General features: G+C 49.5%; 11 protein-coding genes and 2 long non-coding RNA genes across 32 annotated transcripts in view; 8 read left to right on the top strand and 5 right to left on the bottom strand.

Moving 5' to 3' along the window:
• Positions 1-4,330: 4,330 nt before the first annotated feature.
• On the bottom strand, positions 4,331-5,896 carry Lcn15 (lipocalin 15). Its single transcript, XM_035447079.1, is given in 5 exon segments — positions 4,331-4,623; positions 4,626-4,806; positions 5,348-5,406; positions 5,474-5,631; positions 5,832-5,896. Coding segments are annotated over 5 exon segments (756 nt in total).
• Positions 5,897-16,846: 10,950 nt separating this feature from the next.
• LOC100760658 (ficolin-1) lies at positions 16,847-19,954 on the top strand. The gene is made up of 10 exons (XM_035446048.1): positions 16,847-16,934; positions 17,123-17,236; positions 17,340-17,393; positions 17,704-17,739; positions 18,017-18,052; positions 18,510-18,545; positions 18,686-18,813; positions 19,209-19,359; positions 19,447-19,581; positions 19,704-19,954. Exons 1-10 carry the CDS (start codon positions 16,847-16,849, stop codon positions 19,952-19,954), a joined length of 1,029 nt encoding a protein of 342 aa, XP_035301939.1.
• Positions 19,955-22,965: 3,011 nt separating this feature from the next.
• Tmem141 (transmembrane protein 141) lies at positions 22,966-28,546 on the top strand. Of its 2 annotated transcripts, XR_004770409.1 has the most exons (7): positions 22,966-23,115; positions 23,369-23,435; positions 23,631-23,714; positions 23,920-24,027; positions 24,502-24,595; positions 25,578-27,183; positions 27,690-28,546. XR_004770409.1 is itself a non-coding variant. In XM_027422912.2 (5 exons), exons 1-5 carry the CDS (start codon positions 23,062-23,064, stop codon positions 24,513-24,515), a joined length of 327 nt encoding a protein of 108 aa, XP_027278713.1. In that variant the 5' UTR covers positions 22,966-23,061; the 3' UTR covers positions 24,516-25,008. The 2 variants fall into 2 exon arrangements, 1 of the variants encoding a protein (XP_027278713.1); XM_027422912.2 differs by lacking the exons at positions 25,578-27,183; positions 27,690-28,546 and having other exon boundaries at positions 24,502-25,008.
• On the top strand, positions 27,958-36,498 carry Ccdc183 (coiled-coil domain containing 183). The gene is made up of 14 exons (XM_027422911.2): positions 27,958-28,036; positions 28,495-28,616; positions 29,019-29,096; positions 29,356-29,523; positions 30,215-30,319; positions 31,848-31,970; positions 33,267-33,392; positions 33,486-33,540; positions 33,988-34,088; positions 34,729-34,889; positions 35,104-35,272; positions 35,358-35,468; positions 35,542-35,638; positions 36,334-36,498. Exons 1-14 carry the CDS (start codon positions 27,958-27,960, stop codon positions 36,450-36,452), a joined length of 1,614 nt encoding a protein of 537 aa, XP_027278712.1. The 3' UTR covers positions 36,453-36,498.
• LOC113836470 lies at positions 28,130-36,337 on the bottom strand. 2 transcript variants are annotated; one of them, XR_003486704.2, is made up of 6 exons: positions 36,060-36,337; positions 35,430-35,580; positions 34,436-34,538; positions 33,466-33,979; positions 30,141-30,226; positions 28,130-29,640 (listed from the first exon to the last, which is right to left on the bottom strand). It is a non-coding gene; the product is annotated as an uncharacterized LOC113836470 (long non-coding RNA). The 2 variants fall into 2 exon arrangements; XR_004770410.1 differs by having other exon boundaries at positions 33,466-34,538.
• A 172-nt stretch (positions 36,499-36,670) lies between the features above and the next one.
• On the top strand, positions 36,671-62,139 carry Rabl6 (RAB, member RAS oncogene family like 6). 4 transcript variants are annotated; one of them, XM_027422907.1, is made up of 15 exons: positions 36,671-37,023; positions 42,407-42,541; positions 43,733-43,780; positions 47,168-47,220; positions 48,805-48,896; positions 52,060-52,200; positions 52,609-52,714; positions 56,650-56,753; positions 57,717-58,051; positions 58,306-58,459; positions 59,307-59,516; positions 59,607-59,874; positions 60,266-60,437; positions 61,000-61,058; positions 61,170-62,137. In XM_027422907.1, exons 1-15 carry the CDS (start codon positions 36,894-36,896, stop codon positions 61,365-61,367), a joined length of 2,205 nt encoding a protein of 734 aa, XP_027278708.1. In that variant the 5' UTR covers positions 36,671-36,893; the 3' UTR covers positions 61,368-62,137. The 4 variants fall into 4 exon arrangements, with proteins under 4 accessions (XP_027278708.1, XP_035301936.1, XP_035301938.1 ...); XM_035446045.1 differs by lacking the exon at positions 43,733-43,780; XM_035446046.1 differs by lacking the exons at positions 36,671-37,023; positions 42,407-42,541 and adding an exon at positions 46,928-47,077 and having other exon boundaries at positions 43,744-43,780; positions 61,170-62,139.
• Positions 62,140-62,399: 260 nt separating this feature from the next.
• On the top strand, positions 62,400-70,253 carry Ajm1 (apical junction component 1 homolog). Of its 2 annotated transcripts, XM_027422902.2 has the most exons (4): positions 62,400-63,886; positions 65,218-65,328; positions 65,404-65,490; positions 65,576-70,253. In XM_027422902.2, exon 4 carries the CDS (start codon positions 65,634-65,636, stop codon positions 68,562-68,564), a length of 2,931 nt encoding a protein of 976 aa, XP_027278703.1. In that variant the 5' UTR covers positions 62,400-63,886; positions 65,218-65,328; positions 65,404-65,490; positions 65,576-65,633; the 3' UTR covers positions 68,565-70,253. The 2 variants fall into 2 exon arrangements, with proteins under 2 accessions (XP_027278703.1, XP_035302298.1); XM_035446407.1 differs by having other exon boundaries at positions 65,404-70,253.
• Positions 70,254-70,629: 376 nt separating this feature from the next.
• Phpt1 (phosphohistidine phosphatase 1) lies at positions 70,630-72,149 on the top strand. Its single transcript, XM_027422904.2, has 3 exons — positions 70,630-70,927; positions 71,305-71,429; positions 71,889-72,149. The coding sequence occupies exons 1-3, from the start codon at positions 70,771-70,773 to the stop codon at positions 71,979-71,981; spliced, it is 375 nt and encodes a 124-aa protein (XP_027278705.1). The 5' UTR covers positions 70,630-70,770; the 3' UTR covers positions 71,982-72,149.
• Positions 72,150-72,300: 151 nt separating this feature from the next.
• Positions 72,301-81,828, top strand: Mamdc4 (MAM domain containing 4). Of its 10 annotated transcripts, XM_027422901.2 has the most exons (29): positions 72,301-73,909; positions 74,715-74,825; positions 74,897-75,070; positions 75,152-75,277; positions 75,419-75,549; positions 75,634-75,718; positions 75,860-75,985; positions 76,216-76,353; positions 76,440-76,528; positions 76,634-76,807; positions 77,001-77,085; positions 77,170-77,358; positions 77,459-77,584; positions 77,676-77,807; positions 77,904-78,028; positions 78,109-78,220; positions 78,346-78,462; positions 78,555-78,689; positions 78,795-78,931; positions 79,003-79,222; positions 79,300-79,437; positions 79,527-79,645; positions 79,738-79,828; positions 79,964-80,110; positions 80,240-80,374; positions 80,479-80,606; positions 80,696-80,804; positions 81,255-81,430; positions 81,584-81,828. In XM_027422901.2, exons 1-29 carry the CDS (start codon positions 73,864-73,866, stop codon positions 81,623-81,625), a joined length of 3,663 nt encoding a protein of 1,220 aa, XP_027278702.1. In that variant the 5' UTR covers positions 72,301-73,863; the 3' UTR covers positions 81,626-81,828. The 10 variants fall into 10 exon arrangements, with proteins under 10 accessions (XP_027278702.1, XP_035302295.1, XP_027278697.1 ...); XM_035446404.1 differs by having other exon boundaries at positions 72,301-72,448; positions 73,357-74,825; positions 77,676-78,028; positions 78,967-79,222; XM_027422896.2 differs by having other exon boundaries at positions 72,301-73,056; positions 73,357-74,825; positions 77,676-78,028; positions 78,967-79,222.
• A 1,041-nt stretch (positions 81,829-82,869) lies between these two features.
• Positions 82,870-87,082, bottom strand: Edf1 (endothelial differentiation related factor 1). Its single transcript, XM_027422903.2, has 5 exons — positions 86,906-87,082; positions 84,735-84,786; positions 84,222-84,382; positions 83,849-83,942; positions 82,870-83,103 (listed from the first exon to the last, which is right to left on the bottom strand). The coding sequence occupies exons 1-5, from the start codon at positions 86,981-86,983 to the stop codon at positions 83,042-83,044; spliced, it is 447 nt and encodes a 148-aa protein (XP_027278704.1). The 5' UTR covers positions 86,984-87,082; the 3' UTR covers positions 82,870-83,041.
• Positions 87,083-95,122: 8,040 nt separating this feature from the next.
• On the bottom strand, positions 95,123-96,015 carry LOC113831442. The gene is made up of 2 exons (XR_004770497.1): positions 95,824-96,015; positions 95,123-95,636 (listed from the first exon to the last, which is right to left on the bottom strand). It is a non-coding gene; the product is annotated as an uncharacterized LOC113831442 (long non-coding RNA).
• Traf2 (TNF receptor associated factor 2) lies at positions 95,522-123,823 on the top strand. Of its 4 annotated transcripts, none has more exons than XM_027422893.2 (11): positions 95,522-95,670; positions 102,847-103,065; positions 104,674-104,752; positions 105,048-105,146; positions 111,375-111,536; positions 113,141-113,215; positions 115,065-115,139; positions 117,014-117,295; positions 117,710-117,887; positions 120,777-120,925; positions 121,637-123,319. In XM_027422893.2, the coding sequence occupies exons 2-11, from the start codon at positions 102,878-102,880 to the stop codon at positions 121,853-121,855; spliced, it is 1,506 nt and encodes a 501-aa protein (XP_027278694.1). In that variant the 5' UTR covers positions 95,522-95,670; positions 102,847-102,877; the 3' UTR covers positions 121,856-123,319. The 4 variants fall into 4 exon arrangements, with proteins under 4 accessions (XP_027278694.1, XP_027278692.1, XP_035302299.1 ...); XM_027422891.2 differs by lacking the exon at positions 95,522-95,670 and adding an exon at positions 96,137-96,194 and having other exon boundaries at positions 121,637-123,823; XM_027422892.2 differs by lacking the exon at positions 95,522-95,670 and adding an exon at positions 99,434-99,788 and having other exon boundaries at positions 121,637-123,823.
• Positions 123,824-134,780: 10,957 nt separating this feature from the next.
• Fbxw5 (F-box and WD repeat domain containing 5) overlaps positions 134,781-136,232 on the bottom strand; it is a 4,745-nt gene continuing 3,293 nt past the window's right edge. For both annotated transcript variants that reach the window (XM_027422888.2, XM_027422889.1), the window contains 3 exons: positions 135,899-136,046; positions 135,601-135,813; positions 134,781-135,520 (listed from right to left, as the gene is read on the bottom strand). In XM_027422888.2, the coding sequence (XP_027278689.1) occupies positions 135,277-135,520; positions 135,601-135,813; positions 135,899-136,046 (605 nt within the window). In that variant the 3' untranslated portion in view covers positions 134,781-135,276. The remainder of the gene's footprint in view (positions 135,521-135,600; positions 135,814-135,898; positions 136,047-136,232) is intronic.

Here is a 136,232-nt window from a genome sequence, read left to right as displayed (position 1 = left end):
TTTAACAGCTCCAGCTTCTTCAGTGTTTATCAAAATACAAAAGAAAAAAGTAGAGGTTGTCTTTCGATGGCAAATCGGACCCTTGCAGGCTGAGGGAGAAAGCTACTTCACACATGGAGGTGGGGGTGCTCCAGGATGTAAGTCTGGAATGGACTGACCCTCCCAGCTTGCACTCGCTCCTGCCGGTGAGACCCAGACCTCCTGCCAGTGCGTCCAGGACCACTCTTCACTCTGCCTATGACCTCTCTTGGCTGCAAGTTTCCACAAAGTCCTGGGTAGTAACACAACTTGACTGTGTGTGGTGTATGTATATTTGTGTGTGTGTGTGTGTGTGTGTGTGTGTGTGTGTGTGTGTGTGTGTGTGTGTGTGTGTCCTGTTGGGGAAAGGTGTGCACATATTCACATGGATGTGGAAGCCAGAGGTCAACCTCAGGTGTTACTCCTCAGGTATCATTCACTTTGTGGTTTGTTTTGTTTACTTGTTTGTTTCTCTGGATGGTTGGTTGGTTGATCGGTCGGTTAGTTAGTTCATTGGTTGGTTGGTTGGTTGGTTGGTCACTTATTCTTTGAGACAGTCTCACTAACCTTGCTGAAGAGGCCAAGCTGCCCAGCCAGTGAGCCCGCAGAGATCCACCTATCTCTGTCTCCAGAGCACTGCATCCTATGATTTCAAATGCATACCACCATGCTTGGCTTTTTACCTGGGTTCTGAGGGAAGCACTTTATCAACTGGGACATCCTCCCATCCCCAATGGCATGGTTTCTAAATATATAAAAACAAACATCTCTCAGACCACTGAGAATTTTAAGGCAGCTTTTATTTTGAAAATCAACTTTATTTGTGATCAACATTAAAGCAAAACCTCTCACCCTCTGGGGAAAAAAGATAAAACTGGCACCCCCCAAAAAGAGTTTGGTCACCTTGGGAACCCAACTCTCTAGCTCTAAGACTGTACTGCTGATGGTCAGGTGCTGTGAGGTTTGTAGGTTCCCAAAACAACTCTATCCAGGTCAGTATCCCTCATCCTGCAGGGCTGGTCTCTAATCTTTTGGACCCACATGGAGCTGCTCCAGACTTGGACAGCTCACAGGGAGGTCCCAGCCACTGAAGCCCACCCTCCGGGGGAAACAAGGCTAGAGAAGACACTGGGGTGGACTGCCAGGAAAGTGTAAGGGATGAGTTGGAAAGCACACTGGTTAACACAAGGAACCATCCAAAGACCTTGGGACATCAGAAGGGAATCTGAGGACCCACTGGTCCCAGTAAGAGGCTGACAAGTCAGGGCCCCTGGGGACACAGAGATGGGTTTGGCTGGTAGGAGTGAGAAAAAGGGAAGTGGAGTAGGTGGCCTCTGGTTTTCTGGATGACCAGGACAGGATGAGGGCAGCACCTGTGAGGGCTGACTGCTTCTGGTTCTTGGTGTCTGAGGACCACAGACACTAATGAGCAATGGACCAGAACTCCAGCACCTTCCGGATCCTCACACCTGGCCCTTTGAAGAATGAGAACTAGACCCACTGAAAGAATGGGGTTCTGTGACATGAAGGCAACAGCAGTGATGGTCCCTGGGGAAGGACCCCTGTATCCCACCTCTCATTCAAGAGCAACACAGAGTCTGTCATGTGACCTTGAATAACTTGTCCAGTCTCTGTGCCTCAGTGTCTTAATCTGAGAAACAAGAATGGGAAGAGTTACTCGCCTCCAGGAGTCTGTCATGGAATATACATAACAGCTAGCCAAGCAAGGTCTAGAAGCACACTAGCCGCTGCCCTGACCCATTTCTCAAGCTCCCAGAGGTCCAAACCATTTTCCCAAGATCACAGTAGTGGGAAGCAAAACCCAGACAAGCCAACTCTATGGTCCTCCTGCTGTTCCAGTTCCAACTCCTACATCCAACCAGTGAGACCAGGATCCATCTTCACAAGGCACCTCAGTTTCACTAAAATACACTATGCTTAATTTTCCCTGTGGATGCAGCAATGTCTCTACACCAAATTTAAACCTCCTGCCCCTTCTCCCAGTAGATCCCTAAGTGGCCAGAATCAACTTCAGTCTCCCAAGAGGACTGGGATCAAGGCCCACTGTGCCCTGCTCAAAGGCATCTCCAAAGAGTCACAGAGCCATGGGGATACAGAATCGTTTATTGGGTAGTAAGAGAAGGGACACAGTAGCGAGAGAGTGGGGTCCAAAGTGGCCCCAAGAGGGCCTCACTTGGTTCCTAAGTTCATGATGAGAGTTCTGGTCCTGAGGTTGGCTGCTCCTACACAAAAAAGAGCACAATAACTCCACCATTACTCTCTTGACATATGTCCTTGCTACTCTCCACAAGCTGAGCACTGTCCCCAAGGCTATCAATCCACAAAGATGGAACCTTTTAACCTTCATACACACACTACTGCTATAGCCCCTAGCCTAAGACTAGAGATGCCTCTCCATGGCACCTGCCCAGAGACCTTAGAGACCCACCACACTTCTAAGTCCCTCACTCTTACAGGACCCCTAGGCTCTGCCAGGCCCGGGGCAGAGGAAAAACGACAGTTATTTGGCATTGATTCTATCCCCTTATATTTTCCAAACCACCTGATGATGGAGGCTTAGGCAAGCTCAGCAGGGCTGTTTAGATCCATGGAAAGACAAAGCAGTGCACATGCTCCCAGCCCTGGGGTAAGTGGGCAGGGAGAAAAGAATAATCAGAGGCCTAGGAGGACTGGAAATGTACCAAGATATAGAGAACTAGGAGGGTAGGACGATAGTAAGAGAAGACTACAGATGTGAAGAAACCACAAATGTGTCTCTCCACCATACCAGGACAATCCTTAAGGGTGTCTCACACATGCATGCATCACACACACACACACACACACACACACACACACACACACACACACACTCCCTAGACACAGGTAACTTTTACACATTTACAAATCATCTACTACTTATGGTTTTGTGAGTTCCAAAATTGTAAGCAATGAGCTCAGATAGGAACTGGGCAGCTTTCTGCCATGATTTGGTTGGGCACGTCTTCCCAAGAACCTGACTGCATCGAGATCCCAAGGGCTTCTAGCCCAACCTTGTAGTGGGGCAGTAAATGGAAAGTTGGCAGTTCTGCCCTCATGGGGTTCTTGAGAACAGGATGATGCAATTACAGAATAAGGTGCAAACCCTGGGGAGGAAGCCTAAAGGCTAAGAAGACATGGGGTACACTGGACTGAACAGAATCCCCCATCCAGAACCTCTGAATGACAGCGGGGTGGTGGTGGTGCACACCTTTAAGCCCAGCACTCAGGAGGCAGAGGCAGGAAGACCTCTGTAAGTTTGAGGCCAGCCTGGTCTCCAGAGCGAGTTCCAGGACAGCCAGAGCTGTTACAAAGAGAAACCCTGTCTTGAAAAAAAACAGCAACAACAAAAAAAAAAAAAAAAAAAAAAAAACAAGTCAAACTGAACCTCTAAATGAGATCTTACTGGAACACAAGGTTTCTGTAGACTTATGGGTTAGGGATCTCAGATGGGATCATCCTAAGGTCAGGGTGGCCCTAACCCAAAGGTGGGCATCCTTGTAAAAGAAATAATTCAGATGCAGACAGGCAGAGGAAAGAGGCAGCCCCTAGAGTGATGCAGCTAAGATTAAAGCTGCCCAGGGCAGAGGGCGTATGAGAAGCTGGGAGGAGCCCAGGCAAGAGCCCTCTCCCAGGCTCCACACGCCTGGATTCCTGACTTCAGCTTCCTGGACTATGAGAGAATTCTTTCTGTCTCCTTGACCTGGCTAATTGAGGTGGTCCCAGAAAATCAGACTGGCTTCTCCCACAAAACATATCTAAGCTAAAGCCAAAAGTGTGAGGCTCAATAGGTAAAAGAGACAGCAGATTTCAGGGGTGAGATGAAGGCACCAAGAGTCTTGCCATCCCAAGCTCAGCAGAGAAGTCACCCTGCACCCGGCCTGGAAAGTGTTGGCACTGGTCACTCGAGATGAGTGTTGCACAGCCTCTCCTCATTTCATATAAGGTCATAAGGGAGGTTGGGGTGCCCACTTCCACCCTAAACCCTATCTCTTTGAATATCTTTCCCTGCACCTTTCCCACCAGCCCCCAGCTTTCATCTCTCCATTTTGGGAAGTGAGAAAAACTGAAGTTTAACCAGCTTCAGTCTGAGGGTCCGAACTGTGAGGCTTACCAAGGAAGGAAGGGTTCCCACCCTAAAGAGGGGCACTGCTATGTCTGTGTTATCTGGTCCTCGGGGACCCCTCCCAGCAAACCCTTCCTGATCAACAGCTGAGAGGAGTCCCCCCCCCCGCCATACTCTACTCCCCACCTACCACCCGCCATCGCTGTCCTAGCCAGGCTGTACCAGATTGATGAGATGGGGACAAGAAAAGGGTGGGACAAGTCCTACAAGAGGAGACGAGAGACAAGTGAGGAAGGAGTGAGGAGAAGCTGGACTGGGTCCCAGGGGAGGAAGATTCTGGTCTGAATGGGCAGGAGGGTACACAGAGAAGTGAAGTGGGGCCAGGGACAGGGGAAGCCCAGGCCTCTCACTGGGGAGCTGCGCCATAGCACTAAGCGTATCGTCCGGCTCCTTGTAGATGTAGACCTCTGCAAATGAGCTGTAGTCAACACAGACATGCACACATCCAGGTAGTGAAGGGCTGCAGAGGAAGTGGCGCAGGTGGCCAAGACAAAACCTGGGCAGGAGTTGGGTGCGCCTCTGCTGCACCACACAAGTGAGACCCTGGAGAAGGTGGGTATGCAGTCCCTGATGTTGAAGGAACCAGCTTCCCTTTTGGCAGCCATAACGGCCAAACACGTGCTTCTATGACTTTGTCCCAGACACTAGAAAGCCAGATGCCTGTCTCGTGACAAGGAGCCAATCAGAGGTTAGCTGGTGGCGCTATGCTTTACTACCCTGGGTGTGCTTTACGGACAAGCGCACAGCAATGACGTAGAGAGCATAGCAACCACCCTGGGAGGGCCTATGGGCCATAACAACCAGTTGACCAATCAACACAGGGCAAGCCCTCCAAGCCTGGAGGCACACCAATCCTGAGTCTGTGCGTACCCCTAGACACTCCCCTTACGCTGCCCTATAAGATCTTTCGGGAACCCCTAGGAGCCTCTTTTCTAGCCATCCGCCATGGCGGGTGGGTGAAAGACCCGAGCTAACATGGGGTTAGCTCGTTAAATTACAATAAGGCCTCGTGCAGTTTGCAGCAAGCTCTCAAATCCGCCTGGTGATTGGGGTGACTGCGAACATGGCCTGGGACCCCGGATACTTGAGTTTTCGGGGGTCTAACAATGTAAGCCCGGATGCTCCCAGGAGACTTCCTGGTCCCCAACAGGATCTGCCTGGAACTCAAAAGTGCCCCTGGGATCCCATCCTCAGGTATTCAGCTTCAATCTGGTTACAGCCATCTACCCTGGTGGTCATAGCCATTGTTTCCTGCTAGTGCACTTGGCCTCTCCCAGCTAGCCAGCTCACAGGCTACTCATCTTGGGAACTCCATGTGTACATTGAGGTCACCCTCCACAGGTGCACTGACAGCTCTGGTGGATGTCAGCAAGTCCTTGTTATCTAGGACTTTGCAGTCAAACACCATGGCAATGACATACCAGAGACCTGAGAACTGAAGGGTGGTTCTGTGACCACAGGCCCATAGTCATGTGGGCCTCCTTGCCCAGAAACCCCAAGGACAAGCCAAGACCAGAGAAGCAGGGGCCTGTGTGAGGTCCCACAGTGAGTCTCTGTCAGGGTTGTGTTACTGATCACTTAGAGCCTCCATTTCTCACTGTGGAGTAGCCAGGGATGGCCTGTGCCCAGGTCTAAAGCATTCCCTGACCTTGCAGCTGAAGCTTGATCCCTCCCAACATGGGCACAGCAGGAGGCCTTGTACCTTTTGGACATCAAATTCACACTGCAGCAAGACCTCAGCTGGAGCCTTAGACACCCAGAACAGCACCAATACTTAGCTCTGCTCTGGGGTATTTGTACACTATAAAGATGTATTGCTGTGATTGGTGTAATAAAAAGCTGAGTGGCCAATAGCTAGGTAGGACAGACAGGTGGGACTTCCGGTCCAGAGAGAAAACACCAGGAAGAAGAAAGGTGGAGTCACCAGCCAGATGCGGGAGGAAGCAGGATGGGCAGTACAGAATAAAGGTAATCAAGCCACTTAAAAGAATGTAGATTAAAAGATATGGGTTAATTTAAATTATGAGAACTAGTTAGTCTGATGACAGCTTATGCTGGAGAGGATGTGGAGAAAGGGGAACACGCCACTGTTGCTGGTGGGAGTACAAATTCGTACAGCCACTTTGGAAATCAGTATGGCAGTTTGTCAAAAAATTGGGAATCAATCTACCTCAAGACACAGCAATACTACTTTTGGGCATATACCCAAAGGATGCACACTCACACCGCAAGGACATTTGCTCAACTATGTTCGTAGCAGCAATATGTGTAATAGCCAGAACCCAGAATCAACCTAGATGCCCCTCAACCAAAGAATGGATAAGGAAAATGTGGTACATTTACACAATGGAGTACTACTCAGTAGTTTTAAAAAAAAAATGACATCTTGAAATTTGCAGGCAAATGGACAGAACTAGAAAAGGCCATCCTGAGTGAGATAACCCAGACCCAGAAAGACAAATATAATGTGTACTCACTCATAAGTGGATATTAGACATAAAGCAAAGGATAACCAGCCTACAGGCCACAACCCCAGATAACCTAGGTAACAAAGAAGACCCTAAGAGAGACATACATGGATCTACCTAGGAAGGGAAAAAAGACAAGATCTCCTGAGTAAATTGGGAGCATGGGAGGCAGGGGAAGGTGGAAAGTGACAAGGGAGGAGGGAAGGGGATTGATGAAAAAAATGTATAGCTCAATAAAGAAAACAGAAAAAAAGAACTAGTTAGGAATAAGCCTCAGCTAAGGACGAACTTTCGTGGTTAATAATAAGCCTTTGCATCTTTATTTATGGGCTGGCAATCCTGGCAAGAAACTACTACTACATATGGAGTCCAATGTGGAGGCTTGAATACCCAAATACAGGGCCTGGGAAAGTTAAAACAAAAAGTTCTGGACAAGGAGCCAGTCTCTCAGGTAGGCCGATGCTTGTGGAGTACAGAGGCCCAGCTCCCATCACTGCCTGCAGACCTGATGGAGCCAGGGGCCAGTGCCAGTACCATGCAGCAGCTGACGTGGTCATTTATGATTTTTCTCACTTGGTCAGAGAACACTGAAGGCACTGTTTCATGACAGATCCAGACACTGAAAACCTCTAAAAAGGCACAGTATGCTTTAAAAGGTGCTTGGGTGCTAGAGAAAGAAAAAAAAATGGTATAGACAGTCATAGAAAAAATAAATACGTTAAAGATAATAAAAAGAATAAAGCATGCAAAGGTGGGAAATACAAAGGGTGACTGGATCCTGTATGGTATATTTTTACTTTGAATTGTTTAAATGCTAATGTACAAAAAAACAATATCTGGTGAAAGACATTGGATAATGAAAACTTCTAAATTAAGCCAACCCATATATTTTGAGAATGTCTCATCTTCAAAATGGAAGTAAAAAAATATGTTGTTTTGGGGGAGAGGTTATGCCTTTGTTTCCACAGGAAACAAAAATTAACGAAGATCAGATTTGATTGGGGAAGTCTTCCTGAAAATCTTGGCTGTAGACATGAAGAAAGAAGCCAAGAAAGACTGCATGACAGGTAACGTATATGCTGATCCCTCAGCTATGGAACAGCTCTGAGACTGGGTAAGACATGATAAATCTTATTGGCCTCAGACTTGGTATTACATGCCATCCTTCCATGTGGCATGTATAGAAGTGGTTATACAGTCCAAACAGACTATAAAATTGACAAATGCCTTTTACTTTCTCAAATAAGCAATACTGGGCAAAAAAAATGGGGAAATACAGTGATATATTATTTATGATTTATTAAAACTTGCCTGAGGATTAAGAAAGCAAAGCCAGCCACAAGCTATGAAGGTCAGGCAGTGGGCATACACACCTTTTTATCCCAGCAGCCATACTAGCTAGCCGGGCAGTGGTGGCACACACCTTTAATCCCAGGACTCGGGATAAAGAGGTAGACAGATCTCTGTTAGTTCAAGGCCACACCTACTACATGAAATTGATCCAGTCCTAAAAGAAACAGCTCACACAAAGGTGAGCTCAGCACCTGGGATCACATGCCTTTAATCCCAGCACTAGGGAGGTAGAGACAGGAGGATATGGCTGGAAGGAAAAAGGAATAAAAGACAGGAGGAGACAGGAACTGAGAGCTTTTGCCTCTGAGGATTTGTGGAGACCAGATTGACATTTCAGCTGGGTAGAGATAAGAGCTACTGGCTTGGCTACTTTGCTTTTCTGATCTTCAGCTTGAAGCTTGAACTCCAATATCAGTCTCTGGGTCTTTTATTTTTCATGCTGCAGTTAAGGGCACTTGTTGTGAAAGACGTGGTTCTGATTCCCAGCACCCACATGGAGGCTCACCACCTTCTCAGGCACCAAGCACACAGATGTACATGCAGGTAAAAACACTCGTACACATAAAATAATAAAAATAAAATTTAAAAAGCTCTCTCACTCTACACACACACACACACACACACACACACAGTGAAATGAAAATAAATTTCCAGTCCCTAATTCAGAATCTGACATGTGGAAAACATAAATGAATGAGAGATGGATGGACCTGCCATGGCTGAAGTCTAGAGTCTCCATAGCACAGTAGCACTTGTAGCTGGCAGGACTTACATGGTGGCAGCATCTTCCCTGGTCCATGGGAGCAGATGATGTTCCAGACCCCAGCCATTAGCCCTGCCAGTCAGAGCCCCTACTCCCTCCCCTTAGTGTCCAGCACAGGTCATGAGGTACAGGCAGGACCTCCAATATATCCTATGGCCACATATCCTCAGAGAATAGAGGTGCAAGCCAGTGCACTCCCAGCTTTCTCCTCAGGAGGTCAGCAGGCAGGACTCAGGACCAGAGGGACACTTGGACCTGGAAGAACCTCCAATGGTGTTTTTCCCTAAAATAGCCCCTGGTTGGTAACAAAGGGTTGTACATAGGTGTAGACAACAGACAGAGGGTGATTACAGTAATAAGCATTTTGATGGCTGGAGTGGGATGGGGATGGATTCTGGCACTCAGGAGCCAAAGAATACTGAGTGTATCAGCTCAGATGAAAAAGTATTCTGGCACTCAGGAGCCACAGAATACTAAGTGTTACAGCTTAAATGGAAAGGTATTCTGGCACTTGGGAGCCAAAGAATACCACAGGTCACAGTAAGCGTAGCAGCTTACAGCCCTGCTCCAGGGAAAGGTTTCCCCAGTGTAACAGCTCTGCTCCAGCAGGAGAGGGTTTCTCCAGAGAAGTTATTACAGTTCAGTTCAGGTCCCAGGAGCTTCTCTAGGGCTGGGCTGGCTCAGCTCACTCAGCTTTGCTCTGCTCTACTCTGGCTCCTGCAAAAAGTTGTTACTTCTCCGCAAAAGACGGTCTCACCCAAACCTCATTCAAGAGATTTACTGGGAGGGAAGAATCCAGGAGAGTGGCTGCCTCTGCCAGGGTGGAAGGAGGACAACTAGGCAGACAGACAGCTGGACAGCCACAAGCTGAACAGACAGACACAGGGTTTATATAGGAATTCTTAGGGGGGTGGAGTTTTTCCAGGGAGATTTCCAGGGTGGTGATTGGTCAGATTTCAATCCCTGAACTGAGACTGGCTAGATCTCCTGCTAAGGGATTGGTTAGTTTTCTGCACAGGTTTAGGGTCAGATTTGGCTCTGGTTTCAGAGCCAAAGTGTGTTTCTTTCACTGGTCCTTTTTTAACCTTTTGGCTCTAATTTTAGGGTCAGGGTGTATTTCTTTCACTAGCTCTGATTCCAGGCACAAAGGGTGTTTCTTTGGTACTGGTTTCAGGGTCAGGGTGCATTTCTTTTGTTTTGTTTGTTTGTTTTGTTTTGGGGTTGGTTTTTTTGTGTTTGTTTGTGGTTTTCTGAGACAGGATTTCTCTATGGCTTTGGAGGCTGTCCTGGAACTAGCTCTTGTAGACCAGGCTGGTCTCAAACTCACAGAGATCTGCCTGCCTCTGCCTCCCGAGTGCTGGGATTAAAGGCGTGCGCCACCACCGCCCAGTTTAGGGTACACTTCTTTGGTTCCAGTCTCAGGGCCAAAGTGTGCTTCTTTGGCTCTGCTCGGGGTGTGTTTCTTTGGCTGGTCCTTTTTCCCTACAATTACCACCTATTGGGGTGCATGAAGTCCTGCCCCTGGAACCACTGGGAAGGGGTTCACCCAGGAATGGGCACTGACCTGAACTCATGAAGGAAGACATGTGAACTGAAGCAATAATGACACTGTGGTTGTGATGAGGATCCTCTGTAGGAGAGGCCATCTGCCTGCTGAAACTACCCAACCTCCCTTTGTGGGATGGAGGACCCAGAAAGACATCCCCAGATTTTATAGGCATGGGCATGCCTGCGGAATCCCAGTGGCAGGGAAGCTGGGTACAGGGAAAATAGGCTGGATGGAGTACCACACACCATGAGGCTCTGTGAGCCATGCTGTATGGCACTTCATGAGGTACAACAAGCTGCTTGCCAGCAGCCAGAGTCAGACCATGGGCCCTTTGTCTGCACATGAGCAAGAGGAATATACTTAGCCTAAAGAACACTTTGCCTCCTCCAGCCACCAGCTCCCCCTACTGGCATGGAGGAGAAAGGCAGTGCCTGCTACAGTGCCTCCTCTACAGGCCCTCCTCTGTTCCTGGATCCCCATTCTTCCCACCCACTAACTCTCTGGCTCCTTCACATCACTGATCACAGACAGGAAGAATCAAGTATAAACTGTGCCTTGGATCTTTGGGACGTGCCATAACTGTGGTCATTTGAGCCACAGTGGGATTTCTGTCACTTCTCCCCTAGAGGTAGGTCCCTATCCTTTAAAGATAAATCACTGTCCTGATTGACCCACAACAGAGGGGTAGACCCCAAGGCCAGGTCATAGAGGGTTTGGGCACCCTTAATGGATGGCAGAAATCATGAAAACAATGAAGTACTATAGACCTTCTTCATGTCCAGGGCCTTGAACAACTCGACTCACAGTCGGCTCTCTCCACTCTCTACACTGTTGGACTGTGCCATCTACCACGAAGGCCTCCAACCCTAGGGCCAGAGCCTGGCTGGCTAAAGGATAGCATTACAAATTGTGTTCTCGGTACGAATTGAGGCCTTGGCTGAGGCCTCAGCACCCTGCCTGCCCGTGGGGATGGTCTGCAGAGAGGTGGACATCTTGAGGGGAGCATACGGGGTGCCTGCAGAACTGGAGTTCATAACAACAGGCGGGCTCAGGTAGGCTCGACTGAGGAAAGGCTATGCAAAGAGGTACCCAGTCAACCTCTGAGATGCTCAGCCACTGGAGGTGCCCAACACCCAGATTCCATTGTGTTTTCTCCTAAGGAGGACTGTAAGGAGTATCCAATGCCAGCCTGGGCAGCTTAGTGAGACCATGTCCCAAAATAAGAGATAAAAAGAGGACTGAGGATGTGGCTCAGTGGTACAAAGCTTGTGTCACTCGATGGCACAAGGCCCTGGATTCAATCTCAAACTACTAAAACAATGAATTCTAAAAAATGAATGAAATGACCCTGCCTCAACTTAATATGCCAGGCTTTGATGACTCCCCATGGGAGGCCTCACCCTTTCTGAGGCGATGGGGGTGGGAGGTGAGCGGGAAGAGGGAACTGTGGTTGGCATGTAAAATGAATTAAAAAATTTAAATTAAAAAAAAATGAAAGAAAGCTGGGTCATGGTGGTGCATGCCCTTAATCCCAGCACTTGGGAGGCAGAGGCAGGCAGATCTCTGTGAGTTCAAGGCCAGCCTGGTCTACAGAGTGAGCTCCAGGATATCCAGAGTTACACAGAGAGACCCTATCTCGAAAAACCAGGAAATAAATAAATATAATAAAAATATAAAAGTGAAAGAAAATTTAACTTGATACCACGACCTGCAATAAAGTGCTTGCTTGCAAGCATGAGAGCTTGAGTTTGATCGCCAGAGCCCATATAAAAGAATCCAAGTGTAGGACCAGGGAGGTGATGCAGTGGGCAAAGTGCTTACTGAACAAGTATGAGGACCTGAGTTCAGATCCCTGGTACCCATATAAAAAGCCAGGTGCCGTGGGAAGATCCCAGGACCTTACATGGCCAGACACTGTAGCCAAAACTTCAGACTTCAGTGAGAGACCCTGTCTCAAAATATAAGGAAAATATTCCTGCATGCCAATAAGTTTATATCCTAAGACCTTAATATGCATGCTGAGAAAAATAAGAACCTTCCTCTCCCAAAATAAAGTAGCAGACAACTGAAGAGTGTAAACAGATTTTTCTTTGGGCTGCCACCTCATACACACACACACACACACACACACACAAAGACACAGAGTTGTTAATTATGAAAGCTCAGCCTAGAGCTTAGGTTTGTCCCACTAGCTCTTATAACTCAAATTAACCCATATCTTTTAATCTACATCCTTTTAGGTGGCTCGGTTACTCTGTATGGCCCATGCTGCTTCTTCTACATCTCCTCGAATCTCTGCCCTTCTTCCCAGCATCCTCTGTGCCTGGAAATCTTGCCTAGCTGTTGACTGTCCAGCTTTTTATGAAACCAATCAGTGTGACACATCTTCACAGTGTGCAAAAAGATTCTTTGACAACAGAAGAAGACATGGATGTCAGCCTCAGGCCTACACACTAGAAACTAGAAAAGTAATGCACGCAAGCTTGTAATCCCAGCATTGGAGAAACAGAGACAGGTAGATCCCTGGACTCAATGGCCAACCAGTCTGGCCTACTTGGCAGGCTCCAGACCATCGAGAGGCCCCTACCCCACCCCCCACCTCTCATGGTGGGGGAGGGTCAATTCAGCAGACCAGATTATCTGAGTTCAACCCCCAGAACCCTGCATACATAAAAAGCCAGAAGCAGTAGTGCGTGTGTCTGCAATACGAGTGCCTTTATAGGGAACTGGGAGGTGGAGAATTAGCCAATACTACAACAAGCCAGTACTGCAGAAACAAACAACCCCACTTCAACAAGGCAGAAGGCAAGAAATGACTTTCAAAAGTTGTCCTCTAACCCCACATGCATCCCTACACCCTCACAAACACATCACACCCTGCACAATAATAAATATTAATACACACAATAAGTAATAATAATAATTATTTTATTTTAAAAGTGGATAGCTGCCAGGCATGGTGTCACAGGCCTTTAATCCCAGCACTCAGGAGGCAGAAGCAGGAGGATCTCTGAGTTCAAGGCCAGCCTGGTCTACAGAGTGAGTTCCAGGACAGACAGAACTACACAGTAGAGAAACCTGCCTCAAAAAACAAACAAACAAACCAAAAAGGTAGATAGTGCCCAAAAGAAAAAAAAAAAAAAAAACTAAGTTTCCTCCAGCCTCCGCACTCATGGGCATCTGAACACACACAACTGTCAGCTACAGAAAAAGATGCCATAATGATGACATCCAACATTAAATGGAATAGGTAGAACTCAAGTAGGAAGGAATTTCTTCTAATATGTTTCCAATTAAGTTTACTTTGTTTTTGATCATTTTGTTTTATCTTGTCTTAGAAATAGTGGAGAACAAAGCCAGTACACCAGGTATAAGGTAAACATCCTATCATTGAGCTACACCCCAGCGCAATTTAAAAACAAAAAATTAAGATAGCGTCTTGGAGCTGGAGAGATAGATAGCTCAGCAGTTGAGGAAGCATGGCTGCTCTTCCAGAGGACTCAGGTTCAATTCCCAGCACCCAAAAGGCAGCTCACAACTGTCTGTAACTTTGGTTCCAGGCAATCTGACACCTTTACACCAATGCACATAAATGCACATAAAATAAAGTTAAATGGATTATTTTTTAAAAAGATAGAATCTCACTATTTAGCTCTGACTGGTTTGAAACTCACTATGTATACCAGGCTAGCCTTAAAATTGTATAGATCTTTTTGCCTCTGCTTCCCCAGTGCTAAGATTACAAATTTTAAAAGATGAGGAAGTGTATAGTGTATAAAAGTGATTAGCAGGGCTGAAGAGCTGGCTCAGAGGTTAAACACATATACCATCTTTGTTGAGATCCCAGTACCCAAATCAGGTGGCTCTTGACTGCTGGAACCGCAGCTCCAGGGGATCCAATTCCCCTTCTGGCCTCCTCAGGCCCACACACACACACACACACACACACACACACACACACACACACACACGAGTACAGGCACACAGACACATATATGCACATAACTAAAAGCAAAAATAAAATCTATAGACAGAAAAGATGGCTTGGCAGTTAAGAGCACTAACTGCTCTTCCAGAAAACCCAGGTTCAATTCCCAGCACCCACATGGAGGTATATAACCATTTGTACCTCCAGTTCTAGGGCATCTGACACCCTCTTTTGGCCTCCATGGACCCCAGGCATGCATGTAGTATACAGACATACCTGCAGGCAAAACACCCATATGCATAAAATAATTTTTAAACAGAAATCAAAATAAAATCTAAAAAACTGATTGAGGTGTGAAGTTGGCTAAAAAGAAGTAACTCTGGAAAATGTTCTCCACAATATAATTTTTATTTTTAAAACATCCACGGACTGGGGGCAACCAGAGCCTCAGCTTCCTGGAGGTGGGGATCCAGGAGGAAGCTATGCTAGGAAGCTTGCTTTTCTGATGATCCTCAGGGGTCACACCAGGGACAGGAAAGAGCACATTCAGCAAGAACTGATGCCGGTGAAGACGGAGAAGAGGAAGTCAGTGGCCTGAAAGCAGGGTGGAGAAGGAAAGAAGCAGCCCAGTTTGCCTGATCTGGCCTGCAGGCAGGGAGACCCAGGAAGCTGCTAGTGGATCACTTCCAAGGAAAAAGAGCAGAAAGGGCCGCCTAGGCAAAAAGGAGTCTCGGTGCCTCCCATTTTTCTCTGTAGTAAAAGAACAGCCGAGCCGGGCGGTGGTGGCACATGCCTTTAATCCCAGCACTCGGGAGGCAGAGGCAGGCAGATCTCTGTGAGTTCGAGACCAGCCTGGTCTACAAGAGCTAGTTCCAGGATAGGCTCCAAAGCCACAGGAAAAACCCTGTCTTGGGAGGAAGAAAAAAAAAAGAAGTGTCCCATAGGCAAATGGCAGTTTATAAAGGGAAAAGAGGAAACCCCTTGTTAGGATAAGCTAGTTTGTTTTGATTGGACATGTTTAGGGTACTTTGGTAGCTGGACCTTGGTGGTTAGCCTCAGGGGAAGGAAGCAGCCATGTAAGGAAATAGACCTTGGTGGTCAGCCTCAGAAGGAGAAAGTGGTCAAATAAGGGAATAGAATAGACCTTGGGGGCTAGCTTTAGGAATGTAATCTTAACAGCTTGGCAAAGCAGAGGGAATTTGGGAATGGCAAGGCCTGCCAGAGCCATGTTTGCCATGCTAGGGCCTACTAGAGCCCATCAGTGTTGGCCATGGGAACTCTGCCTGTGACTGTGAGTCGGCCCACATATGATGGGCACAGGAGAAATGCAAGGACAAGTGGTGAGCACTGGGCAGTGATTCCTGTTGCTTTCTTGATAGATCTAGAATCAAGATACAGACAGACAAAGGCACTTTCTGGACACTGAATATCACACAGCTAGAGAGGGACCGCCAGAGGCCAAGACCCAGCCTGACTGGTCCCAATTTGGTGACAAACAAATGGCTGAGGAGGCTGGTGCTCTCACTAACCTTCTCCTGGTTCCTTCTGGGTAGTAATGGCAAACAGACTCTTCTGGTGGCTGGGATACAAAGCCAGAGACAGAAAGAGAGAAGCCCTCTGAGAGTCACCAGATGTCAATACAGGGCCTCCTAGGGAGCTTCAGACACAACAGCTGCCCAGGGGCAAACAGAAGGAAAGCCAGCTAGAGGTCAATATCACAACCAGAGCAGCCTCAGCAAGTTACTCTGCACCCTAGCTGTACCTGTCTCCTGTCACCAGCTCCTTGATCATTCCAGCCACTCAGCTCCCCATGGGCACCCTGTTCACTGGCTGCAGTGACTCTGGCCTTGCTAGACCCAACCCCAGCCAGACCAATGCCAGACTTTGTAGTAGGTAGGCATGAAGGTATGCAGGGCAATCAGAATGGCCTGGAGGGCCCAGGCCCTGCTCCCTCCAGGCCCAGTGGCCAGCTAGTGCCTCAGCAAGGCTACTTCTGTCTACTGTGCACATGAATGGGAGGATGAGGAGTGCTCAGCACAGTGCTAGGCTCTTGGGGTTCAGCAGCTAGCAACACCATCAAGCTGTTTCCTGAGTTTCCAAGGAGCCTGCTGTCCAACTTTGCCTTTTGGAGCTAGTTCTTTAGGAATCTCATCAGTAGGCTCCAAGTTTGTTGAGGGCAACTGCCTTCACTGAGGATGAAAAACAAAAGAGGAAGGTGGAGAAGGAAGAGGAAGGTGGAGAAGGAAGAGGAGGTGGTGGCAATGTCTTCATTCCCACAAACCCCCAGTGCCGGCCAGTCAAGTGTGCTGAGCACAGCACCATCTGTATATGGCTCCTGGGAGGCTGCTCTTTGTAAGTATTGTACTCATGTGTTACAGGGTACCACTGGGTGTCATCACCCGGTGACCACCAGCTAGTCATCTGGTGACACACAGGAAGTGTGCCTGCCTTCATATGGGCTTCTTGTCAGGAAAAAAAAAAAAAAAAAAAAAAGCTGAGCTGTGAGGAATCCGGGCAGGGAAAGCCTTCCCCTCGAACATCGTTCACTAGTGTCTCGACTCTGGAGCCAGGGAGTCAAGGAGTGACTCCTGTACCCAGAGGAATGGGGTGGCCTACCCTGTGGACCCTCTCAACACTATTCTGCCTTGGACCCTCCCAGGCCCTGGGCCTGGAGGGAGGTGCCTGTCCAGGTGAGAGGGGTCTGCTTGGGAATGTGGCCACACATATCTGTATATGCCCGCATGTGTGGCAGCAGGAAATGGGACATATTAGAAGAGCAGCTTAGGAACACATCCAGAGGGTGGCTACCACTCAGCACCCTAGGGGCATGAGTGGGTGCAGAAAGCCACCCTTCTTGTATCTCTCTTATTCTGTGCAGATGTCAAGATTGTAGGTCTGGGGGCCCAGGACAAGTTGGCTGTCATCCAAAGTTGTCCTGGCTTTCCTGGCCCACCCGGCCCCAAAGGGGATCGTGGCAGTCCTGCTGAGAAAGGTAGAGATGTGGACAGGGAGATTCCCCTATCACCTTCCCCTTGCCCGGTCCTCCTCCAGTACCACCTAGGGAATGGGATCCAGTTCAGTCCTCTCATTTGCAGGAGAGCGGGGCTTCCAAGGCAGTCCAGGAAAGATGGGGCCTGCTGGCAGCAAAGGTAAGAGGGAACTCTCCCATGGGTCTATCTGCACAAGATCTGGAGCAGTACCAGTAGCACCTTGGCCCCCACACCCTCCTCCCCTACAAGATACCTAGCTGCGTGATGCCTGCCCACTTGCTAGCTGGCTGGGAATTCAGGTCTCCCTCTTACAAGCTCTCACGTGGATACCTATGTGTGTGCGTGCGCGCGCGCGCGCGCACACACACACACACACACACACACACACACACACACACACACACTGTGATGAAGAGAGCCTCTTCCGTTATGGAGGCCAGCACTTTAAGAACACCCTTTCTGTCTACAGGAGAGCCAGGAACCATGGGTCCTCCAGGAGCCAAAGGTGAGCCTGGTAACCAAGGCTTCTCAGATAGGGACGAAGAAGGAGCAATACATGCTTAGGGTCTCGTTGGTTTAAGGGAGGCCTTGGGCACAAAGAGGGCAGGATGTTCCTAGCAGCACCACTCCAGGATTGCTCCCAAAGTCTCCCTGGCTCATTATGCACATCAGAATGTTGGGGGCTCACAGACCAGAGGAGAAGTTGGATGCTGGGGGTGGTGCCGGACAGATTTGGCAGGATTCCAGCTCTGGGACATGGCTGGTATGCTGTCTTCCTCCAGGGGAGAAAGGTGAAACAGGAGCTGCACCATCCCTGGGTAAGTACATCCTGAAGTCTCTTTTTAAATTTCCAGCATTGTTACCTTGTAGTTATGAGTAAAGAACAAGCCCCAACTGGGGCCCAAGGAACCCTAAATGATAACAAAAGAGCAGCAGAAAGGCCTCCAGGTCCAAAGACACAGGAGGAAGGATTCATTCCACCTACCCACCAGCCCAGCATCAGAGGCTGGTATGGCCTGAGGCATCACTGGGTCCAGCCAGCACCCTGACCTATCCCAAGTCTAGACATAGTCACAGATGGAACAAAACACACAGAGGGCAGCCAAACACATAAAGGAGCCTCAGGCCAGCAGAGGCCAGACAGGATGGGTGTGCTGGGCTCTTCTGCAAGAGGATCCAGCACCAGCTATGTCAAGTAGAATATGGAGTGCTAGGGGATATATCTGTGTTGGGAAGAGACCAAGGAAGAAAATGACACTCGCGTCTCCTGCCCAGGTGAGAAGGAGCTAGGAGACACCCTGTGCCAGAGAGGTAAGTGACCTCCAGCTGGCCCCTCCTACCTCATGACAGCAAGAATAAAATGCAGGAACCCGTATTACTGGATCCTTTTTGCTTGACCCTGGAGCACACCCAAGGTACAGGCCAATCCTGCCTGCTTCCCCATCGTACAGGGCCCTGGAGCTGCAAAGACATGCTGACACGGGGGACCTTCCTGACTGGCTGGTACACCATCTATCTTCCTGACTGCCGACCACTGACTGTGCTCTGTGACATGGATGTGGATGGTGGGGGCTGGACAGTGAGTTAGAAGACTCAATTCAGGGTGTATGAAGTTTGCATACAGCAGCCACCCTCAGGAGAGCCAAGGGCAGAAGCCAAAGAGATAGCAAAGTAACCACAAAAAAAAAAAAGTGCAGTGCTGCTACAAAGGAGACCCTAAGCACTGATAGACCAGAATTTAGGACTCCATGGAATTAAGTGGGCAATAGGACCCCAGTCATGACAGATACATCAAAATACTGACAGCCCTGCTTTTTGCATTGGGCTACTAGTGTCCACCAATCACCTTTGTATTCACCTGTGCCACCTGCCTCCTGAAACCTTGTCCTCATCCACTTCCTGATGGGGGCACAAAAAGAGGGGGTAGCCTACACATATCTCTCATCCCTACTCCTCAGAGCCCCACACCCACAGGCTGCCCTGCCCACCTCACTGGTTTTTCAACGACGAGTGGGTGGCTCCATCAACTTCTTCCGAGACTGGGACTCCTATAAAAGAGGCTTTGGCAACCTGGGCACAGAGTTCTGGTTGGGCAATGACTACCTGCACCTGCTCACTGCCAATGGTGAGGAATCAGCACCTCAGCCAGCGCCTGCCCTCCGCAGCTCCGCCTAGCTTCAGCCTTTTCCTTCCTTTCCATCCATGTGGCTAGGGAACCAAGAGCTCCGGGTCGACTTACAAGATTTCCAAGGTGAAACCTCCTATGCCAAGTACAGCTCATTCCGGGTGTCTGGAGAACAGGAGAAATACAAGCTGACGCTGGGAGAGTTTCTTGGCGGCACTGCAGGTAAATCATGTAGAGCTTGAAGCTGTTTTTGGGGACATGGAAAGGGGTCTGCAAGCTGCCCCTGCCCATCTGGGATGGGCCCTGCCTTGGCCCTGAGGACTGACAGGTGTGAATCTTTCTAGGAGACTCCCTGACAGGTCACAGCAACAGGTCATTCACAACCCATGACCAGGATAATGATACGAATAGCCAGAATAATTGTGCAATTTTATTCCATGGGGCCTGGTGGTATCACTCCTGTCACCAGTCCAACCTCAACAGACGCTACTTGCGTGGCTCCCATGACAGTTATGCAGATGGCATCAACTGGTTAACGGGCAGAGGCCACCGCTACTCCTACAAGGTTGCTGAGATGAAGATCCGGGCAGCCTAAGGTGCCCCTCCCCCCACCCATGCAGCCATGCCCTGGCCAAGTGGGGACACTGAAGGACGGGATTATGAGAAAATGATGTCTGTATGCTGTCTGCTATGCGCTCCCTACACTCCCCTATGGACATTGTCCAGCACATGAACAGTGTGCACTAATAAAAGTCAAAGAAGTAGAAATGGTGGCCTGAACTCTGGGAGGGTCTGCAGTAGTAAAGGGCAGCAAGCAAGGGAGGCCCCCAAACATCCATGGCAGCCTTGAGGCTGAGACCCAGAGAGTCACCAAGATGACAGCACTAGGGAGGAGTTGGCACAGCCTTCCAAGACCTGCTTCCAGGAACAAACCCATTAATGAGTGGACAGATCAAAGGGAGACCAATTGAGTGCCTGCTGTAGCCCTGAACAGAGGGGTGCAGCAAAGGTTTCGTGGGGCTTGGAGTTCCTTCCCACAATCTCTTCTACCATAGCAACTCCATGGCCACTCCAGGCACAGGGGACACAGATCCAAGCAGTCAGTGCTGAGTATAGTCCCAGGAAACCAAAGGCAGATAGATGGCAGATGGTGACCTCAGGAACTCTGGAAAGACAGATGGTGGGCACAGGGAAGCTTTTGATGTCTGGGACTCAGCCAGGAGGAGCCCAGAGGCCACTGGGCAGATGTTCACACTATACCTAAGAACAAACTGAGGCCCAAAGGACTGAGTGCTGCTGAAAGCCACCCCTGGCTCATTCTCAGGAGACAAGTGTGTCCATCCTGGAAGGTTCAGAGGGTGAGGCCTACAGTGCAGCCCCATAGCAATGGAGCAGGTAGTTGCAGTGCTATGACCAGGCCCAGGAGTACAAAGCCAGGACCCACTGTGAAAAAAAATGCTACATGTAGCCAGTCAGACCAGGAGCTCCCTGACCATTGATGACCACACACCCCGCCTTGCCAAGGCTTCAGGATCTTGAAGGTCATTCAGCTGAGAAAAGAGGGCAGCAAGTACAGGAGGCAGAGGTAGCAACTTGAGTGACACCTACTGGCCTAGACCCTAAGAAAGAAGAGCACCAAAATATTCAAGCTGACAGAGGAATAGGATGGGTGCCAGTATTAGGAGGATGCAGATGGTACTTTCATCCATATGGACACAACAAACTAAAGTGACTCTTTGGGGCAAATCTGGGGATACCTGAGATAACCACTGTTCCCATGGTAGGGAAGCTGATGTTGACAGAGTGACTCCACAGGGAACACAAACCCAATCATTGTCCCCATAGAAGAGAAGGGGACCAAGGGACAGGTGCAGAAACTGAGGGGGAAAGGGAGGCAGCAGAGGGCTGAGTGAGAGGCTGGGGTGAGGATGTGAAGACAGAGGGGTCCCCACTCAGAGACCTCTTTATGGATACTCCAGGGTTCCCAAGAGTCCTAAAGGGAACACGTACTGGTAACACCAGCTGTACAGTCTTCATGTCTCTTCCACTGTTAGGTACCAGCTAATGCCAGTTAGTAGGACTTGAGGGTACATTTTTATTTTTAGGAGCATCCTAAATTTCTCTAGATTCCATACAAAATATCAATGACTTTAAGTAATAAGCAATAATCTATCTTTTTTTTAACAAAGCTTTTCATTTTATGTATATGTGTGTTTTGCCTGAATATATGCCTGTGTAGCACATGTGTGCCTGGTACCTATGGAAGCCAAATGAGGAAATCAAATTCCCTCAGACTGTAGTTACGGATGGTTGTGAGCTGCATGTGGTTGCTGGGAATGGAACCCAGGTCCTCTGCAAGAACAGTTAGTGCTCTTAACTGCTGAGCCATCGCTCTAGTACCCAATTATCAATCTTTTTGCTGGGTGGTGGTGGTGCCTGCCTTTAATTCCAGCACTCTTGAGGCAGGTGGATCTCTCAGTTTGCAAAAGCAAAAAGAAGAGGAGGAGGGGGAGGGGCGCTCAGTAGATAAGAACACTCACTACTCAGAGAGGTCTGGAGTTCAGTTCCCACAACCTATAGCTTGTCTCTCATAGATGCCTATAACTTGGAACCAGATGCTCCCTTCTGACCTATGCAGGCACCTACACATATGTGCACATACCCACAATACAGACATATGTAACTAAAAAATAAAAGATGGGACTGAGTCTTTAAACTGCTTACCATGCAACCTTGAAGCCCTAAGTCCAACCCCCTTCCCTCCCCTCCCTCTCTCTCTGAAACAGGCCCTCAAGTTCAGCCCATACTGACCTTCACCTCCCCAGTGCTAGGATGACTTGGGTACACACCACAGCCAGATTCTCAAAACACTTTTCACCCAGATATAAATGCCTGGCAAAACCCTAAACCCACTCAAACCTGCTGCCCACAGTCTCTGAGCCCAACCCATGCAGCTGAGTCCTGCCACAGCCCACTGGGCTATGCCATCAACTTGGCTTCTGATCTGCTGGGACACTCTATGGTAAGCCAAACAACCCACGAGATTCCCTGAAAAGCATTTACAGTCCCTCTCTGTCCCTAGCTCCTCTCATGTTTGGTTGGCAAAGTCAATTTCAGGTAGTCCACCCACCTGTGTCCCAGAGATGTTTTTCACATACCATCCAATCCTTCTCTACTCCTGGCTCATACTTTCCAAAACGCTCAGCCCACCAACTGCCCTCTGGAAGCCTCTGGATGTCCCATGTCCTGGCCTCTCCCTGTCCAACCAGTACCTTGTGACCTCCTGTGGGCAGCTCTATGGACTCCTCCATAGGACCCCAGCCCCGGACACAGAGCAGGCACTAAAAATGGGTTCAACTGAATTTCTGGAGTTTCAAAAGTCTCTACTCGTTGTGACTTTCGGAGAATCGTTAATTGAAGTCTTAAAGCGGAGCCCCATCTCATGTAATAAGAACGACCATTGCGCTCTTGAAGTAGTGACGAAAGCCAGGGCTGCTTTCAGTGTCACAAAAACCCCAAGCTCAACTCCGAGCGAGATCCATTCCCTCCCCTCCACAGCCCACGTGAGTCTAGATTCCTCCTCTTAGGCGGGGCTTTCGGGATCCTGATACTCTCTGCTACGTTCTGCGTTCTGCGCAAGCCCGAGTCTTTGGCCCCACCCCGCCCCCAGGAGACGGTCTTCCCTGGCGAACTCGGCCAACCATGGTGAATTTGGGCCTGTCCCGAGTGGATGACGCAGTGGCCGCCAAGCACCCGGTGAGAAAGAAGGCTGGCTTGGGGTGCTTTAGAAACTGATCTCAAGGAGACTACAGGCAGAGGGAGCTCCGTCAAAGAGTGGCGGAGGGGGGATCCTCCTGCCATAGGAATAGAGACGCTGAATGAGTTTAGGGGAGAGTGGGATATATCCAGTCCCTAGTGTCCCTACCCAAGGCCAGGTCATGCCCAAAGGAGGAGCAGGAGGGAAAGAGGAAAGGGAACCGAGCCATAAACACCACCACCCCCATCCCAGGGACTCGAGGAATATGCCGTGTGCCAGTCGAACGCCTTCATGAAGGGCGTTTTCACCTTTGTCACAGGTAGGCGTTCCAGGGGTCTCGGGGTGCACAAAGGACCCACCTTAAAGGGGGAAAAAAAAAAAATGTAACCTACTGTCCCACCGTGTCTTCCCAGAAGGTGGCGCCAAGTCATCTTGCCTGCACTGCAGGTGCAGTAGGCACCAAAACCACCTCCTTGCAGCCTTATCAAATCAAGGGTTCCTTGGCTCTTGGTAGGCACTGGTGCGACTTTCGGTCTGCAGCTGTTCATTAAGCGGAAATTTCCATACCCTGTCCAGTGGAACTTTCTGGTGTCTGCCGGTGAGTACTCCATGGTGGGTGCTTAGGCCCTAAAATGCATCCATTACCAGGGGCTCTACAACGTTGGTGTGTTTCTGATAAAGACCCGACTGTGGCTGGAGCCCACCCACCCTGTCTGTCCAGAATGAACATATGCCAGGTCCCCTGTGAAAAGCTCAGAGGTTAAGGTCCCCAACTCACCACCCTCCTGCTTCCTGCTCTCCAGTTGTAGGGTCTGTGGCCAGCTACAAGGTGACAAGAATGGAGTCTCAGAAATGCAGAGATCTCTGGCTCTTCCTGGAGACAGGGAAACTCCCCAAAGACATGAGCACAGGTGAGCATAGGTGAGAGGGCCCCAGAGGCGCAGCAACAAGTTTCAGGAAGACAAACCCACAAGACTCAAATGATAGACTGATCCCCTTCCCTCCAGCCAGCCTTGCCTTCCCCTTGAGGGGCTGAGGCTAGAGAGATCACAACAAGGATTGAGCAGTGCATTCCCTGGAGGAAGATCCAGGAAATTAGGACAGGGCACAGCAGTTACACCAACAAGTCAGAAAGGAGTGTGTAAGACTGAGACCCTGGATCTGAGGGGCCTCAGGCCAGATTGTCCTTGTTCATTTTGTTCTTCTGAGAACAAAAGGTTCCATAGTCCAGGCTGGCCTTGAGTCCTGCTTCTACCTCCTAGACTTGGGATTATAAGCCTGTGTAACCACATCTGACAGGAGCTGTTTTTGTCATGACAGGACAGGATCAGGGACCCTCAAAAACCACAGACCTGAATCCAGCTGTTTCCCTTTGCCTCTTACAGACCATCAAGACTAGAAGAGCTCTGGCTGCTGGGGTGTGGAGGATCTGTCTCGGAGAAATCCTGGAGCACAGACTTTGACCCCATCTAACTACAGGCTGGTCCTTCCTACCTCACCACACACACACACACACACACACACACACACACACACACACACACGCGCGCCCTTGTCACCTGTCCTCTACACATGTGTATGGGCAGACCTGCCTGACAACCTGTGATGCCATTGCTGCCCCAAATCCAGGACTTGCCAGGAGTCCAGTTCGGAAAAGGGCCTGGGAGAGGGGGTCTCCTCTGGAGCAGTAAGAAGCAGGGTATCAGAGAGGGTTGTATCCTGTTGCACACAACTGTGGGGGGCGGCAGCAGGCTGCAAGTGGTGAAAGAGACTTGTGTATCTTCTCTGGTGCTTTGGGGTCCCTTTTCTGACCTCTGTGACCCAAGTCCAAGGATAATTATGGAGGGTTGTGGCTAATAAATAATAAATTATGGAGGGTTGTGGCTAATAAATGGCTTGTCCTTTTCCTACTCGAGTTCTAACACAATTAAACAAGAGTCGGTGAGGTTGTTCAGTGGGTAAAGTACCTGCTGATGACTGAGTTTAATCCCCAAGAACCACATGGTAGAAGGAGTAACAACTCCCATATGTGGTTCTCTAATCTCTACTGGGGTATATGGTTTCCCATTACACATGCACAGGCACACACTAAATAAATAAATAAATAAATAAATACAGGTATAATTTTAAAAAGAAAGCCTGGGTAGTGGTGGTGCATGCCTTTAATCCCTGCACTCGGGAGGCAGGCGGATCTGTGAGTTCAAGGCTGGCCTGATCTACAGAAGGAATTCTAAGATAGCCAAGGGCTACACACAGAAACCCTGTCTCAAAAAAACGAAAAGAAAAACAAAAAGAAGCTAGGGGGTGAAAAGATGTGATCATGCACCTGTGTGGCCATTAGCTGACATTAGAGGACATGCAGAAGTTAGTTCCTAATGTAGAACAGCCCCAGAACTAGATGTTCCTTCCAGCCATCTAGGCCATGTAGTTACACCAATGCTTCTCTTCCTTTCAAATCTAGGGCAGAACAGAGTTAGCTGCTGCCAGAGTCCAGGCAGGGGCATGAGTCATGCCCACCCACTTGGCATCAGTGAAGCCCCTTCTCCAAGAAGTAAGAAGCAGCAGAGCTCCAAAGGAAATGGCTGGGGGAGTGAGACCACCCATACCAACCAGCCCCATTAAAAAGAACAGAGATGGTCCCAACCTTGGCATTCCAGGAGCACAAAGACTTGGTCTTGGCCTGCTTGTACACCTCTACCAAGCTTGTCAATCGGAAGTCTATGAGAATAAAGTGGTGGGCAAAGTGGCAGTAGGCCTCACATAGTAGAAGCTTGAGCCAACTTAGATTTCTTGTAGAAATCTAGGTAAGTGGTCTATCAGTGTGTGTGCTGTTGCCAACAACATACCACAGACTTGGACAGATTATAATAATTAAAAAACATGTTTTAGCCCATGGTTCTGGAGGCCCAAGGCCCAACAGCCATTTGGTGGTGGCTGTCATTCTGGCAGAGTCCAGACACATCACAGGTCATATGGCCAGAAAGAGAGCATACATGTCGCTTCCTCTTCCTATAAAGTCATCAAGGTTTGACCATGGTGGCTCTACCCTGGTAACTTCAATTCTTATCATCTCTCAAAAGCCCTACCTTGAATGACACAGTCCTATTTTCTACCCTCTTAAAACCTCACAATGGGGTGGAGGTGGGGGTAAACTCCAGCATGAGCTTTGGAGGACAAGCCATCTTCAGACCCTGGCAGTGTCTTAAAAGCTGTTCTGGGGCCAGGGACCCAGGCTTCCCTCAATCTCTTCCCTGTTGTAATGGCTCCCACTTCTCAACCTAGCTCATTGTGCCAGGTGGCTTCACCAGCTCCAGCTACTGCATCTTCATCCCATTTAACAGAAAGAAGAAAGGAAGAGGACAGTTCTTCCACCATGTCTGTATACATACTACCGGCCAGAACTAAGACACATGGTACATCTACTGAAAGGAAACCCAGGAAGGCAGCCTTGCTCTAGACAGCCATTTGTCCCACTACAATTCAGGAGTTCTGTATCTGAGGGAAAAGAAAGAGTCAATACTAGGGGATATAAGTTGACTCCGCCTCAGCTGGATACCAAGCTGGGACACCAAAATCTAGGGAGGTAAGGTTAGCAGCTATGGCCATCGCAGGTCCTTCCAGCCCTCTTGAGGATGAGGCGTAGACCAGAAGGGAGGCAGATGGTAAACAGAGTTTAGACTGTACAGGAAAGTGTCTAAAAGGTAAGGGATCCTTGTGAGAAGGCAGGAAGATAGACACTAATGTGCCCTGTGTTATACACATGGTCTGACTACATAACCCCCCAAATTCATATACTCAAGTCCTAGCCCACAGGATCTCAGAAGGCAACTACTGGAGATGAACCCTTTAATGAAGTCATTAGGGCTAACTGATGCTATGGGTCTAATCAGTCTTTCTGGCATCCTTATAAGAGGAGACTGCGACACAGATGGGCACAGAGGGACAACCACGTGAGATCACAGGAACAGAAAGCATTGACAGCAGAGGGGAAACACAGCAGAAGAACCAGCCATTGGACACCCTGACCCAGCCTTCTACTCACAGACTGAAGAATAAATGTCTGAAGAGTAAGCCTCTCCCCCCCCCTTTACTTAGTTATGCAGACCCAGGCAGACTAGGTTTCAGAAAGTGTCTGCTCACATACCCCATGGTGTTCTGGGTTGCTGATTGCTCCTGGCACACTGCTCTAAAGGAAGGGGTTGGGTGTAGATGTGTGGACTTGCCCCTGCCAGTGACTTCCAAAGTCCCTGGAACTGAGGGAGGTGGGAGTCAGACAGGGTGGCACCAGACAGACAGACAGTTCTGGGAAAGTTGGAAGAGACAGACCAGTGATGGGCAGAAGCTGGGGTGGGATGCCAGGTCACCCAGTGCCTGGGCTTTGGACTATGAGTATGGGCTGGAGAGAGAGAGGTCTCGCCAAGCCAAGCACAGACACTGAGGTTAGAAGTGGGAGGCACAGTCAAGCTGCTTTGTGGCCTTAGGAGCAGGGGCGGGAACAGGGAAGTGTGTGTGTGGGGGGGTGCTGGGTGAAGTGTTTATTAAACCATCACAAACTGCCTACCACTACCAAAAGGTCTCTGGTGTCCAATGGAGCTCCTGAAGCAGCAACCTCAAGACTCATTTCCATTAGGGCAAGTACCCAGAGGTGTCCCTGAGGATGAATTTGAAAGGGTGAATTCCAGAAGGATGGAATTTCAGGGTTCCCAGGGCATTGAGAACCTTGGTCCCGTCACAATGACCTGAAATTCCAAGGACAATCTCAACCTAGGCTCAGTTGAGCAGGCAACTGCACAGGGAGGGCGAAAGGCGCACAGGGCCCCTGGAGGACCTTTAGGCCCACCATGAAGATTCACAATGAAGTGGCTAAAGCGACTGTGGAGGCGCAAATACAGGAGCTAAGGACCATCACTAGGCTCCAGGGTGAGCCTCACACTGAGGACTGCCACTCTGGCAACTTGCCATTCTACTACCCACCCAGGCCCCCACAGTGGGCAAAAGTCACAGAAGGGTCTGTTGTGTGAGGGGAGTTTCAAGGAGATTTGTGTATTTACCACAATATTGTTCCAAAGTTGGAGGGGTGGAGGAGGGGTCTGCCTGTTTCTGGGCACAGAAGCTCTGAAAGAGACAGGGTTCCCCATCCCTGGTCTTAGCTTCCCCCCTCCCCCTCTTTACTGCCCAGTATCCATCTCTGGAGAGCCTTGCAGATTACCACTTTGAGTGGAGAAGCCTGAGTCTTCCAGAACAGGAAGGGGAAAGAGGAGAGAAATGGTCACAGAGGCGATGCCGTATTCCACCAGGCTCTCTGGGTATTTTGCTGAGATTCCCAGTCAGTCCTTTGGCCTACTGTCTGGTAATCTTGTTCCCTCTGTCACCTACAGAACAATGTCGGGCGCTCCAGATCCAGAGTGTGAAGGAGAAGACAGCACAGAACAAGGCTACACTGAGCCTCCTGCGCAGAAACCTCCGTCGAGGGGCCCATGACTGGGCTTTGGCTAAAAAGGTGCGAAAGCCTCACTCACCCCTCGCAGTCTGGAGAATAGGAGGTGGCCGCTCACTTAACACATGCACATACCCTATCCCTTTATCTGGACCAGAAGGCCTGCCGGGGTGGGTACCTTTGTGACTGGTGCCCAGGGCAGGTTCCCCAACACCCACCCGGAGTGCTTAGCACCGGCAGCAGGGACTCCTTGGGCTCTCTGACCTCCTTTCCGAACCCCATCACACTGGAGTAGGGATGTCCCTGGAGGGGGTCCTGCACGCTCTGCTCAGGGGTCCCAGGACCAACGGTCTCCTTGCTGGGCTAGCAGCGAGTAAGAGGCGCTGAAGGGATACTCCTGAGTTATCAGTGCCAAAGGGAACGCAAAAGGGCCAGGCTCCCGGCTCAGCCACCACCGCTCCACAGTATGATCAGTGGACCATCTCCAAGGCCTGCGCGAAGGATGCGTCCATGAAGATGGCACACTGCCGTAGTACTATGGAGGTAACGAGGCGGGGGCGGGGGAGACGGGGGACGTGGCGGGGGGCAGACCAAAAGAATTACTCGCCCCTCTCAGCCATAGTCCCGGAGGCTCGCCCACAGTAAATGTTGCCTATTAGCAGGCCAGAGGCCGGCGGAAAGCGAAGCGCGTTCTCTCCTCTTGCTCCCTATGGGGCAGCCGCGGGTCCCCGACCTGCAGCCTCCCTGGGGTCCCCGCGGCGTTCCCTCTTGCACCCACACGCGGGCGCCTTTCCGGACCCAGGTGGCTCGGGAGAAGCTGCGTAAGTACGTCTTCGACCGTGTGAATGCACACAACGTGCTGATCCATCTAGCTCGGCGACGAGGACAGAAGCTGGAGAGCTTGCAGCTGGAACTGGCCAGCCTGCGGAGCCAGCCTGATGCCACTAAGGATGAACTAAAGCTGCTGCAGGTGCCCGGGTACCGGGCGGGGGCGGGGCTCCGACTGTGCGCCAGAACTTCCGGGAGCGGCGGGACTCAGCGAGCAAGACTCCGAAAGGGTTGTTCTACGCCAGAAGATGTGGAGATTCTGTAACAAGGACAGAGTCCCGCCTTCAGACAGGGGACCCTGTATTAAGGCTGAACCGCTGATTAGGCAGGGTTCTGCGGGAAGGGCATCTCCTTTGGTGAGGATCTTTATAAGGCAAAAACACTTTAGCTGGTGAAACTGGCCTCCAGCGGAAGGGTGGGACTACATCAGAAGGGTGAGACCTCCGGACGGGCAAGACCCTTTGGTTAGTCTGTGCTTTACATGGCTGTGTACAAAGAGGAAAACTTACTAACAGGGAGCGGGAAACCGATGCTCTGAGGTAATGTTTTATCACACAGCTGTAAACATGAAGTTGGGAAGCAAAACCATTTTATACATGGTTACTGGGAGGTGGATAAGATGTACAATAATGACTTCTCCTGCGGGGCCTGGTGGTAGGGGCAAAACTAGGGGAGCCCAACACCCTTGTGTGAAAGCCCAGCCTCCCACTCCCATCCCTCACCCCGAGCCCTCCTGGGCAGGGTTCTGCCTCTTCACACCTGATCTGAGGTTTCCGGGAGATGGGTCTTGTCACCAAGCCTTTTCAGTGATCCAACTCCACCACTGCCATCAGATTATCCGCCAGCTGGAGAACAACATCGAAAAGACCACGATCAAGATCACCACCAGCCAGAACATCCACATGTTGTACACAGACCTGCTGGATTATCTGAAGAAGGTGAGCCTCTCACCCAGGGAGCCTCACCTGCCACTCTCTTCCAAGCAGCCAGCAAAGCAGCCCTAAAAGTATGTGGAAACTTTCTTTAGAGAACTTCATTTTTGTCGTTCCACACGAGCATATTATGGGGTGCACCTGTTGTTTGGGCTTAAGCCTGGGCATGGTAGCACAGGTCTGTGATCTCAGCACTCAAGAGCCTAAGATGGGAGATTACACATTCCAGGCCAGCCTGGGCTACACAGTGAGAACCTGCTCAAAAACAGATAAATGCAAATCACACACACACACACACACACACACACACACACACACACACACACCCCAGAACTCTTTCTTTCACATATTAAACAGTTTAGTTTGGGTCTTTGAGGGTCAAAGATGGGCCATACTCCCCTCCCAGGAAGTCCCTTAACATGGTTCAGGGTAGGCTCCTTTCCCACCTCCCAAAATGTGGTGAACACACAGCTTCCTGCCCACTTTGGATCTGGCTACTCTGCTTTCTGTATTGGAAGCAGGAGGAAGTAAATTCTGGCCCATGTAAGCCCCAGGGAGCCATGACCATGAATCTCACCGGGCATACTCCCACTATGGCTCCCATAGTGGAAGTGGGGGAGAAAGGGCTTCAGGGCAGCAGGGTACTGAAGGCAGCAGTGGAGAAAGTGGCCGGGAGAAATCCCTAATGCCTTCATCCTAAGAAAGGGAGTGGCATAGCATCGCTGGGAGCAAGGGTTGGTATGTAGGCAGATGCAGCAGCCTCTCCATGTGGGGGTCATATCCCTAAGCCAGGATCTCACCATCATGCTCTGGTCTGTCCTTCTTACCTGACCCCAGTGCTGCAGGCTCAACTGGAAGCCCTGCCCACTTTTCCTTCCTGTGTCAAACCCTCCCCACACTTTCACCTAGGTGTTCTTTGTAGAACTTTCTTTCCAGAACACACTTGAAACAGAGCCCCATATCCACTTTTTTTTTAATTGGCCAAGATTCAGCATGTACAGGTTTTAACAGCAAAATATCAATAGCTAAGCTTCCTTGTCCATCAATGCACCTAGCCTTGTGCTAAATATGTGTTACTTCTCCATCTATCCTAACAGAAACCTGGCTAAGTGTGATCCCAAGATCACAAAGCTAGCTGATTAGAAGTGAATGTCACTTTGAACCCTATCTGGCTCCAAGCCCATCTTTCAAGCCCCTTTGTTCCACTTCAGACCAAAGATGCCCCCAAGCAAACCCTCCTGGGTTTTAAAGTTGACCTCTGCTGGGTACAACACTGTGTCATCATATCTTCTTGTCCTGGGTAATGAGAGTTCATAGATCACCAATGACTATCCATACTAGAGCACTTCTTTCTCCTGTGACTTGCCCAGAGGCTGGGCCACTGACAGAAGCCCGACCCTGTTCCCAGGCTTATACAGTCTGGGAATGAAGAGTGGAAGAGAATCAGAGAGCTCAGCAAAGCCAGCAATAGAGTATGATAGCACCAAAGGAAGCCATGGCTTCATGACCATGTTGCCTTTGCCCATCCTGATAGGTTCTGGCAAGCTATCCCACAGAGCTAGACAAGCTTCAGAACACGGTGACCAAGTACTGCTTGGAGCTGTCAGATATGACGATCGTGTCCCAAGATGCCATGATGATTACTGATGAGGTCAGGGTGAGTCCCAGGATTGGGGAACCATCAATTGCTAGCTCTCTTGATCTTATCTTATCTTGTTCAGAACCTATCTGGACATCCTATGCCTACCATACCCATCATCCCTGGAGAAATCCATTCTCAGCCCTACCAATGGGACAGAGAAAGTCAATTTGGGAACAGAGGCCATAATAAATGTGGCCAGGACAATGGGTGTCTATTCACTTTGTCACTACCAGAATCCCTGTCTCTAGGGAGACAGGACTAGGGGCCATCAAGCCCCATCCTCCTGACATGGGCAATTCATCCAGTAGCCCACCACATCATATCTCCGTCAGTATGGCAGGAAGAGGCAATGGGTTTCAGAAGTCTCTAGGGTGGCTTTCCAAGGAAATATGCTTGAATGGGCCCTGAAAGGCCAGCAAAGTCCAGGAGTAATCAGAGCTCAGAAGGAGAAAGAACAGAGAAGCCAAGGCTGTTGCCACATGTTAGTGCACAGAGCCTGACATAGCTTCCCTGCATGAGACAGTGGAGGCTATAGGATCCTCAGGCTTACAGCCTCCAAGAAGATAGAAGGACACATGATCAGATTGAGCTTTATGCTGGGCATGGTGGCACAAGCCTTTAAATCCCAGCAGTCAGGAAGCAGAGGCAGACAGATCTCTGAGTTCAAGGCCAGCCTGATCTACAGAATGAGTTCCAGGACAGCCAGGGCTACACAGAAAAACCCTGTCTTGGAAACAAGCAACAAACAAACAACAAAAAATCCACCACAGATTGTATTTTATAGTGGCACACATTAACTGCGGGTTCCAGAAGGGGAGCAGAACTACTGGCTGTGTGGCCAGGCCAGTAGTATAATGGGGTGGGGTGGCAGAAGCAGACAGGGCAGGGGTAAGGGGTGACCACAGTGAACTTTAGTGATAGGAGTGGTGTAAGAGAAAGGCAACGGAAGCAAGGAAGGAGGGATGATAGTTTTCAGCCACAAAAGCAGGATGGAGGAGAGACCAAGTTTGAGAACAAAGGGGATGAATTGCTTTTAGATATGTTAAATCCAATTTAATGGGTTCTAAGTGGAACAGGCCAGGAGGCAACTAAAGGCAAAGGGACTAGTGGAAAGGAGAGAACTTGGGCTAGAGGGAAAAGTCAGTAGGCATGTGTTATCCAGGAGTCTCTGCAAAAGGGCACCCAAGAAAATAGTGGAGCCAGTAAGAAGAAAAGAACAGCCAGCTTTCTTCCATACGATGAAGACTAAAAACTGGCCACTGGGAGGACCCTTGGTGAGACAGTATCCCCACTGAATCTTTATGTCCCCAGAGGAACATGAGGCAAGGGGAGGCGACCTTCATTGAGGAGCGAAGGGCACGGGAGAACCGGCTGAATCAGCAGAAGAAGCTTATTGACAAGATCCACACCAAGGAGACCAGCGAAAAGTACCGCCGTGTACATCTTGAACCGTGGCAGCCCTCACCCACTGGGGGAAGAGCAGGGAGGATCCGTCACTTCTCATTCTCACCTGGTTCTCTCTCCCATCAGGGCCGGAGGGACTTGGATTTCTCCTCCAATCTGATGAGTATGGAGAACTTGAAGGGTGAGTCTCAGCTCCTCGTCTTGTCCAGCTAAGGTCTCCAGGAGCCAGCAATGACTGGGACTGCTCAGTCAGGTCACCATGAGGCCAGTGATCACTAGGGTGAGGAAGACAGACGGCCCCTGCCTCTCCCTGACTGTCCCTGAAGAATCTGAGAGCCTATGGCACAAGGTGGCTGCAGAGATGCTATCTCTAGTAACTAGAGCTCGGTCACCCAGTGACATCTCAGAACTGCTTCCCAGAGCCACATGACGTCATGCTGCTCCTGGTCCTTGTCTGTCCTTGAGTTTCCCAAGGTACTCTGAAGGGTCAGGCTGAGGAGAGCAGGTACAGGTACCACATAAGGGTACCCAACATCCTGGGTGTCTTCTTTGAAGTTTGAGTGTCTATAGAGCCACCAGGTAGCCACTCTTGCACACTGACTAGGCCTTCCTTCTCCACTCTGTCCAGTGAGGAAAAGAGAAACTTCCATAGCAGATATGGAATACCAGACGGAAGTGACTACTTTGGTAGAGAAGGTCAAATCTGCTGTGCAGTGCTCCCACCTCTGGGTAAGTCTCCCTGACCCTTGGAGGGTGACTGAGCTAGGCCAGGGCCTGGGGTGCTCTACAAAAAGGTCACAAAACTTAATCTCCCCCTGGGAGGTCCCCAAATATGATGCTCTCAAGCCTGGATAAGTCTTTCTTTCCTTTTTTTTTTTCTTTTTTTTGAGGTATGAAGATACCTCCAGCATATGGATGCATGTTCCCACTATATTCTATGTACAGGACAGAGTCTGCCAGAATTTGAAAGTACAAATGCTAAGGACCTGGCCTCTCACCACAGCTCTAGCCCCTTCCCAACTTGACAGTCACAGTGAACAACTGCTTCTGCTTGCCTCCTTTTGTCATAGACCTACCTGAGTTACCTACCACTGTCAAGCCTTGGGCTCCCATCCATAGCATCTTGACTGAAGGTGATACATGATCTCTTCCTGGTAGATGGGGTTACTTACCCTCTGCCTGTCATGAAAGCCATGTATCAGGACAGGCTACCCTTCTGCCCAGCCCCTCATAAACCTTAGTACCCAAACTATTCAGTGTTATGACTGAGCTCTAAGTACCAAGAAGCTGCACTATCCATTGGGAAGAGCTATGAGGTCCTACTACCTTTTAGGCCCACACCTGTTTCTCTCTGCCCTGGACTGGTTAGGACATAGCTGGCCGCTTCCTGGCTCAGAAGAATACAGAGGAGAACCTGGAGCTACAGATGGAGGACTGTGAGGAGCGGCGGAGACAGTTGGAGGCCCTGATGAAGAAGCTGGAACTTGAAGAGGCACTGCTCAAGTTCCACCAGACACCCAGCTCGGATGGGTATGTTTCAGGGCTGCTGGATGGCGCCACAGGTACAAGTTAGTAGCTGTACATATCTATTGCCAATAAACCTGTGCATCTGCAGAAGAGCTAAGGACTCACCTGCTTTAAGCTGAATTCATGAGCCCCTGAAGTTGACACAACACCTGGTTCAGGATCCCTGTGGGTCCTGAGTACTGTCCCACCCTTACTGCTGTGCCTACCTCCTCCACAGCTTTAATTCTATTGAAAAAAAGATGACGGCCACGCTAGAAGAGGAAAAAGCAAGGCTCCAGCTGGCCCACAACAACGTGATCAAAAGCCAGCAGCTGCTACTGGCCATCCAGACAGGTATTGACAACCTCTACATCCGGCTCATCGGCATCACCTTGCCAGCCACCCAGGTACCAGCCCCGGGATGGGGAGCTGCTGTACACAGGGTCCTCATGTGGGGCCACCAGAAAAACAATCTGCCCCTCCGGCCTACAGAAAGAAGCAGCAGTCTCTGATACCCTTGATGTGTACGGCAAGCTGGAGTATTGTGAGGGGAAGCTTATGTACCTGACTGAGCGCATGAAAATGCTGTCCAGAAATGAGGAGGTAGCCCTGGGCCACGGAGGGGGATCTGCAAAGCCCAAGTCCTCTCCAAGCTGATAAGGTTGCTTTTCTGCAGGTGGACACAATGGTGAGCGACATCCTGGAGTCAACAACTCTAAAGGAGAAACATAATACCAGAATCACCTTTGAGGACCAAGAAGAGGACGTGATAGGTGAGGCCCTAGATACCAACCACAGGGAGGAGATGGAGAAGGGGGAACAGAGACCATAGCTGGAACATAGAATCTGAACTCAAGTCAAGAGACTCTGCCAGAGTCAAACATACTGGCAAACTGGGTGCTAAAGGGAAAGTGTTTGCTCGGTTATTTGGTTTTTGTGTTTGTTTTTGAGACAGGGTTTCTCTGTGTAACAGCCCTAGCTGCCCTGGAATTATTTCTGACCTCAAACTCACAAAGATCCACCTGCCTCTGCCTCCCAAGTGCTGGGTTTAAAGGCGTGCATCACAACTGCCCAGCTGGGAAAGGCTTTAATGAATAGAGGTGACAGAGGTTAACCTATAGGAGAATTTATAATTTTTTTTCTGAGACAAAGGAGCATACCATTCCATGGGCCAGAAGGGAGTCCAGAACATACCTTTAGTGGAATTTCTGCTGCAAAGGCAGGGTAGGGTGAACGGAGAAGGATGGCTAGTGTGGATCATCTTGGCAAATGCTGGTTCCTTGGCACCTGGCCTTGGGTGACTTAGGGCAGGGGTCAGATCACAGAGAGTCTACAGTCATCGGTCCATCTCTGAAATGAACTCCAGACACAGGAGAAGGCCCACGGCAGCAAAACCAAACGGGTAAAGGGGGTGGGGGTGGGGGTCTCTGAAAAGAGGGAGCCAGCTGACTCCTTTCTTACTGTGCAGAAACCTTCCAGTTTGCGGACGTGGACCATAGCTACGTCCCTTCGCGGGCCGAGATAAAGAGACAGGGCCAGCGGCTGATTGAGGGCAAGCTCAAGGTATCCAAGAAGAAGAAGAAGTAGCCTTGTCCGGGCTTTCGTACACAAATAAACATTTTTCCAGAACTACTCCAGAGAAACGAGAAACCACTTAACTTTGAGGGCGGGGAGGCGGGGCTTTGGACGGGGAGTGAAGAGGAGGGGCGGCTCGGAAGGGCTGGATCTAGTGCGTCCGCTGCGCATGCGGCGTCTACGTGTCCCTTTCGGCTCCCCGTAGCCGCGCCGGCGCAAAGATGGCAGCGCTGACGGGTGCCTGGCCGCTGCGCCGAGGGTCGCGGGAGCAGGAGCGGAGCCACAGAGCCTGAGACTCGAGGCCGCTCCCACCGTCGGGCCTCGGCTTGTGGCCGCGCCTGCTCCTGCTAAGGGGGAAGCCTGGGCCGGCCGGACATGGTGCGAGGCGCGCTGCGCTACTGCTGCCGCCGCTGAGCTCGCGGGCCGCGCCCGGCTCGCACGTCCAGCAGGAAGATGTTCTCGGCGTTGAAGAAGCTGGTGGGGTCGGAGCAGGCCCCGGGCCGGGACAAGAACATCCCCGCCGGGCTGCAGTCCATGAACCAGGCGCTACAGAGGCGCTTCGCTAAGGGGGTTCAATACAACAGTGAGTGCGGGCCGCGCCGTCGGGCATGCCGGGGCGGCTGGCGGTGCCTGGGCATCCACCCAGCCCGAGGGGGCCTGGGGAGAACCAGAGGACCGGGGGTGGACGGGGTCCCTGGGCTCTGTATAATGGTCGCCCCTTGAGGGTCGTCACCTCCCGGGAGACCTGCAGAGAAGAGCTGTGCAGCGACACTGGCAGCGCTGGCGGAGCAGCGGTGGAGGACCCTGATTGGTGCGGGTACCCTGCCGAAAGAGACCATTACATAACGCGAGGGTGCGCGCGCGGGTCTGTGGCGAGCGGTTCCGTGCAGCCTGCCTCCCCTCCGGACCCCGGCGCCTGCTCACACTTGAGGCTCCTGGAAGTCGGTCTTCTCTGGCCTTGAGCCGTGAGATTTTTTGTTGTTGTCCACTTCGAAACCAATTTGCAAACACTATCCACCACTCCACACATTCTCCCCCCCCTTTTTTTTTTTTTTTTGAAGAAGAAGGGTTTTGTAAGGGTTATATTTTTTAAAAATTCCAAAAGGCACTAAGTAATTGCATCCTTGGCCCCACAGGAAGAAAGGCCCGCTCAACCCTTCGTTATAAATTATGTATTATGCAGCTGGAAGTAGACCGTCCTCTTGACCTCTTTAGAGTTTTTTCCATTTGGAGGTTCTTTTCTAGGCAATCCCCTGTTCCAACACTGTTTACTTCTCAGCCATTTGTATACTGCTAGTCTTTTGACTCACATCCCCCAACACACACTGCTCACTTTAATCGGTGTCTTACAGGGTCAGTGGTATTTGTGTGATTTTGTAACATTATGAAATGTATTAGGATTTTGAACACGTTTCAAAGCAAGCATTTCATACAGTGTTAACTTGAAAGTTTGTATCTCTCTTGAGATACAGAAGAGAATATTGAGTCGAAATATTAAGAGGTTTGTGTTCTTTGGAGTCTACATCTTTTGAGATTCCTTACTTAGTTTTATATAGTATTGTTTGAAACCTAATCCTAGAAATTAGAAATTTTCTAATTTGGGAAGTTTCTCTCTAAACCTCCTTCCTACTGGACCCGCCCCCTGGTGGTCCTGATAGGAGGGACCCAGAAGAGCTGGTCTGAAATCTCTTATTTAGAGAAACAAACCAGCTCTATAATAAATACAGATGCACAATTCTTTAAGAGGCACAGTTAACTTGATGCTTTCCAAGCATTCAATTGTCTGTTACAGAATGCTGTCCTCCAGGGGCACAATCCTTTTTCTTCTAAATGTGTCAGAATAATAAACTCGACAGAGCGTTGGTGGCACATTCCTTTATTCCCATCACTTGGGAAGCAGGGACAGGTGGAAAGAACAAACTCCAAGAATTCTAGCATTTTAACATACCACACAGATCATTGTGCGTTGTCTGAATTTAAAAAGCAAAAGGAGGAAACTATAACCAGAGTAAAGTGACCCTATTCTAAGAAGCAGCGCTGAACTAACAACCCCCTTGGTATTCCACACACTTATGCCAGAATGCTGCTGAACGCGAGATCAGTGTATGATTGACAACTTGCTGAGCAAATATTCTTACAAAAGTAAATACTGAAGGGTGTTCTTTAGATAAATGGAACTTAAGCTGAAAAGATAGGCATGGGACTAAAAAAAAAGCAAAGGAATGAGTCCATATGTGGTAAACCCTAAATAAGCAGCGATTATAATAGTCACCAGTAATAGTGGTTTTTATGAGCATTTTTTTTTCTTTTTCAAAATACTGAAATAGTTGGGAGTCAGCCTCTAGTACAGAATAGAGTCAATCAGAGTTAAAGCATTTACATTTGCAGGGGACTAGTCCAAAACAGGATATTACTATGTATATAGAGTTTTGGCTGTCTTGGAACTCACTATGTAGACCAGGTTGGTCTCAAACTTGTAGAGACCTACCTGCCTTTGCCTCCCAAATGCTGAGATTAAAGCACCACTGCAGCTGGCATGGCATTCAGAAATTTCTTAACTTCAGACTATATTACAGTAAGTGTGAATGTTAAAAAGTGTATTACCCCTGTTTCAAAAAAAAAAAAAGTGTATTACAACTCTTCCAACTATATGCCAGGCAAAATGAGGAAACGTTTTTTACCCAACTTAATAAAAGGTAAAGTTGGCCTGGAGGAAACTACAATAGTAACTAAAAAATACTATTTTAGCCAGGTGGTGGTGGCACACGCCTTATACCCAGCACTCAGGAAGCAGAGGCAGGCAGATCTCTCTGAGTTCGAGCCTGTCTACAGAACAAGCTCCAGGATAGGCTCCAAAGCTACAGAGAAACCCTGTCTTGAAAAACCTAAAGCAAACAAAAAAAAACCCTGTTTTAAAATTTTTATTGGCGGGATGTGCATGCCTTGGTGCGTACGTGGCAATCAGAGGACAGCTTGCAGAAATTAGTTTTCTCCTACCATATGACTCATGGGGATCAAACTAGGGCTGTTAGGCTTGGTGGCAAGGGCCCTTACCCGCTGAGCCATTTAGCCAATCTCGTCATCCCCCCCCTTTTCTGTTATTGGAGATTGAGCCTAGGTTCCCAATAAGCTAGTACAGTACTGCTGAGCTATATCCCCAGCTCCAAAAAACTATTGAATAACTCCATTTCTATTAGCAGTCACAATGCAATCAAATTTGGTGAGAAAAAATTCCTCCAATTGGGCCATATGGTCTTTGAAAGCTACATTTATACAGCAAAGGGTCGGAATAAAAAGTTGGAAAAGGAAAGTTGGCAGAAGACTGCCCAACTATGGCCTGGTCAGCGGTAGCTGCAGTAATGTCATCCAGTGCACACTTTGAGGTGAAGAGAATGGGCTATGGTAAGGGAGGTAAGGGTCTGTATTCTGTTTTTGTTTTGAAATAGAGTGTTACTATTCTCAAACTGTTGAAATTGTATGTTCAACTGGTCTTCCTATCAGTGCCCTGAGTAGCTGAGACTACAGGCACCTACTTCTATACCCAACTCTTGGGTTTCTTATTCTCCATTGCTATACATGGGGCAATCAACCTGTAAAATGTAAAGATTTAGCATTCAGGCAGCAGAGGCAGGCAAACCTCTGAGTTCGAGATCAGCCTGGTCTACTGTAGCTCTGCAAAGAGGGGAGAGGCATATAGAAGTTCAGTTTATGGTCAGTTGGCCTGTTGCTTTGACCCTGTGGCAACATATCATTGTGGGAATGCATGATGAAGCAAGACCACTCAATTTGTGGCAGCCACAAATTGGTGTAGGGAGAAAACCCAAGTCCTACTATTGCCTTCAAGGCATTACTTCAGACCCCACATGTTTTTTTTTGTTGTTTTTTTTAACCTGTATGATGTGTGGTTTACCTGCAGGTACATCTGTGTACCTCATGCTCTGTGGAATGTCTGTGGAAGCCTGAAAAGGGCATTGGATCCCCTGGAATGAGGGGCAGTTGTAAGCTGCCATGTGGGTTCTGGGAATTGAAGCTGGGTCTTCTGGAAGAGGCTTTTAACTACTGAGCCATCTTCTAGCCCCAGGTTCCACAATTTAAAGCTGACCTACCAGCATCATGTTAAGACCAAACTTAACACACTGACTAGAATTTGGGGGGGAATTTAAGATTCAATTTCCAAATAGTTTGAGTCCATGAAGAAATTACTTAGAAATTAAAAAGTACTTTCAGTGGGTGTGGTGGTGCAGGCCTTTGATCCCAGAGGCAGAGGCAGGTCTGGTCTCCATAGCTAATTCCAGGCCAACCAAGTCTACGTAGAGAGACTGTCTCAAAAGAAAGGGGTTAGGGGGTCTGGACAAATAGCTTAGGGGTTAAGACACTGGCTGTATTTTCCAGAGGACCCAGGTTCAATTCCCAGTACCCACATGGCAGCTCACAACTGTTTATAACCGCAGTTCTAGGAGATGTGACACATTCTTCTCCTTAAGATCCTGCATGCACTTGAGGCACATGAATTCACATGATCACACATACATACTCATAAAAAGTAAATTTTTTTTTTTAAGGTAAAACACATAAAGAATCTGTATCTAGGGCTGGAAAGATGCTCCGTGTTTAAGAGTGCTTGTTGTTTTTCAGTGGGACCTGAGAGAGACTTTATTGGAGCTTACAGTGGCAGCAGGCAGGTGGGCATGGCTCTGAGAGCTTATGTTTTATCCACAAGCAGCAGGCAGACAAACTGGGCCTGCCACTGGCTGTTGAAACCTCAAAGCCCAATCCCAGTGACAAACCTCCTAATCTTCCTAATCTGTCAAATATATGCACCTATGGGGACCATTCTCATTCTAATCACCATAAAGTGGTGGGGTTTGAGGGAGGAGGTAGCCACATGAGATCAGGCACATCCCTTGAGTCCAGCTGAGCTATGAGGCCAAGGCTTCATATACTGTAGAATGGTTTAGAAATGAGGAGGGACTTGACTGCAGGCAGACCAGACAGCCTAGGAGAAGCAGGTTGGCAGAGGAACCCACAGTTTCTCCTTGCCCTACCTCTTTAGCTTCCACATCTTTCTAGACCCTTTCCTGATCTGTTCCTGGAAGTCTTACAGACAGGCTGGAACTCCTGCCCTTAAAGGTGTTTTTAATAGTATTATCAGCCCTCTCCATGTCCCATGGGGCTGCCCAGGAAGCACCAGTCTAACATCTATGCCTTCCCTGCCCATGTCAGTGTCCTCAGTCATTCATGACTCTTGTCCTACCTACCTAAGGTGTCAGTCTTCTCAGCCAAATGCCAAGCCTGTGCCTTCTCCTTTGCTCCTGTTCCTCCTGGCTTTGTTGACAGTGTTAGTTTCAATCTGCTCTTTATTACTTTTCAAAAGATCCAGTAGTGACCCTCTCTAAAAAGTATCCCATTCACTCCATTCATGGAGTACATGCCTATCTATGCCCAAAGCAGCAGACCTTCTTGAATTCAGACCTGGTGCACAGTGGAATGAGTGGTGTAGGATACAGACTTACACAAAACTGCACCAAAAACATCAGTATTATGAGAAAAACAAGTCAGTGAAAAACCAAATACAAGGGTACTGTCATGGGCCCTGCTCTTCAGTTGGTCAGGTGAAGTCTATGCTACCCAACCCTGATCCTGAGGGTCCCTGTAATCCCTCAGCATATATGACTCTAGGGAAAGCCAGGACCAAAGGAAGTCCTCTGGTGCTACCTCCTGCCATCAGCCCTGGCTTCTGTTCTTGGTGCTACATTTTTGCTCACTGCTAGGCACCCTTTATACTTTGAGAGGATCTGCCCAGCCAGAATTGACCTGTTGGAGAGCTGCTGGCATCCTCACATGTTCTTCCCTTGTATGCCAGTTACCTGAGAAAAATATTAATTCAAGGTGAGATAGTTAAAAGTTTTTAAAGTATGACTGATTAATCTTCCTTTCTCTTTTCTCTTTGCCCATCCTTGCCCCAGTGAAGATTGTGATCCGGGGTGACAGGAACACTGGCAAGACTGCTCTGTGGCATCGACTGCAGGGCAAGAAATTTGTGGAAGAGTACATCCCCACACAGGAAATCCAAGTCACCAGCATCCACTGGAACTACAAAAGTGAGTTCAGCACCCCTTTTCACCCTGTATAATATAGTATCTGCCTTCCACCCTGGTATCTGGAAGGTACTTTCTGAAACAGAGAAAATAATACCCATCTGGGAGGCTCCAGTAATTAGAATTGCATGTGAGCCAGTCAGTGGTGGCACACTCCTTTAATCCAAGCACGCGGGGAGGCAGAGGCAGGCAGATAGATCTCTGTGAGTTCTAGGCCAGCCTGATCTACAGAGCAAGTTCCAGGACAGCAAGGGCTGTTACACAGAGAAACCCTGCCTCACAAAACAAAAACCTGCATGTGAATCACCCATTAGCATTTTGAATCTGTAAAGTTCCTCCTTGCTCATGCCTCAGGCCCAGAACACTCATAGTTGCAAGTGAAAAAGCAAAAATATACCTTCAAAGACTAGAATTCCCTGATCCCTCTAGGAGCAAACCCACCCATGCACATCAACAGCACACATACCTGCTTTGCCCCATAGGAGTGCATGCTCTGAACCCTGGCAAGTGCTCATCCCTGGAGAACAGTGTAACTGTTTTACCCCTTCCTTCCCTTTCTGGGTCCTGAGGTGTCTTCCCCATCCTTTCCACTCCCTTAGCTCCTAGGACATCCAGAATGGAGAATTGTTGCTGAGGACGGGTTGAGGAGATAACAGGAACTGGAAAACAGTTTCTGTTCTCATGAGGCAACTCAGGACTAGCAGTATCAGAGAAAGCCTTAGGAAACTGAAGAACAAATGGCCAGGCGCATGGAGGGCTAAGGTGCAGGCGGCAGGGCTGTAGCCAACCTGGACCTACTCAGATGGTCCAGCATCAGTGCTCCAACCTCTAGTATTGACCTGCGTTCTGCTGAACCCTCACTGAATACTGGCCAGTCAGACGAAGAAGTGAGGTTCCGGAGAAGTGACTTGGACAGCTGCATTGTGTTTTTATCTATCTAGGGTGTGATCATCCACTAAGGTACCTGGAGTGGCCCAGGGACGGGACCCACAGGCTGCTGAGAGTGATGGCTTTGTTTGTGGGCTAGTAGATGCATTCTCATGCCAGGGCCTGGAAGAACTGCCTTGCAAACCCTGCAGCACATATTGCAGAGGCCCCAGGAAGCTAGTGATACCAGAATGTCCCTGACCCCATTTGGGAGCCCTGAAGGGGTTGTAATGCTAGGCACTAATCTGAGAGTTTTCCTTGTTTCAGCCACTGATGATGTAGTGAAAGTTGAAGTCTGGGATGTAGTTGACAAAGGTAAGGTACATTTTCTCCTTAACGTTTGATAAAATCTAAACATGGCCCCTCCCTCTCCACACACACCTCATTTGCATGTCCTCAAGCCCATTACCTGTGGACTGTTCTCCCTCGAGTCCGATGTCCTACTTAGCCCTGTCACACAGAGCCAGTTGTGATTCAGAGACATGTCACAGGCACCAGTTATATCTGTTCAAGAATATGGGAAGTTTGGGTTTGCTACCAATGATTAATGTCTAGGTTATATCAGAGTCCCTGTCTGACCCCTTCCCTACCTGATCTAGGTTCTGGGTCTTGGTCACTCCCCTCCCATGTCTGGCAGGCATGGTAGATGTACAATAGTGGACCTATCACACATACTTTGTCATTTTGAGCATTGGTCACTGAACAGCTGACCATTGGGAGATATGGGTATGCTTAAAACTCTGACCCATATGAAGCTATTCCCTCTTGTGTGTTTCCCTTAGTGACTGACTCATGGTCACACTGGTCCCTAGAGCCTTAGTGGTTTGGCAGCTCTGCTCTGAGAGAGACAGAAAGTAGCCTGGGTACTCAAAAGATACTACCTGTCAGATACTCTTTTACTAGGTGATGGCTTAATGCCAGCCACGTTGTTTGACCATGATTAATAGTCCTCTAATGAGAACTCGTTTTTCACAGATAGATACCTACAAGGCTCTTGTCTGACTCTGGTCCAGTGTATAGCTACCTTATTCTACCTTCTGGCACTGGGGCAGCTCTGATTATTGAGATGGATAGTCTAAGTGCAGTGCACCAGCGCTGTAGAAACATGCAAGACTGCACCATGGATCAGGAAGGCTATGAGAGGCAGGGACAAAGTCAAGTGGAATGAGACAGCACCTTAGTTTGGTCTAGGATATCATTCAAACAGCTTCTCCACAGGAGTTTTTTTGTTTGTTTTTGTTTTTTCCTCACAAGAAGCTTTAATGTGGTTTAGAGGAAAGGCAAGCTGAAGTTGCATGTTGTTGTTTCAGCCTAGCTGTGTCATCCATGTGATGGAGGTTAGGGATCTATACATAGCATTTCTTAGAGAATGGGTCACCAAGTCCAAGTACCTAAATAGACCCAGCCACACGGAGACCTATTTTCTTCTAAACCTGCAGAGGGCATCAACAGAACTCCTTAGAGTGCCCTCATGACAGCATCTGGTCTCATTCTTATCTTTTATTAGGTTATAAGTTCCTCTGTGATCCTAGGGGTGAGAGCTCTGGGGCTGACAGTGTGTGTGTGTGTGTGTGTGTGTGTGTGTGTGTGTGTGTGTGTGTGTGTGTGTGTGTGTTCACATGTGCATGCATGCTTGCACACTAACATCAAGCAGGCACAACAACATCACCTATTTTGCTTCTAACTTAATAGACCTCTGATCTCTTACAACTCCTTTCTTTGTATCTCCAGAACTATGGTTTCTGGCACAGGGTGTGCTTTCTCCTCCCTCCTCAGCCAAATTCCTTTTGAGTATGAGTTTGGATCAAGTGTTGAAGAACAGTTGAAGCCACTATTTTCTGTGGTTCCATCAGTAACACAACCTAGTTGGATCCCATCCATTGAGCCTCTGTTGATCTTGGTATTCCTGTGCACTTCTGCATGCTTGTGTGTGTATCTTTGGAGCATTAATAGGTGACCTGCTATCTGAGACCTATCATTAGATATACTGTGGGGGCAAGAGTCACAGCCACTCAAAGCCATCAGGTGGCTTAGGTCAGCTGTCTTCCACAAGCCATGAACCCATCAAGTCAGGAGACACTTGCTGCTGTTCCACAAAGGGGCCACCACTTTAGAACCAAAGTGCCTTCCTTGGTTCTTGCCTCAGCTCTTGTCTGTATGTCTTCACCTGTTTGGTGGTATGCACTATTCTAGTGATAAGATTTTTGAAGAGTATGGTCAGGACTTAGGGCTAGATATCAGATGGAACCATAATGCAGCAGCCTTAACCTCTCAGGACCCTTTAAAGTGACATGCTATGCCTTGAGCTGGCCCAGGAGCCCACGAGTCAGAGGTTGATACCTCTACTGCCCAGGAGCCATGGAGCACTTTTTTTCCTACTGTATTAGGCTCAAGCATCGTTAACCCTCCCACTCCCAAGTATCTACTCAGATCCTTGCTGTGATGAAATCAGGCTGGATCCCAGCAGGGAGAAGTCCTAACTCAGAGAACACCTGCATGCTCATGGCTAGTGTTACCCATTTACCATAGGGGTGGGAAGAAAGGCCCTTCTGCCTCCCACCCTCCACCAGTACCACCACACACACACACTCTCCCATGGTCCACAGTCTGAGTAGGGTCCATAAACCTTCAGATCTGACAGAAGTTAAAGCAGCTAAAGAGCTAGCGGACAGTGGCTAAGTTCTGCAGAAGACTGGGCAGTCTCAGCAGTGCTCACAGTACATGTTCAGAAGCTTTAAAAGGAAGGTTGATGGAAAGTAGCTCAACAGGTTTTTGCTTACTCTGGCCTTCCAGCTCCTGTCCAACACTTTGCTTCTGCCCCAAGCTGATGTAAAATGTTTGTGGGAAGTTGCTGATTGCACTAGAGGCTCCTGAGCTAAGTGTGGCCCACCTGCCATTCAGCCCATGAGGGGTTAGGCTGAACCATCCACTGCACCTGAGGGGGACAGAGGCTGACTCCCTAGGCTGATCTGAGCATAACAGGTGTTCAGATTGAATTTGGAGAGTGATATGGAGGTTGGTGTTTTAAGCAAATGAACCTGAGGTTATTCTTGGGCAGTATTTGTTTGCTATGGAATTCCCAAGGTTGTAAGTGGCTCATTTGCCCAGTTGGACATTTATATGTGAAAAGAGGGAGAGACGGTGATTTTGTCTTGTTATCTCTAGAGTCCAGTGTCAGACCCCAGACGGAACCTATGGCTGTCTGTCACATAAAACACTATGATAACCGTGATAGGCAGTGTCAGGCTGGGCTGGCCTTCCTCTTTTCTCCCGACATGTCAGTGCCGTAACAACAGAACTGTTTAGGGGATTCCAGATTTGGTCTCTCTCAGCTTTGGCCCAGTGGAAGCCCTTCACCTCACACTGTCTCCTATGCCTCTATGGGAACTGGGCTGTCATGAGGGACCTCTTTCCTCAAGGCAGATCTGGACTGGGCAACTTACTTCCTGGCCTGTTTATCAGCTGCTGAGTCCTGCACTTCCTATCCTCCGCTGGTCTAGCTGTTTCACACAGTTCCATATCTCCCAAGGCTGAGTGAGGGGCACTGCACCTGCCAGGAGGTTTTCTTAGGTTCAGAGGCTGCATGGAGCACAGCCCCACACATTATGGCAGGTAGGATGGGACAAGGAAGGATACTCCCCCACTTAGGCAAATCCTGGGCCTGGCAATTCCATTCCTAATTATTGTTTGTCTTTTAATAAGGAAAATGTAAAAAACGAGGTGATGGCTTGAAGACGGAGAATGACCCCCAGGAGGTGAGCCACACTGTCAGGTGGGTCTGTGTCAGTGTCCTGAGCAAGGTGCCCGTGGTCACTCAGGGTGGTCTTCAACCCCTTAGAGTGGGCCTCCTGAGATCCTAATCATTCTAGTTATGCTATAGATGCAGTAGTCACTGACTGTCCCTAACTACTTTGAAGACCCTGTGCTGCCAGGCTCAGATTTTAGGGTTACTGCTTAGGCTGCGTGCCCTGTGTGAGTAATGCCTGCTCTGTTTCACTCCGCAGACATCGCAGTGAACTGAATGATGTGAATGGCCTGTAAGGGGTCACACTTTATGTCTCTGTCACAGTGGCTTTGTCCACATCTTGGAGATGTGGCTCTGGCACCACAGCTGGGACTGGGTAATCTGTGTTTGCTCCCTGGAAGCCGTGGCACAGTGCACATGTTTGTGTGGTCCCTTGACACACCTTTCTGCCAGTTTTTTTTTTTTTTTTTTTTTTGAGAACTCTGCCCTGTCTTCTCCCCCAGGAAATAGAGGGCCTCCTTCCTCGTCGAGGCTGGAAGCTTAAGGGATACTTAAGCTCCTTGTCCCTTTTCCATGTGATGCGTGTTCTAGAACTCATCATGATTGATCAATATTTTTTAACCATTTGCATAATTTGTTATTTTTTTGGTTTTGGGTTTTAGACGTTTGTTGACAGTTTCACACATGTACATAGTGTACTCTGTTCCCTCCCTCCCTATTCTCCCAACCCTCTCCTACCCCTGTCATTCACTCCCTCCTTTCCCATTATTTCCCTTTTTGTGACTTTACACCAGGGCCTTCTGCCTGACCATATGTTTGGAATTATCCATTGGCATTTGGTGTGCTAACTAAAGATAATACCTACCCTTCCCAGGAATCCATCAGTAGCCAGTAGTTTAACAGGGGTAGGGCCCCATGAGAGCTAACCTCCCCTAACCCATGATTGCCTGTTACAGTTGCAGTCTTGTGCAGGCCACCACTGCTGCTGATAGCATTCCACGGTGCTCTTAGTCTTCAGCACTTAGATTCTTTCTGCTCCCATTATTTCATGATGTTCCTTGAATTTGGTTTAGGGCTATGCATTCAACTGTCATTTATTACCAACACTTTGAACAGCCAAAAAGAAAAGATTTTTTTTTTTTTATTTAGGATGAGAGTAGCATTTGTCTATGGATATATATATATATATATAATGCTTAGAATGCAGTTTGGCTCCATGCCAGTTTAGCTAAAGAATAGCTGTGAACCCACCCACCCAAGGCCTGTGACTTCCCAGCTATGGGGTTTGACCAGGTTTACAACACCATTGTGTTGTTTTTGTTTTTCCTCTGGAAGCCATCTCAAGGGGCAGCTGACAGCTCTAGCACTTGCTTCTAGGAATCCGAGGGCAGGCCTGCCCTGAAGAGATGGAACTTGCTGCTCCAGTTCCCACAGCTAACTTACGCACACCCACAAGTGTTTCCTTGTGTTTTTTTCACAACAAAATGACTTTTTAGATCAGAAAGGGCCTGTTCTGCATTTTGGGGGTATTTCAAGGTCCGTAGGTGTGGGACTTGGCCAGGGACACAGTCTAACCATTTCTTCCTATTTCTAGGCGGAGTCTGAAATGGCTCTGGATGCTGAGTTCCTGGACGTGTACAAGAACTGTAATGGGGTAGTCATGATGTTTGACATCACTAAACAGTGGTAAGAGGGGCATGTAGCTAGCAGTGACTGCATGCCTGAATTCATGTAGCACCATGTGATTCCTCTGTTGGTGTGGAGCTTCCTGCTGTACCAGCTGTGGACGAACTCCTTAATCTAGGGACTGAGGCATCTAAGCCACAAGATGGGTATAGATTCATACCTCTGCAGAGGGTAGGGGGTATTCCCAGAATCAGGTGCGTGTGCGCGCACACACACACACACACTCAGTAACTCACCAAGAAGACAGACCTAAGATTCATGACAACAAAGGACAAATAGCAAAAGTGAGCAGTGGGTCCATAGGTGCAGAGATTAGTTAGGTGCAAGCCTCCTGAGACACACTGAACTCCATTGAGGAAGGGCACTATGAGCAGTGTGCCCAGGAGACTGCATTACACATCATCATGAGACTGAGAGCCTTCCTGTCACCAACAACAGGAAAACACCCAAGAGGTTCCCAAATGCCCCAAAGCCTTGCTTGCTCTGTATACACTGAAAAATACTCTCTTAAAAACACTGTAGTAGCCAGACATGGTGCTGCACACCCCAGCACGTGGAAGAGGCAGGCATATCTCATGAGTTCAAAGCCAGTCTGGTCTAGAGAGTTCTAGGACAGCCAGGGCTACATAATGTGTACCTTGCTTTAAAAACAACAGCCTGGCGATGATGACACACCACCTTTAATCCCAGCACTCAAAAAGCAGAGGCAGGCAGATCTCTGTGAGTTTGAGGCCAGGATAGGCTCCAAAACTACACAGAAACCCTGTCTCGAAAAGCAAAAACCTACATTATAAGAAGGAAAGAAGCTCTGACAGCAGCCCATTTTAGAAGTAGCTGTGGGGATTCACCTTGTCTTTCACTCTGCTTTTAGTGTTCTGTTATAGTGTTAGATGTGTAATCTGTGTTAAAGGCAGAGAAAAGCATTCCATTCCATCTTCTAAGACTATCATTGCTGACAGCTGGAGCAGACCTGATACATTTCCTGACACCATACATGTGCTGACCTTAACTGCCTAGGTTTTGCACTTATGAATAGTCACACATGGAGGCTGGAGAGATGGCTCAGTGGTTAAGAGTACTGACTGCTCTTCCAGAGGACCCAGGTTCAATTCCCAGCACCCCCGTGGCAGCTCACATCTGTCTGTAATTCCGGGGGACTTAACAACCATGGCAAAACACCAATGCACATAAAATAAAAATTAAAAAAAAAAAATAGTCACACACTCATACACCAGCCTCCATCATGTTCCTTGGAGTGAAGTTAGCACTTTGCAGGTCACTGATTCTGGTTTGAGGGTCCTGAGCCCATAGATCCTTGGTAGCTACAGTCTACACTAACGTATTTCCTACATCCTTTGTGTAGTATTCAGAGGTCCAGATCTAGTCCTCCCAATCTTTGGGGATCTATATGCTTGCCTGGCAGGCTGGCAACTAGCACATGCTAGCTAGAATCCTGTCAGGGCTACAGGAGGCAGACTGGGCCACAAGCTCCCAGTTTAGCAGTACACATTTGTCATAGACATCCATATTCAAAGCTACACTCCCATCTCTGGTACAGAGCAGAGATGTGGGTTTTGCCTTTGTGGGTGATGGTAGTCTATTGATCTAGTATTTGGGACATGGCTTTACATCTGGACACTGCAGGCTCTTGTACGCCACTAAAGTGTTCTGTGACCTTTGCAGTCTAACTGCATAAGACCCTGCAGGTATCAGGATGTTACAGAGGGGCAGATAGTGCCCTTAAGAGCAAAGAGGACTCAACGCTTGGCTGAGCATCAGAACATGAGTTTGAGGCTGGGCCAGCTCAGGAAGGATGTGCAGATGCTTATTTGGGAGCCATGAGGCCTTGTGGGCCCTTGTGCTAACAAAACACTAGTTATTAGACCACAAGGATCAGTCATTTCTTGGTTTCTGAGATCTCTGACACCAGCATGTTTGGTTCAGCTAGTGCCTAGGAGGCAACAAACACTTCAGAGCCTAAGCACTGATTGTGAAGTTTGGAAAACATCAAATTCACACAGCTGCCATTACAGGCCAGTGAGCACACTTCAGGTCAAAGGATGCAGATCCACTTCAAGAGGATACACCAGCTGAGAGGCTGCCATAGTTACAGGCATGGTGCTTTTACATTGCTTTCTCTTGGGACGGAAGGTGGGTCATAGTCATTTCACTGGTTATGGGAAGTGTTTGTTAGTGAATTTTATAGAAATAAAATCTCTGTATAGCTTAGGCTAACTTGGAACTGACTATGTAGCCCAGACTGGCCACGGACTCATAATCCTCTTATCTCCGCTTTCTGAGGCTGGGGTTATTGGTATATACTGCCATTTCTGGCTTGTTTTGGGGGGGGGGGGGGATGGAGATTGAACCTAGGGCACTGTACATGCTGAGCAAGTACTCAACACTAAACCAAATCCCTAGCCCTAGTTGTCTTTACAAATCATTTGGAGACATTGGGATGATTTGTATAATGGATCTATAGGGCATTCCTACATTAGGTCAGTCTTGGAGAGACCAACAGACTTTGTAGGTGGTGTGGTTCACTGCAGAATAAATAAGGCCCTGGAGATAGACACTTCATTAAGGATACTTCAGAGATGGCATCCCTAAGGCAAGAGCCAATAAGTGGAAGTAGATGAGCTACAACCCTAGCCTCAGTGTGCCGCAGAACTGAGGGACATGTTACCCTAGGATACATTCAGTTTTGAATGATGCTACAAACAGGTGAGGCTCCAAGCAGTTTTTGTTTCCTTTTTTCAGTTTTTTTAATTTTGGGGTAGGAAGTTGTGTGATAGAGACCAGAGGACAGGAGTTGGCTCTCTCACTCTACCATGTGGCCCAAAGATCAAACTCAGGTCATCAAGCTCAGTGACAAGCACTTGTGTCTACTGAGCCACCCCACCAGTCCTTGAAGCAGTTTCATAGGGACCCAGACAGGTGGCACACCGATTAAAGGCAGGAGAGTGGAACACCTTGATTTCAGGTGCAGGAGAACCATGATGTCTGGGAGAGTCAGTGACCAGGGATGCAAGCTTTCTGCACTTGCTGTGTCTCTGAACCTTCCCTGAGGTGACATTTGCTCTGGGGAGTTAAACCAAAAGGGTAGTACACATAGCATTCTAAGGGTCACACAGCTAAGGCAAAACACTCTCCCTTTTTGAAGGACCTTCAATTATGTTCTCCGGGAGCTTCCCAAAGTGCCAACCCATGTGCCGGTGTGCGTGTTGGGCAACTACCGTGACATGGGCGAGCATCGAGTCATTCTACCAGATGATGTACGTGACTTCATTGACCACCTGGACAGGTGGGTGCTACCAGTTTTCCTCCTGTAAGGAGGTCTTATGTTCTGCCCTGATAGTGTTGGGGGAAGCTTATAGACACTTGGGTAGCAAACGCAGGTTCTCATCCTGTGTTGGAGATAAATTGTCAGCATCCTGGCCTAGGGAAGGGATTATGGCCAGAGGATGAGGAGCTCCAGGTCTCTGGTAATGCTGTAGAAGATATGCGGACCATATGCCAGGACTGGGGGGCCTGCTTGGCCCCCATCCAGTTCTTCTGACCACCCCAGAGGAGTCAGCTGCAGAAGGTCCTTAAGAACCTGCTGCCAGAAGGCAGCAAGGGAGACAGAACACCTTAGGCCTTAGGTGTGGCCCTTGACATAGGAGTCAAGCCACACTGCCCACTAAGTTCCTTTATCTTTCTTTGAAAACAGACCTCCAGGTTCCTCCTATTTCCGCTATGCTGAGTCTTCCATGAAGAACAGCTTTGGCCTAAAGTACCTGCATAAGTTCTTCAACATCCCATTTTTGCAGTTACAGGTAAGTGCTTACCAGGTAGGGCCGACAAGTGGGTAGCCATCATTTTTGTGGCTCTGCTCAAGGACCCTAACAGCACTCTTGGGCACCTTTTGGAAGTTGGCTACCAACATGTATCCAGTGGGCTGGAGACGCCACTCACAGTGGGCCAAAAGTGGGATAACATGTCTCGCTCTCTGAGAGCATCCAGAAGTTTCCATCTAACATGTACAGAGCCCTTATGCCTCTTTGGGACACTGACTAAAGTGCAGACCCCTTTACCAGATGAACATATAGCTATGGAGGTCCTAGTCACACAGATCTGTCTGTCATCAAGAGATAGGTTCCAAGACATGCAACTTCTGTGACTCCACATCAAATTCTGGGCTGGCTATACTCGGAATCATAGTCCTCTGGCCATCTCATGAAGAACAGATAACTTGCACCCTGTCTGAAGCATTTAGCCTTCCTGATGCAGCTGAGGCAAGTAGGGTGGCCTGGTAGGGTGAAGAGCTGCACCTACCCTGATTTTCATTGAGTGTTGTTCTTGGAATCTTTCAGATAAATAGAAGTGGCATAGGCTAAACATGGTGGCACACACCTGTTCCCAGCATTCAGAAGACTGAGTCAGGAAGATCACTTCAGGTTTAAGGCTATGTAGTGAGGCTCAGTAAGTGGAAGATTCATCTCAAAAAAGTTAAAGTGCTGGGCATGGTGATACACACTTGTAATCCCAGTACTTGGGAAGTAGAAGCAGGAGGATCACAGGTTCAAGGTTAGCCCTAGCTGTGTAACAAGTTCAAGACCAGCCTGGACTACATGACACCCTTTCTAAACACACAAAACACACACAAAAAAAAAAGCCGGATGATGGCAGTGCACATCTTTAATTCAAGCACTCGGGAGGCAAAAGCAGGCAGATCTCTTGAATTCAAAGCCAGCCTGGTCTACAGATCAAGTTGCAGGACAGCCAGGGCTGTTACACAGAGAAACCCTGTCTCAGAAAAACAGCAACAACAACAAAACAGAATTTGCAGAGATAGTATAAGATGGCCTTATCATCACCCAGTCCCCAGTGTCTCCTGTTTATGTTCTATATTTGTCAAGGTCAAGGAACCAGTCTCAGTCTATAAACTAAACCCAAAGCTCTATGTAGTTTCAGATCCCCCTCCCCGCCCCAGGACCCTACCCTGCTTAAGCTGTGGTCATTTTCTCCGGTCCTGAGGTGTGCTGTAGCTTCTCAGAACTAGGAGAGCAGCAAAGCTGAAAATAGAACAACGCTCTGGATCCTAAGCATAAGAACCGAGGACCAATTCTTTTTGGAACCAGGAACTGAAACAGCTTGGTGTGGGGTCTCTGGTGAATAAGAAAACCAAAGAGGTCTGGCTACCTTTCTGGACCTGGAGACCTGTAGCCTCCCCTGAGTATAGAGACCCTTCATACTTTATCCAATACACCAAACTCAGGAAAGTAGCCTTCCTTTTCTTCATCTCTGTCCTTTTGAGAAACATGATATTCCTGCAGCTGGGGTTATGCTGAGGAGCCATGGGTAGGAAGAAGAACAAACCTACAGGATCATAAGGAACTTGTACTAAAGGACTTCCGCTGAAGACTTCTGTTGTGAGACAAAACTTTTCCTGGGGTAGACAACTTGCCATATCTACTTGCCCCAGATGTATACAGTCTTCTATCTGCATGCAGATCTCATTCAAGGCCGTTGTGAGCCACCATGTGGTTGCTGGGAATTGAACTCAAGACCTCTGGAAGAACAGTCAGTGCTCATAACCGCTGAGCCATCGCTCCAAACTGAACCAATGAGTTTTATTGGGGTTACTTACAGAAGCAAAAATGACAGAAAGACAACTGTATCACCAAAGCCCACTCCAGTATAGGTCAACAGCTCATACAAGCTGGAAACCTGGAGTACTCTGCACAGCCTGTAGGCAGCTTAACAGGTCAAAGAGTATCCTTTCCAAGTGTCTTTGTAGCTGGTTTAGTCTGAGTCTTCTTTGCAACCTTTCTCCTCTGAGAGTCATCTTTTCATCTCTACTTCCCTCCTAAGGGGGATTCTCAGCTTTATTGCTTACTCAGGCAGGGAGGACCTAATGAATCTGGTCAGTTTCAGGGACTTCCTGAAGCTATTTTAAGTTTTTACCTTTCTACTTAGAGTCCTGTAATATGGAATGTTTCGATCTTGGAGGAAACTGTTACATAAAACAACTCACACTGCTCCACTCTATGAAAGCTTTACCACTGATTCCTGCCAGGGGAGACAGATGCCAGGATAGTCATTGGTGCTAGAAGCCTAAGCTGAGATCCAGAACAACATAACTTTCCTCCATGGTTATTTGCAGGGAATATGATAGCTACTGTCTGCTGGCAGGATGGTGGGTACCTAGAAGTAACCATGGATTGAACCATTCCATCTTGAAGGGGCTGGCTGCTCTTCTATAAGATGGCAATTCAATTCCCAGCACCTGCATGGTAACTCAAAACTGTCTGCAACTCTATCCTCAAGGGATTCAAAATGCCTTTCTGGCTCTGTACATGGTACACAGACTAAATGTCTATATACATTAAACAATTTTTCTAAAAATGACTTTGGGATGTAACTCAGTTGTTAGATACTTGCCTATTATTCATAACACCCTGGGTTCAGTCCTTAGTGCTATATAAGCCAGGTGTGGCACATGCCATAATCACAGCAATAGGGAGGTGGAGACAAGAAAGAAAATAAATTTTGCACCATCCTTAGTCATATAGCAAGTTCCAGGCCAGACCCAGATACAACAGACACCATGAGGCTGAAGAGATGATTCAGTGGTTAGTAAAGCCTGCTGCTCTTCCAGAGGACCTGAGTTCAGTTCCCAACATCCACATTGGGTAGCCAACAGCTGTCATAACTCTAGCTTCAAGAGATCCAATGTACTCTTATAGATCTGGGCATTCAAACATGTGGCTTTCACTCAGACACACATATGCACATAAAAATAACAAAACAAGTCTTTTAAAAAAACTATAAGACCGGGTGGTTGTGCACACCTTTAATCCCAGCACGCTGGAGGCAGAGGCAAGTAGACCTCTTTGAGTTCAAGACCACCCTGGTCTACAAAGTGAGTTCTAGGACAGCTAGGCCTACACAGAGAAACCCGGTCTCAGAAAACAAACTATAATTCCAGAATTATTCAATTACCAGTTATTGGTCAATATGCAAAGTCAAGTCTAAATAGACTTATATAGGGTATTTGATGTGGCTGTCTAGGTTTTTCTTGGTATATCACATCTTTAGTTTTAAATTAGGGCCCTCATCTGTCTGTGATATGCCTGCTTGTCCTGAGTATTGATCTGCCTTATTCTCATGTATTTCTATTTTGTCAAAATATAAAGACCAGATCTCTTGGTCTTTAGTTACTCCCACTTTTTCCATTTGGTTTATTTGCTCTGTGATGGAAAGCACTTCCAGTATAAGCCTGGGGCATGCTCTGTCCCGGGGCCATGTTTCTTGTGATAGCACTGTCTAGTAGGGCCTTTTCCAGCTAAAAACGCAGTCCTGTTTCATATCCTGTCCCCTCACATAGCCTGGAAGCTGCTGTATTTTAAGATTAAATCTAAATGCAAAAGACATGGTAACTGAACCCACAGGCTTGATCTGATCAGCTTTGGTCATCATACTAGAAGTGTACGGTTTGCCCAGTATGTACCTGGCAGAGTTTATCACCCTAAGTTCCCCATGGGGCTCCCCAGATGTCTTAAGCACCTATTGCCATGATTTTGTGACCTTGAGAGGCCAACAGTAAGTTCTAGTGACAGCCCAAGGTATGATGTGGAAACAGAAGGTTGTGCTTTCTGGTGTGGCTCCACATGACTGACCTGTATCCTCCAAGCCACACAAGCTGACTTGGGATCCAGCCAGACCTCACAGGAAGAGGCATACTCAGCTATGTCCACTTCCTCTACAGAGGGAAACACTGCTGAGGCAGCTGGAGACAAACCAACTAGATATTGATGCCACTCTGGAGGAGCTGTCAGTGCAGCAGGAAACTGAGGACCAGAACTACAGCATGTACGTGAGCCAACATCTACAGATATGCAGGCCCTGGCTACCCTGATGGGAAGGGCGGGTACTGTACTGTATTGCCAGTGGGCCCTAGTAGTCCACAGATAGGAGCCAGATGCCAAGCTTTGGTCTGTACCTGTGAGGCAGTGGAGAAAGCACCATATACATGGGTGGTAGGTCAGTCAACCTGAGTATTCTTTAGCCAAGCCCTTAGTACTCAGGTGGAGCAATGTGGGGAATAGCTGAGTAACATGGTACACCAGCTCATCTCAGCCTCTTAGGACAGGTACTCCATGCTATTACCCAAAGCCCTTCCTGTTCACCGATTGAGGTTTTTAACTATTAATGTGAATTGCTTAGTAAAGCACTTGCCTAGAACAAGTGTATTAATACTGTGAATTGAGCTATGCTGATCTTGGGGACAGTTTCAGTTTCCTTACAGACCCCTGAGTTCTTGCAGAAAGTGAGGGCAGATAATCCTGAGGGTGGGCTGTATTGGCTCTGGCACTCTATACCCCCAAATAGTTTGGAACCATCAGAACCTACATCTGGTATGGTTCCTACATGTGGATCAGCACAAACCTGTGGTTAAAGCAACTACACATGTATGATTAGCAACTCTACCCCACTGGCAAATAACCAGCCATACCTGCCTCTTGGTCACTAGTTGGGTACTGTTGACAGCCACTGACCTACCCAAACCCTATAAAACAGTTGGTCCTGGTTGACTCTGGTCATTCATCTGTGCTGTGAGACTCAGTTCCCCAGGCAGGTACCAGTATAAAGGGACAGGATATAAGCAAGGCATTAGTCTGGGTACCAAAGACTGTGAGGCAGCTGATTGGCAGGCAGTCCCTATCCTCTGCTTAATAGTATAAATGCAAAAGAGGCACTGATGGTCAAAAGCCTTGGAGAAAGAGGTCCAAGAGAAAGCCAACTTCTCACTCCCTATCCTTTTGCCCCTCCTAGCTTCCTTGAAATGATGGAGGCTCGAAGTCGAGGCCATGCATCCCCTTTGGCGGCCAATGGGCAGAGTCCATCCTCAGGTTCCCAGTCTCCAGTTGTGCCTCCAAGTGCTGTATCCACAGGAAGCTCCAGCCCCAGCACTCCCCAGCCTGCCCCCCAGCTGTCCCTCAGTGTCTCCTCCACCTGTCCCCAAGCACCGTCTCCTGCACCCCCTTTGGAGGCTGTGCCCTCCTCTGTGCAGCCTTCAGCCCCAGCCCCAGCCCCAGCCCAGCGTCGCAGTATCATCTCTAGGCTGTTTGGGACCTCACCAGCTGCAGAAGTGTCCCCTTCACCTCCAGGTAGGCCTGGGAGCAGCCCTCTGAACATGTGAATTTGGAGCTAGCTTCTGGTATCTTGAGCCTCACATCCCTCAGAGACTGGAATGCGGTTCCTGTGTCCCTAATAAGCTCCTCCCTCATGGGCCAGCTGCTGCTGTTTGGACCTATGATCTTGAGTCAGGGTGCATGAATTGTCAAGTCCTAGTCCTACAGACTCAGTTTTGAAGCTTTCCTATCATGGGGCCACATAAGGAAGAAACGGCATTTCTCTACAGAGCCAGCTCCAGCCCTAGAGGCCCCAGCAAGAGTCCAGAATGTTGAGGATTTTGTCCCTGAAGATGGCCTTGATCGAAGCTTCCTGGAAGACACAACCCTGCCTAAAGACAAGAAGAAAATTGGAACCAAAGGCCCACAGCAGGATAGTGACAGGTAAAGATAGATTGATGGAGCTGAGCACAGGGTCTACCTCAAGGGACTGCCAACACAGCTTCCCCATCCCATTTATACCTGGATCTCCAAGACACTGCTGGGGATTGTGGAAAGCCTTTCTTTGTGCTTGCTGGGTTGGTGTCTAGCTTTAAGGAACGAAGGCTGAATTCTGACTGGAAAAACTGAGGGAAGGGCTGCTTAGATTAATCACTGCCACCCTGGGGTATGTAGATAGCCAGCTCACCATGGAGTGGGGCAGTTTATGCCCACAGCAGACTGGAGAACACTGGGCTGGAATCTTCCTAGGACAGCAAGAACCTTGGCAGATGGCCCAGCAGGGACAGAGGCACTCTGAATATATCCTAGCCCATTCTATGTGTAGGGCATAGGGAAGGCCACCTGGGTCTCTCCATATGGACCCAAACAAGCAAGCCTTGGCCAGGTGTGGCTTCCTGTAGCTACCCCTTCCCACAAACCCCATCTGTCTTCTAACAACACACTAAAACCTGTGTACAGCCAAGCTCTAAGATCACTCTCTCTTGCAGATCAAATGTTGAATGACTGTTAGCATCTCCAGCATCATCATGTTCAATGGAGCCAAGGGATTCCCTTCCAGAAACAAATAGATTCAAGGCTTCTAGCTGGGCTCCTCTCCCACTGATTCCCTCATTGGCCAGCAGCAAGGCAGTGTTGTCCTATTATTCCCACCTCTATTTAGCAGCCCCTGTGACAGCCCAGAAGGTCTTGTCAATAGAATATGGTACTGTAGACAGGGCAGCTCTCCAGGCAGTGGGGTAGGGAATCATAGCCCCCCTCGAACTTCTGATTGCCTTCCCCCTCTTTGCAGTGATGATGGGGAGGCCGTAGGAGGGAACCCAATGGTGGCTGGTTTCCAAGATGATGTGGACATAGAAGACCAGCCACATGGCAAATCCCTGCTGTCCTCAGACCCCATCCCCAGTAAGAACATCAGTCTTTCCAGTGAAGAGGAAGATGAAGGACTGGCAGGCCACCCCAGAGTGGCTCCTCAGCAGTGCTCAGAGCCTGAGACAAAACGGTATGGGCTAGGGTCCTCGGGGTATGGCCAGCTGAGATAGTGGCATCCTAGGGTGGCCTCAGAACTCCTGACATTTCTTCTTATGTGAAGGACTTCCACCAAGGCCTCACATCTACAAAAGAAGGGAGCTCCCACCCGAGCCATACCCTCATGGTCCGATGGTCTCACCACTGGCTCAGGGACTGACCTCGGCAGTACCAAGCCACCTACTGATGGCTCTCATAGACCTCAAGAAGGAAAGGACAAGCAGGTGTCGTCAGAAAGTGATCCTGAGGGGCCTATTGCTGCTCAGATGCTGTCCTTCGTCATGGATGACCCTGACTTTGAAAGTGATGAATCGGACACGCAGAGGAGAGTGGTAAGGACAGTGGGAAGCTCAGCCTCCATCCTTCCAGAGATAGAGGACAATCAAGGTTTGTTTCCCAGAGCAAGGTTTAAAGAGAGGCAGGAAGGAGAGTATTCCTGGCTCCAGTGCCCCAGAGACACAATCCCTTCTTAACATGTTTCTGAAGCCAGCTGGAGGAAGTGGACAGGAGTCCATGGGTGGGTGTCCATTGTCCACATGAAGGCCCTGCTGATCTGGGTCAGGTTAACCCCTTTCTACCCCACACCAGCCCCTAGGTTCCCAAAGGGACTTGCCATCTTGCTTCAACCCATGGCAGTTGTCAGGACAATAGGCCTACCAACTACACACTCTCTCTCTCTCTCTCTCTCTCTCTCTCTCTCTCTCTCTCTCTCTCTCTCTCTAGGGGGGTTTCCCAGTAAGAGAAGACCTCTCTGATGTGACCGATGAGGACACTGGCTCTGCCCAGCCACCCCTACCCTCCAAGCCCTCAGTCTCTGCTTTCAGACTGAAGAATGACTCAGATCTCTTTGGGCTGGGCCTGGAGGAGACAGGACCTAAGGAAAGCAGTGATGAAGGTAGGAGGGCCTGGAGCTTGTCCCTCTCCTTGGAGCCATGTACAACTTGGAGGTCCTTATCCTGTGGTAGTTCAGGGACCTGCGTTAAGAATTTTAGCCTGCCTACACATCATAGCTATTAGCTATAAGAGTCTCTAGAATGGGAGTAACTGTCACAACAGATGGCTTTGCCCAGACAAGCATATGCCCAAACCTAACATCTGCATTGTGGCCCAGAATTGCCATCCAAAACTGTCACCCTGTTCATGGTTCCCTATGTATCCCTCTCTGTGCCAACTGCTCTGCCAACATTCCAGGCCTTTGAAACAGAACTATTTCGGAAAAAAAAGATAGCTGCCTAGCAGATGTGCTTGGAACTGCAGCCCAGAGACAGCTCAGCCCCAAAAGGAGGGGAAGAAATTTCCTCCCAGGCTGGTTCAAGACTCACCAGCACAAAAATAGATGGGAACCCCCTAGATTCCCTGTAGGACCAGGTCTCGTTGGGAATCAGGTATCTGTAGCAGCCTCTGCCTTACCATACAAAGTGGTTACAGGTAGGAGCTCAGCTGTCTTCCTTGTGCAGATAAAGACAGCAAACTTCCCTCAAAAGAGAAGAAGAAAAAGAAGAAGAAAGGCAAAGAGGTACATGCCCCGCCCACCCCTAATCTCACAACTAGTCTGGACAGTCTTGGAATGTGGGGTGTAGCCTTGTGGGTTGTTCATTGACTCTAGATCTTCTCTCATGACCTTCAGGAGGAAGAAAAGGCTACAAAAAAGAAAAGCAAACACAAGAAGAGCAAGGACAAAGAGGAAGGCAAGGAGGATCGGAAGAAGAAGAGGAAGCCCCCTCGGAGCAAGGAGCAGAAGGCTGCTGATGAGCTGGAAGCCTTCCTGGGGGGTGGGGTCCCTGGCAGCCGCCACCCTGGAGGTGGGGACTATGAGGAGCTGTAGGCATTCCAGAGGAGCTGATTGTCCTGGGAAGAGAGGAACTGCTAGTGGGTGATTTGGGGAGGCTGCTGCCTATGTACCCATGTTCCCAGGACCACCCTGTCACCTATGTCCCCCAGCCATTGTGTCTGCCCTCATGTGGTCTGGCCCACTCTACATTGATTTTTATGCTGGAGACCTTGGTGGTGGTCAGGCCCTTGGGTCAGGCACTGCAGGTGCTGGGCCTCAACCTAGCATAAGCCTGCTCTGCAGGGAGGGAGGGGACAGAACAGAGTTGCAGCTGGCTTGGTGAACCACCTAGCCCTCCCCAGATAGAGCTGCAGCCAGTCCCCGGTGTTTCTCAGGGATGTGCCTGGGGCCGAGAAGGGACCCACCAGGGTCTGTTTACAGAGGCAGGGTGTGGGACTGCTTGGCTTCTCAAATGTCCACCACCCAGCCCCACTCCTGCTTGCCTTCCTGAGCTCTCCCAGAGCCATAGCATGGCTTGGGTTGTGGGCCTTCTTCCCCATGGATCCAGAGTAGTGCAGGGTCATTCCCTGAGCACAGATGTGTACTCGGGAGGGTGTGGCAGCATCTGCTACTGCAAAGTGGCCCAGGCCCCGCACTGGGTAAGGCTGGCAAGAGAACACAATGTACCACCTCTCCTGTGGGAGAGGCACTAACAGCTTGCCGTTGTGCCAGCTGCGCCTCTGCTTGTTGAGCACCTGCGCAGGTGAGCCTAGAGGGCACCTTCTTAAGACACTCCGCCCAGACTATAAAGATCTCCGATTTTACTGTGGTGTGTGACTGTTTTCTGGTTCCCTAAATTGCTTTAAGATGAGGCCACCCACTGGGTAGTGGAGTTGCAAGCTTTTAATCCCAACAGAGGCAGGCAGATCTCTGTGAGTTCCAGGCCAGCCTGGTCTACAAAGCTACACAGAGAAATCCTGTCTCGAAAGAAAAGAAAAGAAAAAAAAAAAAAAGCTGGGCGTTAGTAACCCACGCTTTTAATCTCAGCACTCGGGAAGTAGAGGCAGGTGGATCTCTGTGAGTTCGAGACCACCCTGGTCTACAAGAGCTAGTTCCAGAACAATCTCCAAAGCCACAGAGAAACCCTCTCTTGAAAAACAAAAAACAAAACAAACAAACAAAAAAATGAGCTCAATCACCCAATCTATGAGCCAGGACCCCCATATCTACCCCAAGAGCCATTTTGGAGAGGTACCTGTTCCAACAGGATCGTTCCACAATGCTGGCCCCAAGTGATCTGGACTTAGTGCCTAACCATAGCTTGTCAGCCATAGGAGCTCCCTGGCCAGGGCTCAGGGTTTACCCCACAAGGAGATGCAGGGACCTTGGGCCCCCGGAAGGCAGTTGTGTCCCCCCACTCCGCGCTGCCTCCCTGCCTGCTAAGAGTCCGGGGGCGCTTGCAACCGAGTATTTCGCCCCCGCTGACAGCTCTCCACCCTCGCCCACTGCGGACATGTTGCCATGAGAACCCTCCAGAGGCGGGCAGGCTTTTAGCGCTGTTGGAGGTGGGGCGTACTGCTGTGCCTACAGCTGGGCCAAGGCTGGGAGTGCTTTCTTAGGCCTGGGATTGGGGACCTCCCTTACTTTTCTGCTATGGGGCTGCATACACAAGACAGTTGGTAGCAGAGCAGGTACTATGGGACAAGCATTACCTGGCCCTTTAACTCCCAACTTTTGGACCCCTGATGTGGAGAAAGGGTCTACAATAAATTAGCCCAGGACTACACAATGAGCTGAAGCACCAGAATCTTGACAGGTCTGATACCCAAACAAGTCGGGTCTTAGTCTCAGGTCCGTCTGTGGCCCATCATCTACCAAGCTAGAATGCTGGAAGGTCTAGTGCCTCGGCAAGGGGCAGGCAGGGCTAAGTGAGGAATGGACCACATGAAGACCTTCCCCAAAGGAAGCAGGCTGTGGCAGCCTAGGCTATCCTGGACACTGGAGGTTGCAGCTGTACTCCAGGCTGAGCAAGCCATCTGGCTCCCAGGTACCTGCTGAGATTTTGGCCTCTTCAGAGCCAAAGAGGACGACAGTTCCTGGGGAGAGGCCAATGGGGCAGGGAACTGCTCATCTGCTCCCACCTGGGTCCAACCACAGACATGAATTCTGGAAACTCTCCAAACCCAGAGTGTCTGCCGCCAAGCAAGATTTCAGGTTTCTAGTAGGACCCTGCGTGGAGTCCTGCTGGCAGGCTTTTCTTGGTGCAGGGAACCTCTGTTCAGAACCCAAAGAGCTTTGGGGACGCTATTCATGACCCGTCACTCTACACAGCCCAAATGAGAGCTAGGGCGACCAGTATCTGGACCCCCACTATACACCTCCCTTCCAACGCGGCCCCTTTAAGTGCCACACTACTGATCGCCACTGGGGGCAGCACTGAGCATCCAGGCCAGGACCAGAGCTGCTGCCTCCAAGCTTCTGCCGGTACCGGCTATATAGCGGGGACAGGTACACACCGGAACCGACTTGGATTATGCAGCCTACCTAGGTTCATCTCGTGGAAAAATAATCAGGTAAGAGGCTGAGCCAAACTGTTCAGCATGTGGAGCTCTTGGCACGGGAGGGGGCTGCACGGAAGGATGAATCCCCGCCCCCAAGCAACGCAGCCTAGGTCCTAGGGCTGGCTGCTCCAGGGCAAGCCAGAGAAGGGTTGCTATATGGGAAGGGTCTTCGAAATAACTAGGATACAAAAGCAGTCCCTACCCCCATCCCACAAGGAGCGGGTGTCACAGCACCCAGCTCCTGACAGCTGCAGCCAGCAAAGCTTGCTGTCACCTTCCTGGGGCGGAGCCTCAGATCCTGTCATCTAGCCCAAACTCTGACCTGGCATTGAGTTTAAAATGAAAGGGGTCTGAATAGGGTGGATATGAACTCGGGTTTGGAACAAGCCTTGGTACTTAGTGAGCCCCTGGCTCCAAAAAAGCGGCCCCTCTAACAGAAAGCCCCTTATACGCCCAGGACTAGAGATTGACTCTGAAAGGCCCATCCACCTACAAGTCCTGCCAGGCCCCAACACACTCTCAGCTTACTCTGGAGCAAATATCCTGGGAGTAGGTGCCTTATGGGTAAGGGGGTCTCATCACCTTCTGAAACCTCCTTTCTCCAGCCAGCTCCAGACCCTGGGGACCACAGGCACTGGTGGCCCACATCTGAACATTAGCCTAGATCCTTTCCAGTCCATAGCTCCAGGGAGAAACAACCACACGTTTCCATGGAGCTTTCCAAAACCAGAGTGGGGGGGTACTCTGTCCTGGGGAGGGGCTTTCCCACCCTTCCCTCTGCTTTCCCACACTCCTCTGTCTCCTCCTAGCTGGCAGCCTCCTGCCTTGGTACACTAGTGGTAGTTTGCAGCTCAGGAAAATGACACTATGAGCTCGTGGCTCACATGGCCCCCACGTGGTTCTACAGCCTAGGCCTGGTTTCAGGAATGCCAAGCACACATGGGGGAAGGGGGGTGGGGAGTGGATTGGAGGGGTCATTGCAATTATGCAAAATAGGAAGGCTTGCTCTACAGCCTTCTCTGCCCTAACAAGCTTGGTGGGTTTCATCCAAGGAACTGGGGTCAGAGATTTATGCAAAAGGAAAAAGGATTTGAGACCCAAGAAAACTCTTTGGGGTCATTCTACCTAGGACCTCATCAAGTTGAAGGGACATAGGCTTGGGTAAAAAGGACTGTCCCAAATGCAAGGGCACTTACAGTGCTAGGAGAGGAGTTTCTGTCCAGTCTAGTCAGCAGGCACACCTGGGACTTGGCACTATCAGAGGGATAGCTCTGCAGTACTGGTGGGTGGGGGCTATAGTCTCACCTGTAAGGAAATCTAAAAGCCCATCATTCCAACTGTAGGCACCAGAGGGCAGCAGCTCTGCAACACATTCCCGGGTTGATCTACCCAAGCCTGATCAGCGGACCCTAGTATAGGGAAGAGACTCGAGAGTTCCTGCTGAGGGGATAAAGGTAGGTCACCGTAAACTAAATTGTCCTGGAAAATCTGCCCCACAGAACGAATGGACTGTGAGGTTTCTCCTGCAGGTACTTCTTCTAACATAGGTATGGAGCCAGCACCAGAATCCCTGACCAAGACTTGCAGCCTGGGCTGCTCCATCCCTTATGCCCCAGGTAAGCCGGACCAGCACGTGGGGTGCGGTGGGGATAAAGGGCTTGGGGTGCAGAGGAGGCTGCCCTGACCTGTATCTCCTCCCAGGGCAAAATCCCCGAAAGGCCGAGTGACTGGAGCTGCCAGCCTGGGGACGTCTTTTAAGATGACCCGTACGGACCCTCCGGACTTGCTGGTGTCGACCGTGTACCAGGACATCAAGGTGGTGGCCCCAGAGCTCACATCCAAACGCCAGCCATGTGAGCGATCGGTGACCCGGCCAGCTGCGCCCGCGCCTTTCAACAAGCGCCACTGCCGTAGTTTTGACTTCTTAGAGGCACTGGACGAGCCCACCATGGAGACGCACCAGCAACCACCACCTCCCGAGCCTGCTCCACCGCGTGCCCGGCCCCGAGACAGCGAGCCTCGGCGCCGCACCCGTTCCAAGAGCGCGCCCCGTGCGCCCCATGGTCTGACGCCTGCTCCGGCTTCACCGCCGGTACTGCAACGCAGAGGCCGGGAGGCCCAGCGTTCGGTGCGGTTGGAAGGGTCGCCGCACCGGGAACCCTCATACCCTGCACTGCGGGCTCTCGCCAATGAGCTGCACCCCATCAAGCTCCAGCCACAGCGAGGCGGCCCTGGACGCATCGCACCTCTATGCGCCACCCCAGGCCGCTGTGCGCCCCCCGAACCACCCACGGGATCCACAGGACCCGTCCCCCACGTCCGTTGCCGTTTGGACATCAAGCCTGATGAGGCAGTGCTGCAGCACGCAGCCCGGAGCTCGAGACCTTGCGCGCCCAGCGAGGCGCCCTGGGCTCGCACAGCCCCACAGTTTCATGGCCTCACAGTTCCAGGGCCCCGCCATATGGCCCTGTCACGCACTCCCACCCCTAGTGACTTGTACTGTACTGACCCCAGAGCAGTGTACTGCGACGGACCTCTGCCTGGGCCCCAGGACTACTTGGAGCACCGCAGCCAACCCTTCACAACGCCCCCAGGTCCCACCCAATTTTTCTACACCGAGGAACCTGAGGGCTACGCAGGCAGTTTTACCGCAAGCCCAGGCCTTCCCTTTGATGGCTACTGCTCCAGGCCCTACTTGACCGAAGAACACCCCAGACCCAGTCCAAGACGTGGGGGCGGCTACTATGCTGGGGAAGTACGCACCTTCCCAATCCAGGAGCCCCCCTCCCGCTCCTACTACGGGGAGACACCTCGCGCCTACGGCCTGCCTTTCATCCCCCGATATGTCCCAGAAGAGCCGCGGGCACACCCCGGTGCCCGCACCTTCTACACAGAGGACTATGGGAGGTTCCGTGAACGTGACGCAATGGCTCGGACTTACCCACATCCCCGCAGCAGCCCAGCCTGGGCCGACTGGGGTCCGAGGCCTTACCGCACCCTTCAGGTGGTGCCTCCTCCCGCTCCTGGACCACTGTTGGCCTCATGGCATGGTGGCACTGGCACAAGCCCACCCCGGCTGGCGACCGATAGCCGCCACTACTCTCGATCCTGGGACAACATCCTGGCTCCTGGTCCTCGTCGTGAAGACCCTCTAGGACGTGGCCGCAGCTATGAGAACCTGCTGGGACGTGAGGTTCGAGATACACGGGGTTCATCCCCGGAAGGCCGGCGTCCACCAGTCGTAGTGAACCTGTCCACCTCACCCAGACGCTATGCAGCACTGTCACTGTCTGAGACGTCGCTGACAGAAAAGGGCCGTGGTGGGGAAAGCCTGGGCCGCAACTGGTACATCACCCCCGAGATAACCATCACGGACAATGACCTGCGCTCAGTAGAGCGCCCCACTGCCAGGGGCTGGGAATTGCCTGGAGGTAGACCGCGGCAGCCCGCACCCACCGTCCCTGAGGGACCTGCCTCCAGCCGCCAGCGCAGCCTCGAGCAGCTGGACGAGCTCATCACAGACCTGGTCATCGACTCACGGCCACCGGGCCAAGCCTCGGAACCTGCCGCCGAAGGTTTAGGCCGCCAACTGCGCCGCCTGATGGATTCACGGCCTGCGGGCCCTGGAGGTGCAACCGCGCTGGCTCCGTCGCGCTCGCCCCCGGCCTCGGCTGGCAGCACCGAGGAGCCCACCGGCTCGGGGGAGGCAGCCGACGCTTCCCCGGAGCCCAGCGCCGACGAGGATGACTTGATGACCTGCTCCAACGCGCGCTGTCGGCGGACAGAGACCATGTTCAACGCCTGCCTCTACTTCAAGTCATGCCATAGCTGCTATACCTATTACTGCTCGCGTCTGTGCCGCCGAGAGGACTGGGATGCGCACAAAGCGCGTTGCGTGTATGGCCGCGTGGGCAGCGTGTGCCGCCACGTGCTGCAGTTCTGCCGCGACAGCAGTCCAGTGCATCGCGCCTTCTCGCGTATAGCGCGCGTCGGATTCCTTTCGCGCGGCCGTGGCGTGCTGTTCTTGGGTTTCCCAAGCCCGGGCTCTGCCGACAACTTCCTACGCTTCGGCCTCGAAGGGCTACTGCTATCTCCCACCTATCTATCACTGCGCGAGCTGGCTACACATGCGGCGCCCCTGGGTAGCTATGCACGAGAGCTGGCAGCTGCCGGGAGGCTCTATGAGCCCGCGGAGTGCTTCTTGCTCAGTGTGTCGGTGGCCGTGGGCCCTGGCGCTGCACCTCCCGGAGCTGCTGCCCGGCCAGCGCCGCGCAGCCCTGGGCCCACCGTGCGCAAGTTCGCCAAGGTGGCCCTGGCCGCCGGCAGCCCGACGCGGCCTCCTCCTGCGCGTGGCGGAGAGCCAGACATGGAAACACTGATTCTAACGCCACCTCCAGGCACTGCGGGCCTGGACCAGGAGGGTGAGGCTGGACGGCGCGCACGCGAAGTGGCCTTCATCCACATCCAGCGTGAACTGCGACTGCGCGGCGTCTTCCTCCGCCATGAGTTTCCACGCGTCTACGAGCAGCTCTGCGAGTTCGTCGAGGCCAACCGGCGCTTCACACCCACCACTATCTATCCCACTGATCGGCGCACTGGCCGCCCCTTCATGTGCATGATCATGGCTGCTTCCGAGCCGCGCGCACTCGACTGGGTAGCCAGCGCCAATCTGCTAGACGACATCATGTGAGCCATGGGGCTACTAGGCCCAGGCCCTGACCAGAGCCCTGCCTACTCTATTCCACCCTGCTTGATCCATCAAGACCACCCCCAGAAACTGGACCAGCTGGTTCAGCGCCCAGTCATGCCCCCCCCGCCCCCGCAATCTCCCTTAGTCTACAAATTCTCTGCCCTGAGCTCCACCCACTCCAAACCTCTAACTTTGCCTAGGAGCCCTCCCCGCCCCTCCCCGCTGGAGCCCTCCCCCGCCCCTCCCTGCTGCCCTGTTTCCCATCAGCTGCCTCTCTTCCTTCCTGTTCTCAGCCAGACCACATCCTGGGCTCTCCCCAAGTCAGCCAGGGAGAGGGGGCTCCCCAAGAGCCCGGTCCTCGCCCTCGGTGCTCCCCGCTGGGAGGTGGGGTGGGCCTGAGGACCGCTGGGCTCTGCCTTCTAGTGGAAGGTTACTACTACACACATCCCATGGGGACAAACTTGATATACCTTGTGGGTGCTTGCTATAGCTCCCCTACCCTAGATCCATTCCCTTTTCTCCTAGTCCAGAAGTTCACGATGACCAAAGCCTAATGCCCTTACTGTAAGCACTCCCCAACCCTTCTCCTGTGTCTGGGGTGTGTCGGGCTAAGAGGCCTAGTTCCTGCGCCTCCCTATGCTGTTGAGGCAATGGGCAGGGCACTACACACTAACAGTGCTGCCTGTCCTGAGTTTCTCTCATCTCTGGTCACCTTGGTCTGGGTCCTTGCAGGACCAGTTAGAATACTGGAGCATCTTCAGGCCAAGGCACAAACCACCCAGCCAGAGGGAAACCTGAGCAGGGGAAGGAAAGTGTGGATGGTGGTAGGGTAGGGCCAGATTTAAAATTTGCGTGGGTGACGGTTTGTGCTCACCCACACCTACTCAACAGGATGGCCCTAAAAATTCACCTTCCAGAGAAGGTGGAAGCTCAGGCCTTAATCTCCCAGGGAGGTGGGAAGTGTGTGCAGATGAATTAGCAGGGGACCCTATAGAGAGCAGCACCTACCTATTGACTGACTTGGGAATAACTAAGGAACTGGGGCTGTCCCTAATTAGGAACTTGCTAAGGTACAGGGTAGTGAACCACCAGGTGTGGCAGCCGTTAGGAAGCCGGTGCTAAGGCCTACCCTGAGTCCAACCCTATGCACAAAGGTGCCACAATCTCACCCTGGCTGAGCTCCAAGCTGAGAGTAGAAGCCAAAGCCTGATGTGTTGTGGAGAGTGCAGGCCTAGGCAGCCCTTGGTCCCTTGCCAAACCCCTGCAGCCTAACTGTACCCAGATCTGCGCCTAGGGCTCCCTGGAGGATGTGACCCAGTGAGGCTTGAGACCAGAAATTGAACAAGTACCCTTTGGAGGTAGGGGAGGTCAAGTGCAAGAGCCTGGGACAACGCCCTGCGCGCGCGCGCTGCGCGCATGCGTCAATACCCCCTTCCCTCCCGCGCGCGCGCCCGCGCCCGCGCGCGCTGTGTGTCCCCACCCCCACCCCAGGTACAGGCCGGAGCTCCCACCTTGGCCTGTATCTGAGCACCTTCCCCGATGCCGCTCTAGCAACACTTGCTGCCGCTCCGCCTGCCGCCCTTCCCAGGGGCTTCTCATTCCTTCCTGCGGCAGGCTGTCAAGAACTGGTCCATTTCCAAAAGGCCAGTGCTTTCAAACCAAGTAAAATAGAACTTGAATGTAGCTGCTGCTAACTCTGTGGTGGTGATGGGGGGGGGCACGTTGGGCGTAGGAGCTTGGCAACCGGAGACCTTGGACGTGGGAGTATTGTGGAAGGGAGGCACGAGGGTGTGAAGGGGTCAGGCAGGGGAGTCCTTGAACTTGGAGAGATCCTCAAGCTTATGGGTGCTGGGAAAGAAAAGACCAGATTTCATGGTTTAAGCTACCCAGGAGTGGAGCCAGGGTGCGTCACTACATCCTCTTTTGCTGCCCAACCTCCAGCTCCTTGATTTACAGCATCACAGATTTCCCAGTGTCGGAGCGCTTTTAACTGGGACTCGAGAGCTCAAAGCTGCAAAGAACTGGGTTGCAATTGGCTAGTCCGTGACTCAGATCGGAAGTACAACTGGCTGAGGCTCTGGGCCTCGGGAAACATCCCCTCACGGGATTGGCCGGAGTTGCCAAAGGGCCCGCCTCCCGCACGCTAAGGACTCGATCGGGTTGAGAAAGGGGTGCTGGGGTCCTGAGGCCGAGCGCTTTGGGGAACATGGCGGCGGACCTCGCTCAGATTCCTGATGTGGACATCGACTCTGATGGAGTCTTCAAGTACGTGCTGATTCGAGTCCACTTAGCACCGCCCTCCGGGGATCCGACGACGGAGTGCAAGGAAATCGTGCGTGGCTACAAATGGGCTGAGTACCATGGTGAGGGCGGGGCCTCTGCGGCTGTGGGGTGGAACGAAGGTTGGGGGCGGGGCCTGAATCTAGCAGTTGCTTGTGGTGGGGCTGTGAATGCTAATATACTGTGCCTTGTACTAACACTTAGCCAGGCTGACCTAGAAAAGTCAGCCTGGGGTTCTGGGCAGAAAGGAGTGCGAGACCGGACCCTTTTTAGTCCCCTTTCCCACTTCGAAAGTACCTTCTTACGTTCATCCTTGTGACTGCGGGGGAGGGGCTCATCCCCACTGGGAAAAAGACCACCAAGACCTGGCGCTTCAGACCCCCATATCCAGCCCTAGAATCCATTATGGGGCCAACAAGGGCGACTAGGTCATATCCTGAGGCCATTCTCCCCACCCCAGCGGATATCTATGACAAAGTGTCAGGCGAGCTGCAAAAGAATGGCTATGACTGTGAGTGCCTAGGCGGTGGACGCATCTCCCATCAGAGCCAGAACAGGAAGATACACGTGTATGGCTACTCTATGGTGAGCTCCAGGCCCCAGGCCAGACTGCAAAACTCACCCTTGTGAGCCTGAACCCCTGACCTGCCCACTCAGATCACCTCTGGGACTGTCAAAGTTGAAGCTACAGAGAGCCCTTAAAGGACGTGGCTTTCCTTTCCTCACATTTCCCATGTGACACCAGGGTGGTTGGAAGCCATCTCCCATGGGCTGCACTCCCTCCTTACCCTAGATCCTTATGGGTCTGTGTCCTGGCTTTTTGGGTGCCCTTGGGGCAGTCATACTCACAGCCCTGACCACCTCCATCCCTTTTCATAAAGACCACCCAGGCATCACCTATCCAGCCCTTCGGTCCCCATCCTTTTCCCAGAGTGATTAGGATGGTAGGGTTTGGTTACTTTTCCCATGCCTGCTATTGCTGTGGCTGCTGGGTGGACTCACAAAGCAAAAGACCAGGCAGACTAGTGGCCATCTTCTCTCTAGGGTTATGGTCGTGCCCAGCACTCTGTTTCAACTGAGAAGATCAAAGCCATGTATCCTGATTATGAGGTCACCTGGGCTGACGATGGCTACTGAGGCCCTACCCCTCAGCAACTAAGTTAGGACTCTGCTCTTGCTGCGTTATCTCTTGAGGGGCTGACCCTGTGCTCTCCTTTCGTACTTTGGGCAACATGCCACCTGCCAGGCCTTAGAAGCCCAGACCAATCTGGTCCATAGGAATTAAAAGCATTGATATGCCTGCTGGTCCCTGACTTGTGTCTTGGATTTGCTACCTTTGGGTTGCTACAGGATATACCTACTCAGCTTCAGGAGGCCTTGGGGACTATTGGTGCATACTCAGCCCTTTGGGTTCAGATAAGGAGCCCCTGAGTTACTGTTATTTATGGCCTGATTGCTCCTCCATGAAGCTATCCCCAAGGACATCTGGGAAGAGGCCCCACAAGGCCTTGCACAAGAAGTCAGTTCCTGACCACACAAGACCTGGGGTCCAGGAATCCCAGCAGGAAAGGGTCCTGGCAGCCACTGTCCTGGCTAGCTGACAGGTTGCGTTGTTCATCTGTTCTCAATCCAAGCCTGATATCCCTGAGTGGTCAGCCAACAGGGAAGGTTCATAATGTTACCCACAACCCTTAGGACCCTGGAGCTGCACACTAACTGCTTGTGTCTCGTTCACTCAGGATTTCTGATCTTGTGTGTGTCTTAGTCCCTGGACCATTCATACCCCCTGAGTCTGTCTCTGTACCAACTCTACCTCACTGTATGGGACAGTGGGTAGGGACAAGCTTAACCCCTGCTCTTAGAAGTCCCATGCACAGTGTGCCACTATAGTGGGTACTGGGGAAAGCCAGACATCTCTGGGGCATCCTTTACCATACTCGAGCCAGCCTTTGTCAGCTCATGACATTCCTGTAGACTGCAAGCAGACACTACTGAGATACCCTTTTATAGGCCAGCAGACAGGCTCAGGTGAGATACCCCCCCCCCAGGTCATACTAAGATAAGTCATAGGCAGAGCCTAACTCCATGTGACAAGCTCTTCAAAACTCTGACATTCCTCCTGCCTCATTGTGGGAAAATGAACTTGTGTGTTCATTAAGACTTTCCTATTATGGACCAACCAGCACATGGCTGCTCAGGACAGCTTTTAAAGGTGAATAGAAGGCTAAAGATGGAGCTCAGTTGGTTGGAGTGCTTGCCTAGTATACAAGAAATTCCAATGTTTGGTCTGGAGTATGGCATAAACTAAGTGTGGCAAAAACACCTATAATCCCAGCACTTGACAGGTGGATGCAAGAGGATCAGATGTTATCCCCAGCTATATATTCCACACACACACACACACACACACACACACACACACACACACGTTGGGAAAGTATGCAGCTTGAGTTGCAGATGGTGTGAAAGAGAGAATACCACATCCTGATATGGGACTTTTTCTGGTTCACAGAGGTAGGCTGTTGATACTGGACTTGCCCTGACCTGATGCCCTAAGCACAGAGCAAAGGAAGCTTGTGAACATATACTGGATGGCCACGTGTAACCACTGAGTAGACTGCCCTGATGTCATTAGCCTGCACCAGGGTAGGAATGTAGGCCCAATTAGAGAAGCTTAGAGCTTGCAAGTAGGGTCCCCAGCCTTTCTACATTCCAATAGAAACTTCTAGTGGGCAGGGCAGGGCAGGGCAGGGTGAATGCACGGGATGGCCAGCACTTGACCTTTGGTTCGAAAGAGCCAAGCAGGGGCCCCCTTCTAGAGATACTTTTACAGCTGGATGCTCGGCCTGTCATCATTGGATGGGACCCAGCCAAGGGGCTGCAGGTATAAAGGGGCTGAGCCCTTTCCGGTGAGAGCTAAGTCAGCCTGTGAGGCCACTGTGGGCTGATAACCGAGTAAAGTCTCCTCCAGGCTACGTAGCCTCACTACCACTGGGACATCCTCCCCTCCAGCCTGTCCATGTACCTGCCTAGCCACCTCCTGTCAACCTTGGTACTACTTATGGGTGAGTAAACTGCTGCCTGGATGCTAGCTGGAGTTAGGACAGACACAGGAACTTGTCAGAAGTGGGTTGTCTACAGTGGGGGCATCCAGGACAAGCCAACAAGGCTGGGCATTGCCCACCTGAATCTTACCTCCCTGTCCTAGAGGACAGGCCACGGGACATCATAGGTGACCCTCTACCCAGCTCACTGAGCCTTCGTCTGCCACTTTCCCATTATGGAACATGTGCTAGTCCCTTGGCCATCCTCAGTGTGTCTTCTTATTGGGGGAGGGAGGACCCTACTAGAAGCCCTTCCAATTCCTAGTCCCCAGGTTTCCTGTGCCTTCCATATGGGGTGTTTCTTGTCAAGAGCCCTTTCCCCTTCATGTGGGGCTAGGAAGGTGGGAAGGCATTTTGTTTGCTTTTGATGTACAGCCACAGTGGCAGGTCCCTCTTCTATATGATCTCATAGGGCTGAGCCCTGAAGTTAGGAGTACCTTGGCCTGCTCAGATCTGGGGTTTCTCTGGACATAGAGTTTATACTGCTCAAAACAGCCAGTCATGGCTGGCCAGATGGCTCAGAAGGTAAAGGCATTTGCTATCCTGATGGCATTTGTTCAATCGCTGGGCCCCACGTGGTGGAAGGAAGATAAGTGACTCCCACCCCAGTTGTCCTGACCTCCTCCACACGTGTTGCACAGCATATATGTATATATGTGCGTGTGTGTGTGTGTGTGTGTGTGTGTGTGTGTGTGTGTGTGTGTGTGTTTAAAAAGTAAAAGCAGCCATCACCTTGCCCTCCACTCACTTGGCTATTCTCTGCCAGCTGCACAGTCCCTAGGCAAGACCTGGGTCCCCAGCCACTGTAGAAGTCCCATCGAAGCTGTATGCAATTTTGTGTGTGACTGCGGAGACTGTTCAGATGAAGCCCAGTGTGGTGAGCTGGTCAGGTGGGAGTGGCAGGGAGTGGCAGTGTAAAGGCGGACCCCTGACCGCTCATTCTCATAGGTTTCCATGGTGCCTTAACCACCCTGAGCACCCCTTTCACCTGCAACTTCGAGCAGGACCCCTGTGGCTGGCAGGACATCAGCACCTCAGGCTATAGATGGCTTCGAGACCGGGCAGGGGCGGTGCTGGATAGTCCTGGGCCTCGTTCTGACCACACACATGGCACTGACTTGGGTAAGGCCTAGGGAATCCATATGCATGCACCCTCCTGGCTTGATTTCTTGTCTGACCTCCTACCCTTTCACCCTTGGCCAGGCTGGTACATGGCTGTGGGAACCCACCATGGGAAGGAGGCATCCACCGCAACTCTGCGCTCCCCTGTCATGCGGGAGGCAGCCCCTACCTGTGAACTGAGGCTCTGGTACCACACAGCCTCTAGAGGTATGTGCCATGGATCCCTGGGGTTCAAGGCCAAGTGGCTCTGGGAAAGGGATGGTGACAGAAACAGGACACTCCCTAAAGAAGGCCAGTGTGCAGCTGGCAGACTGGAGGGAGGCATCAAGACCACTCAAAATACTACAGATATCGCTGAGCTGCGGCTGGAGCTGACCCATGGTGTAGAGACACTGACCCTGTGGCAGAGCTCAGGACCCTGGGGTCCTGGCTGGCAGGAGCTGGTAGTGAACACTGGCCGCGTCCAGGGTGATTTCAAAGTAAGTTGGATGGTTTTCCAGGCTGGAGACAATGGGGAGGGTCTGGGCACTCACCCAGGTCCTAAGGACCCTTCCTCTTTTCAGGTGACATTTTCTGCCACCCGAAATGCCACACACAGGGGTGCTGTGGCCTTGGATGATGTGGAATTCCGGGACTGTGGGCTGCCTAGTAAGTCTTCACGTCACCTGTCACCCTGTCCAAAGCTGGGAGACCCTTACTGCCTACCTCCCTGAGTCTTCAGCCTTCCCCCAGGATACCTCCATCCTGAATCCTGGGGCCAAAGTCAATGTTAACTATATTCTACCCCAGCCCCTCAGGCCAGCTGCCCCCTGGGGCACCATCACTGCCAGAACAAGGTTTGTGTGGAATCCCATCAGCTGTGTGACGGTGAAGACAACTGTGGGGACAGATCTGATGAAGACCCACTGATCTGCAGTAAGGCTGGGACCATCTAGGGCCAGAAAGGGTGAGGGATTACAGAGTGAGACTGGGAGGCTAGGCCTTGATTTCTGGGTCCTTCAGAGAACACTGGGACTAGTCCAGGAAGGTGGACATTGGCATAGCCATTCTGGGTGGGGCAGCCAGTGTTTCTCTGGAACCAGGGCCATCTCACTACAGAAAGCCGTGCCCAGTGGCACTGGTAACCCCTCAATCCTACTCCTTAGGCCACCACATGGCCACTGACTTTGAGACAGGCCTGGGACCATGGAACCAGTTGGAGGGCTGGACCCGGAACTACAGTGCTGGCAGCATGGTGACCCCTGCCTGGCCCCACCGAGATCACAGCCGAAATAGTGCATATGGTGAGGTCTCTGAGGAACTCTGGCCATGGCCCTTTCCCCCCCTCTATTTCCCAATGAGCCTGACCCACATTTGCCCTCTCTCACAGGCTTCTTCCTCATCTCTGTGGCCAAGCCTGGCACCACTGCTGTCCTCTTCAGCCCTGAGTTTCAAGCCTCCATCTCCGACAACTGTTCGGTAAGATGGGTGTGAGACAGTAAGACAGTAAGTCACGCAGCGTTGCCCTTCCTGGTTGTCTAGTTGCCAGAGGCCCCTGACAGCCTGAGACACCTTCTCTTTCAGTTCACCTTCTATTATTACCTGCACGGGTCTGAGGCCAGCCGCTTCCAGCTGTTCCTGCAGGCACAGGGGCTCAACACCCCCCAGGAACCTGTCCTGCTGCGGAGCCACCATGGAGAGCTGGGGACAGCCTGGGTCAGAGACCGGGTTGACATTCAGAGTGTCCATCCATTTCGGGTGAGGCTGGCCAGGCAGTGACTGGGGACCAGGGAACCCTGCCTAGAACATGCACAGATCATGGGGGGCTTTGCAGTCACTCTTAAGAGTGTAGCAATTTATGAAGCGCAGCAGTGAAAAGGGGGTGGGGGGTATCATAAAGAAAAAAGGACAGAATAATGCTTGGCTCTCCCTGAGCGCTCCCCGTCTTCAGATCCTTCTAGCAGGGAAGACTGGTCCAGGAGGCATCATGGGTCTGGATGATCTCATCATGTCCAACTCCTGCAGACTTGTTCCAGGTGATCTGCCCAGGGCCCTCCCCTGGCCTGCCCAGGAAAAGCAAGGCCATTATCCACTCTGACTTGACTTCAGTTCTGCTCCAGATATGTCCACTCTGCAATCATCACGTTCTGGGCCAGAGGCATTAGCCCTCAGTCCCCAGACATTCATCAAGCTGCCCCAGGAAGCCTGCAAGCCAGGACATCTCTCCTGTGGAGAACTGTGTGTGCCTCCCGAGCAGCTGTGTGACTTCCAGCAACAGTGTGCAGAGGGCGAGGATGAACAGAAGTGTGGTGAGGCCAGTCAGAGCCTGGGTTCCATGTGTGTAGGGGGCCCAGGCAGGCCAGAGTCCTGGGCTTTGCTGCCTTCCCGAGCAGGCTACTGTTGTTATAGGCACCACAGACTTTGAGTCCACCTCTGCTGGGGGCTGGGAGGACATCAGTGTAGGAAAGCTGCAGTGGCAACGGCTTGGAGCCCAGAACGGGAAACCTGCCAAGGATGCTCATCAGGATATTCCTGGTGAGACCACTTCCCTACAGGAGCCCCTCCTCAGACAGTCTGTAAATTAGGGATACCAGAGCAGTAAGGGGGTACCTTACTCTTCCCATAGGGCACTTCCTGTCTCTGCAGAAGGCCTGGGGTCAGCTAAGATCTGAGGCCCGGGCTCTCACACCTGCCCTGGGCCCTTCTGGCCCTCGCTGTGAACTCCACATGGCTTACTATTTTCACAGTCATCCCCAAGGTACTATATGTCTCCTGGCCCCAGGCCCAATCCCCAGGGGCCCCCTGCATGGTGGACAAGATCTGAGGACCCACCCATACAAACTCCCTTGGTCAGGCTTCTTGGCACTGGTTGTGGTAGAGAATGGCTTCCGGGAGCTGGTGTGGCAGGCCCCAAGCAGCAGCAGCGGGGGCTGGACAGTGGAGAAGGTTCTTCTTGGGGCACGCCACCGGCCATTCCAGGTGAGGACAGCAGTCCAAGATGGGGAATCTGTAGTGAGCCAGCCCCTAACTGACAGTCTTTTCCCTCTGTCTGCTTAAAGCTGGAGTTTGTCGGTCTGGTGGACCTGGATGGCCCTGGCCAGCAGAGGGCCGAGGTGGATAATGTGACTATGAGAGACTGCAACCCCACAGTGACCACTGAGAGTGACCAAGGTTTCTCCTGTGTACCTCCCATCCCCACCCAGGGACTGCTACCCAGTCCACTGCTAATCCTTATTACAGCTGGGAAGGGGGGAAGGGGTAGTGCACACCCCAGCCAACTCCACCCCACCCCCCAGAGGTCTCCTGTAACTTTGAACGGGACTCATGCAGCTGGCACACAGTCCACCTCACAGATGCCCACTGGCACCGTGTAAAAGGCCATGGCTCTGAATATGACCACACCACTGGCCAAGGTAGAGAAATTCCCAAACCTATGGCCTGAGACCTGGGAGGGGAGTGCAAACTGGGAGAGCAATTCTGTGGCTTGGGTTTTCATCCCCTGTAGGCTTTTTCATGTTTCTGGATCCCACGGACCCACCTGCTCGAGGACAAGCTGCTGTCTTGCTCACAAGACCCCAGGTGCCGCTTGTCCCCAAGGAATGTCTCAGCTTCTGGTACCACCTATACGGGCCCCAGATTGGTGAGAGCCTCAGCTGTTAGAACCTCTGGGTGTATCTGGTACCCACTGCAGCCGGAGGCACCAAGAGCTGGGGGCTGTTCCCCTGCAAGCTCCACTCCTCTTCAGGGACACTGCACCTGGCTATGAGGAAGGATGGGGAAGAAGACACACTACTGTGGTCCAGGTCCGGTACCCATGGCAACCACTGGCACCAGGCTTGGGTCACTCTTCACCACCAGCTAGAGGTCAACACCAAGTACCAGGTGAGGGTGAGCTTGGCACTTGGTAGATGGTGTAGGGTTGGCCCCAGCCAATTACCACTCTCCACCCTCAGCTGCTGTTTGAAGGCCTCCGGAATGGGTACCATGGCACAATGGCCCTGGATGATGTGGCTGTACGGCCTGGCCCCTGCTGGGCCCCCAGGAGCTGTTCCTTTGAAGACTCTGATTGCGGCTTCTCTCCGGGGGGCTTGGGGCTGTGGAAGCGCCAGGGTAATGCCTCAGGCTATGTTCCTTGGGGTCCTTGGACAGACCATACCACAGAAACGGCCCAAGGTACTGGTCTGGCTGGGGTGGGGGTACAGAGGGCTGGCTAGGGGAAGGCAAGCTAACGCTGGTCACCCTTCTCCTAGGGCACTACATGGTGGTAGACACCAGCCCAAATGTACTGCCCAAGGGCCAAGTGGCCTCTCTGACCTCAGAGGAGCACCAGCCCCTGACCCAGCCAGCCTGCCTGACCTTCTGGTACCATCTAAGCCTCCATAACCCAGGTAAGGGGCTATAGGAAAGGGAAGGGCACCTGTCCATGTCTGGGGTCAGCTAACCAGGACAGCTAACCTGGTTGGTTCTTGGTGGGTAGGCACCCTAAGAGTCCACGTGGAAGAGAGCACAAGGCGCCAAGAACTCAGCATCAGTGCCCATGGTGGATTTACCTGGCGTCTGGGCAGTGTGAATGTGCAGGCTACGCAGGCCTGGAGGGTAAATGCCTGGGTGGGAAGAGGAAAGCCTTCTTCTCATCTTCAAGAGCTGCCAGGACCAGCCTGCATGATCTGTGGCTCTGCACTCTGCAGGTCGTGTTTGAGGCTGTGGCTGCTGGTGTGGAGCATTCCTACATGGCTCTAGATGACCTTCTCCTCCGAGACGGGCCCTGTGCTCAGCCAGGTAAGCAGCTTGCTGTGGCCTGAGTTGTACCTTATCTATACCAGAGACAACTTCCTGGCTTTTGCCCCACCTGGCCCTGCCCAGAAGTGGTGGTGCTTAATGGGGGCAGCTCTGCTCACCTGCTGTTCCTTGCAGGGTCCTGTGACTTTGAATCTGGCCTGTGTGGGTGGAGCCACCTGGCCTGGCCCAGCCTAGGTGGGTACAGCTGGGACTGGAGCAGTGGAGCCACCCCATCCCGCTACCCCAGACCTACAGTGGACCACACCCTGGGCACAGAGGCAGGTACGCACTGGCTTAAGTGGGGCCTGGACTGATACCACCTCACACAACTGGGCTGTACTCACCCAGCTTCCCTCAAGTTAGAGACAAACATGTCAAAGGAGCCAACACATCCCACCCTCTCATTTACAGGCCACTTTGCTTTCTTTGAAACCAGCGTGCTAGGTCCTGGGGGCCAAGCAGCCTGGCTGCGCAGTGAGCCACTGCCAGCAACTACAGCCTCATGCCTCCACTTCTGGTACTACATGGGCTTTCCTGAGCATTTCTGTAAGTGGCTGGGCCCTGGGTGTGTGTGGGGGAAGGGGACTCAGGTTAGGCACAAAGGTATTCTCCAGGAACCTAAGCTGACTTGCCCTGGCCCCTGCTCTCAGACAAGGGCAAATTGAGAGTGCTCCTGAGCAGTGCCCAAGGCCAACTAGCTGTGTGGGAGCAGGGCAGTCACTTGCGGCACCAGTGGATACAAGTCCAGATCAAAGTGTCCAACTCTGAGGAGTTCCAGGTAAGGTCCCAGGGAAGCTGTCCTTCCTTCCCTCTCTTCCATGCCTCTAGATACTCACAGCCTTTCCCTTCCCTTCCCTTCCCTATCAGATTGTTTTTGAAGCCACTCTGGGTGGCCAGCCAGCTCTGGGGCCCATTGCCCTCGATGATGTGCAATACTTGGCAGGGCAGCACTGCCAGAAACCTCCGTCTAGCCAGGGTAAGCACTGGGCTCCAGGATGGCCAGACTTGTCCTGAACCTACCAAGCTGAGGTTGGTGACTCAGATGGCTGCAAGTACTCAGCCGAGGTCAGGGAACCAGCTGGACCAGGAATGGGTTCTATACCTCATAGAACACTACCCACATGTGGTGGGCTGTACATAGAGGTTTCATCCGCTTTCACTGTCTCCTTCTGGGCAAGAACTGCCTTGAAGGAGCTGCCAGGTTAAGCTGGACCACAATGGGACCTGTGTTTGGCAGTCACTAGATGCCATCATGCTGCAAGTGGTGGAGCAGGTCTGCAGCACTGTGCTGACAGATCAACAAGGGCAAACCTTGGAGCCAACAAGGATTGGAGGGGCTCCTTCCTTGCCAGTAGTCCTGGAAGCAGAACCTTAACACAAGGATTGGGAGCTATGTGGAGGGCTCAGGTGTCCTCTGTGCCCTCAGGTGAAATGGCAGCACCTGTGTCTGTGCCGGTTGCTGTTGGAGGGGCCCTCCTCTTCTTCGTGTTCCTGGTGCTCCTGGGCCTTGGGAGTTGGCACTGGCTACAGAAGCAGCGCTGTCCCTTCCAGAGGAGTACAGATACAGCAACCTCTAGTTTTGACAACATCCTCTTCAATGCGGTAGGAACCACCAGATGTGGGCAAGTGGGAGATTCTGCCTCCATGCTTAAAGCAGTGGTGGGCCAGTACTCAGGAAGAGGCACCTTGCCTCACCCATCCAAGTCCAGGCAGCCTTTCAACAGCAGTTGTCCGGTATTCCTCCCTTTTTCCTAGGATCAAGTTACCCTCCCAGAATCCATCACCAGCAGCTCATAGACCAGACAAGGCCTGGCCCCTATGCCAGCTCCCACAGCATTCAGCATTCAGCCCTCAGATACCTGACCTACATCTGGGCCTGGACATAGGGATTGGGTCTTGCTTAGCTTCTATAGCTCTTCCTCCATCTGGTTGACCCTGCCCTGTGGTGTGATTAAAGGGTCCTTGCACTGTGAATAAATGTTCTACACCAGTGAGACCAACCCAGGCTCTCGGTCTGCACTTCATATATGCTGTACCGGGCAGGATATATCATAGCCAGCAGGTGGGTGGCCCTCCAGGGTTCAAGACCTAACCTGATTCAGAATTCAGGGAGCAGATATGGAAACCCCTCATTGCCTTTGGTGCGGCTCAGAAATTACAGGACCTCATCTTGGCCAGCAAAGTGATTCTGTACCCAATGAGGATAGAATCCCCCTCAGATGCAGGAAAACTGGGGTTATAAAAGCAACTATACATGAGATCATGAAACTGGTCTGGTGAGGAGAAATGCCACCACCTCAGATAAAGGCTTGAACAACCCTAGGACTGCAGGTCACTGGGCATGCCCATCTCACTTCACAGCAGGACACCTGAGGGCAAGCTGCACTTTAGCCTTTGGACTAAAGGACTCAAGTGGGAACGGATCTGGGGCTGCAACCCTGATCCTAATGAAGTGATGGGGACACATCTATGCCAGGGATGGCTTCTGAAGCCCTGACTATCCACATGCTTCCGCTGTGGCTTCACTGAGCACTGAGGGCTCTCCTCGGCGTGCTCCCTTCCTACCCGAGGAAACCTATCCTCACCATAGATACCATATGTTCCAAGCTAGGCTCCTGCCTGTCCAAAACTCAGCTCCATGGGAAAGAGGTGATGGCACATGGCCAGGTACTACCTTGAATCTTTGGGTATCACACAGCTGACTGATGCCCACTTCTCTGAGCAGACAGGGAAAGAACTCTCAAATTCCTCACTCAGCTCCCTGTGAGGTATCGATCATGAAGGAAGCCAGTTTTCATCCCAACAACTGTCATCTACAGTGAAGAAAGAAGTGGAGCCTGCAGAGACTGCTAGGCCCCGCTTCTCTCTAGCAGAACACAGGCTCCAAGAAAATATCACCTCTTTCCAGGCACTACATCCCAGGGAGTTCTTCTAACTCCACAGACCTGAACTCCCCACTGCAGCCAGCTGTCCATGGGACAGAAGGTGCAGGTTCGCACCCCTGCTGAGGTCAGAAGGCAGGGAGGAAAAGGCCAAGAGGCTATCACTTTGCAAGGTTTTGCTTTGTTTGACAGCAGGTATGGGTTGAGGGGGCACACAGGCCTGACCCCCATGTTCCGTTTGACCATGTGAGGAGACCCACGGCAGTGCTGGTGGTCCTGGGGGACCAGCCAGAAGAGCTCAGCCGGAACCACTGGCTTCGAGGCTTTGTGTTCATTTCGCCTTCGGCCCCTTCTCGATAGGCTTCCCGATGTCCTTCCCCCGGAGCTTGAGGCCTGAAACGAGCCAGCAAGATGCTGACCACTCTGCAGCTTCCTGCACCTACCCAACCTCCCTGCTCCACTCAGCTTTCCATCATTATTGTCTACTCACATCACAAGGCCTCCACACAGAGGGCTGCTGTCACATCTGACATTAGTGTGGGCCAGGCATTTCAGAAAGTACTGAGGACCAGGCTGGCCATGGTGGCTCACTCCAGCAATCCCAGAGCTCAGGAGACTGAGGTAGGAGGACTGATGTGAGTTTGAGGCCACCCCGAGCTACAGAGAGACTCTATATAAAAAAATAAAATCTAAGCCAGACGTGGTGGTGCACGCCTTTAATGCACATAGGAGGCAGAGGCAGGCAGATCTCTGTGAGTTCAAGGCCAGCCTTGTCTACATAGTGAGTTGCAGGACAGACAGAAAAAAACAAAATAATAAAATCTAAAAAGATGAGAAGGCAAACATCTTGGTACCTTGCCCCAGAAGAACTGGAACACTGCATTAGTCCTCCATGGAGGTGCACTGTAGAAGCACCGTGCCATGTAGGCACCTTGAGAACAATGTGTTCTGACTGGATGCTAACTATAGAAGGACCCAAGACACCATTTCCTTAGGGTTCTGGAGGCCCACCAATCCTCAAACCTTTAGGCAGGACTCTAGTAGTTTGGTCTCAAGAGGACAGGGGCCTGTCATCTTAGCCCTCGCCACCCCTTACAGAAGGGCAATGTCTTGTCCAAGACTGCCAGGGAAGACTCACCGATGGCTCTCTCAATTTTGCCCAAAACCTGGTTATTCGGAATGGCCCGTCCACTTTCATAGTCTGCGATGACTTGCGGCTTTTCATTGATTTTCTGAAGAAAAGATGCACCTTAGCCATACTAGCTCAGTAAAATGTGCTGCAGAAGCCAGGGGAGGTGCCCACAGACAGCCATCTTTGTTCAAGGTCCCTGGTACCCCCATACAGACAAGTCTTGTAGAAGAGAGAGCTACAGCTTCTCTGACTTGGCTTTTCAGGAGGATTTGAGGTTTGCTAGGGTAAGGTCCCAAAGCTACCATGCAGTAAGCCCTCCTTCCCTATACTGTCTAAGCACCTGTCGCCTGTCCCCACTCCACAGCTGCAAAAGCCTCACCGTGGCCAGGTCCTTCTGCGTCAGGCCCTTGCTCTGACGGCCCCGCTGAATCACTTTGCCCACCTCCAGGGTCACCCTGTCGTGATGCAGCTCCTCCGTCTCCCGGTCTAGCTTGGCTGTGTTCTTGGTGATGGAATGCTGCTTGTTCTGGCCAGCAGCCCCTGGAGACAATATAAGCAGAACAGAGCGGAGACAGCTTGCAGTCAGCACAGGGGAAAGGATGTCAGATGTAAAGCAGACTGACAGGGTCCCAGGCCCAGCTGACCTGGACTTCACAGACCTCAGAGCCCTGCATCTGAATCTTCCCACAGTAGTGAGAAGGTGGAAAGTTAACAGTCCCTGCTGATCTCACACCACCCAGAGCTGTACTAACAGGTCAAGAATATTTCCCAGCTGCCCAGTAGCCAACGGGTCCCTGCTCTTGACAGGACCCCAGGGACTACCCAACCATACCATTAGGCAAGCAATCCCATAACACATCCTTGCTTTGCAAGTGCAAACTTGAGTACCTACATTTCTTGGATGTCTCCACATCTTCTCCTCGTCTCTGAGCTGCTAAGATGGCCTAGAAAACCAAAAAGTGGTTTTCAATCAAAATGAGCTTTGGGGGAGTGTGGGGCACAATTTAGGCAGCTGTTTGCCAACCACATGCTGCTAACTGTTCTAAAAAACTGATACACAATGCTAGGAAAAACAACCCAAACTCACTACAAGAGTGTCTTCCACCCAAACTCTAGTTTTACTTTCCATGTTTTTGGTTTATCCACAGTCAACTTTAGTTCATAAACATTAAATTCCAGATAATAAACAATTCATACTTTTAAAATGTTGTATGTTCTGAAAAGTGTGATGGGGTATCATACCATCACCATTGAGACACAAGCCATGTCCAGTTGTGTCCATGCTAAGCATTATACCTGTTTCTTACTCATCTACCTGACTACCTCTTTGGTTACCAAAACAGACTTCATGTTTAAGAAATCATGATATAGGAGCCTAATGCTACCGGACAATGGCTATGTGATTCATATCATTTCAGGAGAATCATTTAGCGAATGTATCATTTCACACCATCCCTAAAAGAAGGGTGAATGTAGGAACCTAGGAGAGAAATCACATTTGCACAGCTCTTATCACAGTGCACTGTTATAACGGGTTATTTCCAAACATTTGTTATGACTGGCTTTTTTTTTAGATGTGTTTATTTTTATTTACTTTAATGTATGAGTGTTTGCCTGCATATATGTCTATGTTCTGTATGCATACAGTGCCTTCAGAGACCAAAAGAGAGTGTTGGATCCCCTAGAACTGGATTTACTGACATGTAAACTCCCATGTTGATACTTGTACACGAACCTGAGTCCTCTACAAGAGCAGCAAACACTCTTAACCACTCTTAGCCATCTCTCCAACCCTTCTTACTATTTTCTACTGTGCCTAAGTTATAACTTTGTCATGATTATATATGAGTAGGAAAAAACACAGTACATCCAGGATCCAACACAACTCACTGTTTCAGGTACCCACTGAGTAGTCTCAGAATGTGTCCCCAAAGAAATGAGGGTACACTATACACAAACTCAGTACCCAAATATCCAGATAATGTGCATTAAACTGCTAAAAGAACCAACTCACTTCTACCCTAAGACAGGCGTTAACTGGGTGTGGTGGCACACGACTGTGATCCTAGCACTCAGGAGGCTCAGGCCAATGTCAGCTACAGGGCAAGACTTGCTTAGTATTAAATACACAAGATCCTGGATTTCAGTATCAGCACCACAATAAATGAGTTACATATATATGTGTGGGTGTGTATACATATTACATATACATATATACATACACACATAAAAGCTAAGAAGTTCTTTATTGAAAATAGAGCTATTTCTCTTCCAAACTCTGCATTAAAGCAGGAAGGAGTGGAATGCTAAGTATGGCTCCAAATGAGAGATGACACACCCTGCAGAACACTGTAGTCTCCCTGGAAACAGGACCACTAACAGTGATGCCTGGGTCACAGTCATTAACATAATGTTTAGTGGCTTGTGAGCCATTCTCTGTGTAGTATGTTCAGACTTTCTACATACTTGTGATGACTCCAAGTTCCTTTGAAAAGAAAAGGATTGTGGATTTGGCTTTGACTATGTAGCAAATAATCCCAAAGCTGGTCAGTACTTCTCAAGGCAGCACAGCACACACTAGGCCACAGGAGACCACCACTGCCTCAGACAGCACTCTATAGGCTGAGATCGCCTGGGCACCAAGCCACCGGTGATGCCAGCACAGGCTGATACCAGGAAAGGACAAAACCTTCAGCAAGAAGACTGCCCCTGCTCCCCAGCCCACATTTAGTGGCCAGCCAGATTCTCTGACCTACTCTTATACCTGTCCTCAACCCCGTTTCCATCTCCTTCTAGGTCCCCACCCAGGCCTGTCCCAGTCCAGAGCTCAGGTCACATCCCATCCCCCAACCCCTGACCCTTGCCCCAGCCTCGCCCAGGTCAGCTGCCCTCTGCCCCAGTCTTTTACCCTACTCCGTCCCCACCAGTTGACCCACCAGGTCCCCCACCCTCGTCTGTTCCGTTCGGGTCCCCACCCACTGCCGGATTCCCCAGGCTCGGCCCAGCGACCGCAGCGCACCGCGAGGCCCTGCAGCTTCCCGCCGCCCCCCGCTGGCTGGGCACCTGCTTAGACTTGGCCTGTGCGGCCGTGGGGCCCTTCTTGCGCAGCACCGTCACGGTGTCCCAGTCGCTCTCGGCCATGGCGTGGCGGGGGCGGCGGTCCGTCCGGCGGCTCTGGCAGCTGCTCGAGACCCGGCGCGGCGACGCGACGTCCCTTCGTTGCCTCCCCGCTTCCGGCGCCTGCGCTGCGGTTCCGCCCCTGACTCCCATTGGCCGGTGGCCCCAGGAGCCGCCACTTCCCGAGCTTCGAGGCCAATCCGAGTCGGGCTAGTCTAGGGACCCGCCGGGTCCGCCCCCGGGCGGCTCATGGAAGGCGAAGTCTCATCTTCGCGGCTGATCTAGTCCTGTGGGCACGCGAAGGGAAGAGTGCCGGGGTCGGGAAGAACATGGGGGCCAAAGGGAACGGAGAGGGGGCCCTTAGAGGAGACAAGAGCGAGGGACCTGGAGAGGAGAGGGGAGGACCTAAGAAAGTGGGGGACCCTGAGAGAAGATAGTGGGGGACCCAGACTAGAGAAGGAAGGGGAGGACAGAGGAGGGGAGAGTCTGAGAGAAGAGTCGGGACCTGTAGGGGAGCTGGGGGCGGAGGGAAGGTGCACGGAAATCTGAGAGGAGAGTGGCGCAGGCGACACCCGCCCCCTCATGCATGCACGGGTACTGTACTAGTGGAGAGAAGGGAATGCAGAGCCTACTGATGCCAGCGGGTCTGCACTACATTACTTCTGAGCAAACTGTGCCAGTGTCCCCAACACTAGTCGGTACACCAGCCCACGTGTCTTCCAGGCCACGCCTTTGGGGTCCTGAGATAGAATTCAGGTTCAGATTCTGTTGTACTGCAGCTTTGCACTGTACCAGCAGTTTGAAGTTATGTTCCTTTGGAGGTGTGCTGGGGGGAGTAGGAAGGAGGGGTGGGGACAGAAGGGGGAACAGCAGTTGGCAAATTTTGTGAGGCCTGAAACATGTGAACCCTAGATGACTTTCTTTGGAGTACAGGAAAACAAAATTAGTTTAAAAAGTAAAAACTCATCAGGGCGGTGGTGGTGCCCGCGTTTAATCCCAGCATTCACGAGGCAGAAGCAGGAAGGTCTCTGTGAGTTTAAGGCCAGCCTGGTCTAGATCGAGTTACAAGACAGTCAAAGCTACACAGAGGAAACCATGTCTTGAAATAAACAACTCACCTTTGTAACACCAATGCTTGGGAAGTGGAGATGGGAGGATCAGAAGTTCAAGGTTCTCTTTAGCTACACAGGAAGTTTCACGTAGACCCAGGACTACATGAAACCCTGCTTGGAGGAGTTATGATTATACAGGGGGCTCCAGTGGTTAAAGGCATTTGCTGCTTTTGCAGAGTACCCAAGAACATCAACTCCGGGGGATTGATGATCTCTGAGGGCACCAGGCACATGTGATTTACAGACACTGTAAAGACAAAATGCCCATACCCATAAAACAAAATGAAACACATACCCATTGGTGGGGGTGAGGGGTGATGTTTGTCTTTTTTGAGACAGGCTCTGTGCTGGCCTGGAATTCACTATGTAGGCCAGGCTGACCTGGAACTCATAGAGATCTGCCTGCTTCTGCCTTCCAAATGCTGGGATTAAGGGCATGTGCCATCACTCTGGGTGTCAAAAAAAAATACTTTTTAAAATTGGGGAAATGGTTTGGCAGTTAAGAACACTGACTGCTCTTCCAGATGAATTAGGTTCAATTCCCAGCACCCACAAGGTGACTCATAACCATCTATAACTTATCCCAGGGGATCTGATGCCTTCTGGTCATCATAGACATTCATGCAGATAAATTATCCATAAATAAAAGGCTTAAAATTATGGTTTTTTGAAACACAGCCTCACTATGTAACTTTGGCAGGCTTGGAACTTGATATGTAGACCAGGTTAGCCTCAAAAAAATCACAGAGAAGCACCTGTCTCTGCCTCCCAATTACTGATATCAAAGGCTTGCGCAACCACTCCAAGCTAAAAATTTTTAAAATCTTGCCAGGCAGTGGTAGCACACACCTTTACTCCCAGCACTTGGGAGGCAGAGGCAGGCAGATCTCTGTGAGTTCGAGGCCAACCTTGTCTACAAATTGAGTTCCAGGACAGCCTCCAAAGCTACAGAGAAACCCTGTCTCAAAAAACAAAAAAAAAAAAAAAGGAAGAACAAAAGAAAGAAAGAAAGAAAGAGAGGGGGATGGAGGGAGGGAGGAAGATAGGAAGAAAAAAGAAAAACATTCATAGTGTAGTAAGTTGTACTTGCATCTTTCAATGAGACAGATTTTTGTCTGCTTTGTGTTTTAGGAACAAGGTCTTACTATGTAGCTCAGTTTGGCCTCCTTTTCTCTAAGCCTCCTGAATATTGGGTATGAAGATGAGTGCCTGGCTGATGAAAGTGTTTCTTTTTCTTTTGTATTTTGTTTAACAATTTATTTATTATGTATACAGTATTCTGCCTGCAGGCCAGAAGAGGGTACCAGATCTCATTACAGATGGTTGTAAGCCACCATGTGGTCTCTGGGAATTGAACTCAGGCCCTCTGAAAGAGTAACCAGTGCTCTTAACTTCTAAGCCATTTCTCCAGCCCTTCTTTTGCATTTTTAATTTTATTTTGTGTGTGCACTCGTGGGTAGAGGACTACACATGAGTAATGTGATGCACTTCTGAGGACAGCTTTTGAGAGCCGTTCCCTTCCACCATGTGGATCCTGGAGATAGAGCTCAGGTCATCAGGCTTGCAGCAGGTATTTTAATCTTCGGAGCCATCTCACCAGCCTGAGAGTCTTAATTCTTTTCAGTTGGGAGCGGTACTAATTTTGTTTAATTCTGTAACTTGGATGATTGATTGGGAAAGACTCACCACTGGCCTGGCATGTGCAAAACCCCTTTTTCCTTCGCTTCTAGCTGAAGTGCCAAGCACTGTAAGGCATCCTTAGAAGACATTCCTGTCCATGAACCATCTTAACACATTCTTCTTCATTGTGCACCACAAATGCACATAGTCATTCCAAACTGTTGGACTCCGAGACAGTGAAATGAGAGAGGGATCCATTAGATACCTAATACAGCTGAAATGTAAAGAATTGTGGTCAAATACTCTTATTTGGTGTTTGACGTGCATGAACACACTAGGAGACATCTCCAAGGCCATGGGTGAACTCTGCAAGAACAGCTGAACCAGGCCCATGGTGTATCTGCTCTGGCTAGCTTGGGCTTGGAGGGACTCTCTTCATCCCTTGTCATTGTTCAAGAGAGCCATTGTCCCACATGGCTCTCATCAGAAATCTAGTCCTGATGTCTCCTGCCCAGTCCTTGCCCCCTACCCTTTAGGCTCAGATAGATGCCACGAGGCTGTCCTCCTTTTCTCTCCGTGGAGTCACTAAGCACTTTCAATCCTAGCTCAGGGGCTTCCAGTGTGTTCCAGGCTCAGAGGTTGCTGCTTTGGAGCAAAGCCTCAGCAGCTAGCATGGGGAACTATCTTTCCAGAGACAGTGTAAGTCCTATGTTCACAGTATTTAATATAAGCAGGTTGCTAACATTAGTCATCTAATCATTGTGGGGGACCGAATAATTCTGTTATGGAAATCATCACACATTTCTGTAGCCTACTGGGACACAAATTAAAACTATGATTTATTTATTCCTTTCAGGATATGAGCCCTCTCCAACATCATTTCTCTCCAGCCTAAATACCCACACTCTTCCCCCCCTTTTTTTTAAGTCAGAGAGATAAACATTGGATGTCATCCTCAGTTGCTTTCTACCTAAATGTGTAAGACAATCTCTCACTGAACCTGGGGCTCCACTCGACTGGCTGTCCAGAAAGCCCTAGGGATCTTCCCGTCTCCACCTCCCCAGGACTGGGGAGTTGTAAGTGCCCAGTGCCTGCATGGCTGCTAGTGATCTGAACTCAGGGCCTCAGACTTTTGTGGCAATGGCTTTACTGAATGACCGTCTCTCCAGTCCACCTTCCCTCTTTCCTTCAGTTCTCCCCCTTCCCTACCATTAAGCCAGACCCTAGGACAACATGCATATCTTATGTTAATATATGAGCTTTGTGTTATGTTAATTATATAATAACTTCAAATAATCTTGTGTGGGAAAAGTTAGTATAGAGGATACCATAGCATTACAAAACTGTGGAAAGATTATTGTCTGAGTCAACGATAGGATTGAGATGCAGCTCAGGAAGCCCATTTCTTTTAAAATATATAAATATTTTTATTTATTTTGAGACAGAATACCACTATGTATCTCTGGCTGTCCAGGAACTCACAGTGATTCACCTGCCTCTGCAGCAGGCTTTTTCTTCCACCTTTCTCTGTAGCAGCTTCTAAATTATGACATGGAGACTTATTACTAGTTTTGAATGCCTGGCCAAGCTTAGGCGCATTAAACTGAAACTTAGCTCTTTAAACTGAAATTAACCTGTTTCTCTTTATCTACCTTTTGCTTTGGGGCTTTTTGTTTTTCTTTCCTTCTGTATATCTTACTTTCATGCTTCTTGAGTCTGGCTGGTGGCTGCCTTGCTGGCTGGCCCCAGGTGTCTCCCTTGTTCTCTCTTCTCTTCTTTTGTCCTTCTTGAGCCTAGATTTTTCCTCCTAGATTTATCTCTGTCTGCCATCCCTGCTTATCTCTCTCCTGCCTAGTTATTGGCCATTCAGCTTTTTATTAGACCAATCAGGTGCCTTAAGCAGGCAAGGTGAAACAAATGCAACACATCTTTTCATTGTTAAATACACATCCTTACATCATTAAACAAATGCAACACGCCTTTACACAGTTAAGGTAATAGTCCACAGCATAAACAAATGTAACACACCTTTACACAGTTGAGGTAATAGTCCACAGCATAAACAAATGCAACACACCTTTACACTGTTGAGGTAATAGTCCACAGCATAAACAAATGTAACACATCTTTACATAATTAAATATTCCACAACATGCCTTTGCCTCCCAAGATAGTATTTTCAATTTTGGGTATACGGTACACCGTGTTGTGCACGTTCTATACGGGGATAGCAGTGCCTTTAGAAGCCAGAAGAGGGTGTCAGAGTCCCTGGACCTGGAGTTACAGGCAGCATCATAGTCTACCAATGCAGCTGCTCCTGTTGACCTGGGCTCTGCCTTTGACCTCTTCAGCACAGCAAAATCCCCATACTGTGCTTGGTCTCCACCTCCCTGTGAGGATATTGGACAAGTGTTCTAAACAGAAAGCCAGAGAGAACATAGGCAAACTGACCTGTCCCCCCTCTCTCAGATTCTTAGTTCTGCACCACCTGCTGCCCAATGCTTACAGTGGTTTCTATACCTGTCAGTTCTCTATAATTGTTCATGATGGGCAGTCAGGGACCTGACACTGTGCTGTGTAGTTCTTTCCTGTGGGTTCACATGTTCACTACTATCTTGAAGCAGAGAAGCTGTGATCACCCGTAGGAGACCCTCAGGAGGTTAGAGCTATTGCCATTCCCTCCTGTAGAGACAATGCTAATAGGCCCCTTCTTGATGTATAAGCAGCAAACAATTGCTGGGGAGGAGTTTATTGGTGGAATAACTGCCTGTGAGCTGCCCTTGAGTCACCCACACTCCTGTACATGACCCTAATAAACTCATTGTGCACCAAAATAGACTTGGATAGAATTTTTTCCTTTTCCATTGCTTGCTACCTCTAGGGTGAATGATGGTATTGTGTGAACTTTTCCTGGAAGACATATATTGGTGTCTACTCACAACAAATAAGGTACCAACAAGATATGGAGGTACGATTCCACTAAAGTCCAACTTGGCAGACCATTGAGTTTATTGGGTACTTACAAAGCATAGATGAGTGGTTACTTAGAGGAGAAAATCCCAAAACAGCTATAAAAGTCTCATACATCATGGATGATGACTTCCTTATGGTGGCATAGACGCAGTCTCCCTTTCAGCTAACCTTCCTCATTATATATTCTAGCACCACATGAGAACAAAAGACCACGTCCATCTGGGACAGAGTTACATATATCTGGCAGGCGGGGAAGGAAAGGGGGGATGAGATCTCAGGTCTGTGACCATCCCACCCAGTCCTTCTATACGGGGATAGCAATAGTCCCAATCTTGAGACTCAACCTGTGAATCGTCACAGCTGTTTCTGATGAAGGTGATAATGGCTGCTATGCTTGGAGGATAGCATTCTACAACAATAGGAGCCCCTATGGAGAATGTGATATGGAGGGGCAGAGACACCCAGCTCCCACAGGTGGAAAGGAGTCCCTGGGCTCTCTTGAGAATTGAGATTACAGCTCTGTATCACCATGGACATGTGGCTGCATGGCCTTGGGTAGATTACTCCAGTTTCTAGGTCTGAGTGGGAGCAGAGCTGGTACAGGTGTGTGGGTAACAGTGAGCCTGCCCTGTGGAGTCCCAGTCACCTTTCAGATGCCAAGAAGATCCTATCCACAGCCTTTTTACTGCTCCTACTCCAGTTCCCTCTCTGGCCAGCAGGTGGCAGACTTGTTGTTGCCTGAGAAACTAGGAAGACCTACTCTCTGCCCATCATCTGATACCGAGCCAGTGTGAATGATGGAACTGGGTCCTAGACCACATGGGTCAGAGTTCAGAAATGCTACTGTTATATCTTGTACAGAAGATGGGTCTGTGGTCGTGAGAACCAGGGGTCACCAGGAAATAGACAGAAGCTTTAACCTAAGGCTCTAAGGCCTGAAAAAGACTCAAGCCTTTTTAGGGAGGGTGGTGCTGCCTGGCAAAGGATTGTAGCCAGGCTGGGCCTCTTCAGGAGAGCCTGAGCCCCAGGCCCCATGGAAAGTCAGATGCAATAGCTCACTTCAGTAGTCCCAGCATGCCTACGGCAGATAGGAGGCAGAGACAAGAGAATTGCTAGGAGCTTAGCAGGCAGCTAGCCCAGTCCAAGTTAGCAGTGGCAAACAAGAGAGCCTGTCTCAAGGTGGAAGGTAAGATCTGACCTCCACACACACTGTGGTACATACTATCCTGTCCAATCACCATATTCTACTCCAACAAGCTCTGTCAGCACGTGAGGTCCCAACCTGTTTCAATCTGTCACCTCAGGCATCTTCAGCACAAATGCCACCATGCCCCATGCAGAGCCTAAGACTCTACTAAAGATGGGTTTCTTGGCTGATCCCAGTACTTGCGGAGTGAGCAGATGCTGTGTGGGTCCTCCTCAGTTTGTGCAAGGGACACCCCCAACTTCTGCCTTGCCCTCAGTAGCTGTCTTGCTGGGTAACTTTTGCTTTCTTTTTAGCAGGAAGGAACCCACATGGGAATCCCCTGAGCTGTCCAACAACTACAGTGACTCACCTCTTTCCCAGCCAGTGAGTGAGGTGAGTCCCCAGGATGTCACCCAGTTCTGTGCTGGTGGGTGAGCAGTAGTGACGACAGTTCCCATTCCAGACACCTCCCATCTCTTGACCTGGTCTAACTCTGTACACACTCTGCACACCAGTGCCTCCCAAAAAAAAGTGCACACAGAATCTCAAAAGTAGAGAAGTCTAAAGGGACACATTTGCAGTGGCAGCATTGGCGCGGTAGGCTATAGTTAAGGTTGCTATGGTAATGTCAATTTCTGTTTCGGCTGCCATTAAGGGCAGTGGGCAGTGTCTTGCTGGTGAAATCTTTGGTGGATGTGGGTGAGGCGAGGCCTGGAGGATGGAGCAGACACGCATTTTGCCCTCAGGGAGCAGATGTTCTGCTGTAGATGAGCCTACTTTCTCTCAGGCTAGGCTGCCAGCTTCTCAGGACACCCTCCGGCCTCACAGGAGCTGCCTGGAGGAAATACCTCTTTATACTGATAGAGCTGAGTTTGGGATCTTGAAGTTCCTGCAGGTGAGGACTCACTAGTGTGAGCAAGCCCCAGGGCTCCTTGGGGCAAACAGGCTCTAGGAAGACCCAGTGGCTGCCTGAGCTTTATCAGAAGAGGACAACCTTACTGTCATATTGGTGGAATTCCTGATTCAGTCAGGGGAATTCCAACTCCTAAGGAAGTAAGAGTACAGTCAGTATGGCTGGAGTAGTAGCCCTGGCTTTAAGAAGTTTTCACAGACACAGGGGATCTCCTCGTTAGTTAGCAAGATCTCACCTGGACTCCCCTCAGCTCCTAGTAGCTACTGTAGCTACTAGGGTCAGAGCCTGTTCTGGCACCCCTAGTCAGACACACTTGGTCACTTGCCCTCAATAAGCCAATCAAAGAGAAAAATCACCAGTGAAAAGCAAAAAAAGATTTATTCAATGTGGCCATATTAGAAAGAAAGGCAGATTCAATAACACAGCCTCCTCCATGTCTACCTTCAGGGTCCTGCATGAACTTTAACTTCAAGTAGAGGCCAGAATTATGCATCACTAAGTAGGCTGGGTCAAAGTGTGGTCCTGCCCCTCACTGATCCGTCTCATCGTCTCGGCTTCAGTCTGCCCTGCAAGAAGGCCTGAAGTTGCAAATCTCTTCCCAGCAGACAAGTTTCTCCTTTGGTTGGCCTAGGTTTCAGCCTTTTCCCTTCTCCTGCATGAGATTCCTGGAGCATATGTCTCAATTTCATGGGGTGCATTATTTCAAGAGTCTAATAGCCAAAGAGAAGGGCAGAATTATCTCTCAAAGTCAGTTATAGGATGAATGCAGACGAGACTCAGAGTATAGCGCCCAGGTGTTCATCCTTTTGACATCTACAAGTGTTGGGATGCATTTATGGTCATCCTGGGATACACGCTGCAGGTTGGACATACCTGGTGCAGAAGATGGGTGAAATCGAATTATTCTGTGAGTATACATATATGCGTGTGGTGTTACGTATACATGGCTTGTGTGTGTGTGATTAAATAATGCATAAATATCTGCTCTCCTTCCATGATGTGGACCCCAGGATCGAACTCGGGTCATCAGGCTTGGTGGCAAGTGACTTTATCCACTGACCTCCAAAGCACAAGGTATGTTCTAGGAGCGCGTATGATCCAGGAGGGTTTACTCCGACCCGGGGGCGGCTCACGTCAGTCCCTGGGCGACTTTGCTAGGAAGCCGGGAAACAAGTTTAGTACCACACCGCGCGGCGCGGGCCAATCGTCGCTCGCTGCGGCTCGCTGCGGCTCCCTGCTCGCTCCCGGTAGGCTGCTGTTTCCGTCCGTCAGAGGGCAGGCCCAAGGCGGCCTCGCTGGCGAACCGACGCCTGCCGCTGTTCGCCGTGAGCTCCTGGTAGGCTTGCGCGACTGTCCGTCAGGCGGGGCGGGCCGCGGCGGTGGGGGTGGTTCCCGGCGGGCGCCGAGTTCCGGGCGCGCGGAGACCGTTGGGTGAGGCGGCGCGGATCTGAGTGGGGTCGATTCCCGCGGCCGGTCGGGCCGGGGTCAGGCGCGGGGTGGGAGTGGCGGTCGGGGGTCAGGCGCGGGGCCGCCGCCGTCTGGGGGGCATTTTGCGGAGACGGAAACCGAAAGTCCCGGGGGGGGGGTGTCGGGCGGAAAAGTTGGCGACGTCGGCAGCGGTGCGAGTGCGCGGCCCTGGGCTCGGTGGCTCTCGGGGTCACGGCACTCTGCTCCATTCTCCTGATCTCGGCCCCGGGTCCCTGCTGTGGGGCTCGCGAGCCACACTTGTGCCTTTCCGGCTCGAGGGTGGCTGCTCTTATGGGAACACCTGGTCTCCCAGGACACTTTTCCAGCCCACCTCCCCTACCCACTTGGGCTTTTGGACCTGTGTAATCAAATTAGTTCTGACACTCCCAGTACTTAGGCTTCGCCTTTTCAGACTCTCAGTCCCGGCTCCACCACCCACGGACACCCTCCTCTCCCAGGCCCCTTGGTGGCTTACTTTCCCTATTGTCCTTTATACTTTCAGATCTCACCTTTCTGCCCCTTAGAGCCTCTATTTTCTCTGCAAGCTATCTTGATGGGATTCCTAAGTGTCAGGGTGTGGGGTCACATCCCAGGGCTCGATCTTTCCTTTTTGAAGCCTGCTTAGTGAAGGTTGGACTCAGGTGGATACTCTTCATGATGGACATGGAGCCCCAAGTAGGTAGTGAGGAATGAGATTGATTAGAACACAAAGGCATACTCCCAGCGGGCCCTTAAAGTTGGGAGAAGCACCGAGTTGGGGGGACTCGGGGAACTTTAACCCCCTTGGACACAGTGCAAAAGTCTTGCATGCAGCTCACTAGCTGGAAGCCCTCCGTTCCTTGCTAGCAGTCCAGAGGTCACACTTGGCCTTGCCACAGTGCCCCATGCCGGTGTGACTGACTGAAAAAGGTGGTATTTAGTGACCCAAAGTTACTGTTAGCGGGTGGAGGCCCCAACCCATCCCAAACTGGTGTTTTAGTCTTTTAAATATTAGCTTTATTGTTGCATACTTTGCATATCACAGCATTTATAAGCATTTTTGAGTTTTAACAAATTTTCAGGGATTGCTTTTTTTGTTGTTGTTTGTTCGAATTTATTTTTTTTTCCAGACAGGGTTTCTCTGTGTAGCCTTGGCTGTCCTGGAACTTGCTCTTTAGACCAGGCTGGCCTCGAACTCACAGAGCTCCTGCCTCTGCCTCCCGAGTGCTGGGATTAAAGGTGTCCCCCACCACCCAGCTCAAGGGTAGTTCTTTATCTGGAAGCAGCTGTAGTGGCTCCCTGATCTGAACTGCAGGGCAAGCATGTGAAGTGTTCATGTATTTGCTGTTTCTCTTCTTTTCTTTTTTTGGTTTTTCGAGACAGGGTTTCTCTGTGGGACTCCCTAGTACCCCTGTACCTGGACAGACTATTCTCTAACAGCACAGGCCACCAGGACCCCTATTATTCTTTCCTGTTTGCTCGTCATCGTGGGGCAGGGCTTGGTTCTCAGTACCTCTGCACACTTGAGGGCTGCCGGGAGCCTGAAAAGGTCTATGCAGTGATTAGAGGGCGGTGTGCATGCACATCCAGTCTGACTGGCTCCCGGGCCGCAGCACATTGGATGCTTTCCCTCAGAGTCCTCTAGGAATCCCCGGACTGTGACTCCTCCAGCACCCACAAAGGAGTAGCCGACTGGGTTGCACCATGTTAATAGCAGCAGTATGAGAAAGCCTTCTTCCAAGAAGGAAGTGCTTCCTGCCTGTCATCTCACTACTATTTTGGGAGTTGGTTTGGGTTTCCTTCTTGACAGTGGGATGTCAGGCTCCCGCTTCCCATGTGGTTATTACATAAATTGTGAGTGTGGATTGGCAGGTGTATTCCATGGGAAGCTGTGAGCTTGTACAAGCATGAACAAGATAACCTGGAGAAAAAAACAAAAATCTAGAAAAAAAAATTGCCCATCAGTCCTACAGATTATGCCAAAGATGGTGTGTGTGTAACTTCAAGGCTTATGATGGACTTTTTCCTCCCTGCCTCCTTTACAGAGATGGTGAAGCCTCCATCTGGATGCCACACTGGGCATCCATCACATCATTGTATGGTGTTTACCCAGCTACTATCCGTAGAGGAGGAGACCCAATGGGTGCTGTCTGTGCCTAGGATCTGGGACCCGGGTGGACAGTGTAGTTGGTATTTGGGGCAGGTTGTAATTTAGGTGGATGGGAACTGGAAACTTGAGCACAAGAAAATCAAGGATTTGGGATTTGGACAGCTGGCACATGACCCAGAGTTGGGGTGCTCTGTTTAGAGCAGAGGGAATGGGTTGGGGGAGCAAGTGAGCTTGTGACTGGCTGGGCCAGTTGTCACAAAAAGGGATTTTGTGCTGTGTGCCACCGTGTGCAAGCACTGGCTGGGCTGGCTCTCTAGTTATTGATGTGGCTGTAGCCCTCAGTGGAGCAGTAGCAGCCAGGAGGAGAAAGCTATAGAAGCTCCCACCCACCCCCACCTCCCCACCCCCACCTTCTAACTCTGTTCTCCTTGCCTTCTGACAGCCAGGCCCTGGGAGTAAGGCATTAGCAATATGAGGATGGTACAGACCTGTAAGACCTGGTGGGAGATGGGAAGGGAAGACCGATGGAGTTGGGGTAGCTTTAACTTTCATGACCAGAGCTGGGAAGCCACTGAGGTTCTGAACTGAGTAGAGGCCCAGAATTCATGCTGGCTCCAGGAGGCCACGGTGGCAGCAGGGAAGCTCTGCAGTCAGAGCTGAAGATGTCCATTTGTTATGTTTGAGTGTTGTAGACCTCACAGGGCCCTGGTGCTCCATTCATGGAGAAGAAGCAGGAAAAGAGATTGCTGAGGAGCACATCTGGGAGAAGGATAGAGGGAAGGTTAAAGCACTACTGTGTGTTGTGGCCTTTTTAAAATTAAAACCTTTTTTACTTAGCCAGGTAGTGGTGGTACACACCTTTAATCCCAACACTGGCGAGGCAGAGACAGGCCTATCTCTGTGAGTTTGAGATCATCCTGGTCTACAGAGTGAGTTCCAGGACAGCCAAGGCTACACAGAGAAACCCCAGCTTTTAGTTAGTTATTAAATTTTTACCTTATGTGCATTAGTGTTTATCTGTGCACCACATGTGTACAGTGTCTGCAGAGGCCAGATGAGGAGGGTATTGGATCCCCTGGAACTGGAGTTACAGGTGGGTTGTTAATTACCATTGTGGATGCTGAGAACCAAACTCAGGTCCTCTGGAAGAGCAGCAGGTGCTCCTAACTGCTGAGCCATCTCTCCAGCCCTACACTTTGTTAATTGAATTAATTCGTTGTTTGACAATTTGTTTATATTTTAAGTGTCTTCTGACTCCTGGTGCTCCACACACGGCTCAGGCAGTACTCCTATAAAACCTCTCCTACATTTATGTCTTTCTGGTTGTTTTGTGCCAGCTGGGTTTTTGTTTTATTTGTTTTTGACATGTTATCTCACTGAGTCGCTCAGGCTCTAGTGAATTTCCTCCCACAGAGTAGAAGCACTTGTGATGCAAGGAGATCATCTGCCTCAGAAAGGGACAGAATCAGGTTTGTCTTCCTGCTCTGGGCTATCCACCCTGTTGGGTGCTTAGATTAGATGTAGGCTAAACATGCTCTGTGAACTTGGATGGAGGAGTCATTAAAGTGTCTATGCAGAAGAATTGAGTGAATGTGGGCGTGTGAGCTGTGCTCTGCGGTTAGGGACACCCAGCAGCCTTGTCTTGGTGCTCCATGCAGGAGCTTTCATCTCTGCCCTGCCAGGTCCCCTTCAGGAGTTGCAGCCTTAGACATCAATGTGCTCATTTTGTAAAGGGTACCCCATGAGTGTGTGGGGTCACTGTGGGGTCATTGTGGTGCTTAGTTCCCAGGAGTGAATGGCGGGGGTGGGAGGGGGTGGAGACATGCTGTTTGTAATGCAGTAGTTATATGTTCTTGTCCTAGATCTCAAGTGCTTTATGCTTGGGCTCACTATTAAGTTACCTCTTTCTAGGTGTACGGATGAAATCTCTGTCCTCTTTGAGACATATAGACAGTACAGAGGAGTTCCATGCAAGCTCTGCATGCTATTGGGCTTTGTCTAGTAGGACTCTTGCTTGAGGACCCAACACCCTCAGCCAAGGGCTGGGTCACAGAAACCAGTTGGCATCTGAAAAACATTTGTTGAATGAGAAGAAAGTGGCAGGTGACAGCTGTTGGTACATTGTGAATGGCACAGGATTGTTGTAATATGTGTAATCAGAGAGAGGTGTGCTTGAGAGGATAGTAAGCTGCTTGTAAGCAACAGTCATCTTTATAATGAATGCTGCTTTGAAAGGTCGTGCGTGCTGCTGTGTATCTAGGCATATCCTGGTGGTGCCTGGGTCTCTCCGTGATCTCTTGGGACTCTGAGCATCTGATTACCAGTGGAGGCAAGTGACATTGTGTTTAGGGCTGGAGTGTTTGGGAGCAACAGGAAGCAGTGGGGTCAGAGCATAGTCAATGTAGGAGTTGTGCAGTTGTCTTTCTTCTGAGTGTGGCTCAACACTGTGGGTGATGGTGTTTGGTATAGTTGTGAAAGAGAACAGAGGGCAGGGTGTCCATCAGAGGAGGCAGAATTGGAAGGATTGGCCAAGGGTTGGGCAAGGAGTGGACTCAGAACCTGTGGGCCTGATGAATCCCTGGTGAGCAGCAAGTAGCCCTAAGGGCATTGGGCAGGGAAGAAAAAGGGGTCCTTGGCAGACTGGCCAGTCACTCATGTTGCAGGCCATTAGACCTGGACCAAGGGACACATGCTGTAGCACTAGACCCACTCTCTGTCTTTCTCACTGTAGCCTCCACCAGTGCTTGACTGCTGGGTGGGGCCTTGTCCATGCCAGGATGTGAGTGCCCCAAGATTTAGAGGGGCACCAAGACAGCAGGGCAGGCAAGTGAGTGGGGGCCAGCAAGGCTTAAAGGAGGCAGCAAGGCCCTGTCCGACAGTTGCCCGGGCCTGAGGCAGCCAATACTGCCATTGTTCCTGGAGCCAGGGGATTGTCTCTGGAATTTAAATGTGGGAATGGTTCTGAGAGGTGATTTGTTAATTAAATGAAATGTAACGGATTTTGCTGGGAAGAGGACTCTGGGGACACTCTGCTCTCTGCTGCTTATGGCCTCCCTGCCTTCAACACATCTCAGATACCACACACCTTCTAATGTATATCCCAGGGTACATAATTCACTTCTTCTTTAAGCTCAGTTTCTGAGGCTGAACCCCTTCTTGGCAGCTATGACCCTGGGAGGTCCATGCCCATGTCCTCCTACCCCGTACCCCGGCCCTCTTTGTCGTCATGGGGACTAGCCTGCTCTTCTGAGTGAGAGCCAAGGGTCTTCCCACACTCTTCTCATAGGCTCTGAGGAACCCTGGTTGGCAGAAAGTATGGTTAACTGCTGCCCCCAGCCTTTAGGCTACTTCGGAGGTTGTCACTGGGAAATGGTAAACTATAGGTTTGAGAGGTCATTGGAAGACTTACAGGTACCAGGCTACTACTTCAGGTAGTCCAGGCCCCTCCATACCTGCCCCAGCCTGAGTAGACCTCTCATCCTGGGCTCCCAAGTGTGAGGGCTCCCAGAATGCTACCTGAGAAAATTGGGACGAGGAAAGCCTGACTCTGGGCGTTTAGAGGGAGCCCAGTGGAGGCTGCTGTGCTGGAGGATAAGGGAGGAGCCTGGGGTTGATAGAAAAGGAAAATAGGATGGAGCAGGCAGGTTGCTCTTGTGGTGTGGCGGTGATGCTTGGAGGAGGGAAGAGAAGCAGGCCCAAGTTGATTCTGAGTGAAGCGTGTTGGCGAGGATGGCAAGTGTCAGATCGAGACTGACATGAAGAGGGGCTCACGGCAGTGTGTGGAGCACAGGGGTCAATGCCACACTGGTTGTGTCTCATGCCCAGGTGTGGCCACCTCCAGGATGCAGTTTAGGACCTAAGGAGTTAGCAGATAGACATCCCCTGCCCTGCTAGCCTTTGGTAGCTTCAGAAGCCTTCCACCATCTTAAAACATGCTTATTGTAGGGACCATGGGTGTAGGGTGGAAGACACTATTAGTTTCTGTAGAAAGAGCTCCAGTCAGGACGGATTTGATGCCAGAAGGTAGAAAGCTCATGAATTGGATAGTTACTGTGGGTGCCACCAGGTCGCTGTCACCCTTATTGACATCTCTACCCACATTTGTAGCAGGAGATTTGTTTGACTTATCTATCTTCAAGGCTTCCCAGAACTCTAAAGTCTTGTTTCTTAGATCCTCTTTCACAATCAGTGTAGTGACCCAGGCACCTCACCATGTGCCTCTGTTAGACTCCGTCACCTTCCTTTTCCCTCTAGAGTAGTGGTTCTCAACCCGTGGCTTGTGACCCCTTTGGGCCTGGAATGACTCACATGGGCTGCTTAAGACCATTGGAAAACAGATAGTTGCATTATAGTTCATAACAGTAACAAAATTACAATTATGAAGTGGTAACAAAAATACTTTATGATTGGGGGTCACCACAACACGAGGAATTGTATTAAGGGACTGAAGCATTAGGAAGGTTGAGAACCACTGCTCTAGAGGATTATTCTGAATTGAGGTGTGATATGATCTGTGTTTTTCTTTAGGGCTTTGTGGTGTGTGGGGGTTATAACTCACATGGCTGCAGCCAGTGTGACTCCCCCTGGCTCTCTAGACCTGCTGCAGCCGGGCTTCTCCAAGACCCTCCTGGGGACCAAGTTAGAAGCCAAGTACCTGTGTTCAGCTTGCAGAAACATCCTGCGGAGGCCCTTCCAGGCCCAGTGTGGCCACCGCTACTGCTCCTTCTGCCTAAACAGCATCCTCAGGTGTGCATGTCGTGCTGCCCAGGTGGGCAGGGACAAGTGGGTGTCTCTGATGTTAGATTGCACTGTCTAGTATAGTGGTTGCCAGTACAAATTCTCCTTGGATTCTGGAGGCTTAGCCCAAACCAAGAACGTAAAATTTACTGTTTAAAAACATTGATTATCGCTGAGTATGGTGAGACAGTCTTTAATCCCAGCACTCAGGAGGCAGAAGCAGGAGGATCTTGTGAGTTCAAGGCCAGCCTAGTCTACAAGTGAGTCCTAGGGCTACTTTGTCTTAAAAAATAAAAATAAAAAATTGGGAATTGATCATGCCAAGGTATGGCAGTATATATTCTTGCTTCCAACTCTTAGGAGGTAGAGACTGGAAGATCAGAAATTCAAAGTCATCCTTGGCTACATAGCAAGGTCAAAACCAACCCCAGATTTGTTTCAAAAAATAACAACCGAAGTTAGAGAGATGGCTCAGTGGGTAAAGGCACTTGCTACCAAGCCTGATGACCTAGGATTCACACATAGTGAAAGGAGGGAACTAACTCCCACAAGTTGTCCTCTGACCCCAACCTGCACACCTTGGTACATGTTTATACACACAGCAAGTTTTAAAATGTAATTAAAAAATTAAAAACCTAACAATGGGGCTGGGTAGATAGATGGTACAGTGTTTGCTATGCAGTCATGAATAGTTGGATCTCCTCACCACCAAGTAAAAAGTTGGGCATGATAATGTATATCTGTAATTACATCATCTACCTAGAGACAAAGATAGGAGGGTTCTTTTTCAAGACAGGGTCTCTCTGTGTAGCTTTGGCGCTCATTGTTCAGCCTAAGTAATCTGAGTGCTCTAGGTCCTGGTGAGAGTTCTGTCTGAGAAAAGGTGGGTGGTACCTGAGGAGGAATACCTGATATTTGACCTCTGGCTTCCACATATACACATATATACATCTGTATTCACGTGTGTGCACATGTGCAGGCACACACAGGTGAAAACATAGGTTACATATTAGAATATTATTTTTGGACATGTGAGATTTAGTATAAGACATCACTGTTGGTTTCCCAGGCACCAGAAAGTTTAGTGTGAGGAGTATAGTATAGCTCCCGTAGTCTGCTCTGGGTAGATAGGTTGAGTGTCACGTGAGCGGGTGGCTGACGTGGTGTGAAAGGGCAGCAGCAGTGCACGTGGAGAAGATAAACACTCCCACGTTTTCTGCCACGCGGTTTGGAGTGTCAGGTTTATGGGAGAGCCAGTGCCTTGTTCACAAATGAAGAGCTGCAGGCTGGAGTTGAGGCTCAGTGATAAAACACTCACCTGGCATTCAGGAAGCCATATCTCAATCCATTAAGTCACAGATTCAAAAAGAAAAAAGGAAGAAATGAGTTGGCTTTCCAAGTTCAAGCCCAGTGTCCCCTTTCTGAAAACATTTGGATCTTCACATTTGTGATTTTTTTTCAAATATTGTACAGCTGACTGACGTACTTGTTTGGTTAAAGATGAGAGAAATTAACAATGAGCAGTGTGGGGCTGGATTGTGGGCTGAGCAGACAGTGCTCAGTTAATCTCTGCAGCAATTTTTGCAGTGGGTTTTCTCTTTCCTCTGTTCCCACTAGCTCTGGGCCTCAGAATTGTGCTGCCTGTGTCCATGAAGGCCTATATGAAGAAGGCATTTCTATTTTAGAGAGTAGTTCGGTAAGTACACTATAATGAGCTAAACAAGTCCAAATGAACAGAAAATATTTAGAAATTTAATTTAATAACATTGGTAGCAGAATGAGAAGTTGGGAGCTAGAAGTGGCCTCTCATGACTGGTTAGGGGTGGAAAGGTTGGGAAGTATGGCTTTGCTGGTCCTTAGTTATCTTCTGCTCCATGTGCTGGCCCAGGAGGGTAGAGCAGGTTGTTTTGGGTAGGGTCTAGATCTAGATGTTGCTTCATAGGCAGTAGGGTGTTGGGAGAACGTGTAACCCAAGGACGTTCCTGTTCCAGGCCTTTCCAGATAATGCTGCCCGCAGGGAGGTGGAGAGCCTGCCAGCTGTCTGCCCCAACGATGGATGCACCTGGAAGGGAACCTTGAAAGAATACGAGGTAGAGAGACATTTCTGTTCTGGCCTGGAGGCTGAATTTCCAGCAGTGGGCTTTGGGGAATTCTCCACAAAGCATTTTTTTAAAAATGATTTGTTTATTTCTATTTTATATTCATTTTTGTTTTTATTGCATGTATGTCTGTGTGAGAGTGTTAGACCCCTGTAACTGGAGTTACAGACAGTTGTGTGATGCCATATGGATGCTGGGAATTGAAGCTGTGTCCTATAAAACACTTCTCATGGGAGCTGTTCTCTCCTCTTGCTGGGACTGTCCTGACTAATATATTGAAGAAAGTGTGCTCCTTAGAAAGTGCTCCTTCATGTGAGCATGGCACCACATGCCTGTAATCCTTTGGAAGTGGAGGCAGGAGAATCAGGAGTTCAGAGTTAGCCTGGCCTACCCTGAGAAACCTTTGTTTTTGTTTTGTGATGTCTCTTTATTTTATTTTTTAAAAGAGCACACTTTCTGAAACCCAAATAGTAAAGCATAGGCCTGTACTGAAGAGCTTGTCACTTCTTTCCATGTCTCGGTTTCCTACTCTATCCCAGAGGTGTAGTAGAATTGGAAGTGCCTTAGGTAAGGAGCTAGCGCCATGTTGGCCTTGGTACATCTTATTGGCTTAGGTTACAGATATCCAATTCTTTGTTGGAAACTGCAGCTTTCAAGGTCAGTGGGATTCTGTGTTGTATATCATACCCACAAGGGTTTCGTTATTTGTTTTCTTTTTGTTTGTTGGTTGGTTTTTGAGGCAGGGTCTCTATCTATAGCCCTGGTTATCCTGGAATTCACAGAGTTCTGCCTGCCTCCTGAGTACTGAGATTAAAGGCATGCACTATCCTGGCTAGTTCATAAGGGTTCTCTTGTAATTTGTGTTGACACTGGGAATTGTTCAAGTAATGGGTGTATTTGTTATGTAGTCATGGAAAAACATCTAAAAGGCCAGTAGCAGAGGTGGTATACAAATGGTGCCAGTGTAGTGGAAACATTCTCATGAGCCTCATATCACCTTTAAGCATCTTCAGTTAAACCTGCATCACAGAGGCCAGATGGTTAGATAGGCTACTCTGATCCACCAAGTTACTCATTCCTCTTTGCTGGCTCAGTCAATAACCTTCCAAAAGGTTTTGTCTCATCTAGACATGGTAATGTGCACCTATAATCCCAATTCTTGGGAGGTTGAGACAGGAGGATCATGAGTTCAGGGATAACCTGGGCTGCTTAGTGAGACCTTGTCTCTCCTGTGCTCTGCCACGTGTGTCTGGCTACATGCCCCATGTCCTGTTGACTGATTACACTTTGCGATCTGGGATTTGGGTTTCATTTTGCTAGCTGAGCAGTTTGGGCTTCACTTGGAAGAACAAGAAACTGTAGTCTTCTTTTCTAGCATGCTGTCAGGGCCTGATCAGGAACCATAGTCCCAGTATATTCTTAAAGTGAAATGTCTAGTGCTGTCATGGAAAGAGATGGTCCCTAGGGAAGCAGGGCGGATGCAGGGAAATGTAGGTGTAGGGAATGGGGGCCTATATGTCCTTTTGCTCTTGAAAGTGTCTGAGAGATCACTGGGGCAGGTGGAAAAATAGTTCCCAGCCTTGTTAGGCTCTGGATTCCTCTGGGATTTCTGTTGCCTCCAGGTCTATGGTATTAGAGGTCAGTGGCTGTGTGGGCCTCTGACTGATGGCCAGGAACTGCAGCCAGGCTATGGGCTTGGTGCCATGTGGCTTTGCAGGCATGCAGGCTGGAAAGTCCCTGGCTTCACCCTTTGAGAGCTCTGGAAAGTCCCTGAGATGAGTTGGGTTTGGTCACGTGGGAGGGCAGGCACAGCTCTGCCTTAACTGATTTTATTGATAAAAACTTCTCACTGGTGACAAATGTCACAGGCTAGGACAGAAATTATATACTCTGTGTGTAGTCATTACCACCTTTGCAGATAATCCTGTCTATCCTGCCTGTCACACATCTGTTTATTTCTTGGTTCTCACTGAAAACTAAGACTGTGACTAAAACATTTTTTTTTTTTAAATATGGTTTGAATTACTTAAAATGTTTGGAAAGTTGGAGAAAAATCCTGCTTAGCTTTTGGCTTTGTTTTTCCTTTATGATGATGCCTGTCATTCTGAAGATGGATTTGAAAGCCCTGTTAAAATCTACTAACTCAAAGGCAAGGCATGGTGCTGCATACCTGTATTCCCACACTAGTGAAGACAAAAGATGGACAGATCTCTGTGAGTTCAAGGCAAGCCTGGTCTCTCTGTAGTAAGTTCCAGACCAGTCAGGACTGCAAATACTAGGGAGCATCGGGCACTGGGAGGCAGATCTGCCAGTGTCCATGGCCTCATTGTATGTTCTTTTTTAAAAATCTTTTTATTTTATGCATTCTGTCTGCATGTGTGTGTGTGAACCACATGTGTGCCTCCTGCCCAAAGAGGAACCAGAAGAAGACACTGGATCCCCTAGAACTGGAGTTAAGGTTGGTTGTGTTCTGGGGATTGAACCTGAGTCCTCAGCAAGAGCAGCAAGTGCCCTTAACTGTGGAGTCATCTCTCCAGCCCCATCATTGTGTGTTCTTAAGAAACTCAGTTATGGTGCTAGAGAGTTTGCTCTGTGGTTAAGAGTACTGACTGGCTGGGCTGGAGAGATGGCTCAGCGGTTAAGAGCACTGACTGTTCTTCCAGAGGTCCTGAGTTCAATTCCCGGCAACCACATGGTGGCTCAGACATCCTTGAATGAGATCTGGTGCCCTCTGCCTGCATGCAGGCAGAAGACTGTATACATAGAAAATAAATAAAATCTTAAAAAAAAAAAAAAAAAGAGTACTGACTGGCTGCTTTTGCAGAGGATCTGAGTTCAATTCCCCGCAGCCACATGATAGCTCATAACTATCTACAGTTTCAGTTCCAAGGATCCAGTACCCTTTTCTGACCTCCTTGGGCACTATGCACACATGGTACACAGTGAGATGTAAACAAAACACCATATACATACATACATACATACATACATACATACATACATACAATATGTTGCCAGGTATGGTGTAATCCCAGCACTTGGGAGACAGAAGCAGGCTCATGTATATGAGTTTGAGGCCAGTCTGGTCTGCATAGTGAATTCCAAACCAGCCAAGGTTACATAGTGAAACCCTATCTCAACTGCCCGCCCCCATCCAAGTGACCCACACCTTTAATCCCGGCACTTGGGAGGCAGAGGCAGAGACAGGTAGATCTCTGAGTTCAAGGCCAGCCTGGTCTACAGAGTGAGTCCCAGAACAGCCAGGGCTACACAGAGAAACCGTACCCCGAAAAACAACAAAACAAACAAAAAAATCTTTAAAAGAAATCAGTTATGGCAACTGTATTTGCTTAAGATGTTCAATTTGAATTCTGATTGAATAAATGCTGATGTATTTGGATTATGTCTGCTAGGGCTGTTGGAGAAATGGAACTTTGTCCTTGTTGCCTGAGTGTGTTGGGACAAGTGTATTATCCTCTGCCTGTGACCCTTTGAGCTCAGGACCTGAAGACTAGCATTTAGTCCCTGGTTCTCTTAGAACCCATCTAAAAAAGTCAGGGATAGCAGCATACCCCTGTAATCTCACTCAGTGTTGGAGAAGCAGATACAGGAGGGTCCCTGGGATTAGGTAATTCCAGCCTAGACTAATCAGTGAGCTCCAACTAAGGTCATTCTCAGGTCCCAAACTCAGCTGGGATTGAAGCACTAATGCACTGAACCCAGGACCATAAACATAAAGGGCACATACTCTACCACTGGGCCATATCAAGCCCATGAGAAAAATTTTAATATTGAAATTTGTCAGGATCAGGGGTTCAAGGCCACCCTCAACTACATAGAAAGTTTGTGGTCAGAATGGGTTTTATAAGATCCTATCTCAGATGGCTTAGTGGTTAAGACCTCACTGGTTGACCTTCCAGAGAACCAGGGTTCAATTCCCAGCACCCACATGGCAGCTGAATAAAAGGCAAGAAAAACATATAGTAACTTTGAGGAGTGAGCTGGAGCCAGGTCAGTGCTAGGGCTCCTGGGTGCCTACCAGACTTCTGTCAGCTATTTCTTTGCCCATGTGTCCTTTGTGGATTACAGCAAAGGAAGTCTAAGATGCCTTGTCATTTATTTTATTTTTTCAGTATAGAAGATTGAATCCAGGGCTTTGTGCATTGTAGGCTTTCTATTACCAGGTGTACAGCTTTGAGTATTTTATTGTGTGTGTGAGTATGCAAACCTGTGGGCATTGTTCCTCAGAAGCCACCTACTTTATTGAGAGAGGGTTTTTTATTGGCCTGGAGCTCTAGGCCAGTTAGTCTAGGCTGGCTGGCCATTTTACCTCAGGGATCCCTCCTATCTTTGTTTTCCCAACATTGGGATTACAGGAGTGCACTGCTGTGTGTGGCTTTTTTTTTTTTTTTACCCCATGGAGTTTGGAGTAGGTCTTTGTGTTTGTGTGGCAAGTACTTTATCAACTGAGCCATTTCCCCAGCCCCAAGTCATAAATAGCCTTTTAGCTAAATTGTAGTAACTTAGTGCTTTAGTTTTTACACTCTATAAACTGTCAAGGCATATTAGCTCCTCTTGAGGCCCCTCTTTGTGCTTGTTTTAATTACTAATTATCATATACTCAGGGAGTTATGGGAGCATGGCATATAGCACATTTGTGCTGGGCCAGAGAGCCTCTTAGACTTGACTGTTAGTATGGTTATCTGTGTCCCTGTGTGTTCTTTCTTGGGGGTTGTCCAACATTCAGACTGCATGAACATGCCTTTACTTGTCTAGAATCCCCCTTGCTTCCTGGGATTTGAATGAGGGTCCCTCACCCGCTTGTCCTCTCAGAACAACCTTCCTCCGGAACTGTAGCCTCAATCTTCATGGCCCTGCTGATGGTCCTTCCTGCCCTGCTCTGGACTTTCTCCCAGCCTCAGGAACATACCTTTGCCTATTAACCTTCTCCTGGCAGGTTTCCTCTAGTGTCTTCTGCTTCAGAGCCTCTCTGTGAGCTCAGTGAAATGAGTCAGGTACAGGGGACCAGTTCTGTGCCGTTGTACACACATATCCATAGCAGGGGGCCTGTATGATAAAGGTTTCCAGGGCCTGAGAAGTCTATTAATGGATACTGAGCATTTAGGAAGGTCAGAGTTCTATGGATGGACAGTGGAGGCTGCACAGTACTGAGTGTGCTTCCTGTACTGACCTGTGCGTGTGCTTAGCATAGGGTCTCAAGGCATGGTTGGTGTACACCTTTAATCCCAGCACTTAGGAGGCAGATGTAGGCGGATTAGCCTGGTCTATACAGCAAGTTCTAGGACAACCAGGGCTACACAGAGAAACCCTGTCTCAACCCCTATGCCCCCAAGAAAGTGAAGAGAGGGAAAACAAAAAGATAGCAAACAAACCTCTAATATTTCCTAGTAACCGTGTGTCTTAGTGTCCTGTTGTTGCAAAGAGACACCAGGACCAAGGCTACTCTTACAAAGGAAAGCATTTAGCTGGGGGCTTGCTCATTGTCCTGTCTCTCCTGACTTACTAGATAGGATGACCCCTGTATTAGTGCTCATGGTCAGCTGAAAGGCACAGTGCATCTGTGTCATGGCTGGCGTGGTCCAGGATGGTCTCTTGTGTGTCAGTCACTCTGGCCCTTCACAGCACAGATCTCAGGTGTACATCCCGTACATTGAGAGCAGCTGGCTCTACACTGGCCTCCTAACACCTTGGCCTGGCTGTTTATGTGGTATGTTAGGCCTTTGCTAGGTAGCCATGGTATTGGGAACCATGCAGCTACTTTCACAGAATCTCCTTGTCTCCTTGTACATCTTTTGCTTCCCACCTCCAATATAACGGTGATGAGGTCAGAACTAGTAAGATCTGCAGCATGGTCCCACTGAGCTATTGTCTTTATACTGGAGAACAATCTACTTGCTTAGTTGAGAGCTGACACGGGGAGGGGAGTGATATGGGTGTACAGTTGAAGAGGTGAGTGTCCTCGGGGTACCACCTACCCAGAGACAGGTGCAATGGAGCAGCTTAATCTAGCTGAGAGTCAGCATCCCTGGTTTCCAAAAGTGGGAAAAGTACACTGACCTGTGTCTGCACAGTGAGTGGTCTTGAGGAGGGCAATCTCCATGATAGCTAGGCAGGATAACATGGACCACCAAGCTTGCAAGTCCTGTGGCTACCTGCAGGGTCTGCATACTATATTCATATACCTCCTTTTGTTGCCAGAGCTGCCATGAAGGACTATGCCCATTCCTGCTCACCGAGTGTCCTGCATGTAAAGGCCTGGTCCGCCTCAGCGAGAAGGAGCACCACGCTGAGCAGGAATGCCCTAAAAGGAGCCTGAGCTGCCAGCACTGCAAGGCACCCTGTAACCATGCGGACCTGGAGGTGAGCTGGGCAAGTACAGCATGAATGGCAGTGTCTACAATATAGGCATTCAGCTAGAATTTTCTGCCATGGTTGGAGTTTGCTTAGCTTCTTCATGCTTGTCTCCATGGTGCTATGGAGATTAGAAGGTTCTTGGTGGGACTGGGCTTCAGTATGTAATTATAGTTAAGAGTACTTGTTGCTCTTTTAGAGGACCTGGGTTCAATTCACAGCACCCACATGATGGCTCACAATTATCCATCACACCAGTTCCAGGGGTTCCAATGCCCTTTTCCAACTTACATGGGCACCAGGCAAGTACATGGCTTACCAGGCAAAACACTCATACATAAATAATAAATCTAGAAATATATGCATGTATATTTTGAGACAGGTTCTCATCTGTAGCCTTGGCTGGACTGGAACTCTCTGTAGGCCGCATTGGCCTCAAGCTCACTGAGATCCTCCTGGCTCTGCCTTTTAGGTGCTGGGATTAATGACTTGTACCACCATGAAGAACCAAAAAGGTTTTGAAGTGTTGTTTTGTTTGTTTGTTTGTTTGTTTGAAACAGGGTTTCTCTGTGCAGCCCTGGCTGTCCTGGAACTCATTCTGTAGACCAGGCTGACCTTGAACTCAGAGAACTGCCTACCTCTGTATCCCAAGTACTGGGCTTAAAGGCATGCGCCATCACCACCTGGCTATTTTCAAGTGTTTATAACTGAATGTGGTGACTCATAATCCCAGCACTCAGGAACCCACCTCCCTCCAAACAAGAAAAATGTATCTCATTGTAGAAAAGTTGAAAGACGGCCAGCAGGTGAGAAAACAGCATTGTGATTCACCAGCTGTGTGCCACCCTCCAAACTGTTCCTGAGCCCTCTGACTACATGTCATTTCATCCACTGTGGTTCAGGATGTGCTGTCAGTAACTGCTTGCCATGGCTTTAACAAGGGCCTGACAGGGGAGTGAAAGGAAAGGGCTTCCACCTTTGGATAACATCACGTGCACACCTGTGCTGGGGACTAAGCACCATATTTACTGTGCCACTTTCTGGCTTGTCCACATCCCCACTGTGGAAAGGTGCCCTTCACTGACATTTGTTGGAGTCGGGGTCATCAGCGTCTCTTTTTCCAGCCCCTTTCTTGGCTGTCTACTGTGTTTGCTCCCCACATCCCTCATGTTGGCCCTGTGTTCCTCTGTTGTATGATCCAGCCAAACAAGAGCGTCCGGATGTTGGGTATTTTAATCTGGCTGTGCTCTGGGGCCATGTAAGACAGTAATATAGTCTAGTTGTGAGAAAGTCCTGCACGGGCATTTCAGTCTCTGCACAGACCCTTTGTTCTAGTCAGGTGCTGCAAAATGGTGATGCCCCCTTCCTCATCTTTCTCGTGTTCTCTGGAGACTACAGAGGAAGAAGAGAGCCCTAAAGTCTGAATGTGTAAGGGTGCCTGCCGGATCTCACTCAGTAGTAAGCACAGCCTTCAGAGAGGGTCTGAGGAGCCCGGAGTCCGTCAGTATCTAGGTGCTTGCTGCCATCTTGAGCACTTCATGTGTCCCCTCCTTCTTCATTGTCCTGTCCTGGTGTTGGCACCCCCATCTAGTGTTCCTGTTTTTTTCTTTAAGGTACACTACGAGGTCTGCCCTAAGTTCCCCTTAACCTGTGATGGCTGTGGCAAGAAGAAGATCTCTCGGGAGAAGGTAAAGCAATTCCTTCCATCTTCTGAAGACCATGGGTGCTAGACCTTTGATGGTCAGTGGTGAAGGTCTGTCATGTGGGATAGTTTATGACCTCGTGCCCAGAGGGAGAATAACAACAAAGTGAGGTTCATTTGCTGTTACTAGGACTGACATGTTCTTGGGCATGGTGGCTTATCTTCCAGTATTCATTTGGATTTTTTTGCTGTTCATTTGTTTTGAGGCAGGGTCTCACTATGTACCCCTGGGTGCCTAGAACTTGCTATGTAGACAAGACTGACTTTAAAGTCATGGATTTGCCTTAAAGGCACATTTCACCTTGTCCGGCATTTCCCTACCCCCACACATACCAGGGTTTCATGTAGCCCAGGCTGGCCTGAAACTTAATGTGTAGCCAAGGAAAACCTTGAACTCCTGATCTTCCTGCCCCTAACATCCAAGTGCTAGGATTATAGGTGTGCACACACAATCATGGTTTGTGTTGGGCAAGTTCCTTTTTGGGAGTGGGAGTGTGTAGTGTTGGGGTTGGAATTCAGGGCTTCATGCTTACCAAGCAAACTTTCTACCACTGAGCTGGGCTTCCTTCTTTTTGATAAAAATTACATCTCTCACCACCAGAAAATAAGAGGTGGTTTATTTTTTGAGCTAAATACAAATGACCATGGCCCAAGGACAAAGATTTAGCTACCTCATTAATAATAAGGTTTTTGGTGTGTATCCCTGTCTGTCCTGGAATTCAGTCTTGTAGACCAGACTGGCCTAGAACTCACAGAGATCCTCCTGCCTCTGCCTCCCAACTGTTGGGATTAAAGTTGTGCACTACCATGCCCAGCTTCTTATTATTTTTAAATGATTTATTTATTTCTAGTTCATGTGCATTGGTGTTTTACCTGCATGTATGTCTGTGTGAGGACTTCAGATCCCCTAAAACTGGAGTTACAGACAGTTGTGGATCACCATGTGGGTGCTGGGAATTGAACCCAGGTCCTCTGGAAAATCAGCCAGTGCTCTCAACTGCTGAGCCTTCTCTCCAGCCTCCCCCAGTCTTTCTTTTAAATTGAGTTTTTCTTTTTTCTTTTTCTTTTTTAAATTTATTATGTATACAATGTTCTGCCTGCATGTATCCAGGCTGGAAGAGGGCACCAGATCTCATTATAGATGGTTGTGAGCCATCATGTGGTTATTGGGAATTGAACTCAGGACCTTTGGAAGAGCAGTCAGTGCTCTTAACCTCTGAGCCATCTCTCCAGCCCCTTAAGTTGAGTTTTTCACAGGGCAAACCTGACTATCTGGAGTGGTAGGTAGAAGAAAAATGTCTCCGTACCCTCACACTGGATCTCAAAGAGGTGGTGTTTTCCCTGCCCTTACCAGACATGCAGCCTTTGTTGACTATGAAATGTTGTGTTCAGTCGAGTGTGTGCTTAGGTTTCATGGGTTCACTAGTAGTCCTTTTGTGCTATCCTGTCCCTGCATAACACAAGGAGCTGGCCTGTTCTTATGCTCTATTCTTGTGAATCTGAGTATTCTACCTGAGGCCCAGGGGTTTCAATATTTTATACTTTCAAGACCGACAGAAGTGACAGTTGAGTTGCTTTCTGTATGGCATGGACCTCCCCCAAGACCATCAACTAGACTTTTCCACTACAATCCTGAAATGTCTGCTTCCCACAGTGATTGACAGTGAAAGTAGTTTGTCTAATCTTAATCTTGCATCAAAATGAGGAAGCCAGTAGGGTGCATCTAGTGGTTTCTTTTGTTAATTCTTACTTGATCAGTACATTAAGACAGGTTGGGGAGGGGGGCCCTCAGTAATGACAGTGACCCTGGTAACTTTATCCTCCTGTCCCTTTAGTTTCAGGACCATGTTAGATCATGCAACAAGTGTCGGGTTCCGTGCAGATTCCATACTGTCGGCTGTTCTGAAATGGTAAGCCAAGGGTCTGCTATGAGGGACTAAGGACCTGGGTGGGTCTTTCCTTTATGCAAAACGGTCTCCAGCTCTGGCTCCTCTTAGGTTCCTCAGCCTCTCTGGTATCTCCCCTGGCTATCTCTCTTAGCATCTCTTCTTCCTGCCCTCAGGTGTCCAGGCTGAGGTGGCTTTGATCACTACCTATATCTAAGAGCACTCAAATATATGTGCTTCTGATACCTCGATCCCCCAGAATATCTAGTGAATACCTTAGAACCACACCTTGGCCTTCTATACCTCTGTTCTCCCCTCGTCCCATCTCTCCCAGGAAAGAAAAGCACATTGATTGCTCAGTTGTCTAGCTAAAGCCCCAGTGCCCAGTGATCTGCCAGATCCTATTGCCTCATATTTCACATACATGCTAACAAATCCTTGGTGGTGGCAGATGGATCCTGTCCCTCCAAATGCTGTCTGTCACCTCATCATCTCCTGCGTGGACATAGGCTTCCTTTATTGGCTGGGCACCTCCTACCTACTCTGCTGCTCTGATCTTTTCAAGCAGAAAGCAAGATGGGGCTTGACCTGGCCTTCCTGTGGCCACCCCAAGTTTTGATTTACAGTTGTCATTCATGGTCCCTCTCCCCCAAGATCTCTGGCCTCTGCCCTGGCCACTGACCTGGCTGTCCTTGAAGATGCTGACTTTTTCCCACCCCAACCGTTTGCCTTGCTGTATTTCTGGAGACTCATGCAGGCCTCCACAGATCCCTCCCCACAGGCACCCCTTCTCTGCTCATGCAGACCTGCCTCCCCCTTTCACTTTCATCCTGCACAAGCTATTTCTCTGTTTATTCTCCCTCTTCCTCTGTACATTGGGAGCCCCTTGGCATCATTTCCCTTCATGACTCATGACCATGTGGTGGTCCACAGAGGGTCTATAGGGTGTGTGCATTAAGGGTGTAAGATGCGGTAAGCTGAGGATACAGTGTCTGTGACAGAGCATCTCTGTTCTTGTCTGTTGATTGGTGGGGATAGTTGCTGCCTCCATTTCAAAACAGCTGAGTTCCCTGCAGAAGGTAGTTTAGAAGCTACCATGAAGCTGAGCTGCTGTCACCTTGGTCCTAGGCCTTGGTGCTCCAGTTAAGCGCTGGCATTGTGCTTGTGGTGACCTTGCTGACCCCTGCTGAGGAAGCCCCTGAGCAGATGGTGTGTCCTTTTTGTGTTCATCTTATTTCCAGCTACTGCCTGTCCTGTGATGAGGTGCAGACGTTTCTCCTGCTTGTGCCTCCAACTGGGGACACAGATGTCTTGGTTTCTTATCAGGCTCGGTGACATCACATTTACAGGCTAAGCCATCTTGCCAGTCCTAGTTTTGTTTTAGGTTGGGTTTGGTTTTTGATTTTTGATGTTTTGTTTTTGTTTTTATTTTTGAAACAGATTCTTACTATGCAGCCCAGGCTGATCTTTAAACTTAGTATGTAGACCAGGCTGGCCTTGCACTCATAGAAATCTGCCTGTCTCTGCCTTTTGAATAAAAGGGATAAAAAACATTTGCCACTGTACCTTTTATTTTTCTTAATTAGCATACAGTATATTGGCATTATTGTAATTTTGAAATTTATTTAAATTCTTAAAATATTTCACACAAGTTTGAAAATATTAAGTTGTGTCTTAGTTACTTCTTATAGAAGAAAGAATTTATTTGGGACTTAGGTTCAGAGAGTGAGTCTATGACCATCATGGCGGAAATCGTGGCAGCAGCAGGCAGGCATGGTGCTGGCGCAGTAGCTGACAGCTGACATCTTGAGATAACAACCACTGTCCCTCAGTACAGTGTGGTCCATGGTGCTGCACCCCCCGGGTTGATTGTGCACTAACACCATCCCGTTCCGCAGGTGGAGAATGAGGAACTTCAGGACCATGAGGTGAAGAAGCTACGGGAGCACCTGGCCCTGCTGCTGAGCTCATTCCTGGAGTCCCCAGCCTCACAGGGAAGCCAGAGCCAGGCGGGGCCAGAGATGCTGCAGCGGTGCCACAGTTTGGAGCAGAAGACAGCCACCTTCGAGAACATTGTCTGCGTCCTGAACCGGGAAGTAGAGAGGGTGGCAGTGACTGCAGAGGCTTGTAGCCGGCAGCACCGGCTAGACCAGGACAAGATTGAGGCCCTGAGTAACAAGGTTTGTGCCTAGCAGGGATAGTAAGTTCTGGATCTTTGGAGCCTAGATGGCTTAGAACTCTTAGACTCCATGACTTAGGCTTTGGTCTCTTGCTTTCTGATTCTCATGCTCTGGGAGACTCAACCATTGGGTTTGATGGGCTAGCAACTGAAACCTTTTTTGGCCTAGGAAGCCACAGCATCAGTCATGCAATGTTCTGGGGCTATGAAGTTCCTGGGTACATGTAGGCCCAGAGCCTTCCAAGTGGACTGGAACATACATGCACCTCACATTTAGGATGTAGCTCCTGGGGACAGTAAAGACTCCAGAGACTTCCAATGGCTAGCAGTGTGGGAAATAGGAGCTCAGGGTGCACAGAATATGGCAGTCAGGTCCCTGCCCTCCTGCCAAAGTTAAGTGGTCTCTTCTCTGCAGGTGCAGCAACTAGAGAGGAGCATTGGCCTCAAGGACCTGGCCATGGCTGATCTGGAGCAGAAGGTCTCAGAGTTGGAGGCATCCACCTATGATGGAGTCTTCATCTGGAAGATCTCAGACTTCGCCAGAAAGCGCCAAGAAGCTGTAGCTGGCAGGACACCTGCTATCTTTTCCCCAGGTGCCATTTGTGGTCTTCACAGCCGTCTGCTCCAGAAGCCTTATAGAATGGTTCTCTGGCTCAGGCAGGGCACATACTCACCTGGTACCAGAAGTATCTGCATCTCCTTGAGAAGCAAATTGAGCAACATGCCCTACTCAGTTGGGAGTCTATAGGCACAAGGAGCTATTGGGTGCCAGGGTAGATGTGTATAGAATATGCCCCTTTTCACCTACAGATGAGTATAGTGCCACTGTGCCTACCTTTCTGGATACTTCACAATTCCCCTGTTGTGTCCCTGGAGGTACCCCCATACCATGTGATGGCCCAGGCCTTTGTCTTTATCCCTTATTAGTATCTTCTTTCTGCTCAGCAGCTTACTTCATAATGTAGTCATCATCTGTCAGAACTTGACCTGCACATACTTTACTTTTGGACTTACTTTACAAAACTGCCATTACAGTAGAGGTTCTAGGATCAAGGCTGAGACCTTGAGAGACCCTCTCCTAGTTGGTTTGCCTTGACATTGGTGGGTTTTATCCTTGCTATAGAAGACTGAGCATTCCACTTAGATCTGTAGCATATCTTCACAGTAGCATCAGCAAGGGCTAGAAGTAAACAAGTCTAGAGACCCTATCTTCTCTGGGTTGATAACTAGGAAGACAAGTGTTGTAGGTAAGAACTCAAGAAATATGTGAGCAGCCTGAGGTGCCTGTTACTATTTCTAAACTTGGGTAGTCTGTTAGCAGTGCCTCCCCTTGCAGGTGATTGAGTAAGTAGTGACTGGAGGGGTGTGCGGGCTCAGGTTGCAGGAGTTCCATAGTGAGTGTGGTAAGGATCCAGCCTGAGGATCCCATGTCCTTTTCAACAGTCTCCTGGGGCCGTAGACAAGGAAAGCTTGTCTGTGTAAAAGGTCTGCTTTGGATATGGTTGGTCACCCAGGTGCTTGTATCAGTCAGAGGCTATAAGGAACAAGGAAGACAGCATTTTAGCACTGATTTGGAGCCCTGCTGCAGAGGCTTTGCTCTGGTAGATGGGGGGGGGGCATGAATAGTCCTGTTGCTGTGAGGGCCACTGTAGCAGGCAGCCTTTTGGAGGCACAACCAACTGAATACTGTATTGTTGAGCCCTCCCTTAAAAGCATACACTTATTTTGTCCGGGATTGATTAGTCACTGTGTTTTGGCTCATGGCAGCACATCATTGTAAGCAGTATGTGGTACAGAGCTGTTCACTTCCCAGCTGGGGAGCAAAAGACACTTCCCACTGTCCTCTAGAAGGGCATCCCCTCAGTGACTGAAACACCTCCTTTTAGGCCCCCATTAGGTTCCTCTGCAGGCAGCATCAGTCTTTTAACAAGTGGCCATGGGATGGGGACATTGCAGACCCATACTACAGCATGTGTAACTATAGATGCCTAAGGGTGGTTAAGGACTGGTCTACACGATTACTGAGGCTGAGCTCCACAACAGGCCAACTTCATGTGGAAGCCCTAGTTGCTGGTATAAATCCTAGAGTCCAAATACTCACAGGCTTGATGTCTAACTTCATAGACAGGTCCTACCCCCAGGGCAGGAAGACCAGTTGGATTGATTTTCCTGTTATTTTTATCCAGTCTCAGTTGATTGGCTCCTCTTCTACTAAGGGCCAGCTTTCCCGTGTGGTCCACCACTCGTCTACCAGTGTCTTAAAAACAGCCCATAGACACTCAGAGACAGTGCTTCCCCAACCCTGTAGGAATTCAGTGACCCAGTCAGCCACTATTAAGAATTGTAATGGAAATACCTGATGACAGGATATCTGATGGGTGCCCCAAAGGGGTTGTGTCCCACAGGATGAGAACCACTGCTGTAGGGACATGGACTGCTGACCTGAGTTTCTGCTCCTCAGATGCTTCTGCTGAGGCAGGCTTGCGGTTCCTGTGGCCTGGTCTCCCTTTACAGCTCTGCTGAGGACCTCAGCTACTGGTTTTTTGCCACCATAGTTTTGTACATTGTCAGTTTGGGGTTAATAAAATTATCATTGTTAATTCTAACTTTAAATGGGGAATGCAGCAAGATGGCTCACTGGGTTTGTGAGATTGGTCTCTGGAATCCACATTTAAAGTAGTAGGAAAAGGGCTGGAGAGATGGCTCAGTGGTTAAAAGCACTGGCTGCTCTTCCAGATGAACCAGGTTCAGTTCCCAGCACCCATATGGCAGTTTATAACTGCTTGTAACTCCAGTTCCAGGGGACCTGACACCAATGCAAAACACGAATGTACATAAAATAAAAATAAATAAAACCTTAGAAAAAAAAGTAGTAGGAGAAGCTGGGCATTGGTGGCACATGCCTTTAATTCCAGCACTCAGGAGGTAGAAGCAAGCAGATTTCTGTGAGTTCAAGGCCAGCCGGGTCTACAGAGTTAGTCTCAGGACATCCAGGGCTACACAGCGAAACCCTGTCTCAAAAAAAAAAAAAAAAAAGTGGTAAGAGAGAGCCAGGTGTGGTGATACACAGCTTTAATCCATTTCGTGGGAGGCAGAAGCAGGTGGATCTGGTCTGTATAGTGAATTCCAGGACTGCTTAGAATGACCCTGTCTCAAAAAACTGGAAGAAGAAAAGTGGCTCCACAAAGTTGCCTTTGGCTTCTATGTACATGCCATGGCTTGCATGTCCCTCCCATAGTAGTGCAGATGACCACACACACTAACACTTTTCTGAAGAGAGTGAGGTAGGATTTGAAGTTGGGGGCTATCCTGAGCTGCATGGCAAGATTGTCTGGGGGTTGTTGGGTTTCTTTTGAGAAGAAAACCTTCCCTTGATATTTCCCAAAAGTTGAATGGTTATGTTTTCATCTCTCTGAGGGTGGGCTGCGGGTGGAAGAGCTACGTCCTGCCCTGTCCTCACTGGCCCTTTTCCATGCTTCTAGCCTTCTACACAAGCAGATATGGCTACAAGATGTGTCTACGAGTCTACTTGAATGGTGATGGCACTGGGCGGGGAACTCACCTATCTCTCTTCTTCGTGGTGATGAAAGGCCCCAATGACGCCCTCTTGCGGTGGCCTTTTAATCAGAAGGTACAAAAGGCAGCCTCAGGATCCTAGGGGGAATCTGTGAGTGAGGTTGGGGACAGTTTCCAAGTAGCCAAGTTGTCCAAAGGCAATGTCTATACCCAGGTATATTGGGCTGTGGTGCTCAAGTGATTTGTCACTGTTGGTTGTGACACATATGACTGGCTTTATGAAAGTCTCCTGGGAAGTATGCTTCAAGGGAAGGGCCACAGCCACAGAGCCCCCTGTGTAACTAGCGGAGTTAGGGTGTGACTGCTTAAAGCCAGGGTCTTCCTTAATTAAGGAACTGAAACTCCAGAGACCAGTTTGGCCTGAGGATGGTCCCTTCACCACTCAGAGCCCAGCTCTTTCCCCGGAAGCCAGTGGAGGAGTCAGAGCAGGTGATGAGGACTGGAAAGCCCAGAGACCCTGACCAATCCATGGCTAACAGTCAGACCCCCGTTCTTATTGTGAAGTGCTTCCAGGGCGAGCTTCAGGGTCTCACCAAGAAAGTATCTGTAGATGAACAGTAGAAAGAAGCAGCACCCAGGAATACAGTGTATCGTAGTAAGCTTTAGTCTGTTTTAGATGCTATGAGCCTACAGTGCCAGCATGGATATGTGTTGTTCCCAGATGAAAAGCCAAATACCCTGCTGTGGGAGAGGTGGGATAGGACTAACGTGGGGCTTTCAGGTGACTCAGGCACAAACTGTTCCCTTCCTGGATTGATTCTCTCAGGTAACATTGATGTTGCTGGACCAGAACAACCGGGAGCATGTAATCGACGCATTCAGGCCTGACGTGACCTCATCCTCCTTCCAGAGGCCTCTCAGTGACATGAATATCGCCAGTGGCTGCCCCCTCTTCTGCCCTGTGTCCAAGATGGAGGCCAAGAATTCCTATGTGCGGGATGATGCTATCTTCATCAAAGCTATTGTGGACCTAACAGGACTCTAGCCACCCCTACTAGGAATAGCAGCTCAGTGAGGAGCTGCCACACTGGGCCAGGGCCCTGCCACACAAGGGTGGGCAGGCTTGGTGCGAGTGCTGGGAAGGGCCTCAGCCAGTCACCATCACACGAAAGGCAGGAAGGAGCCTCCAGTTGGTCCTCAGCTGGTAGACTAAGTGGAGGGTCCCTTCAGCTTGGTCCTTGTGGGGCCAGCTGGGGTCTTCTCGACTGCCAGTAGAAAAGCTCTTGCTGAGCTGCCTGGGGAAGGGAGAGGCCTTTGGGTGGGGTACTCAGAAAGATCTCTCAAGAGAGCTTCAGAGCTACACCAGCAGGAAGAGTATGGTGGTTGACCTTACCTGCTCTGGCTTGTGGAAAGGAGGTAGGGGCTGCACAGGAGAAGGACATCCATCTGCAGAGCATAGCCCAGGAGAGAAGCACTCTGAGACATAGGCACACAGGAGAAGAGCCTGCCTGGGCTGCACAGTCCTGCCAGTGGTCTGTATTGAGGAGAAGCGATTAAACTATTCAGATGTCTGTGATGAGTGTGTTCATCTGGCTCCAGATTGCTGGCTTTGTCCAGCCTGGGTAGTGATGACCCTCTGGGGCCTCTGCTTTCCTGTTCACATTGGCTATCTCTGTTCCTTACACCCTTCCAGCCCAGGGCTACATGTGGCCACTGCATCATGGGTCTGCCTGGGTAGAGACGAAGGGCTGGCCCTTGGCCTGGCCCATGTGCAGGGTTTTTTCCTCAGGGTTCTGGCTTGGTTCACTCTTTGGACTGAGGCTGGGGTGGAAGCACCATGGTCTGGCTATCTTTATTAGTCAGAAGGAATATCCAATCTCCCTCAGTCTGTTTTCCAGTCACCACAATAGGAAATGGGAAGAGCACCCGGTGAGCCATCCATGCCCAGCTTGGTGAGCATGCTGTGGTTGAGAAGGAGACATTGCCCTCTTGACCTGTTTATGCTCCTGTTCTGTCTGAATTTTCACACTGTATGTGTTGGTTTTAAAGTATACAAAAGCAGCATGGGATGGCATCATGGCAGAGAACTGGCTTCACCTGACTGCCCTGTGGTTTGCTGGTGGGAGATGCATCTTGTTTTTTTTTTTTCCTCTTGAGTTCTGTGCTTTTCGTCATCTTAAGCTGGGGCAGGTCTAGGCCTGCCTGTCACAGTGGCCCCAAGAGAGTTGGGGTTATATGGTTATCCCTTAGATATTTTGTACGTGCTCTGCAGAGGGCCTTACAGTAGGTGGTCAGTGGCCTCCCCTACAGCATTTCACATGGGCTGTGTATAACCTGTGTGTCTCATTGTAACTTGTACTTCTCTGAGGACTTTGAACATTTTTACCAGATTTATTGCTCTGGAATCTCTCCATAGGAACAGCTCATTTCTATCCCTTTTTCTACTTACTTTTTTCCTGCTTGGTAAAAGTTTCTGGTCTTTCTAACATTGATCCTTGGTTGGTTTTTTGTTTTGTTTTGTTTTGTTTTTTGTTTTTTTTTGTTTGTTTTCTTTTAAGGGCAGGGTTTCTCTGTATAACTGCTCTGGCTGTCTTGGAACTCACTTTGTGAACCAGGCTGGCCTTGAACTCACAGAGATCCACCTGCCTCTGCCTCCCAGTGTTTGAACCTTTTTGATTTAGGAAAATTCAAAGCTGAGATATGATCAGTTAAATAATGGTGCTAAAGTTTTATTTCTAACAGTGGGTTTCTATGTTTGGCAGTTCATTTATATATAATGTAAACTTTTTTTTCTTTAGAAATGTGTCTGTTTTAAAACTAGAATTAATTAGGTAATTCAGGTTGAAGCTGAGGTTTTGTTTTTTGTGTTTTTGCTTTTGGTTTTTTTGGAGACTGGGTCTTTCTATGTATTCCTGACTGTTCTCGAACTCCCCATGTAAACCAGACTAGCCTTGAACTCACAGAGATCTGTCTGCTTCTACCTCCCAAGTGACATTAAAGGTGTCCACCACCATGCCAGCTGGTAATTATTTTTAAAGGCAGAGTTTCTAGTCTCAGCTGACCTCTAACTCTCCAAGTAGCCAAGGATAACTTTGACCTTTTGATCTTCCAGCCTCCGCTTCTCAAGTGCTGTCATACAAGTGTCACACATACTGTCCCTGGCCATTGTACTGGGGAGTGAACTCCAGGCCTCTTGCCAGCTCTCTACCAATCTCAGCCCCAAACTGGTAGATTGTTCCATTGTGGTTATTTTCTTTTCATTAAAGGGAAATAGAGGGGCTAAGGATGTAGTACAGTGGTAGAACACACGTGTGGTATGCAAGGCCCCGGGTTCCATCCCTACTGTAAGAGCATCCAACACACACAGGAGAGGGAACTGGAATAGGATGGTTCCCACAGATGACTGGGCATGGTGGCATGTACCCTCAGTCCTAGCACTTGGGAGATAGAGGCATTCTGGGTCTCTTGAGTTCAAGGTAGCCTAGTGTACAGAGTGAGTTCCTGACTCAAGAAAACAAAACAAAAAGAACAGTATCCATAGGGACACAGTCAGAGAGGACTCATAACAGAATCTGAACCTATCTGAAGTGAAGGAGTGGCAGAGGGTTACAGTGGTCAGCTCTCCATCTGTTGAAGCCCTGGGGGTGGGGAGAAGCTTGCAGCTGACCAAGTTGCTCAGACCTCTGAGCAGCTGCCTTATAAGTCCTTGCCTGCTGTCTAATGAGACAGGTGTTGTATTGTCCTTTCCTGATGCCCCAAGGGAATTAGGCTACAGGGAAGAAGAGAAGTGTAAGTCGCCAGCTCTGTGGAGACAGCCCAGGAGCAGATGTGGCTTTGCTGTGCATTGCCTCCCAGGGAGGTGACTGAGTCCCCAGGTTTTACAGACTCACTATCATGGCCCTGTGACCTCACTACTCCCTCCTGTCTGCACATCGCTACATATTCGGGATAACAATATTAATACAAGTGTAATGCCTTTTAGCATGGTGCTTTCAAGGTTCATCTGTGTTATAGCATGTGTTAGATTTTTTTATGTGTATGGTGTGCATTTGTACACATAATGTGTGGGCACCCATGTGAAGTTATGAGGCTGATGGGGGAGTCTTCAATCACTTTCTACCCTGTATATTGAGACAGCCCCAAGAATCCCACCCCTGTTTCCTGAGTGCCGAGATCACAGGCAGGCAACCATAATTGTCTGGTATGTACATGGGTGCTGGAGATCAAAACTCTGGTCTTCACTCTGGCTTGTGCAGCAAGGGCTTCATCCACTGAGCCATCTTTCCACCCTCTCCTAGAAAACTTGGTATCTGAGGTGAGCAGTGGTGGCACACTCCTTTAGTCCCAGCACTCTGAAGGCAGAGTCTAGTGGATCTCTCACTTGGAGGTCTGCCTGGTCTATAGAGTGAGTTCCAGGACAGCCAGGGCTACACAGAGAAACCCTGTCTCAGAAGGAAAAAAAATGATATCTGGATAATGTTTTCCTATATGCATGGAACACCTTTGTTTATTGGTTTACTGTCACTTGGATATTTGAGCTATTTCTACTTCCTGACTGCTATGAAATGCTTCTAGGAATATTTGCCTCCATGTTTGTGTGTACATATTTTCATTTCTTGCAAGTATAGTGAAGCTATTAGGTTGTATGCCTGGCTTTTTACAAACCATCAAACAGCCTATTATGTTGTCATGTTTCTGTAATCTCGGCACTGAGCTAGGAGAATGGAAAATTCAAAGCCAGCATTGGCTACATTTAAAACCCTGTCTTAAACAAGCAAAAAGAAAGAAAAAAGTGCCAAGCTTTCCCTACATGGATATAACATTGCATAAGCTACCAAGGACTTTTTTGTTTGTTTGTTTGTTTGTGACAGGATCACTTTGTGTTTCCCTGGCTGTCCGTAGACCTCAATGTTGTCAACCAGGCTAGCTTCAAACTCTGTCTGTCTCTACCTCCTAAGCACCACCACACCCAGCTTTTTTTTTTTTAACATTAAAAAATTTTAAATGTATTTATATAGATTGACTTTTATTTCAAGTGTATGAGTGCCTGCATTTATGCATATGTAGTACTTTATGCTCAAAGAAGCCAGAAGGTCTCAGGGAATCACTTGTTACTGGAATTACAAGTGATCATGGACCACTAAGTGGTTGCTGGGGACTGAACCCATGTCCTCTAGAAGAACGACGCACGCTGTTAACTGCTAGTGTGTGTGTGTGTGTGTGCACATTTGCATGCAGGTGCCTGGGGAGCCCAGAAGCGGGCATCAGATTCCCTGATAGTTGGGAGTTACAGGAGGTTATCTGACATGGACGCTGGGAACCAACTTCTGTGCGCTCAAGGGCAACAAAGGCCTCCGGAAAAACAACTTACACCCCTTTGGGCCCTCCTTTCGTATTCCCTAGAATCTTAGTTCCATCATATATTTTTGTAACACTAATAATTTTAAACATTCAAAGCAGGCACTTTAACAGCAGCCCCTGCCCTCCTTTTCTTTCTTTTCTCACTTGCCCCCCTTTCCTTCTGAGATAGTCTCATTATGTAACCATGGCTAGTTCGAGACTACATCAAGCCAGGCTGACTTCAGACTGCAGAGGTGATGCTGCCTCTGCCTCCTGACTCATGTTGCTTGCCTTCTCTCTCTCTCTCTCTCTCTCTCTCTCTCTCTCTCCTCTGTGTGTGTGTGTGTGTGTGTGTGTGTGTGTGTGTGTGTGTGTGTGTTTCAAGACAGGGTTTCTCTGTGGTTTTGGAGCCTGTTCTGGCACTCGCTCCATAGACCAGGCCGGCCTCGAACTCACAGAGATATGCCTGCCTCTGCCTCCTGAGTGCTGGGATTAAAGGCGTGTGCCACCACTGCCCAGCTTAATCTGTCACTCATTTTACAGCAGAAATATTAAATAGATTCTTTAAACATCACATAATAAATTCAGACTCTCTTGGTGTAGTTATGAGAATCTTAAACCATGGGCCGTTCTGTGTAAGCTTCATAGTAAACATGACATGGATGAGTGTCTCCAACCCAGATCCCCTCCTGCTCACCCACCACTGCCAGGACCTCAGTTTGTCCTCCTCGGTGAATTAGGGTTACTATTGGTATGATGATACACCATGACCAAAAGCTACCTGGTCTGGGTTTTTTCAGCTTACACTTCCGCATCACAGTTCATCAAAGGTAATCAGGACAGGAACCTGGAGGCAGGAGCTGATCCAGAGGCCATGGAGGGGTGCTGCTTACTGGCTTGCTCCTCATGGCTTGCTTAGCCTGCTTTCTTAAAGAACCCAGGACCACCAGCCCAGGGATGACACCACCTACATTATGCCCACCCTCCTTGGTCACAAAACGCCCTACATCCTTGCTTATAGCCCAATCTTAAGGAGACATTTTCTTATTTAAGGTTCCCTCCTCTCAGATGACTTCAGCTTGTATCACATTCATGTAAAACTATCCAGCACAGCCAGATTTCTTTTTAAAGAACACTCTGGAGGCAGAGAGAGCTGGATATCTATGAATTCAAATCCAGGCTAGTTTACATAGCAAGTTCAGGCCAGCAGGGCTATATACTGAGACTTCAAAGGAAAAAAAAAAAATCCGGTGTGTTTCCTTCTACAGGATAGTGTTCCACAGTGTGAATGGGCCAGTTTGTTCCCCGAGAACTTTTCAGGATTTCTGCGGCTGACCACAGCTGCTGCAAACATCTGTGTTCTGGGGCTTCATGCAGCAAGCTGCATTTCTCAAAGGTTTACCCTAAAAGTGGAGCTGCCAGATCATGTATTAGATGTGTATGGGTTGTTTTGTTTTTGAGACAAGCTTTCATGTTCTGCTTTCACCTTCCAAGTACCAGGATTATAGACCCCACACCAGGTCTAAGCAGTGCTGGGACTGATTTATTTACTCATCCATTTATTTATTTATTTGTGTTTTTTGAGACAAGGTTTCTCTGTGTAGTAGCCCTGGCTTTCCTAGAACTCATTCTACCGACCAGGCTGGCGTCAAACTCATCAAGATCTTCCTGCCTTGGGGGCTGGAGAGATGGCTCAGAGGTTAAGAGCACTGGCTGCTCTTCCAGAGGTCCTGAGTTCAATTCCCAGCAACCACATGGTGGCTCACAACCATCCGTTATGAGATCTGGTGCCCTCTTCTGGTGTGCAGACATACTTGGAAGCAGAATTTGTATACATAATAGATAAATAAAATCTTTTTTTTTTTTTTTTTAAAAAAGAGCCATGCTGTAGTGGCACACACCTTTAATTTAAAAAAAAAAAGAAAAAAGAAAAGAAAAAAAAAAGATCTTTCTGCCTCTGCCTCCCCAGTGCTGGAAATAAGACAAGAGCCATCACAACTGGCTAGTGCTGGGATTCTAACTCAGAACTTTGGCTTGTTAGGTGAGCACTCTACCCTACTGAGGTACATCTCTAGGCTCTAAATACATTTTGTGTTGCAGGGTTTTACTGTAATCTCTGCTGGTCTGATATTGGTAATCCTGCCTTTGACCCCTTAGTGCTATGGTTACAGATTACTATGCCCCATGGAAAATGCATTTCATTTCACCTTTTTGCTTCCTTATTGAGATAGGCCTCACTATGTTGTCCAGTCTGATCTTAAACCCAATGGATACTCTCCCTCAGCACCCCCCAAATAACTGGGGCAATAAACATGCCACCATCCCTGGTTTGGTGAATCTATTTTAATTTTTTGAGACAGGGTTTCTCTGTGTAACTTTGGCTGTGGTAGAATTTGTTTTATAGACCAGGCTGGCCCCAAACTCAGAACCACCTGCCTCCACCTCCCGAGTGCTGGGATTAAAAGTGTATGCCACCACACCTGGCCGTAGTGAATCTATTTTAAATCTGAGAAAGGCTGTGTCCCCAAAAGCACCACTGCAAGCTGCATTCTTGTTGCCCAAGAACACTTGGCCTTATTTTCATTACAGTCACTAACCAACAAATATATATATATATATATATATATATATATTATATATATATATATATATATGGTTTCTCTGTAGCTTTTGGGCCTGTCCTGGAACTCACTCTGTAGATCAGGCTGGCCTTGAACTCACAGATATCCTCTTGCCTCTGCCTCCCAAATGCTGGTTTTAAAGGTGTGCACTACCACCTCCTGGCCATGTAGTCATGTTTTGCCATGGTTTAAATTTGGATTTTCTAGCTCATGTCTTTAACATCTTTTTCTAGGTTATATCCTTACCCTTTATTTTATGTATATGCTCTATCTACATGCACACCTTTATGAAGAGGGCATCGAATCCCGCTAGAGAGGGTTGTGAGCCACCATGTGGTTGCTGGGAATTGAACTTGGGACCTCTGGAAGAGCAGTCAGTACTCTTAACTGCTGAGCCATCTCTCCAGCACTCTTCTTTTCTTTTCTTTTTTTTAAAGATTTATTTATCTTGCACACAATATTCTACTTTCATGTACACTTTCATTCCAGAAAGGGCGTCCCATTTTATTACAGATGGTTGTGAGCCACCATGTGGTTGCTGGGAGTTGAACTCAGGTCCTCTGGAAGAGCAGCCAGTGCTCTTAACCTCTGAGCCATCTCTCCAGCTCTCCAGCCCTTCTTTAACCTATGTTTAAGTTGCATATTTTCTTAGTGTTGAGTTTGAGACTTTTCTGTTGTTTTGTTTTTGTGTTTTGAGACAGGATTTCTCTGTGTAGCCCTGGCTGTCCTGGAATTTGATCTGTAGATCAGGCTGGCCTTGAACTCAGAGATTTGCCTGCCTCTGCTGGGATTAAAGGTGAGCATCACCACCACCGGCTCATTCCAGCTTCTGTGTGTGTGTAACTTGTGGGGGTTGAGCCTTTCGCTTGCATTGTAAGCATGTTACCAACTGAACCATCTCCCAAATCCTCTCAGAATTCTTTGCTAGCATCAAATCATGACAGCCTTTTGTGATTTCTAGTGGTTCTGGAATTTCCCATGTAACAGGTATGTTATTTCTTAGGGTTTTTTGTTGTTGTTGTTGTTGTTGTTGCTGTTTTGTTTTTTGTTTTTTTACACAAGATGTAGGATTTGTGTTAATTCTTGCAGTTTGTGGTTGCTTGCTCCTTGCTATGTTGAGTCAGTGCCTGTGGCTCAGCTGTGTGTGAAATGCAGCTTCTCTAGCCCTGGGTTGGCTTTGGCCCTTTTGGAGAAAGATTAGCCTTTCCCCAAGAACTGCTGTTTCCTGTCATACGTTTGCTTGTCACAGCCATGCGATCTGTGTGCTTTCTCAACACTACTATTCTGGCCATTGTATTTATAACAAATATTAGCTCAGATAGTGTAGTTTGTTCTCTCCACCTTTATATTCTCAGTTTTCAGAATTGAACTGTTTCTATTCTTTCAGCAATACATACAAATTTTAGAATTAGCTTCCCTGTAGTTATAAAATCTGTTGGGATTATTGATTGGCTGTGACATGTGGAGTTGACACTGCTATGGCATACTAAGTCCCCTTCTCTCTCACAGCCTGTACCCCAATATGCTCACTTAGTGGCTCTCCTACTTAGGCTGTGTTTATGTATGTTCTGGGGATTTTCATGTAAATGGATATGTCACCTATAAGAAGAAACAATTTTGGTTTTTCTTTCCATTGTCTCACTTTTATTTCCTTTGTTCACCCTGTTCCACCAGCTCAGGCTTCAGTGTGAGACTGAGCAGGCATGATGAGAGGAGGTGTCCTTGCTATACTCTAGCTGTCACACTGTTGCTGTGATGTCACTGGTGGGGTGTCAGTGCCCTTCATGGTGAGCAGCTCCCTGGTAGCTAAGTTTTTGTTTTGTTTAAACCACGACTGAGTGTTTTGTCACATGCCTTTTTTTTTTGCTTTAAGTGATACATCCTTTGCATTTTCTTGGTCCTCTTCCTATGGTGGCAGCTTACACTAATTGATGACACATGTTGAACCAGCTTTGCATTCCTGGAATGAGCGCCATTTGGCTCTGGTGTACTCCTATTTTTATATCTTGCTGGGTTAGATCCGATAGCATTTGATTGGGGACTTTTGTCTATTTGTGAAGTGTATTTAATAATAAGTCTGCAGATTTATTTTTGTCACTCCACAGTTTCAGTTACCTTAATTAAATGAAAAAAAATCCCACAAATAAGCAATCCCTAAGCTTTAAATTATGCACTATTAAGCGACATGAAATATCACACCACCCTGGTATTAGCTTCCTGCCTGTGGTCCCTGAGATGTGGATCATTCCTCCTAGCATGTCTGCCCCGTTTCCTGCTCACCTACCCATCTCTGGTATCAGATGGACGCATGGTCTTCTATCTCTGTAGCCCTTGTTTTAACCTTGTAAGTACCTGAGCACAAGCATAGTGATGCTGGCAATTCAGGCCTGCTGAAGAAAAATTGAAAGTGCCGTGTCTTTCATATTGATTTATCTATTTATTGTGTATTGTATGTACTTGTTCCTGTGAGGGTTTTGTTGTGTTTTTTTAAATGTATTTGTGGGTGTATGTAGAGACCAGAAGCTGACCTAGGTATTTTCTCTCACTCTATGCCTTTAATATCTGGAGTAGGGAAGATAGCTGCTGGGAATTTATTTTCTGTTTGGTGCAAGTCACAGTTGTGGGGTCAGGAAAGATCAGTGGGATGGGAGAGAAGGGCAGGTAGGCAGGACTCCAGCCTAGTACCACAGAGGCCTGGGCTGATGGTTCTGCAGGTCCTGGTGCAGGGGCCTGACACTGGCCTGTTGGGATTGGCTGACAGGCTGGCTATTTCCTCATAGTGTCAGGAGCTAGGCCACCAGTGGCCATGCTGCTGGAGGTGGGGGATGGGAGACAGTTGCCATTTGATTAGAGGACTCAAACATTGTGGCCATGAAAGGGAGAGTGGAGTTTATAGAAGATGGGGTGCGGAGAAATGGCTGTTTTTAAGTGGCTGCTCTTCCAGAGTAACTGCGTTCTCAGAACCCACATTGTGGGTCACAACTCTAACTCCAGTAACAAGCAAATCTGATGCCCTCTTCTGGCCTCCTCAGGCACTGCATACACGTGATACTCAGACATGCATGAAGGCAAAACACCCATACATATAAATAATTTTGTTTTTTGTTTTTTTTTTATATTTATTTATTTAGTATACAGTATTCTGTCTGCATGTATCCCTGCAGGCCAGAAGAGGACATCAGATCTCATTATAGATGGTTGTGAGCCATCATGTGGTTGCTGGGAATTGAACTCAAGACCTCTGAAAGAGCAGCCAGTGCTCTTAACCTCTGAGCCATCTCTCCAGACCTAATTTTATTTTTGAGACAGGGTTTTTCTGTGTAGCCCCGACTGTCCCAAAACTAGCTCTGTAGACCAGGCTGGCCTCAAACTGAAAGCTCTGCCTGCCTCTGCCTCCAGAGTGCTGGTATTAAAGGTGTGAGTCACCTCTTCCAGCAAAATAATTTTTAAAAAAATAAAATAAAAGATTTGCAAACTTTTTGGTAAAAAGGAATGTTATTTTGTTTGGTTTGGGTTTTGAGACAGAGTTTCTCTGTGTAGCCTTGGCTATCTTGGAACTTGCTCTGTAGACCAGGCTAAGATCTGCCTGCCTCTACTTCCCAAGTGTTGTGATTAAAGGCATGTGCCAGTGAGCCCAGCTAAGACTGATTTATTTATTTCATGTATATGCTCTATCTACATGCACACCTCTATGCCAGAGGAGGGCACCAGATCCCACTAGAGAGGGCTGTGAGCCACCATGTGGTTGCTGGTACTTGAACTTGGGACCTCTGAAAGAGCAGTCAGTACTCTTAACTCCTGAGCCAACTCTCCAGCCCCTTATGTTGAAATTTAATGATCACTATAACAGTATTTAGAGGACATTAGGGGGTAAAGTCTCCACCTTCATGGGTGAGATGGGTGCCGTTTTACAGGTGAGATCCACCATCTCTAGTTGTCTCTACCACCAGACAATCATGTGCTGAGGCTCTCACCACACGCTGCTGCCTTCATCTTGGACTCCTTCTCTTCACAGCCGTGAGCCAGTTACACTGTTGGTTACATGTTTGCTGGTCTCAGGTGTCCTTTTTATAGCAGCCAATATAGACCAAGACAAGACCAGATATTTTTGTCTCACCCAAGTTCATATGTTGAAACATGACTCCAGTGAGACAGTATTTGGAGGTGATTGAATCATGAAAATAGAACCTTTGTGGGCCTGGGAAAGTGTACTCAGGCCTCCACCATGTGAGATCTGTCAGAAGATAGCCTTTATTACCCAGGAAACAGCCCTCATGGGGCACTGAGGGCTGACCTTAGATTTGCAACCTCCAGAACCATGAGAAATAAGCTCTTGACCATGAGCCACTCAGGCTATGGTGGTTTGTGAGTGGACGAAGACACAGAACTATTCAGTCTTTAAAAAAGCTCCGAGGTGTTAGGATTTGCTTGGCAACCCACCCAGGCTGTGGTCTGACTTAGTGGGTTTTCTCTGGGCACTGTAGGAGGGGTATCCCGCTAGTGGGAGTATGTTCTGCACAGACTCGTTCCATACAAATAGTTCATTGTCAGAGGCTGAATTCTACACCCTTAACTACCCCCAGAGAACTCCTAGGCCATCAGAATGGAAAGTAGAATCCTTAGAAAGGTAATCAAATTAAGTCATCAAAGTGGTTCCTAACCAATCCATGGCCCAATGTCTTTATAAAAATGGGAGCCTTTGACAGAAACACAGCAAAAGTGACAGGTTACAGGGGAAAAGACACCTGTGTGAGGACAGAAGACATGAGTGCTGCTGTCACAACCCAGGACTGTTTCAAGTCACCAGGAGCCAAGAAAGACAAGGACAGCCCTCTTTGGCCCTGTTGACTCCAGAGCCAAGGACCCTATTATTTGTGCCTTCCGGAATACTCTATGTAGTGCCAGTGGCCCCACAGCACTGGGCTGCTTTATTTTTGCTCCATCTGAGGCTCTTGCTAACATTCCCTTCTCCACAGAGCACTGTTCCTGACAGTGCTGCTGCTCCCTGTGCTTTGATGACACTAAGGTACCAAGACTTGACACCTGAGTTCTGGGGTGACATTCATCTATTCTCTTAGTTGTGCTAGTGGACTTTAGGGAGTCCCACAGGCTTGCTGCCAGGCTTCACAGCAGAGTTGGATTGCAGTTTTTATTCAGTATGTGGTGGTACACACCTACTATCCCATCTCTCAGGAGGCCTCAGCAGGAGGATCTCAAGTTTGAGGCCAGCCCAGGCTACATAGTGATATCCCGTTGAAAAAATTAAAAGGTTCTTTTTTATATCACTTTGATATGCTTAGATTTTATGTTCCACTGGTTTTCTGGTTTGCCTACCTATAATGGAATGGTTATTTGAACATTCTAGTGTTCTGCTTTAGTTTATTATCATTTTAACTATCTCTTTGTATGGTAGTTTTAGTATTCCAAAGATAAAAAATACTTTAGGGCAGCGAGTATAAGGTGCCCTTACAGGGCTCATTCTAGGCTCTAGCTGCATGGAGTCAGGCCCTGGATGCCAAGGGTTGGTGTCCAGAGTGAAATACTGCCAGCTAACGGGATGCCTCCTGCCCTGCACTCCAGGTTCTCAGTTGTTGCTCTGGTCGGTTGCAGCCCCCAACTTTTTTTACTCTTCCAAGCTGGGGATTAATCAAGTTGCTTAGATCAACCCTGAACTTGTTCTGTAGTCCAGGCAGGCTTTTAACTCCCTCCTGTCTCAGTCCCCTGAGGAGCAAGGGTTACAGGCTTGTACCACTATATCTTGCTCTGGAAGCTCTCCTGATGGTACAGATTGTGTTAAAGCCTACCCTACCCCAGGCATTGTACTAGGCTTGGCTGTGTCCACTTCCTGCATCCACCAGCAGTTATGGACAGGCATCCCTGAAGGCCAGGGATACACACCTGAACCAGAACTCCTCTTCAGACTTCTGGAGGTTCCCTGAGGCAGATATCACCAGGATGACACTGGCTGGCAGAGCCTGGGGCCCCTCCCTATAAACAGACTAGATGGCATGAGCTGTTGCCAACTGTTTATTCATTAACCCAAACAGTTAATGAGTGCAACATGCAGCACCCCTGGTCCACAGCAGGCCACTCAATCAGTAGCGTAAATCAAATTATCAGAGGCCAGAGCCTATGGCCTGTCACCCAGGGTACACTCGGGATATCCAAGGGTGTGGGTTTTGCTGAGCATAAAAGGTAACCAGGTAGTGGTCAGCCTGGAGCTCTGTGAGCCCAGGGGAAGAGGGTAAGTGAAGAACAGGACTTCCATTGTCCCATATACCCCAAGCTGGCCAAGAGGCTGACATGGGATCTCTGGTGCTGCCAACAAGGGCTACCCTAATGCTGAGCCTGATGGCTAAGTGAGCAGGTTGCATGTGAGTGTGCTGGGGTCAGGCTGTCCCCTCCTAAGGCATTACTGCTATGAGCTACTCTGCCCCAATGCAGTGAAGAACCATGGGGTATCATTTTCCCCAGTGGGTTCAAATGGCTCAAGTCACTGATGCCTTCAGCGCCTATGGCTGGCAAACCAGGAGAAGAAGGGGCGTGGGCGTGGGCGTGGGGCCTGGAGGACACGAACAGTGCGTGGTGAACGCCAGGCTTTGATAGTGGCATCATCGCTGGCTGTCAACAAGAGCTCCTGCTCCTGGGGGCTAAAGACTACCGAGTTGACCACATCCTCATGCCGCAGCTTGGCTAGGCAGATGTTGTAGTGACGGTCCCAGATATAGCCATGCCGATCTTCAGCCCCGCTGTGGGATAGCATCTGGATGAGCCCACACCCACCTACTGAAGCCCATACCCAAGCCCTGGGGCCCACCTGAGCCCACACCTGGCCACAAAATCCCTGCTGACATCTAAGAAGATGAAGAAGCACTCATCATTGGGCGTGTAGGCATGGTGCGCTCGCAGAGCCCGCTTCACCTCCCGCATAGTCTTGAGGTCGAACACTAGCAAGTCAATCTCCTCTGCAATGGGTGGTGGCTGCATGGGGTCAACTACCACTGAGCCAGGAGGCCAGGCACGGCTATTCACATACAGGTACCTGAGAGTAAGGGATACATGTTAGGTACAAGCATGCTATTGGATCTGGGCCATCTGTGGTGTCCCACCCAGCACACCAGGCCCACCTGTTATCAGGAGACAGGCCCATGCCAATGATGTGCCCGTGCACGTCAATGACATGGTCCAGTGCATCAAAGAAGGCATCGGAGCCCCGGCCCTCACCCAGCACAGGCCCTGCTGTAGTCATCTGGTGTGGCAGGATCTGTTTGATGCCTGCATGGAGACCAGGGTGAGGGGTCATCCAGAGCCTGCAGGGACATCACCACCAGAGCACTCCCAATCCAAGAACAGCCCTAGTGGTCCACAAACACTGCCTACATTCAGACTCAAGCACAGTTGCCCACCTGGTCATTTGCCAACCAATCCTCTGCCTGGGTTGTCACCACTCTTACACAGAAT

Source organism: Cricetulus griseus, chromosome 6, assembly GCF_003668045.3.
Source record: "Cricetulus griseus strain 17A/GY chromosome 6, alternate assembly CriGri-PICRH-1.0, whole genome shotgun sequence".
NCBI lineage: Eukaryota > Metazoa > Chordata > Mammalia > Rodentia > Cricetidae > Cricetulus > Cricetulus griseus.
This window is presented reverse-complemented; position numbering and strand designations above follow the sequence as displayed.

Bases quoted from the DNA above. Each gene is read 5' to 3' on its own strand.
- LOC100760658 (XM_035446048.1), top strand. From the start codon at position 16,847: ATGGGGTGGCCTACCCTGTGGACCCTCTCAACACTATTCTGCCTTGGA. The intron at 17,237-17,339 runs GTAGAGATGTGG...TCTCATTTGCAG, and splicing joins TGGCAGTCCTGCTGAGAAAG to GAGAGCGGGGCTTCCAAGGC. The intron at 17,394-17,703 runs GTAAGAGGGAAC...TTCTGTCTACAG, and splicing joins GGGGCCTGCTGGCAGCAAAG to GAGAGCCAGGAACCATGGGT.
- Tmem141 (XM_027422912.2), top strand. From the start codon at position 23,062: ATGGTGAATTTGGGCCTGTCCCGAGTGGATGACGCAGTGGCCGCCAAG. The intron at 23,116-23,368 runs GTGAGAAAGAAG...CCCCCATCCCAG, and splicing joins CAGTGGCCGCCAAGCACCCG to GGACTCGAGGAATATGCCGT. The intron at 23,436-23,630 runs GTAGGCGTTCCA...GGCTCTTGGTAG, and splicing joins CGTTTTCACCTTTGTCACAG to GCACTGGTGCGACTTTCGGT.
- Ccdc183 (XM_027422911.2), top strand. From the start codon at position 27,958: ATGAAGATTCACAATGAAGTGGCTAAAGCGACTGTGGAGGCGCAAATA. The intron at 28,037-28,494 runs GTGAGCCTCACA...TGTCACCTACAG, and splicing joins GACCATCACTAGGCTCCAGG to AACAATGTCGGGCGCTCCAG. The intron at 31,971-33,266 runs GTGAGTCCCAGG...TTATGTCCCCAG, and splicing joins TGATTACTGATGAGGTCAGG to AGGAACATGAGGCAAGGGGA.
- Rabl6 (XM_027422907.1), top strand. From the start codon at position 36,894: ATGTTCTCGGCGTTGAAGAAGCTGGTGGGGTCGGAGCAGGCCCCGGGC. The intron at 58,460-59,306 runs GTAAAGATAGAT...CCCTCTTTGCAG, and splicing joins CCACAGCAGGATAGTGACAG to TGATGATGGGGAGGCCGTAG. The intron at 59,517-59,606 runs GTATGGGCTAGG...TCTTATGTGAAG, and splicing joins TCAGAGCCTGAGACAAAACG to GACTTCCACCAAGGCCTCAC.
- Ajm1 (XM_027422902.2), top strand. From the start codon at position 65,634: ATGACCCGTACGGACCCTCCGGACTTGCTGGTGTCGACCGTGTACCAG.
- Phpt1 (XM_027422904.2), top strand. From the start codon at position 70,771: ATGGCGGCGGACCTCGCTCAGATTCCTGATGTGGACATCGACTCTGAT. The intron at 70,928-71,304 runs GTGAGGGCGGGG...TCCCCACCCCAG, and splicing joins CAAATGGGCTGAGTACCATG to CGGATATCTATGACAAAGTG. The intron at 71,430-71,888 runs GTGAGCTCCAGG...TCTTCTCTCTAG, and splicing joins ACGTGTATGGCTACTCTATG to GGTTATGGTCGTGCCCAGCA.
- Mamdc4 (XM_035446404.1), top strand. From the start codon at position 74,603: ATGTGCGTGTGTGTGTGTGTGTGTGTGTGTGTGTGTGTGTGTGTGTGT. The intron at 75,071-75,151 runs GTAAGGCCTAGG...ACCCTTGGCCAG, and splicing joins CACACATGGCACTGACTTGG to GCTGGTACATGGCTGTGGGA. The intron at 75,550-75,633 runs GTAAGTTGGATG...TCCTCTTTTCAG, and splicing joins GCGTCCAGGGTGATTTCAAA to GTGACATTTTCTGCCACCCG.
- Edf1 (XM_027422903.2), bottom strand. From the start codon at position 86,983: ATGGCCGAGAGCGACTGGGACACCGTGACGGTGCTGCGCAAGAAGGGC. The intron at 84,787-86,905 runs GTGCCCAGCCAG...TTGGTTTTCTAG, and splicing joins CACAGGCCAAGTCTAAGCAG to GCCATCTTAGCAGCTCAGAG. The intron at 84,383-84,734 runs GTAGGTACTCAA...TATTGTCTCCAG, and splicing joins TGTGGAGACATCCAAGAAAT to GGGCTGCTGGCCAGAACAAG.
- Traf2 (XM_027422891.2), top strand. From the start codon at position 102,878: ATGGCTGCAGCCAGTGTGACTCCCCCTGGCTCTCTAGACCTGCTGCAG. The intron at 111,537-113,140 runs GTGAGCTGGGCA...TTTTTCTTTAAG, and splicing joins GTAACCATGCGGACCTGGAG to GTACACTACGAGGTCTGCCC. The intron at 117,296-117,709 runs GTTTGTGCCTAG...TCTTCTCTGCAG, and splicing joins TTGAGGCCCTGAGTAACAAG to GTGCAGCAACTAGAGAGGAG.